Below are 117,562 nucleotides of genomic sequence, written 5' to 3'. Positions count from 1 at the left end.
CATTTCTCAGCTCTGCCTTTCTTTCAGCTGAAGCAGAAAATGATTGAGGAGAGGGAGAAATAAGAGGAAAGCAAGATCATTGTCCTTTTAAAAGAAAGGTGGATGCCTGATTCCCCTGTACCGGTGCCATGTGAATACAGGCAGCATGTCCCTGCCCTTTTCCATTCCACTGTTCTCCCCATCTATCTTCAAGACAGCATCCAGGGGCCTCCCTGATACACTGGTGCTATCTTCCTTGAAGAGTGAAGGATGCTTGAGGATGTTCCCAACAAGGGGGAGTGGCGAGGAGGGGAACAGGCACAGGTCACCATGTGAGTATCCCCTGTCTCTAGCTGCCTTAGCCTGCTGATCCCTTCTGGACTTCAGGAGCTTGGGAAGCTCTCCCATGCTCACCCAGAATCCCTTGCACATGGGAAGCAGAGGCAGCAGGGCCTTCCCACAGAACAAACCTGTAATGCCTGTGTTGTTGCCCTTTGCCTCACTCTACTTGGCTAAGCCTGGATACCACCAGGGCAAATCAATGACACGTTGCGCTCCCGACCCAGTGAGGCTTGTCTTAGCCCTGAAGACCAAAATGTAGTCACTGGTATGTGCACCTGACATTGTTGGCTCTACAGGGCACGGGCCTCAGTTTGTGGAGTGATGAGAGGTGGCCCAGAGTCATCCTTGCTCCCTTTTGGTCCCCCGTTTTCCCAGAGTTAATCAGGTTTGGAGCCATCTGTAGAAAAGACAGGCTTCTTTATTCTCTCTGTTAGATTTCAGCTGGCTTCCAAACACATCCAGCCCTTTGTTCTTTAATCCGTCCATCTATCTCCCATCATCAACCCACTCATCTTTCCTTCCTTCCTTCCTAAGACACCAGGCACCTCCTGCAGAAAACACTCTTGGAAAATACAGAGACTCATTCCGTGAGCTTCTCCAAGGTATAAGGCCATCTGTGTGCTAGATTCTAGACAAATTAATCCAGCTCCTAGAAATCCAGAAAGCTCTCAACCTAGCCAGGAAAATGAAGCACTTGTGCACTTGGTGATGTCACAAGGGAGCATGCAGCAGGGATAGGGCTGGAGTATGAATATCAAAAAAGGCTTCATTCTGGGAAGCAGCAGCCAGGAAGAGTCTAGGGTGAGAGTGGGCACCTAGACTGAGCCTGAGGCCTTGCAGGTTTGTCCTTCCCCATTCCAAGGAAGATAGGCCAGTATTTTAGGTAAAACCAAGCACTCAGAATTCTCACCTAATGAATCATGATTGAGGGATCTGGGGAAAGGCATGCTTAGCCTCTAGAGACAATGCTAGTTTTTTCAAAGGGCATTTTCCTGCAAAAATTCTATCAGTCTCTTTTAAGTTGAAATTTGCAGTGCCCAGAAGAAAAGAATCATGGCGCCCGGGGACTGCCAGCTCTCCCAGCTGGGCAGCGGCAGAAACAAGGGATGTGAACATGCAGCCCTCCTGATTAGTGCCGTGCCCCACCTTTCAGTCCTGCCCCCTGGGCCAGGCAAGGGTTGACTTCTCACCTCCTGGAAACAGTGAGCAGTGGCACTGGCTGGTGGAATCAGAAAAGTGATAGGTAACATGTGAGCACCTTGTCTACAGTCCAGGAAGAGCAAATATGAAGGTGGAGCTTTGGCCAACCTGAGTCTCTGCCCACTCTAACCCCTCACTGGACCCACACAGGGTAGAGGACATGAAAGGTCCTGAGCTGCTCATTACCCAGAACACTATCCCACCATGACACCTGTTCAGCTCTTCTAATCGTTTAGCCCACTGAGAAAAAGTTCATGGAAGATGGAGTTCCTGTAAGGCCACCTGAAGATGAAGGGATGGGTGACTTGAGTAAAGCACTTCAGTATCTGAGCCATATTCAGCAACGTCCCAGAGCCCAAGCCCTCACCACAGCCTGCTATGCTGGAGAGCTCTGCAGTGAGGTGTGCCCAGCCCTGCTGGAGATGCCTTTTCTCTGCACCAGTGTCAGCCCTGGAAATGGGCGTTCATCTGCATAGGGCTACACAGCTGGGTGAATAGGCTGGAAAGAGGAAAGCTACAATTCCCAGACTTCATTGCAGCCAGGTTCAATATGTGCCAATCTGGATTCAATCTCTCTGCCAACCAGATTGATGGGAGACTATGCCCAATGTAGGTCAAACCAGTACCTGTCACATTAACTCATTAGCTTCCCAGCCTTGCAGATTCATATCCACCCTTAATGAGCTGCAGGCTTTGTTTTTGAGTTCTAAAACAGTGGCCAGCTCTAGTAGAAAGCTATGGAACTAAGTGATTCTTTACTCACTGTGTTGCCCATTTCACTCAGATACCTCCATCTCAGGAAACACACCTGGGATCTTACAGGAAAGAATATTCCTAGAGTAGGTGTAAGAGGTGTATTTGGGCCAGGTTGGGAGGAGAGAATGATGTGAGGAAGTTTCCAAGGCAATAATCCCTTTTTAAGACTCCATAGTGATGAGTGTGTTTGATCAGGAGACTTGAGTCTAAAACTAGGCTCTGTTAGGAATAGCAGCTCTCTCTCCGCTTATAATTCCGTGAAGTATGGATCTGCCTACACCCAGCCCTGGGAACATCACTACAGTGCCATGGTGGCAGCCGTGGTCTGATGGCAGGTCGCCATGTGACATCACAAGTGCACAGAGGTAGACGGGAAGGAGCCAGGCTGGAGAGACAGGTGAAGTGAGCTCCAGTGCCAGGCCAGCCACATGGCTCCTCTGTGCCGCCTCTACATGGGACACATTTCAGACTGCTGGTGGGAGAGTGCACCACCAGCCTCAGTACTCCGCATGGGTGAGTCGTGTTGGCACGAACTCCAGAGGCATTCTGGGAAGATGTGAGAACCCCACCCATTGACGGGAAGGCAGGAAAGCAGTCTGCACCTGCTCATGTGCAGAATTCCCTTCCGGATCTTAGCTGCCTCCCAATGGCCCCCATGGCTTTCTTGGCCAAATGAGCCAATTTCCCTCATTCCAGAAAGTCCTTGTGCAATGGAAACAGAAAGATAAATCACTGCAGAGAAGTCAGCGGGAACCCCTTGCCCCAAGCAGGGTAACTGTTCCTGCCCCTGAGCAGCTGTGACTTGTCCTCTCGATACCCTGACCTGGCCAAGAGTGCAGGAACTGAGGTCCAAGATAACCATGGCCCTGAACTCTCCAGCCATATTTCCTGGAACTTCTTGAGAGGGGGAGAAAACAAGCCAACTTCACTGAGCTGTAGCACTTGGCCAGAGCTATCACTCTTCAGCCTCAGGGCTTGGGGACTTTGTGTCTAACCTGGTAGCCTGAATAAAAGAACCCTGGCTTTATGCTACCAAAGACTTCAATCAGGTTACTTTGATTGGTGACCAAAGTCCTCAAACCAAGACCCAGTGCAATTATTCCCACAAGCAACTGTGACACCAGATCCCCACCATCTCCACCAGCTACAAACCCCAAGAGGTTTGGGACTCACCTGCCTTATGCCACCATACAGCATTGCCATTGCCTTCCAAGTGGAAAAACCAAGAGCACCTGTGAATAAACTTCCTGCATGCAAAATCCTGTCTCAGACTGCCTCCTGGGGAGTGGGACCTATATTGGGCATCTGGCAAACAGGAGCTGCTCCATAGATGCATTTCAGAATAATCTAACAATTCATCAGAGGAGGGCCCTATCCAACCATGCTAATAGGTAATTTGGCTTTGCCGGAGTGTAAGCACCATGTGGCATCCAATTGGACTTGTTATCAATGACTGGGAGAAGACATAGCCATGCACCATGCAGGGAAAGGTGAGCGTGATCCCAGAAGTACACCTTCAGCAGCTCCATCCAGAGGGTTGGTATGAGAAAGTGATGAAAGGAGACCACAGGACTTAGATTCTGTGCAGAAGGAGACTATTTCTCAGTTCTCAATTTGCAGCTGCATTTGCACTTGGAAGAGCAAATTCCTCCTGTTTGGGGACTTGCCATAGCTCAGGGAGGGACCAAGTCTGGGAGAGGAAGGAGAGGACATCCTTTCCCAGGGTGTAGCTCCAACCCTACTATTTGGAAATGCAAGTATTGGAGGGGACACTTCTCTGGGAATGAGATAGATGAGAGTGCCTTCGCCAGCAGCCCAGTGTCATCCCTGAGCTCAGAATGTGACCTAAAAGCTTCATGGATAAGGAGGGCTTGTTTTTCATTGCAAACGTGTAGGATATAAAACATCAGTAGATGACAAAGAGCTGGAACAACTGAAGAAGACAGGAGAGGGATCAGGATACCCAGAGCTGGCTTCAAAACCCAAGTGGCCATGGATGGGTAACAAATGTCCAGGGAACCACTGTAGAAATCTGGGCTTTGTGTGGCTTCTGGGATCAACCCAGTGACTATCTTGGTGGAGAACTGGGACGCTGGGGTGTAGGCACCCTAATTTTCACTAATTTCCCCATGAAGAGGAATTACATTTAATACCAGACCTAGATTATATATCATGTGAGGTATATTATATCATCAGTGCTATAATATGGTATACCATATATTATTCAATATTCTCATTTTATCATGTGAAACATCTTAAAAGAAATAATCTGTTCAAATACCTTGAAGCAAATAGCAATTTGGCCATCGTCACCCTCAATGGATCTTTATGATGAGGACCCTAGTGATCAGAGTGGGTTAGAATATTCCCATTATGTCAATGTCTGATGGAGGATGGTCTAGGTTAATCTCTCTTTTTAAAAATCTTTTTTCAATCTCTCTTTTTAAAGGTTTTTAATTGGAAAGTCAGATTTACAGGTAGAAGGAGAGGCACAGAAAGATCTTTGGTTGGCTGGTTCATTCTCTGGGTGGCTGCAATGGCCAGAACTGAGCTGATTCAAAGCCAGGAACCAGGAGTTTCTTTTGGGTCTCCCACACAGGTGCAGGGTCCCAAGGCTTTGAGCTGTCCTCTATTGCTTTCCCAGGTCACAAGCAGGGAGCTGGATGGGAAGCTGAGCAACCAGGACTCAAACTGGAGTTGATATGGGATCTGACCCAGGCAAGGCAATGATTTAGCCATTAGGTTATCGCACCAGGAGCAGAACCTGAATAATACAGCTGGGTGGGATATTGGAAGTCATCATGTTCACCTGTCTCACCATCCACCAATGAAGTTCCCTTTCCCTGTGATCATTCCTGGACATCTACATATCCAAACTAATTGCCTCTTGAGGTAGCATCTACTCATTACAATTCTTGCCCCCCGCATGAACATTGCCATTCCACAAGAGCACTAATTCTAGTCCCAGCTTTGCCACTGTTGAACCAGCTCCATGCTAATCACCAGGGAAGGCAGAGATGGCCCAAATGCTTGGGATCCTGCCACCCACCTGGGAGACCTGGATGGGGTGAAGTTTCTAGTTCCTGGTTTTGGCTTGGCTCAGTCCCAGATACTGTACCTATTTAGAGAGTAAACCAGCAGATGGAAGACCTCTTTCTCTCTGTGTATCCCCCTCTATATCACTGCCTTTCAAATAAATTAAATAAATTTATTTTTTAAAGAGTGGACCCCAAAATAAGCTATGCCTTTCAGGTGACAGTGAAGTGTCTGCATATTTCATCACAAGTACCAAATGCCCCTGTGGTGCAGAATGTTGATAAAAAGGGAGGTGTATGAAGATGTAAACAAGAGGTATATAGAACTTTAAATTTTGTTTTTAAACTGTGAACTGAAAACTGCTATAAGACTGAGCTTATCAAGTTGTATAAAGGGCAATAATTGAATTAATCAGGGCTCTCTCTGTACAGATAGAAGACAGCTGTCTGTATAATGGGGTCAGCCAAATTGCTCCATCCTTTGCTACCTCCTAAGAAGAAAATCAATTGAGTATTACCAGAAGTTGTTAGTGTTCTGAGCCATGGTTTAAGAGCACAGTCACTGAATCCATTATCTACAGTTTGCTCATCATTCCAGCCATGATTTATCTGGGAGCTCTTGGTTTCATTGTCTTAGGTTCCACTTCTCTGTACCTCATTTCAGTTCTCTCACTGAGAACCTGCTTCTGTCACAGCCAAGCTTTGAGGTCATCCTGTCCCATCACTTCCCTTTGTTTTGGTTCACATTTGATCCCTGTGTGGAAAAAAAGTAACCCAGGATGACTTCTGGTTGAAGGAAAAGGAGCCAAATCACGAGAAGGGAAAGAGAGTTTGTTCTTTGCAGCGCAGGAAATGCAACTATTTGCATCAGGAAAAACATAATAAAAACTCCAATGTTTTTCCAACACAAAAATAAAATGTCCTTTGAATGCCAGAGGTACTGTTCATGTGTTCTCAAGCCAGTTTGTATGCATAATAAAGTCAGAGTTGTGATAAGAGAAAAAAAGGTCAGTTTGAGTACACCCCCTTCTCTAGGAGCATTAATTAAATAAGGATAAACGGTGATCTTGCCTTTGTCCTTCCGCCAAGTCCTCCTGCTGCATGTAATGATACTGCTATTCCTGTAGTGGTTGGGCCTGATCTAACTTTGCCAAGTTTTGGGAGCATTGCAGGGTCTACAGGGCATCAACCTTCTCAATTATGCAGAGAGGGAAAAAAAACTGTTGGCATTTGTGCATGTGCTGTTTTATGTTTATGCATTTGTGTGTACATTTGTGCATGTGCTTTATGTGTTTGCGCATTCCTGTGTGAGTATTTGTCTGTGTGCCTGTATCTATGTGTGCATTTGTGTGGTGTGCATTTGTGTGCAGGCTTGTGAATGTGTTCAGGTGCAGGCTTGATAACTATTTTGTTCTTGTTTCTCTAGCACTGCAACTGTTGGCAAATCTCTAGAATTTCTAGAAAGAGCTCCTTCCCTTCCTGCTTTTACTAAGCAATTGCAGCTTTGGAAAGCGGACACCAAATAGTACCTCTGGTTAAGCAACCTGCAGATGCAAGATGATGATACATATCACTTTAACAAACCATCCTCAAGGCTACAAAGCCCATTGGCAGTGCTCTGCAGGCTGTCACCTGGTCAGCTTGCTGAACCTTCTTTGGACCAGCTTTTGGAAACACAGCTAGTACAACCACCATCACAGAGTCTCCTGAGAACCAACTGAGACAGGGTCTGGGATGGGTGTAGCACAGGGGAGGCACTCACAGGACAACGCTTGCTTTCTACCCCTCACTGCTTTAAGCAGAAGTATGGCTTTGTCGCCTTTTCTCCTGATGCTGCTTCCCACTGAAGGCAGGTAGGGAAGAGTTCCTCCTGCTTGTCACCACACTTCCTCCTCCTTTTAGTCCTGGAAACAAATCCACAGCCACCTGTCCCTCTTTTGAGCCTGAGCTTCACAGCACGCAGGAATTTAAAACCTGATCACCTATGACAGCTGCTCACTGAGGGCTCCAGTAACTTCCTTTAGTCTGCCAACTTGGCTGTAAGCTACCCTCAGGCAGGCTTGCCTTTCCTATTCCCACTGTTTCTTTCTCCACTTCTTGTTCTAACTATAGACCACCTGCTTGTGGTTTTGGTTGTGCATGTTGGCACACAAGCCCAGTGAATGGAGACTCTCAAGGGCAGCAGTCGGGATAGCTTCTGACTTGGCCCAAGTCATGTGGTCATACATGTGTAATTTGTCCTTGAAGCCAGAGGCAGACCTCTGACCATTCTTCTGCCCTTCTGTCCTCTGAAGTTGAGGCAGACATCTAGTGACATGCACAAGTCTTGGAGAGCAAGAGTGTTCCTGATGTCAACAGCTCAGCTCCAAGTCCCCTTCCTCACGGGTGACAGAAGGCACTTCCCTATACCCATCAGACACCCAGAGACCTCAGGCAACCCCAATTTCTATGACTACCTCCTTCTTGACCATTGTGGAATACTGCTCCATGAGAGCTGAAACCTTTTGTTTTCTAGAATCTATTACTGTACAAAACTGGCACACTGTGTGAGGGTAGGAAGAATCCTCAACAGCAAATGTATGTTGTTCCAGCAGGTCAATGCTGGAAACTCAACTCTACCATGTAGTGATCTTGGGTAATTAAATGTTTATTTTCTTAACTTGTGAAACCAAGATATATCAGAACTCTTTTGAGTTTTAAAGTTTGAAGTGATTGCTCACTTTTGCTAAGTACTTAAAGTATATCAGGCTTGGTTTCTTACATGAATTTTTTTTTTTTGGAACTCCAGAACAGCTCTTTTAGATAAACATCATCATTATTATGACCTCAATTTTGCAAATAAAAAGTTTAAAGGTTATGGTTATGATACACAAGAGACAAATTTCTATGCCCAAAGTTGCCATCTGTTAAGTGACAGATTCAGGACTAACAATAGGAAGTTCTGTCTCCCCATCTATATTGAAAACTTTTCAAGGATGGAGCTATACATTTCTGACTTTATATACAACTATATTGTCTGTAAAACATACCAAAAATGATCAGAAGGGAATGAAAAAAATTTTAACAAAAAGGAGCAAAGGGCACAAACCCTGGGGAAATAAGAAAACTTGGAAGGCAGGAAATAATAAGGATATTTACATAAAGTCCAACCAGGGACCAAAGAATAAACAAATTGTTCCTCAAAGTCCTTTCAAGGCTTGTGACATGGAATGTCATGAACAGTTTAAATATTCAAGCCATTGACCTTGCCCATGTCTAAAATTACTTGTGCACTATCTGTTCATTACTGGCCTATCATTATGGGTTATGTTGTCACTCCCCCTGACCCTTAATTACAATGGAAAGATGAATGAATCTGTGATGAGTGAAAAGACTTTCATTATTTGGGGGGGACTTTTTTTTCTCACATTAACAAGGCTCCCAAGACTTGACTAGCTGGTCCTAATTTGCTCCTATCAAGGACATGACTGGATTTTGATGACCTATGTGACAAGGAACTTGTTGATCAGCCATTGAGAATCGGTGCTAGTACAGAGTCAGAAAGGAGAAGAGTTCTCTTAACCCACTGGAAAGCCAAGAGCTAGTTTCCCAAGGCATGTTTCCAGAAAGTGCAGAGAAGTGTGCTCTTGCTGTTTAACATGTCTCCAGATTGATCTCTGTGACGCTGGGTGGAAATAATCCCTGCCCCAACTCAATCATGTGCTCTCCTGCAAATTTCCATCATGATGCCACTGAAACCTAAAAGTCACACACACTCAAACCAATAGGTGGTCCACTGTTTTGCAAGCCTGCTACAATGAAAAGCAGTCAGTGTTTTGGAGCATATGCACTCTGGCTTACTCTATTTCTGCTTGACCTATCTGTCAGATAACACTGTTGTCCTGGTTCTTGGAGGCTTTGGTGCAAATCAGTGGTAACACAACACTGACATCTGAGCCTTGAGGAGTATCCTAAATGGCAAAATGAGAATAGGAAAGGCATTCCCTGGACAGAGACACAGCAGCTGCAGGGCTAGAAGAACTGGAACCCCAGACTTCAGGGATGGCTAACGCAATGGGACCGTTCCCAAGAGTGAGGGCTGGTGAGGAGTGATGGAGGAAGGCTCAGGAGTCATCGCAATGGAAGGGGTTTCAGTGAGTGCATTGACTATACTTAGAGGAAGGCAAACAATCCATTGGTGAACAAAAATGGAGTAGGAGATCAGAGGGAATCTGTTGAACCAAGAAGAGATGCATGCGTACGTGTGTGTGTTGTGTGATAAAAAGGATTCAGTAGACAAAAATAACTTTGCAGTAACCCACTGTCCTGCTTTGTGGGTTTCCTGGAACATGGGACTCTTCTTATTAAAACCAGTTAAGTCATAGACAAACCCGACAGGATGAGTATTCCCATAAAACACAAAGATAGTTATTGGCTCCTGGGGGAGGCTTAAAGTTTAGCTTGAGAGAGGAAGACAAACACTTTCTTTTTTTATGATACAGTCCCACAGGCTCTAGGATTTCCCTTACTCTCTCCCTAAGTCCCCTCCCTGTACTGGTTCCATTCCAAAGCATTACTGTAGTACAGTCCTTCATAAATAGGCCTAAGTCTGTCATTCTGCTCTTTAAGCTTATCCTGACACTGTAGGTATGTACAATGGTAGAGTCCACCATCCTACTGTCAAGATATATTTCACAGTTCCATTGGGAGTCCATCTTTGATCTGGAAGTAGAGATTCATACTGCATTGTATCTTCATATGGATATGATAGTCTCTATTACAGTTAATACACATCCCCTAAAATGAAAAGCCATAAAACAAAATCACCAATAGCAAGAAAAATAGAAAAGTTACAACAACATGAAGTTAAATAACATGCTACTAAATGACCAATGTATCACTGAAGAAACCAATGTTTCCAGAAGACATGATTCTCCTCATAGGAGAACCAAAAGATTCAGTCAAGAGACTATTGTAACTCATAAGACAATTTGGCAGGGTAACAGGAAACAAAATTAATTAACATAAATTGATAGCACTAGTATACACAAATAACTCCATGGCTGAGAAAGAAACTGTAAGTACAGTTTCCTTTAAAACAGTGGAGAGGAATCTTAAATACCCAGGAATTAATCTAAACAAACATGTGGAAGACATCTATGATAAAAATTACAAAACATTAAGAAAGAAGTAGAAAAAGATGTTAAAAGATGGAGAAATTTACCGTGTTCCTAGATTGACAGGATCAACATAATCAAAATGTCCACAACATCAAAAGTAATATACAGATTCAATGCAATCCCAACCAAAATCCCAGTAACATTCTTCTCAGAAAAGATGATACAAAAGTTCATCTGGAAACACAAGAGACCATGAATAGCCAAAGCTATCCTAAAGAATAAAAATCAAGCTGGAGGATTCACAATCCCAGACCTCAAGATATGCTACAGAACAGTGGTCATCAAAACAGTCTGGTACTGGTAAAGAAACAGAGAAGATCAGTGGAACAGAATAGAAACCCCGGGAGAGAGCCCACACATGTACAGCCAATTACTCTTTGACAGGAGAACTGAAAATAATCCAGGGGGAAAGCCTGGTCTCTTTAACAAATCCTGTTGGGACAACTTGATAGCAGCCTGCAGAGGTAAGAAGCAAGACTCCCATCTGTCACTTTATACAAAAATCAGCTCTAAATGGATCAAGGACCTAAATCTGCACCCAGAAGCCATCAAACTATGAGAGGAAAATATAGAACACACTCTGCAAGATATAGGAATTGGGAAAGATTTCTTAGAAAAGTCACCAAAAGCACAGGCAGACAAAGCCAAAACAAACAAATGGAACTACATCAAACTAAAAAGCTACTGGACGGACACTTTTTGTACCGATTTTATTCCTCTGAGAAGTAGCTTGACACACAAAGGACAAATTTTTTTTCAATTACAGAAACACTCTCTCACTTGCTCAATTAACTTGGCACAGGGCAAAAGTCTCTCTCTGCTGTGTCTAATTTAATGTTCATGGATCTGCTCACTCCTGCCATCAAGTGCTTTCTGGTCATTGACCCTCAGCTCCCTGTCCTCCAGAACAAGCTATCATTCTGTTGGTCCTCAGCCCTGACAAGCGTTAAAGGCTGATTAGTGAGGAGCAGGTCCTCTGTTTTTGATCAAATCGTTCTGCCAGATGCTGACAAGTCCCCTAAATTCCATGGACAGAAATTCTCAGGACTTGTCTCTCCTCCAGAGTACCTCCCAAATACTATGTGTCCTGCCCTTCACCCATGGTTAGCAAGTTGCATTTGGCTTCCAGCTACTGACACAGCCTCTTTCTGAAAAACTCAAGCTCTTACCAGGGGTTCCCCAGCCTGCAGAGGAAGTACTTGGACCTGTAGCAGGTGTACTGGAAGCTGGAGAGTCCCCTGTCATCCTTTGCTTCCCATCTAGCCATATACCTACAGGGTCACATTCTCAGATTCCTCTAGGGCTTCATCCTATCTAATCTGCCTCTTTTCTTGTGATGGGGATTTCTCATGTATTTCTACTTTCACAATTTAGAACATTTTCCCAAGCTCACACACCACCTCTTCCATTTCATCTAGGACAGAACCAGAAACCCAGGAAATCACTGCTACCCTTTCCATGATTAGTCAAATGACTCTGCAAAGTTAATTTTTTTCATGCCTTTTAAACTGATTTATTTGAACAGCAAAAAAACAGAGGGTGATCTCTCCTATGCTGGTTCATTTCCTAAGTGCCCACAACAGCTAGACCACAACCAGGAACAAAAGGGCGGAGTCCTCTCAAATGAGACTGGTGCCTTAACAGAAGAGCCAGCCTGCCTCCACCTCACCCAGAGCTGCCTTACCCCCTTCCTACCAGGAATTGGGTCTTCACCAGGCACTGAAAAGGCCAACACTTTGATCTTGTACACTTTAGCCTACAGAACCATGAGAAATAATATTTTATTGTTTCCAAGCTGATCACTATGCAGTATTTTGTTCCAGCAACCTGAGCAGATGAACACAGACATAGGATGCCTGCTTCCAAGTGTTAGCCTGACAACTGCGTAGGAAGCGATAAACAGAAGCAATTTGTAAATTTCAAGGCACACTCTAAGTAAGATTGCAGCCCCAAATTAACAGAGTTAGATAGAATGGAAAACTGACAAATGAAAACATGAATGAATTAATGGGTATGGCAATGCTCAGGTCAGGCCTGGGGAGAACCTCAAAACCAGATAATGCTAACTGGCATCAGTCTAAAACAGGATGAGCAGGTACAAACTTGGGAGTCCAGAAGGGAAGAAGTTTGAAGTGAGCCAGTAGCTTGAAGAGAGGCAAGATGTCAGGATACAGAGCACAGAGGCCTCGCAGCAAGGGAGCTGCCACTGCTAAACAACATCTTAACAAAGAGGCCAGCGCCGGAGGGGAGGGGCGGGAGCAGGGAGCCACATGGGGATCAAATTCCACTGGCACCATAAGAGGCCATGTGAGTTACCTTGGCTGAGGATTCAAACTCCAAAAGGAACAACGAGCCAGACAGGTGCATTTCAGTAAAGAATGCTGGAGTCACAGTGGGCTGGGGCTCACATGGCCTTTTAGAGAATGACATTTAGAACTCCATGGAAAACAAAATCTTTGGCCATCACACAAAATGCAGATGGGAAAACTGGCTCAGTGACAGCCTTGCTATTAGAATCTGGAACTTACTACTAAGCAATGGATGGTTAAGCGAGAGAGCAGAGAAGGTGTGAACAAGGAGATTTGAACATTAATTCACTGCCCCTTGGAGCTCCCAGGATGAGACTCTGAGCATTTCAAACCCTGACTTTGCCCAAATGCAAGAACTAGGATAAGTTAATCTTTTGAACAAGGAATTTTAGATGACAGCCAAGGATTCAATAAAAAAAAATATTAACAGCCATTTAAGTGATGGGACAGAAAGATCAGCTCTCGGGCCTGGTGGCAAACAGCTGAAGTCCTCGACTTGAACATACTGAGATCCCATAGGGGTGCCAGTTCTAATCCTAGCAACCTCGCTTCCCATCCAGCTCCCTGCTTATAGCCTGGGAAAGCAGTCAAGGATGGCCCAAAGCCTTGGGACCCTGTACCTATATGTGAGACCTGGAAGAGCTCCTGCCTCCTGGCTTTAGATCAGTGCAGCTCCGGCCATTGCGATCACTTGGGGAGTGAATCATTGCACGGAAGATCTTCCTCTCTGTTTTTCCTCCTCTCTATATATGACTTTGCAATAAAAAATAAATCTGTTATCTGCAGTGGAGAGCAATTGCCACCTGCCTGGGCCCACACAGCCTATTGCAATCCTACATCATCTGTTGCCACTTGTGCCTGGTTCCATGACTTTGACCACATTGTGTCACCTCGCTGGGCCTTAGTATCTGTCTGTAAAAGAAGGGGTCACCATTGAGGGAACTCACATGTCCTCAGTAAAGGCAAATGCACCCTCAGGCCCACAGCCTGGAATTTCACATCCAACAACACATACTAAAGGAAAGAAGCATGCAAGCCTGAAATGGAACATCTTAATTTGGCTTGATTTCGGTACTTCTCATTCCAGGGAAGGAGAAAAACAGGACCATAATTTATTAGTGGAGACAATGAATATGTTATCAAGAGAAATGTACAACCCCAGATAATGCAAAGCCTGACTCCCAGCACTCAACTGACTCTCTGTCTTCTCGACTGGGGGAGGGAGGCATGAAGGAAGGACTGGCACCATCTTGGACCATCACTCATCTCCAAACAGTTTCTGGAGGGTGCAAACCCCCCAGGCAGCACCTTCCACATAGCTGAAGAATTTCCTGCCACAATGGATAAGAATTTCCTGTTTTGCTTTCCATTATTACTTTAAATAATCATCTTCAGAGTCTTGAAGGAGGTTTGCCAGGAGGCGGAGCCCCACAGGCTGTGTCAACATCTATTCGAGATTCCACTCTGGAAGACCTGTGGAGCAGCTTTGCAACTGGCATGTTGGGATCTTGTTGAAACTTACAAAATGACCAGTCGGGAGTTGAGGCTTAACCAGAAGGGATGGTTTGGAGCCGGTGCAGCTGATTGGCAAGCTCTGAGCCTCCTGCAGGCCTGGGGCTCCCTCCCATCCATGGTTGGTGGAGACAGGTGCTCCTTCTGCCATAAAGGGCTGGTACCCATAGTGAAATATTTGTCATCTCTTTAGCTTTCTCTGCCTGTATCCCAGGAGCCATCAGTCTTTTCCCAGGAAGAGCAGGACACATGCAAATAGCTTTTCAGAGATGGAGCTGCCTGAGTAGGCCATGGCCGGTACCTTTGACGGCAAGTCCTGGCCACAGCCTGAGTTCAAGAGAGTTCTCACAGCACTTTGTGCGGGAGAGGGGCAGCCCTATCTCTTTAGACCTGTGACTTCACCTTCAAACACTCTTGCTTGATTTAGAAAGAAACCTCAGGGTGCTGGACCCTCATCCCCACTTGCCCAAAGGTTAGCCATGACCTCTTCCCTGGCCTCGCTGATTCCTCTATATCCTTAGTGCCACTTCTCCAGGCACATCTGGGAAAGCTCACAGAGAGGACAGGGATCTAAGCCCTTCAGAAGTGGCAGGTGCTGTGGACTGAGTGTTTGAGCCTCCACAATATGTGTGTATGAGTATGTATGATGGTATTAGGAGATAAGGCATCTGGGAGGCAATTTAGCCGTGAAGGTGGAGCCCTAATGAATGGGATGAATGGTCTTCTGAGTGTTCCCAGGAAGCCCTCTAGCCCTCATTTACAGCCTAGGGAGATGCAGCTATGTAAGAGCAGACAAGGAAACTAAAGGCCCAGGATAAGATGTGAATCACAGAAGATCCCAGATTCAGGGTCATGATTAGAACCCAGGTGTTCTCCCCAAATTTAGGCAATTGCCTAGGTTGCCTTGTACTTAGGCAAGTGTTAAACTGCTGGGAGAAAAGCAGCCAGTAGCTGGCAGGCATTTTGGACCTGGTTGGTGCTACATTTGTGTTAGCTGTACCAGTAGGCCAACATAGTTGCTTATTCTCTTTAAAAAAAAAAAAAAAAGATATGTGTGGAAGACAGGGAATGCCAGGCTGGGACATGCTAGCCTGCCCTAGGCAGGGGGTGAGAGATGGTTTGCAGATTGCCTAAGAAAGGGGGTCTGAGGATGTACTGGAGTAAGAGTAGCTGAGGGCATAATTGACAGGGAAGAGATGACTTCCACAGACTGGGACACTATACTCACAGGTAGGTGAGGGAGCTGAGACAAAGTGGGTTAGAGGTGAGGGGAACCGGACGACATGTCTGGGTCAGGCCAAGGCACCCTCCCACATGGGAGATCTAGGCTGGGCTAAATAACATCACCCTCTGCCCACTAATGTATGCAAAAGCTGGACCTAGAGGGCATGACTGGCTGGGCTAGACCATGGTACCTTCCCCAAGTATCAGAACAGGGGGTCGGCCGTGCCAGGCTGGGCTGCAGCACCCACTAGCGCATGCAAAGGCCGTGACTCAGGGCTACTGCTATACGGACAGGCATAAAATCCAGGACTGGGAGCAGGCCTGGTAAGGAACTTGGGGAACTCCCCTACTAGGCCATAGTTCCCTCTGGGGAGCACAAGAGCCACAGCTGGGGCGGGTCAGGCCATGCAGGGCTAAAGCATTCTCCAGCATTCGTGTGGGCCAGGTCTGGGAATAGGCTGGGCTGGGCCAGGCCTCAGCACCTGCTGGCACACATGAGAACCAGGACAGGTTGTGATCCACACCCAGCTGGGATAGACTGCAATGCACACCATCAGGAGCTGACACTGTGAGTGGACCATACCAGGCTGGGTCAGAGTACCCATGAGGATGAGCAAGACCTGGGGTTTGGAATAGGCCTGGTGAGAGAACTTTGGGGATTCCCCTGCTGGGCTGCAGCTCCCACTGGTGAGCGCAAGAGCCGGGACTGTAGATGGACCAGCCTGGGCAAGGTTATAGCAGTGTGGGCTGGGTCTAGGGGAAGGCCAGAGTAGGCTAGGCTCCAGCACACGTTGGCATTTGCAAGAAACAGACTGAGAGTAGGACTGGCTGGGCTAGGTCTCAGCACTTGCTGGGTCACATGCGAGCTGGTCTGAGGTTGGGCCAGGTTGGGTTACTCTGTAGTACCCATCAGTCAGAACCAGAATGGGTGTGAGCCAGTTGGCTAGGCCATAGTACCCAGTAGTTAGTTGCAGGACTAGGGTCCAGCTATGTCAGGCTGGGCCATAGCATCCCCTAGCACACATGAAATACAGGGATGGCAATAGGCTTAGTAGGGGAACTTAGGGAACTCTTCTGCTAGACTGCAGCTCCTGCTGGTGAGCACAAGAACCAGGGTTTGGAGGGCCTGGTGCAGTAGCCTAGTGGCTAACGTCCTTGCTTGCATGCACTGGGACCCCATATGGGTGCCGGTTCAGACCAGATCAGGCGTGTTCAGGGTGGTATGGCCGTAGACGGGTGCCAGCTCTAATCCTGGCAGCTCTGCTTCCCATCCAGCTCCCTGCTTGTGGCTTGAGAAAGCAGGCAAGGATGGCTGAAAGCCTTGGGACCCTGCTCCTGTGTGGGAGACCTAGAAGAAGCTCCTGGCTCCTGGCTTTGGATTGGCTCAGCTCCGGACATGGACATTGCAGCTGTTTGGGATGTGAACCAGTGGACGGAAGTTCTTCCTCTCTATTGCTCCTCCTCTCTATATAGCTGACTTAAAAAAAAAAAAAAAGAACCAGGGTAGGAGAAGACCAAACCAGGTTGGGGTACAGCACCCATCAACATAAGTGTGAGCCAGGTCTGGGAGTGGGCTGGGTTAGGCCAGTCCACTGATGAGAGTGAGAGCCAGGATAGAGTACAGGCCAGGAGGAGTTGGACTACCACATCCATCAGTACAGATGAGGGAGGAGTTAGGCCAGACTGGGCTGGGCTATTACACCTGCTGATGAAAGCTGTGAATAGGGGCAGCTTGGACTGAGCCAGGTTGTAGCACCTACTGGCAAATGCTGACACTGGGTATGGGCCATCTCAGACTGGGCCACAGCACCTGCTGGCACACAATACCCAGGACTGGGAGCAAGCCTGCTAGGGGAGTGTCAGGGACTCCCCTGCTAAGCTGCTGTTTCCACTGCTGAGGGTAAGAGGGGGCAGGCCAGGCTGGGCTAGGCTGCTGCACCTGCTGGCAAGTGCTGGGACTTGATATAAGTCATATCAGGCTGGACACAGTACTCCCTGGAAGAATCTAGGGCTGGCAGCATGCCTGGCAGGGTAACTGTGGGCACTCTCCTACTAAGCCGAACCTTCCACTGGTGAGCATGAGAGGTAGGGCTGGGAGTGGGCCAGGCTGGATGAGGCGACAACAGCACCTGTTGGCTTGTTTGTGGGCTGGATCTGCAGGTGAGTCAGTATAAACTAAGCCACACCACCTATGAGTGTGCCTGAGAGCTGGATGGGATGCAGGCTAAACTAGGCCAGGCCACAGTAGAGGCTGGTATACACAAAAAATGGGCTGGGGACAGGCTTGGTGGGGGGTCAATGAGGTTGCCTTGACTAGGCCACAGAACCCACTGGTATGCCTGAAGACCAGGTCTGTGGCAGGATGGCTGGGTGGACCACAGCACCTGTGTTGGCTGGTACAGATGACAGATAAACCCAACCCTGCAGTGGCTGGTGCACATAATAGTCAAGTCTGAGATCACTCACCGTGAGGTTTCTTGGGGGGGACTCCCCAAGTAGACTACTGGACTCAGATCCCAGCCACTCCAGGAAATCACAAAATGAATGGTTTGACTTTGGAGTACATTGGGCCTCCTCAGTTGTTGATACCTGTGCAGTGGACAGTATATCCAGAGGCCCATGGGGGACATGATAGCCAGCACACCTAGGCCAGCAGGGGCTGTCGACTTCCTTATCAGAGGTTGGAAAGCAGCACAGGTTGGACCACCCTCCTCGCCAAACTAGCAGCATGTTCCTGGTTCTTTAGATGCACTTAGGTGAACTTTGTCAATCAATAGACTGGAAAGATTTTCTCAGCCTTGGTGCAATGAAATCAACAACTTCTCAGAACTATCAAAATCACTCAAGTAACATTCTTAGAACACTCTTCCTTACATTGGGGTCTCTAAGGTATCATCAAATGACTATCCCTCCAATTCCAGTGCTGATATAGTTTGGCAACAAGGAGCGGCACCCCTCACCTCCTCCATTGTGGACACAGGAGAAAAAACAAACATTTGTCCCACCTACCTTTCTCAATGTTTGACCCTCCCCACCCTATTCAGTGACCCACATGTGCATATATTGCTCTTAATTATATAAATATTACACAGAAAAAAATTTTTAAAGATTTTTTTAAAGAACTTCGGTGTTCTTCAACACTCTTGTAGTTGTAGCCCTTAAAAAATAGGTGGGGGAAACTCAATAAGTAAATAAGCTATTGGTTTTCCAAATTCTAGACACAAGGCTAAGGGTCTATTGGCAGCAATGTGAGAAGGAGTCACGCAACTTGCAAGCTCAGGCATGTTCGGCACTGAGGGGATTTCTGGCTGCCATCCGACTGAGGAAGCTATTTGTGCTATGGGTAAAGCCCTGCCAAGACAGCTGCCCTCCTACACAGACAGATGCTCTCTCCACAAAGAACTCCTGGAAGGCTGCCCGTTATCCAGCTGGCAGCACCCACATGAGCAGCTACTGCTTTGCTCCAACCCAAAGCAAGATGTTAAACAAAAGAAGAAAGACAAAAGAAACCCTGGAATCCCCAAGTCCCAGTGTTTCTCTCTCTGTCTCTCTCTCTCTCTCTCTCTCTCTCTCTCTCAAATGCTGATGACTGCTAGATGTTCTGGCCCATCCTGGAAAGTACAAGGCACACATAGTCTGGCCTCAGGACACTTTGGTTTCACTTCTCCTGGTTGCTTTTACAAAGGGAGATTCCTACCGGAGGGACCACGTTTTAGACAGGGCCATTAGTGAAGGCCATGGGTAAGAGCAATTGAGTGCTCCTCATGTGAGCTGCTCTGAATGCCTTGAGCAGCCTGCCAGACCCAGCCACAACCTACCTGCAAATGACCCTTTGATAGCCCCCTAAGTGACTAAGCAACCCTGATACGTGGGGCTAGAATGAAACCCAAATTCAACTGGCAAAGCTCTTGGTCTTGTCTGCCATCTGCCACCATTTTGAACAGAAAATCCTGAGACACGGTTTGGGGCAGAGCTGCCTAACTGTGGGACAAATTTAGAGCATGGCTTGGATATGGGAGAGTCTTTCTCTCCCTATGGTATTTTTAATTCTAACATCAAGTAAAAATAGAATTTCCTGTTGCTCTGATAAGAAATTCCTGTTTTTCTAAGGAACGTGGCAGTCCTTGTTGAGGGGCACGGGCAGTGGGGGTTACCAACTATTTCCAAGATGAATGGTGAAAGACAGGAGCAGCTGGGTGGGCCTCCATTCACATGGACTTATTTTTAAAGTGTAGAGACAGCTCATAGCAAGAAGAATCACAGGCTATGATGAATAATTTCCTACATACATTGAGACCTTGGCTTTGGAAAAGCTCTCTGCTGGCTCCTGGGAGCCTGGATATTTTTAGTTGCCTGATAGCTTGGTTGGGACATCTCAAGACCAACCTGCTTGGATCTCACAAGTCATACACGACTCATAAAGGCAGCTCCTTGCAGAGACTTGCAGGTGGCTTGTCCCAAGCTTCACATTGAATCCTTAGTTGGTCCAACTCCTGCTCTGCTTCCACAGAGGCTCCAGGATTTTTTGGCCCTAAAGCCCCAACCTGACTTGTCTCTGCATAGATAGCACAAAGGTCAATCTCTAGTAGGCAGTGTACGTCTTAGAGGCCTCCCAGCATCCATTCCTCCTTCCTGTTAACAGTTTTTTTGGCTTCCCTTTGGGAGATCAGTCCTTCCCACAGCATGCAGCCTGGTGGGATTGTCCATCAAAGATTCTTGTCCTGACTAGTCAAATAATCCTTCAATCCACTCACATGGGAGTTTGAATCTTGGATGGAATGCAGCAAAGACAGAAAACTGAATGTTGATTATTCACACCAGCCGTTAGTCTTTGTCCCTGAAGTCCCCAACTTTGTCCAGTCCCTGTTATCTTGAGGCTGATGCTTCATTTCTCCTGCTGTTCAGTGGGTCTCTGATAGAGCTCCACTGCCTAATACAAAGAGGGTCCTTTAACTGACACAAAAGTCTACTGATGGTGGGTCATCCATATCATGTTGTGTGTCCTCTGTCCTGGGAAGAGTAGACCTGGCACACATGTGTAACTATTGTCTTTTTGTAAGTAGTGCATGTCGGAGCTGCTTTGGTCTTTTAATAGCTCTGTGGCGGAGGCAAACAACAACAACCTCAGCATAACTGGAGAAGTAAGGATACTCAGAATTGGCAATCTACTGCTACACAGCTGAGGAGCCAGAGGACCATCACTGTAACACAAATCTGTCTTCATATATTTGCATTAAATATATTTTTATATATTATGAAGATTTATTTATTTGAAAGGCAGAGTTACAAAGAGAGGGAAAGAAGGGGGGAGGGAGTGGTGGGATGAGAGAAAGAGAGAGAGAAGAGAGAGAGAGAGATCTTCTATTCACTGATTCACTCCCCAAATGGCCACAATGGTCATAGCAGAGCTGATCCAAAGCCAGGAACCAGGAGCCTGTCCTGGTTGTGCAACCTGAGTACACCTAAGCATCTGGACCATCTTCTACTGTTTTCTCAGGTGTGATAGCAGGGAGCTGGATCAGAAGTGGAGCAGCCAGGACTTGAACTAGTGCCCATTTAGATGCTGCCACCACAGGAGGCTGATTTAACCCACATCACCAACAGACAGCCCCACAAATCTGTCTTCTGACTCCAAGCTTGAATGCCCTCCACCAGACCACCCTACATGTCATGGCCACTTGAACTAGCTCTATACAGCAACTGGACTCTCCAACCTTTGGCCTCTTTTGTCTATGGATGTCCATAGCTTCCTAGTAGCTAAACTTTGGATCCTAACTAGTTAAATATATTTCCAGAAGTCTTGTTTGCCAAAGCATCCAAGCAGAGCAAGCATTTGCATAGCAGTCAAGCAGCTGCTTGGAATGCCCACATCTCATGCCAGTTTGTGTGGGTTCAAGTCCCAGCTCCACTCACCATTCCAGCTTCCAGCTAATGCACACTTTAGAAGCTAGCAGGTGATGGTTGAAGTACTTGAGACACTGTCATCCACATGAAAGACCTGGATGGAGATCCAAGCTCCAGGTTTTGATGTGGTCCAATCCCAGTTTTTGTGGGCATTTGGGAAGTAAACCAGCAGATTGAAGATACATCTCTCTGCCTTTCAAATCAATCAATCAACCAATCTATAGAATTTTTAAATGTGTACTAGATGTATGTGTCCATACAGACTATGCCAAATACTCAAAAGGTGAACACAGCCCTTCAACAAATGAATGGATAAACAAAATGTGGTCCAACCATACAGTGGAATACTATCCAGTCATGAAAAATAAATGAAGTACTGATGCAATGGGAATGGACCTTGAGTGTGTCATGGCAAAGGAAAGAAGCCAGAGATAGACAGGCGCATCATATGTGAGTCTGTTTATATGTGAGGATACAGAAGTCTGTATGGCTGGAAGTCATATGAGTGATTACCAGATACTGGAGGGAGGCAGAACAGGGAAGAAATCACTCAATAGAGGAGTGATTATTTTTCCTGTTTTGGAACTAGATAGACATGATGATTATATAACATTATGAAATGTATCAAATGCCACTGAATTATATGTCTGAAAATGATTACCTTTATGCTACAAATATACCTCAATAAATTATGAGAAACTTGATCATAATAAAATGAATAAAAGCAAAACAAATAGGTCATGGGGGACTTAATCCCTCAATTTCTCACCCTGCTAGCCTCCCTGACTCCTTTCCCCTTCTCTTTAAGCACTCGCAGCAGTCACACCAGGCTCCCTGCTCATCATTCCTATTCAGGCTGCTTGTTCTCTCAACAATGTCCCCAGTGATGTTCAAGAGCTTCCGATTTCTGCATCTCAGCTGCCAAACACAGCCCCTGCTTCAGCCAGGCTGCCCTCTCACTTTGCCTGGAGTAGGTGAGCTTTTCCTGACCCCAACTTGTACAAGAGAGATGGAACTCAGGTACCACTGTCCTCCAACAATGACAACAATAGTAATGACAAAACTTCTAATACAGAAAAACTACCATCTACCAAAACCCCCATTTGTCCTACTCTGCTAGGTGTTCTATATTGGTAGAGCTGTTTCCCATCAGGATCCAGGCTGTTTTCTGAGCCTCCTGCTAGGTGGTGGATGTGGTGTGAACCATGCTCTGGTGACCACTCTTTCCGCTTCCCCTCTGCCTTGGTACAGCCTTCTCTCAGTCTGCATTTGTATCACTGATAACCTCTACTCCCTTTTGTTCTACATTTCCCCTTCACCTCTCCCCTAGTTGACATGTAGGATTTATATGCTTTTTGGTATCTGTTGACAATGTCATGGGAACCCATTTATCAGGATCATCGTCATTCATCAGGGACCAACCGGAGGTAGTGCTATGTGTTATAACAGGCCATGGGGTCCTAAGCAGAAGATAAAAATGAAATCTCCAAGAACAAACTTTTCTGACTGGAGGGCAAAATTCCCATGGGTGAGGTGGCTTTCCCTCTTCAGGACTGGATGGAGGACATGGTCTGGTGAGAGTGGCAGGAAGGGCCGAATGCAAGTGGCCTTGTCAGATGCTGCCAGAGTGAAGGAAATTATTGGTGTGGGGATTTTTGCTGGCAGAACATATGTTTGTCTATTTGTTTACATTCTTTTTGATTTATATGGCTTTGTTAGGCACGTATTGCTGAGTTAGGCCATCCATCAATTGCCCCATTCAGTCAGCAGGGATAGACGAGTCAAGGAGAACTGAGAATCTGAGAGTCAAATTTCAAAGGCTATGGCTATCTAAAAAGAATGTTCTAGTAACATTTTACATATATGATTTTAACAATATTAATAACAATCCTGAGTGGAGAGAGATGATGAAAATATATATTCGAGGGGCTAGCATGTGGCATGGCAGGTAAAACTGAGGCCTGTGATTCTGGTGTCCCAAGTAGGCAGCAGTTTGTGTCCTGGATGCTGTACGTCCAATCCATCTCACTGATGACTCATTTGGCAGGACCAGCAGCAGATGGTCCAAGTGTTTGGGTCACTGCTACCTCTGTGGAGGGCTGGATAAAGCTCCTGGTTTCAGCCTGGCCCAATGCTGACCATTGTGGTTATCTGGGGAGTGAACCAGTAGATGGAAAATCACTCTCTCTCTGTCTCTTACCTTGATTTTTAAATAAATATTTCTTTTTAAAAAGAAGAAAGAAAGAAACATATCTTGGAAATGAGACTTTAGAGGGCTAGCCAAATTGCCCAAGCCATGTAGCTAGTAAATGTGGAGTCAGGACTGAATTTCAAAACCCTACTTCTCCTTCTTCATCAATATCAGTTCTCCTCTTGCTGCTTATTTGTTCCTGCAGGCTCTACTCTAAGAATGTTCCTGCTATAGACTGACTCACCGACACGAGCGCCCCTTTCCTGAGTATCTGTGGCGCACATAAGCTCTTTTGCTCATTTGGACATTAATTTTAGGATCTCATATTTTCCAATATACTCTAATTGTTCAGCAGATTGCTGCTTTTTTCAGGGGTGATGTCTTGCAATGTCAATGAAAGCATAGCTTCCTCGAGCAGGGTTAGGGTGGAGACAACTGCTCTCCCGCTTTTCCCAGACCAGACTAGCAAAATGCTAGACAAACAGAAAGTGAAAGGATCACCTCTCTGTATCTGGACTTTGAAATGGTCCTTAAATATTTTCTCAAAAAAAAAAAATATCCAGGACAAGAGCTTCTACAAAATGACTATAATCAGATGAGCAAATAAACAAAGAGATGCATGCGTCTTATTACCTCTAACTTCCTGCCCTTTAGGAGAGATCCACTTATGTATTTATTTATTTGAAAGATCAATGTGGTAGGAAAGAGGGGGATTGTGCAAGAGGGAAAGGAATTGCTTTTCCATTTGCTGGTTCAATCCCCAAATGATCACAACAGCCAGGGTAGGACCAGACCAAAGCCAGGATCCAAGAACTCCATCCTAGTCTCCCACATGTATGTCACATGCCCTACTATCTTGCTGGGCTCATTAGTAGGAAGTTGGATAGGAAGCAGAGCAACAGGGACACAAACCTGTACCCACATAAGAGATGCTAGGGTTTCAAGCAATGGCTTAATATAATGAGCCACAGAATCATCCCCCAAATCCATTATTTCTTGAATAAGAGAAGAGAATCAATTCTTTTCCTGCCAGTTTTGGCCCTCAGTGCATAACACACAGTGGATTCACAAACTCTGCTCTTAAAAGTAATACAGGTCCAGAATCCATTAGTCTAACACTGAGAACCATGTGTGCTTGGGAATTCAGAAATATTCAGATAGGATAGGGACAACACGATGTGATGTAAGTAAAATCTGTCACAGAACAACCCTAGAAAATAACAAAGCAGCATCTTGTTGATATTTCTCCAGTAAAACACATGCACACATATTTGTGCTATCTGAGATAAGTAAAAATCAACGTAGCTGTGTGTTACTCCAAGACAGGTTTTGCTACCAAAAGAGTCTGGTTACCAACCATACAATTTCCAGGACTATTTTGGACATCAGAATTACAGATAATGAGCTGTGGGTCTAAGACAATAATTATTGGGTGTTCATCATGTGCCACTCTGCTAAATATCTCCTGTGAGTTATATCACGTCATCCAATGGCAGCACTGTGAGGGAGCGTCTCATTTTTATTCCATTTCATAGATGAGGAAACCAAGGCTTCAGACAGTGAAAGCAATTCCCCACATACACAGTGGGGATTGGAGCAGGACTCTACTGGTACAGAGTTTAGAAACCTCATCTCTGTGGTCCCCTCTGGGGGCTTCTAGGACAGTGGAACAAAAAGTGGTAGGTGACCCCTAGGTGGCTCTCATGGGACCCCTGGGCTACAGGACTGGAGAGATATCACTTCCAGAGTGTGGAGACGCTGCACTGCAGCTTCCATTCACAGGAAACAACAGAAAACCTGCCACATTTCCGAATTCATTGAATGACAGCTTCAAGGAACAACCTCAGCCTTGACTGAATGGGACAGGTATGAAAAGGGCTCAGAGTGCACCTGCAAACTGCAGGAACTCTGAGGACAGAATGAGTAACCCAACTGCTATAGCCAGCTGGGAGATGCTACACAAACATCCTTCCTGCCAAGATTCAATTCTCTCTCCTGTAAAAAGGTGATTTCACAATGCTTCTTCGTAAGACTCCTTGAAAGAATGAATACAACCATGTATATAAACATGATGCATGGCACCAGGTAAGCTCTCAATATTAGTCTTCAATAAAAACAAACCATGGAAGAAAACAAGGTGGTAAATAGAGGTGGGCAAGCAGGGAAGGAGCTGGTGACCTGATGGCCCAGGTCCACTGCCCAGTCTGAGTCTCCTAACTGCTAAACCACCCTCAGTGCACAGTCCTTCACTGCTCAGCTCTCCTGCTATGAAGGACAAAAGATATACTACTGTGCTGAAGGAAGTCAGGATGGTCAGAGGCAAGCCACAAAGGAAACAGCCTGGCCGCTTCACACTGGCTGGAGGTGGAAGGAAAGAAAGCAGGAGCTGCATGGGCTGAGGCATGGAGGGCTGTGTAAGCCACAGCAATGACCTTGCACTTGGCCCACATTCTCTGAGAATGGAGAGTTGGCACCCTTGTCAGTTCCTTCTCACCCAGACTCTCTGGAAACGAGCCCAGTTGGCCATGACGTTCCTCTCATACTTTACCCATGATGTCCAACTTTACCCGTGATCAGTCCACTCTTCCCCATTCAACACATGCTAACAGGAAAGTCCATGTAGGAGGCTGGCATTGTGTCACATCAGGCTGAGAGGCTGCCTACAACACTGGCATCCTATCTGAATGTTATTTGTATTTTAGCTGCTCCACTTCCTGTCCAGCTCCCTGCTAATATGTCTGCATCCAAGAGGGATATCTTGATGGAGTTCCAGGCTCCTGACTTCGGCCTGGCTCAATTACGGCCATTGTGGCCATTTGGAAAGTGAACTAGTGCATGTAACATCTGTTTGTCTTTCACTCTCTGCCTTTCAAACAAGTAAATACTTGTCAAAGAAAAAAAGAAAGAAGTGTGTGTGGGCAACAGGAGCAGCCAGCCTTTCAGCTGGCCTTGGGACCAGATCGGTCAGACTACCACTCAGAGGACGTTCCAAATATTCACGGAAATTGTGCATGAGGAAAAAAAAAAACCTAATATGGATTTATTTTGCACTAAAGTGAACTTGGGTTTTCATTCTGCTTGCTAAGAACTTTTAAAGTACCCTCCTGTTTCTTCCCTGGGCCTTGCAGGGCCATCCCTGCGGCCGCCTCAGGCTGGGTTCAAATCCAAGTGCTGTTGTTAAACCTACCTGTCCATAAATTCCTGGCCAGGCCCAAGATGGACTGATGGGCAGCAAAGAACAAAGAGAGTTTAAGTGAGTCCTGAGTTCCTCAGGGAAGAAAGTGCTTGGCAATTTCAGTAACTGAGAGCTTGCTGAGTCAATTCGTAAAGGGCACGCCCTTTTGGACATCAGCATGCACAGCTTAGCTTCCCCCAGGAAGGCAGCCCTGCCTCCTTCTCCCTGGTCCCAGCTTCGGTCATTTCCTGGCCAGTAGGGCTGGCCATCTGAGCATTCCCAGCAGGCAAGAAAGAGAAGGCGGATTCTGTTTGACAGGCTGGTGACTGACAGCCTGGGCCTGTCAACCTCCTATTTAAAGATCATGATGTCTGCTCCCGTTCCACAGACACACCTGCCATTAGGAGCATCCAGACCCAAACCCAACCACTCTGCAAAGCAGTAATTAAATCAGAAGCCCATGCTGTCTGCTCTCTTCTCTCCCACACCTGTCTACCAACAGCAGGATTCCTGGCTAAGATGTGGGATGTGCCCAGACTGCCACTAAAAACTCCAGAAAGCCTGGGGGAGGATAGGTTGGGGGAGCGGTGAGCTAGGCAGCCACATACGGGCCAGATCCCCATGCCCACACAGTAGCTTATTGAGCTGGGGAAGCTCAAGATGGAAAGTTATGGAATGAACATGTGCCTGGAATCAGTCAAGGCCATGGATGTCAGCTGGGAAGTTCATTTACTTAGTGTTTGTTGATGCTCCCAGGTAGTAGGCCCTGGACAGGAGTCTGTTTCCTCTTTACATGACCCAGAGTTTCAAAGCTTCCTCAGGCAGAGGACAGCACTGCCCCTGCTGTGCCTATAGGAGAAGTCCTGGAAATACACGTAGGACAAATAGCTCAGACTAGAAGTTGGCACCTGTGAAAGTATCCAGAGCAGGTGCCCCCTCTTCCATGCATAGCTCAGTCATCTGCCTTGGAAGGTCATGGCCTGGCTTTGGGCAACAAGCTGGGAGGAACAGAATGGAGAAGGTTCTAGACTCTCAGGGGTTTGTTGGAAGTCAGTGAGTCCCTTTGCTCTGTGAATCCCCATGGCCCTCCATAAACATGCATAGCCCAGAAACCTTGCCCAGCTGATAGTCCACAGAAAGAAACAAGTAATCATGCAGTCTTCCATTGCCCCCATGATTAAAAGTGCCAGAAGCACCTCAGGTGGGACCCCTACTCTGAGCCAGGCAAGCGCAGCCTCTCACCTCCGAGGAGGAAGCTGAGGCTGCAGCCTGTGATGCCCCAGGTCCCTGGAGCTTCGTAGGGACCCAGAGGCAACAGCACAGAAGCTTGCTGTTCCTTTGTAGAATGGAATTCAGCTAAGGCCTATGGCCTCCTTCCTTGTATCTGAGACAAATTAAGAAATAGGAAAATGCCTGTTGTTACCCTCACATTGCATTTTCTCCTCCAAATGCTCCATGGCCACTCATCTCACTGCTGGATCCTTCCTGTCCTTTCAACACCCCCAGGGAAACGCTTGGGCTTGCCTAGGGAACAGTGACCCCTGGAGAGGAGCTGGGAGCCACAGAGAGTTTTCAACTAGTGGGCCAGGCTGTGGCCAGAGCAAGCTCTGGGTGGCAGGGAAAGCACCAAAGGTGTGGGTCATGTGCATGGTCACAGCTGCATGTGTCAAGCCAGGTGCACAGCCTGTACCTTTCTTTTAATGACTTCAGAGTCCTCTTAAACAGCCCTTGGACTCCTAAGAGGAGTGCTCCTAAAACAGAGGCAACAGCTGATGGCTTTGGGGAATGCTGTTTCCTTGGGTATCACCTGCCCACCCCAGGTTTCCCTTAGGCAGCTGCATTCCCATCAGGTAGGACCCGTGCCTTGGGAAGGGAAGAGGAGAAGCTCTACCTGCAACCACCTCAGCGACCTCTGCAAGAACCTCTTGCTATGTATCCCTAAAACTCTGGATTTGTGTGTTTTGAGGTCTGAGTTACCTCCCTGGGGAGCTTCTACCAGGTATCACACAAGAGTCTCATTGAAATATAAGCTGCTTCTTGAGAACTGGGGGTCTTATGCCATAAAAAATAGGACAAAGGGGCACTCAACCTTGGCCAGTAGGGGGAGGTAGAGCTACTGTTGCCCAGTGAAGGCCGTAACGGCTGCCCTTGGCGCCAGGTAGTGAACCTATATGGTATCTTTGGGTGCTGCTGTGACCAATGTTGAGAGTGAATAAAAATGAAGCAGCCGTGGAGAGGAGCTGCTTCTACAGTCCTGGGAAATGGTGGGTCCTTGTGGCACAAAAACTGGCTTCTTGGAGAGCCTGGGATGAACAACTCAGAGCCCCCTTCAGGGCTGAAGGACTTGTTCCCTCGATTGTTATAAGTGTTGCCAGCAGCTAAGTCTCCCCTTAGGATCAGCTTGGCAAGAAACTGGCATTGTGGTGTAGTACGTAAAGCTGCCACCTACCATGCTGGCATCCCATTTGGGCACCAATTTATGCCCTGGTTGCTCCACTTCCAATCCAGCTCACTTGCTCTCTCTCTCTCTCTCAACTCTGACTTTCAAATAAATAGCTACATCAATCTTTAAAAAATAACAATCACCCTAGTAGAAAAGAGTTACCTTGTCCAAAGTCACACTCCTTTCCAAGGCAACTCATGTGAGGGACTGCTTGACATAAGGGCCCAAATCCCAGCACACTTTCCGCAACTCAAGACACAGACACCAGCCCCTTCTCCTCCTTCACTGGGAAAGAATAGGGAAGAGTACAGCCTAGAAGCAAAGAGAAAGGACCAGCAGGAGAGAGGAGACCAGCATGAGGTCAAGACCAGAGCCAGAGTGGTTCACAGTTTTTATAAGAAAGGGGAAAGTATAGGCAGAATTGGCCGTTAGAGAAGGGACAGAGAGTTCGCAGCTCTCCCCCCATGTCTCCCAAGAGCCCTCTCCACGGCAGCTGCAAGCTTTCCCCACAGTCAGCAGTCTGGTCACCCATGTGTATAGCAGAATCCATGGCCTAGAGGGAGGAGACATGACCCAAACCCTTCAGCACACACCGGCCCCATCCAGCAGCAGCGGGTGGAGGCGTAACTTCTAGTCCAGCAGGAGTCAGGTGCAGGCAACCAGCCCAGATGCTGCTCTGTGTGTGTTCCCAGGCGGACAAGTCTCTGAATCAGGAGATCAGAGTGTTATCCAGCAGCAGCATCAAGATTCAAGTCAATTAACTTAGATTCCAATTCTGACTCACCTTTGCAGGCCCAGAATATGTCATTTGAGTGAGTCAGCTAATCTCTCTAAGCCTGTTGCCTCGTCTGGCAAATGGGATTCATTCCTGCCCAGTGGTGAAATCACTGTAAGCCAAACCTGTGATTAACAGCCAAAGTGTCTGAGGTGTAGAAGGCATGGAGGTGAAGAACATAGAAACAGCCCTGCATGTGGGGCTCAGTGCCATTGGTCCCTAGCCGTGGGATCCTGGACAGGGACTGACGCTTACTTTGAATACAGACTATTTTTTTAGAGCAGTTTTAGGCCCATGAGTTTGATGGCAAGTACAGAATCCCCTTGTACGCATCCTCTCCCGCTGTCAACACCCACCACGGGGCAGTGTGCTTGCTACACTGATGAACTGGCATGGATGCAATACTGCCATCTGAGGTCCATGTTTACACCAGGGATCATTCCTGGCACTGCACAGTCTGTGTGTTTGGACAAATGTGTTACCACATGCACCCACTGCTGTAGAATCACATAATTCACCTGCACTTCAACCCTGTATCCCTCGCTGTCCCCAAGTCCCCAGAAACCAGCGCTATTACTTTGCCTCTAGAGTTTGCCTTTTCCAGAATGTCTTCCACCTAGAGTTGTAATCATACAGTTTAAATCCTTTTCAGATGGGCTGCTCCACTTAGCAATATGCATTTAAGATTCCTCCTTATCTTTCCATGGCCTGATAATACATTTGCTGTTAACACTAAATGCTATTCCATTGTGTGGACATGTCATTTTTTTAACCCATGCAGCTCCGAAGAAACATCTTTGTGGGTTCTGAGTTTTGGCAATCGCAAAGAAAGCAGCTATACACATCTGTGGGCAGGACTTGGTCTGGACATAACTCTTCAACTCACTGAGTGAAGCCCGAGGAATGTGACAGCTGGCTTAGGTGGCCTGTAAGTTTCCTGGGCCTCCTCCTCTTCCCTGTATTATAGATGACAACACGCATCTGTAGTGACTGTGAAGTTTCAGTTCACACACATGCCTACCTGGTGCTGTGCCCAGCATATAGGCAGCACCCAGCTGGTGACACTGCCCCTGTATTCTGACTCAAGAGCAATAAGGATACCAATATGTTGAAGAAAGATGATACAGGCAAATTCCATTGTCAAGAGCCCTGTGACCACACACCAAGAAACGCTGGGGGAGCTGTTGGTGCCCCACTACCAGTATCACGGAAGTATCTGCCCTCATGACCTGTGACCATAGGCCCTGCAGTTCTCAGCACCTTGAGCCAGGGGCAGCGAGGTGGTGGTAACCTCAGCATGGCCGGTAGCTACCATGGTAAACAGCACATTGCGAAACATTCCCATCTTCACAGAAGTTTCCTCTGGGTGGCGCGTTCTGGAACATTCTTGCCCTAATTCCAACTCATCTATCAAATCTCAGTTTCAATAGCTTATCCCACAGAGGCCTTTTCTAAATCAAGATTCCTTGCCACATTCTTCATGGAATTTTCATTCTTGTGTCTTATAATTGCTCATGAAGTTGCAATTATGCATACTGTGGTTTTCTAATAAGATCATAGACGGTGTATTAAGTTCACCTATGACTCTCCAGTGCCTGTCTGTGGCCCTTATCTGTGCAGGCACTTATCTGTGCTGTGATTGAATAAAGGAATGAAGAAATGCACAGATATATGGAGCAGTCACACCACTAGTTACCGTAGGAAATATGGCACTTGGAAACTGTGTTTTCAATAAGCAAGGCTGGCAACCTGCTAACTCTGGGCCAGGATGTCTCAGGGCGATGCCACCTGCCCTAGGGGGCTCTGGAGGAGTCCTCTGACCAGTCACTTGCTAAGCTTTCTTTTCATTTCTAGATCAGAAGGTAATTTTTACTGAACACCCAATATATATTGTGAGTTACTAAGTGGATAGCTACCATTTGGAACTCATTAGCTCCCATGCGGCATCAGGTGTTCAGTGGATCCCAGCTGCTCCAAGGGATAAGGGGCCTACCCACTGATGTGTTCCAGAATGGGACTGGGCCTTTCCATTGCTGCTGATTGGCTCCTCCCCTTAGATTTAGTTTAGGACAGGTTGTGTGCAGATCAGCAGCCACACTTGAAACCCCCACACTTCCAATAATCAGACATGCAACTTGCAGTTCAAGTGCAAAATAACCCCAAAGCTGTAGCAGATCATACACGTGTAATGCCTCCCAAACTGGCTTTAGAATGACGCTTTACTGTGTATCAGTCATGTTTGTTGCTCACAGGAAAGTGTAAACTTGTCGGTGCTGGTGGAGTGGAGGTGACAGGCAGAGACATTTCAGTGGCCCAGAATCAGGCTCTGAGCACAGCAACCATCATGTCTTCCAGGAGAAGAAAGATCCCCTTCCCTCCTCACACCTTCCCAGTGCTGCCCACTCTCATGGAACCTTTCCACACTCAGCAAGCATGCCTTGGGATTCATCTAGCCCTGAGAAACAAGCAGCCAGAAATATCTTCAGCTCCCACCTTCCCTTCCCTCTTCCCAGGGACCCCAAACCCAGCATCAGCGTCACCATGAGGTGAGCCAGAGCAGAGCTATACTCTGGCAGCACTTGCGTATCACTTTGTAAAAGCCCCCCGGAAACTCAAAACAGGCTCCCCCCTTGATGGCTGCCTGTCTCTCTCTCCAGAGGCTATGCTAAGCTTCCATATAGGGAATCCTAAGTCCTCAGCACCACTCAGACCTGCACAATGAATCTTGGGGCCCTTGAAAGGGCTGGCTGAGGCAGGGGCTGTCCCTCAGCTTGGACCCCGGCAAGCCTGGTGGCCCCTTCCCTTCTCCATCACGCCTTGTCGGAGGTCAGCCCCACCTTCTCCATCACGCCTTGTGGGAGGTCAGCCCCAGACAGCCCCTCCTGGGCTTCTTTTCCTCTTTTCACTCAGCCTCATTCCACTTAGGCTAACACAAAGAGACTATGAAGCCACACCTTGCTTCTCTGCACACTTAGGGCACATAATTGACAGCAAGTTGCGGCTCCTGTGCGGATAAGCAAGTGCACAGCTCCCCAGTGCACTGTGCAGTGCATTGTGGTTGACGCCCAATCGACTCCCTCATCCACCCACAGAAAGTCCACATCATCCCAGAAACGTCCCTGGTACCCAGGCAACCCTCACTCCCCGGAGGTGGGGGCTTCGTTTTAAGAGAATCCAGTTGGAGGAAGTGGAAGCAGGAGCCAGGGACAATGTAGGAAGCCGGCATCTTGGCCCCGTCCCTACTGGGGTGCAACAGTGTTGCTTTTCTGTCTGTACCCTCCCCACTCCCACCATAAGCCATCTGTCTTTTGCTGTTGCCCTTGCTTTCCTGCCATTGGGAGCAACTTTGCAGAGAAAGTTTCAACAACTGTCCCTACATCCTGGCAACCTTTCCACCTGGGCCCCCATTGTACTCACAGCCCCCCTCCCCCGAGGAATGCCCTGATACATCCTCCTCCAGGGAGCCTTCCCTAACGCCACCACATCAGCACCAACACCTTCTCTGTGGACCAGAGTCCCCACTGCCTCCTGTGGGTGCAGCTGTATCAAGTACCAACACAGTGACTCAGCTGAGAGGCCCCTGATGAAGGCACATGCATACGCAGGCTCCCTTGCCAAGGCCTGATGACACCCACTTCCCATGTCCATGCCAAAAAACCCGGTGAGGATCATGTCTATGCTGGGCATGGAGCAACACGGGAATGAGCCAGAAGCCCACGTAGGAGGAAGTCATTCAACAAACTCTAGTGCCCTCTGCACAACGGAATGACTGTGTGTCATTTAGAATACCACTGAGAAAGAATATCTACCGATTTGAAAAGCCAGGCAGGTACATGGTCCAGGTTTCAAGCAATCACACACAACAGCAAAAAGTGTTAACTCGACTCTGTGGTTTAGGATCATGGGTCATTGCTACATTCTCCTCACTGGCCGGTGTTTGCCACAGATACTATATGAAATAGCGTATTGAAAGTGTACCTGCAGGAACAGAATCCACGTGGGGAGTGCCCAGGCACCCCACCTGCAGAACCAAGACTGGCAGCGCTGGAACTTCCCCCACACCTTGGCTCAGGAGCTGAGCTGCCTTCGTCTCACAGGTCTCGCTCGATCCAAACGCTCACGCGTGCATCCCATGGTTCACAGGACTTGGCTGCTTCACGCGGAGAGGAAGGCTGGCTGTTCTTCCGGCTCTCTCCCGGCTCCTTTCCCATGTTTTCCTGCCCCTGTGGTTGTGTTCACGCACTCCTGCTGCCTGAAGTGTTCTGGCACTAGTATGCACAGGAAAATTCTATCCATGACTTTCAGGATAGCTGCCCCTGAAAGATGTCCGCGCTCTCCTCCCGGGGTCTCCTATTCCATGGTACAACCCAAAGCCCTCGCGAGGCGATATAGAGCCTCCAAGAGGGAGTTACAGGGTTCACCAGGTGGGGCTGATCTAGTTGCACGTGTCCTTAAGAGCACGGAATCCTGTGCAGCTGCGATCAGAGGGGCAGACGCAGTCACAGGTTTGAAGCCAGAAGGGTTCATGACTCCCATTGCTGGGAGGAGGCCACACTGAAAGCATGCAGAGAGCGTGGGTGGCCCGCAGCTGACACTCAGTTAGGAAACAGGCACCTGAGCCCAACCAGAAGCTTGAAAAAGCTCAAGTGCATTTTCAGAGCCTCAAGAAAGGGACATAGCCCTACAAACTCCTTGTGAAGTGCTAAGCCGAGAACCCAGGCGAGACATGGTGCTTAAAGGGGCAATAAACAGGTGTGTGTTAATTGGTTGAATCTGTAGCAATCTGTTATTGCAGCAACAGAGAATGAGGGCTCCATCTAGACCAGAACCTGTGTTTTTCAAGCAAGCCTCCTCTGATTCCCCAGCTCTGGGTGAGGGTTCCCTTCTTGAGTTTTCCCTGCACTGCCTCTTGCCAGCCATTGCCCTGGCCCTCCTGGATCTGGGGCTATATTTTTTTGTCCATATCCTTTTTCCCTGTAGAACTTGTGCCATTCAGGGCAACAGCTGAAGCTAGTTCATTTTTTTTTTCAGGGCATAGCACAGCAGCTCTTAGATCGTCATGGCTTCATTTCTGTTGCAAGGATGGCTCATTGCTGGGAATGGATGGTTATTGTTTAATAAAATAAATGGCCATGGCAGAGTTGGGGATTGAAATATAGACCATCAAAATGATTGCAAACACAGAAGAGAGCAGCTGATGGATGCTGAATGCTGACAGCACAAAAAAACTAGAATGTGGGAAAGCGGGATATCTAAATATTGTTCACGCTTAGAATTTGACAGTTGTTCAGGCAGTTGGCTCCAAGATGTAAGTTAACACAAAAAATAAATATGATCGCAAGTGAAGATCTAAAATGTGTTCACATGGAGCCCCCTCAAAGATTCAACTTGCGGCATTATGTGTTTTAAGTAAATGAGTGCTCTCCTGCCTCAAACAGACAGACATTCAGGAAACACTGTAACACATTTTTCTTAGCACACAGATGAGCTCCAAAGCAGGGGGAATCCTAGGTCCTGGAAAAGAAGAGGAAATGCGAAGTCAGAAGGTCCCGAGTGAGAATGGAGCTGATGTTACAGCAGCCCAGGGCGTCTTACTCCTGGATCTCCAGTCTCATGGCTTGGCTCAGGAATTTAACATCCTTAAGTGAAGACAGAGGTCCTCGGCTGGTGTAGGTAGAGAGCTGGACTATCAAATCAAACTGGCACCTAATTCCTTGGTTCAGTTCTCACAAGCTGGGAAAAGGGAGCTTTTCTGTTCTATTAAGGCAGCTTCAGAATGGCATTTGGTCCTCAGAAAGGCCAAGTCTTCATTGGAAGACTGGAATTTTCAGCTCCAAGTCACCCATCCACCGTCCCCCATCCCAGAGAGGGAAGAGGAACCAAAAGTTGAGTAAACCATTGTTATGAACATATACTGAGAGCCCCATACAACGAGGGGTTCAAGGGATTTCCGGGTGGATGAACACACCCATAGGCTGGTACATCTGCTCTTGGAATGCCCTGGTTCTCACTTGCGCCCTCCTCCTCTAATTGCTCACTTGTTACCTTTATCGTATCTCCTCTAATAAACCAGCAAATGTAAAACACGGATGTTTCTGGGGTCTGAGCCATCCTAACAAGTATAAAGCCTAAGGAGGGGGGGTCTCAGAAAGCTGGGAATTACAGCCAATTGGTGAGTTGTACAGGACACTGAGGAATAGGAACTGGAGGTGGGAGTCTTGCAGACTGAGCCCATACACTGTGGGTCTGTGCTAACCCTGTCAGTTCACATTGGAATTAAAGTGAATTGTTGAACACCAAGCTGTGGCTGGGAAAACCAGAAATCAAGTGTTGGTGTGAGAAAACATCTTGGAATACATGGGGAAAGAGGAGAAGAAAAACTCTGTCTTTTGGCTCATGGGAGCTGCAAGGAAGGATATTATCTGCTCACAGTGCTTGGATAGAGGATAGATGGTTTATGTGAAAATTTGTCTGGTCTACAGGTCTGGTCTTTGGGCAGGCATGAGTGTGGAGCCAGCACACAGGGTGTGAGCTAACCTAGGAGCATAAGCTGAGTCCAGGGCAGGGATCGTGGAGGACACACATCTACTCCATGGGCTCACCCCATCCCAGGGAGCAGAAGCGCCTCATTGAAAGCAGAAAGCCCACCAAGAAGAAGCTTCTGGTGAAAGGCCATAGGAGGAAAGGATCGCCATGAGGGAGGGAATTACACATGGTGACCTTTAAAGATCTGTGGGGGGAAACATGATGGAAATAATAAGATTGAAACAAACTTTTACAAAGTTCTTACTACACATCAATGCTCTGTCCTTAATTTAAATTAAAAAGATGAAGGATTGGAACGTAACTTATAGAAGAGGATTAAGTGGTAAAAGCAACAGCCTTGCTTGTTGAACATATCAAACTGAACTGCCCCCATGCACTGGCAGTAGGCAGAGACATTGGGCTCAGTATGGGTAGTGAGTGTGGGAGGCAGTGAGGTGCACTGCTTCCAAGCTGGCCATGGGAAGGCTGGTGAAATATCACCAGACATCTTTTTCTCCCTCTTACAGAAACCTAATTAATTGTACATTTGGGCTCATGCAACCCCTGAGTTGTCGCTGAGTGACAACACTAAGCAGATCTCACAACACCCACTGGGTACCTAGCACAACAGCCTCTTGTTGTGTCAGGCCTTGGAGATCTATCTACAGCATAATCTACACAATCCCATTTCAAGTGGACTAAAAAAAGGGGGCAGGGATAGAATGTACAGACATAAAGGTATGGTTGTTTCTCAATTTAAGGAGGAAAGCAATAGAGTTGAAAGTGTCCTCAACAAACTGCAAGGAAGACCTAGGAAATGACCCGGAACACCACATGGGGCTAAAGATATGAGAAATGCAAGAGAGATGTTGAAGACATGGAGGATAGAATGAGAAAGTCCAAGGTATATCTATTCAGAAGTTCTAGAAGGACTCATAATCTCAATTTGGGGGAGTGAACCAACAGATGAAAGCCCACACGCACTCTCTCTCTCCCCCTTTGTTTCTTTGCTTCTCAAATACACGAATGAAAACAAATTTTAAACAGCCAGAGAGAGAAGAACTACTACCTACAAAAGACTTACAATTAGCGTTCGAACAATAAATTCCAAGAACTGGAACAGAGGCAAACAATGTATCTCACATTCACTCCCTAAGTTCAGTTCAGAACAGGAGACAAAATAAAGACATTTTTACAAATAAGACCAAACGTAGTATTCACAAACTCAGGCTGGAAAACTACAAAAGGATATGTTTCTTAAAAAAAAAAAAGAAACCGAGTGTAGCAGGAAGGAGTGGGCTATGGAAGCAGTAATGACAAAAGCAAAGCTAAGCCTTGAGTGCAACAAAACATTTGCCTGCATGAAAAGCACACGGTGCCTAAGGGGAGTGTTCCAACAAGTGAAACTAAGAAGCTTAATTATAGCAACACACGGGAAGAGAGCAGACAGCCAAAGCTTCTGATACTGTGACAGCAGAGAAACATTAATTAAACAGAGGCTTGCGTGAATCAAGCACGTATGGTACAAGTTCAACGATGACCTCCAAAAGGATTAGAGAACTGTCAGGTCAGCTGAGAGAATAGGGTGGGGGAGAGGCACAGGGATGGTGACAAGGGTGACCAAATCAAAGTCAGACAATGCAAAAAAGAACGGCCAAGAGCACGGTCAACAGAAAAATGCCAGACAGTAGAAATAGAAAATTTATCACAAGAAACACAAAGCAGATTGTGTTGTCAGTCAAAAACATCTCAGATTTAACTTACACATCAAACATACAAACTACTCAACAGAGACCGAACACTACACATTAACCACATGTCATAATTGTAAGAGACTCAACTGGAACATGACCCAAGCTGCTGAAAACAAAACGACAGAGCAGGTGCACACAGAAGTTCACGAGGGGAAGAGACCTGGCAGAAAGATGCATGCCTGACTGAAGGTGCCAAGTTCAAGGGGATTCAGCATAGGACTGCCTGTCATAAAGCAAGCCTGGGAACTGCATAAACACCCATGAACATGGGGATGAAAACAATAAACGCTGGCACATCCAGAGAATAAAGCTGTCCGATAGATAAATGATTACAGTAGGACAAAAATGAGCCCAAATGGATAAAAATCAAGAGCATAATGCTGAGTAGCAGAACAGGGCTGAGCAAGAACATCACACTAGGCCCTCTGAATGGAGATGTTTCTTCCCAGTGGGAACTTGGTATTGCAGATTAATTTGCACATGTTCACAAAGATACAGATAGTTTAAGAAATGCTTGAAAAATCATGCATGTTGGGAATCAGCACCCAGGCAAACACACAAACACAAACGTGCCAGCGCCCACCCTACAACTCCATGCTGCCAAGCAGGACCACTAACCCACTAACTCATCCGCCCTTCTAACCCGCGGGGCGAGAGCAGACACCTGCTTGCTAGTCTCTGAGGTTTATCCTGGTGCCGTCCTCCCCAACAACCCAGCAGACCCCCTCTCTCCCTTCACTCTCCGCCTTCTCAGAGGAAAAAGCAGAAACCAACAGTTTAAGCAGGTGGACCAGGATCACACAGCACCTATGTGGGAGGCCGCAGAGAGGAGACCTCCACTGACCGCAAAGCTAGTGCTCTCATCTGCACCGCCACTTTCTCTCACTCAATCTCAGTGTCCACATCTGTAAAGTGGGTGTGATTGTACTACACACCCCATAGGTTGACTGCAAAACATGCAGGGAACAATGAAAGGGAAAATACTGTGCGAATTGACCTAAAAATGCCGTGATTGCCAGGGTCAGGTGTAACAGCAGGGAGCCACTTTCTCCTTCAGCTCTTTGAATCAGGGCTTCTGAAGGTGGCTGGGTGAGGATGGTGGGCTCCTTCCCTCAACCTCTCTCTGCACCTCCTCATCTGTGGGTTCCTGGGAGCTCAGGGTGCTGGGAGAAGCACATTAGCCTGTGCCACAACAGAATACTCATATGCATGGATTTCAGATTATTTTTTGTACCTAAATAAACTAACTTTTCATTCATTTTCCATGACCTTTTGGAAAAACCCTCACAAGATGAACTGGTCTTTCCCGGTTCAAGGCCAAAGCTCTCTGCACATACCTGTTCCCCACCACCTCACAGCTCCCCCTGGTGGAGAGTTGGATGTATCCCTACCCTTTCCGGGCAGCCTTCCCCTTGGAAGGAATGGCCAAAAGCCTGGAAATGTCAACAACGCTGCCCTCTTTCTCTTCTTTTTTTTTTTTTTTAAGATTTATTATTATTATTATTATTATTATTGGAAAGCCGGATATACAGAGAGGAGGAGAGACAGACAGGAAGATCCTCCATCCGATGATTCACTCCCCACGTGAGCCGCAACGGGCCAGTGCGCGCCAATCCGATGCCGGGAACCAGGAACCTCTTCCGGGTCTCCCACGCGGGTGCAGGGTCCCAAAGCTTTGGGCCATCCTCGACTGCTTTCCCAGGCCACAAGCAGGGAGCTGGATGGGAAGTGGAGCCGCCAGGATTAGAACCGGCGCCCATATGGGATCCCGGGGCTTTCAAGGCGAGGACTTTAGCCGCTAGGCCACGCCGCCGGGTCCCCGCTGCCCTCTTTTTGTTTTTTGTTTTTTTTTATTCATTGATTACATTGTATTATGTGATACAGTTTCGTTGGAACTGGGAATCACCCTACCCCTCCCCCCACCCTCCCCCATGTGGAATATTCCACCTTATTGCATATCCACTGATCAAGTACAGTTGAGATTCCCTCTTTGCAAGCATAAACCAAACACAGAGTCCAACATCCCATAGTCCAATCTAGTTCCTCAGCTTCCTGGGGAGACCCTGTCCGGTCCGAGCGCTGTCCTCTTTCTTACAACGTGTTTTCCAACCCCTCTGCATCTTCACAGCAGCCCAATAAGGAGGAAAGATGATTCATGTCTAGGTTACAGATGCAAGGATGGAGTTCAGAGGAGCCAAGAGACTTGCCGGAAAGAGAAGAGGGAAGAAGTGGAGCAGAGGGACCCAGAAAGCTCAGGGTGGCACATCCAATCCCTAACAGCCAGAGCGGGCAAGGCATGCTGAGTGCTGCTACCCCAGGGCAAGGGCTCCACTCTGCCTGGGTGGCAAGACAGGAAAGTGCTACCCCACAACATCAGCAGCCAGAAGCATTCAGCAAAGACACTACAGAGTGGTGCTAGGGCAAGGCCAGCTCTACGCTTGCTCAGGGAACAGCACCACCTGCTGACAGGGCCAGACAGGGAGGGGAGTAGAGAAAGCCCCGTGACACTCAGCACTCTGCCCTTGACAGTGGCCTTCCTGGACTGCAGCGGAATATCTGGGCCCAGCTGGAGCAGCCTGCATCCCCAACAGGCTGGATTCAGTCACTGGAAAGAGATGTCTCCCCTCACCCCTCACCCCTCACCCCTCACCCCTGCCTTGGCCTCACTCTCAGGCTGTCACCAAGCCATAGCCAACACAACAGACAACTCTCTACCTTCCTCCACACTACACAGGCTACAAGAGAAGAGGAGGGCTAGGATGTGTGTGGCTTCCCATGGGTCATACTGGAGTGAGCTGTCCCCAAGCTGTTTTGATGCTAGGTTATCAGAGAGGCATTTTCCCTGTTGGGTCACAATACCTCCTCCAGGCAGTCTGCTTGGCTGGCCACTCCAGCATCCTTGTCCCTTCCACTGCAGGACAGACAATACAGCTCTCATACCCCTCCTCTCAATTCCCCAATGCCTCAAGCTGATCCGCCCACAGCTTATCTGCTTCTCTGAGTGGTCTCTTCAATCTCTCTCTCTCTCTCCTTGTGTCCAGACTGCACCATCCAAACACAACCTCTCTCTCCTTAACTGCACTTGTCTTAATTCCTTGCAGAAGAGCTACACCCGGGGTGGTAATATCAGCTTCCAGCCAGCTCCTTCATACAGAATGCGAAAACCCCACCTTGGGATGCAGAGATGCTGTGCTGCTCTTTGGTGCCCTCCTGTGGGGAAAGTATGCATAGAGCATCCTGTGTGGCAGCACGGGTCCTCAAACTGGAGGGTGTGACCTCTGGCCTCAGTGATGCTGGGACCCCCAAGTTCACCAGGCCTGCCTCCCAAACAACATAACTGGGCTTCTAGCACATAATTCAGTCCTCTGACCTCAGCATTGCATCAATGGTCCATCAGTAAGTGGATGCTTGGTGTAGTATACCCAGCTTGGACCAGGGGCCAGCCAGTCTTGTCAGGAGGGTTGTAGGGCACTGGACAAGCCGTGGACCACCCTAGAGAAAGCTGGCCTGAATCTGTGTTGACCCCAGGGCCTGCATTTCCCAGCTCTAAAACAGAGGCACTGCATCTGACATCTCCAAGGTCTTTCCAACTCTGGATGTGAGTCTTAGGGCCAGGGCTGGGGCAACTCAAGGGCCAGTGGTGACACCAGAATTCCCATGGGCAGTGGCTGACATCGTGTGTCCCATGGACCAGCTGCATTTGTTTCAGGTGACAAGGTCATCACCCACTCTTGTCTCCAAACTCGGGGACGTGCCACCCTACACTTTAGGACAGAGACTCAAGGACTTGAACCTGAGTATTATGCAAAGTCTTGTGACTATAGGCAGCACCTGCATTGGGTTTGCAGACTCTCCTGCGGCTAAAGATTAAAAATAGCCCAGGCACAAGGATGGCCTCAGCTGTAAATCCATCAGCAAGGACTATTTCTGTCCATCTCGCTTACCCGGTCCTGTGCCACCTGGTCTCCCTTTCCTCCTCGCCTTGCACAGAGTGGGGCGCATGGGCTGCCTTGGCAACAGGTTTATAGCTCTGAAAAGTCCAAGCTTTGCTGCCCACGAACCGGCAGGCACCCTGTCCCCAGGCGATGGCTTCTAGGGAGGGAGCGCTTCCCCCAACAATGCTCCCCTGTCCCCCTCCCAATTCAGCCCCACACACTGCCTTATCCCTCTGCCCTCTCCTTCCCCCGACAGAGTGAGACCCTGTGGGTAAGGTATTAGATACAGCACCTAGCAAGTGACAGGTGCTCAGAATGAAAAATTGCCTCCCCCTGGCAGCCAGCCCTCTACAGCGCGCACTTCCTCAGCTGGCCGCGTCTCGAGAGTCCCTTTGAAGAGATTATGCTCTGTCTAAACTCCTAAACCAGCTAGGAAGCCAGCTCCCAGACACCTCTGAAGACGCCTGGTCCCAGAGACATTCAAGGAGCCAACACAGACACGAGGCTGTGAGCAGTCCTCTACCGCCCTCTGCAGGCCGCGGTGCCACGCTGCAGGCAGCGTCCTCCCAGCAGCCCCAAAGGGGAACCAACCCAGCGAAAACCCTCAGCTTCTTTGATTTTACTGATAGCAGCGCAGTGCTGGCCAGGGGCTGAGCAGGGCGCCTCCCAGCGATGCCCGGCGGCTGAAGAGGGCCCAGCACCGGCTTGCTGGCTTTGGTGCCCACTCTGCTTCTGCCTTAGGGCCTGGGAGTTCTCTTCACTCTGCCCTAAGAGCTTCATTAAAAAATCACAAGCCTCAGGTCCTGCCCCAGGAGATGGAACATAGGCCTGCATGGATCTCCATGTCTGACTTTTTAAAAGATTTTTTAATTCATTTATTTGAAAGAGCTACAGAAAGAGGGAGGCGGAGGGGGGGGGCAGAAACCAACTACTCCAGATGATGCCAATGGCAGGGGCAGGACCAGGCAGCGGCCAGGAGCCAGGAACTTCATCCAGGGACCCAGCTTGTGGGCCATCTTCCACTGCTTCCCAGGCACATGGGCAGGAAGCTGGACCAGCAGTAGAGCAGCTGGGGCATGAATCACTGCCCATATCGGATGTCGGTGCCACGGGCATCAGTCTTGCCCATTAAGGCCCCAATGCCAGCTCCTCACCAAATGACTGTTAAAGCTCTGCAGCCTAAACCATACTGCGAAGACCATTGTATCATATGGAATATTCTGTAGAAAGGGGTGCTTGGGGGTGGGAGGGGAACAGGTGCTTGGTGGCTGGCTGAGACACAGGAGCTGCTGGTGCTGGCTTGGGATTGTGGTGACAAGCACTTGCTTCTCAAGCGACAAAAACACTGGCTCACCCCCTCCCCGACCCTGCACCAGGCAGTGTTTCTGACGGTGGAGGTCTGTGGCAGGGTCACGCCTCCCGCCTGGAGCCACACTGCAATGCCATCACCAGGCGCAGCACAAGGGACATCTTGACCTCCTCTCTGGACCAGCTGCAGGGACCTGTAGGGTCTGTCAGGCCCAAACCCTGCACACGTGGAAAGCTGCCCAGTTTTGGATGGCTGCAGGTCCCTGAGGTAGTGCGAGTTTTCAGGCTGTGATTTTATGGGCTTGGAGAGCAGGACAAGAAGAGATGATCGCTCCAGCCCAGTCCTTTCATTAAGAGGAAGTGACAGCCCAAGGTCACGCAGTTAGAGCCCGGGCTCTCTGATTCCCTCTCCCTCTGGCTAATCTTGATTTTGATAGCATCCTTAGCTGAGTCGGGTCTGAATGAAAATTCTTCTATCTGATCATTTTTGCTTTTACAACACACAAAGCAGAAGAGGCAGGAAATCCCACACATTGGAGGGGCTCAATAATTGCATTGGTTGGAGGGCAGTCTGACTTTATGCAGCTTCATAAAACTGGATCCAATTAACCTTGAACTGCTTTCATTCTTTGTTCTCTGCAATGGGCCCAGAAGTGGTTACAGGGTTTAGTCTCATCCCACGGCTTCATTGCCTCAGTTCAGGACGGAGCTGAGGGTGTAACAGGAGATGGACTGGTTTGGAAGGGTGTCAAAGTGTCTTTGCCTTACGCTGCAGAGGTTTGTGGCAATCTGTCCTGGATGGACAGACCCTGGCGTGAGGTCATGCTCACAGGCCATCCGGTGAGCGGGGATGCAGAACAAAGGTTGCCTAAATCCATTCCAAACACACGATTCCAATGAGATGACGTCAGTTGCTCCTTAGGTCCCATTGTTCAGAATTTGCTGATCATTGTGTTTGCAATGATCAAAATCTTCCACAACAATTGATTTGCTTCGAAATGGCCTCTTGCTGAGTCACAGTTTGTCATCTGGAAGCTTCCAGAGATGCATGTTCTGTGGGAGGTGCTTCCTGCTCCAGGAGAGGCCTGCCAGGCCACAGGAACACGCCACTGAGGGTGATGGCTTCAGACCCTCTGAGACCAGGGCCTGCAGTTTTCCGCTTCCCCAGTGACACACTAGGAAGATACAACAGATTCCTTGTGGCCAGGCTCTACTGATGGCCCCATTCCACTCACACACACGCACCACCTCCCACCACTGTCCTCTACCGGTCCAAAATGGAAGACCACCCAGCAGTCCAAGCATGGCCCAGGGCAGGACCCCTAAGCTTTCTACTCATTTGTCCATTCTCCTTGAGCACTTGGCATGGGGGCAGCCATCCTGATAGGCTCCAGAGGCACCATGACGAACAACAGAGAAGTGGTGCCCATTCAAGTGGCATTTCCACTCCGGCCAGATCAGGACTGGCTTGTAGAGGGGACTCCTTGTGTGGATTCCTCACCGGGATTTTCAATCTTGTGCTGTGTGACATCGAAAGGAGCCCTTCAAGGGACCCTGGAAATGACTGGATTCCTCACTGGCTCACCTACCTGCAAGCGTGTAGCTCATCAGGCACTGCTTCTCCCAGGCATGGTGTTTGGGCAATTGTCATCCCTGGTGGCTGCGATGGGAAGTTTTTTGGGGCATCTTCACTTCCCAGGGGCATCGCCTGGGGTCAGTGTGGTTCTTGCCTCACAGCTAACATCATCCCCAATATAGGAAGATACTAAGAAGCTGCCCCATATGATCTTCCCCTAGACATGTCACATGAGGCTGCCCACACTAATGACCATGAACCTTCTCAGCCATCTCTGTTACCTACACCTCCAAGGTGGCAACTGAGCACCTACATGACATGTGGCCACCCTGGCACAGGTGTGGCCAAAGTCATTAATGATTTCCTCATTTTCCTTCTAACGCCAGAGACCTTCAACTCTGTGTCTTTAGCAAAGAAGGCATACACAATACCAGTGCAGGGCACTAAAGGGTAGGGTCTTCTGGAGTTTGGGCCATGACCTGTATCCCGAGGGGCAAAGGTGACTATACCTTGTGTTCTTCCAAACCCTAGAAGGACTCAACTCTAAGGTGTCCCATGGTGGAAGAAAGGGGTGTGTATGTGTTTCTCTCTTACTAATGGCAGTGGGCATCTCACCCCACAAAGCCAAGATGGATTAACCCTAGGCTGCCCAGCTGAGAGTCAGCCTCACGTCCACCCTTCTGTCACAGAAGGCGTGATGCTTGAGGGGGCATCGTACCAGGGTGGTGAACTGGTCCACACAGGCATTGCGGATCTTCTCTGGGGTGGCGGGACTGTCCAGCCGGAAAAGCGGCTTCGCGTTATAATCTGAGCGCTGAATGCGAGCTGCACGAATGGCATCCTTGATGGCGAAGAAGATGGAGGCAGCCAGGAAGAGGGGCGGCTCCCCGACAGCCTAGACGGAACAGAGCGCAGGGCAGGGAATTGGGGGCAGCCCTAGCCGCGGTGCCCCTCACAGGCCCAGAGTGCTGCGCAGTTAGCCTGTCGCAGGAGATTCGATGACGCCCCCACACTACCCCCCCAGCAACTGAAAATGGCAGCAGGACGCAGCCATCAAAATTCATCAGCAGCTGACAGCAATCCATTCTGTAAATGACAGGCCCCCATGGGTGTATTTCCTTACTACTCATGGTGTATTTTCCCTGATGACACCAGGCAAACATAATGTGCTATTAAGTGTTCTATTAAGAGTTGTAGTAAGTCATCATATTTTATAACCCCCTAAACCCTGATGGGAGTTTTAACTCCTGGCTTACAGCTACAAACCCAGGAAAACAGTCAGCCCACAGCTCCGACTGTGACGCCTACAGGCACCTGTAACTGTGTCCGCATCATCTGCTGGAGTTCTGGGCACAGCAATGAAGAGGATTAAAAGCACTTCGCAGCATAGCTGATTAATTCCGCCCCCCAAAGCCTGGCTCAGAGACCACCTGTTTCAGAACCACTAACATATATTCATTAAAAAGTTGGTTTCTGGGGCCTTATCCTAGAGCTAATCCATCCAATTTTCTAGCGAGGAGGAACTGCATGGAGAGCATTTAAGCATGCGCCTCCCTGATTCCAATGCACTGTAATGTGTGGCCCACGGGGACTGAGCTGAGCAAAGGGGCATCTCATTGGTTCCAAGTGATTATTTGTTTTCCTTTTTTTTTTTTTACTGCTAGAGCTTCGTCATCACATAATATGAATTCTCCACTACTTCCTACTGAATGGGACAGGGAAGAAACCAGGACAGTCATCCACAGTCCTCCAGGTGCAGTGTTCCAATCTCAAGGTCAAGTCTCAGCAGCGGAAGGGCAAGTGAGCGTGAGTAACGAGACAACGCCCTCAGTTGCCGCGAAGATGCTGACTCTCTAGGGACCACAGGAATGCCACATCTGTTCAGTCTTCTCTGAGAATCAAGCAGGAGATACGCATGTCTGAGCCCTGTGTGTTGGTCAGGATTTGACCTCCTGGACTGAACTCATGGATCAAAGCAGCAGCTTTGAAGTGGTATCTCCAACCCAAGGTAACTGATTCTCGGGCCCTTTCCTGCCCTCACCAAGCCTCTTCCTTCTTTAAGATGAGCCCCTTGCAGACCCACCAGCTCTATCCATGGCCTGCAACCACGCAGCTCGGAAGGCAGCCTGGACCCAAGCTACAGTACCTTGGAAGCATAGATGGCCTTCTTGTTGGGGCAGTCACGGAGCAGGGAGACCCGGAACTCGATGGGGATGCTGCCAAAGGCCGGGATCTTGTAGGTGCTGGGTCCCCGGGTGTGCAGGCTGCCCTCAGGGGAATAGTGCAGCTCCTCCAGGGTGAAGAGGCCAAGGCCCTGGACGAATGCGCCTTCCACCTGCAGGACAGACAGACGTGGATGTGCGTGCCTGCCTCCATCCTCCTCAGGGACACAAAGCCTCACCAGTAATCCGACCTTGGAGGAAGCTTCAGCCCAGGGCAACCTCTCTGAACTTGGGTGAAGCAAAAGTGTTAGGACGGAAAGTCAGTTTCAGGACTTGTCAACAATCCTAGGTGGGTCACAGAGCACAGGCATGGCCTGCCATGAGAACCTGCTGGAGTTTCTAAGGGGGCATTCCTCACATGTTGCCACTGACCTGGTGGCCCAAAGCTGAGAAGCAGGTGGACAGGAGGAGCGGCATTCCTTAGTGAATTCTTATAAGCTGCTGGGTTCTCATGTGCCTGGCCTTAGAGAGAAAGTTTCCCTGCCATAGCTTCCAGATCCCTTTAGGACACCTGCTGCTTTAGCTTCCTGATTCATAAGGTTGGCAGGTGACACCACAGTGACCATGTGAGGATGGGGTAAGGACCATCTGGGAATCACCCTTGAACCTGTAGTGCCTGGTGCAGGGCCCGCCTGTAGCAGGGAAATCTCAAGTTGCTCAATGGATGAATGAGATGACTGGCTGCTGGCTGACTTCTGTGGGCTTGGTAATGGTCCATGGTGGAGAGACACGTCTACATGGTCTGCCAGATGCTCACTGTCCCAGCTCTGCTGCACTGTTGCTGCCCATCTGTCCCACATTTCTCGTTATTTTCTTTGGTCCAACCCTTTGCTCCTGAGAGTTGAGCCCCTCTCTTTTGCCCTCAGGCTTGGAAGTATTTGCTTTCTGGAGTACAAAAGCTTCCCTGCGTGGAAGGGGAGGGGGGGGGATAATCAACTCTCCTGACCCTACTGCCAAGAGCATCAATCCCAGACTCACGTCCAATCCACATCAGCCTCTCCCTCCAGCCACATGTGTGGGTTCACATGCCACATGTGTGTATCTCATGTTTTACCATTCATCCTCTTGCTCTCTGAGGTGTGAATACCACTTCCATATTTTGTTTTCTGCCCTGAGAACTCAAGTCCAACCTCAGTCCCATTCTGGTGGAGCCTCATAAGTATCGTGTTACAGCCTGCTTTGAAATGACAATGAAAGGGCCCAGTGGGTGGCCTAGCAGCTAAAGTTCTCGCCTGGAAAGCACTGGGATCCCATGTGAGTGTCAGTTCTAATCCCAGCAGCCCTTCTTCCCATCCAGTTCCCTGCTTGTGGCCTGGGAAAGCAGTTGAGGATGGCCCAAAGCCTTGGGACCCTGCACCCGTGTGGGAGACCCGGAAGAGGCCCCTGGCTCCTGGCTCTGGACTGGCACAGCTCCAGCCATTCTGGCCACCTGGGAAGTGAATCAATGGATGGAAGATATTCCTCTCTGTCCCTCCTCTCTGTATGTCTGACTTTCTGATAATAACAATAACAATAGACACACCTAAATCCTTTCTGAGACCAGCAGCCACACCTGCTCATGTACCCTGGAGACCAATTCAGGTCTTGTAGGGCCTGAAACTTGCACAATTATGGGTAGTGGAAGGTTCTTCTTAAAACTACACAAAACCACAAACAAACAAAAAAAAACTAAATTGAAAATAACTATTTGAAAAAAAGAAAGAAATGACACTAGGAGGCAGGTGTGGTGGCACAGGAGGCTAATCCTCTCACTACAATGCCAGCATCCTCTATGGGCACTGGTTCAAGTCCTAGCTGCTCCACTTCCTAGCCAGCTCCCTACTCATGGCCTGGGGAAGCAACGGAGGATGGCCCAAGACCTTGGGGCCCTGTAACCATGTGAGAGATCTGGAAGAAGCTCCTGACTCCTAGCTTCAGACTGGTCCATCTCTGGCTATTGCAGCCATTTGGGGAGCGAACTTCTGGATGAAAGATCTCTCTATCTCTCCTTTTCTCTCTCTTTAATTCTGACTTTTGAGTAAACTAAAGAAGTCTTAAAAAGGAAAGGAAAGGAAAGGAAAGGAAAGGAAAGGAAAGGAAAGGAAAGGAAAGGAAAGGAAAGGAAAGGAAAGGAAAGGAAGGGAAGGGAAGGGAAGGGAAGGGAAGGGAAGGGAAGAGAAGAGAAGAGAAGAGAAGAGAAGAGAAGAGAAGAGAAGAGAAGAGAAGAGAAGAGAAAAGAAAAGAAAAGAAAAGGAAAAGAAAAGAAAAGAAAAGAAAAGAAAAGAAAAGAAAAGAAAAGAAAAAACACTGGGCAACAAGACTGTGGCTGGTGGGTGGAGTGGGGATACAGCAGTTACCAAGCCCCCTGTCACCATCCTGGTCCCCTGCGAACCTTACCTGTCCAATATCAATGGCAGGGTTCAGACTGGAGCCAACGTCCATGACGATGTCTGTGCGAAGGTTCTAAGGCAAATGGTAAAACAGAAGCAGTTTGAGAAGTGAGAGATGCTTGGAGTCACACAGATATGATGACCCTAAGACTAGAGGTTCCATCCACACAGAAGGGAAGTGCGCAAAGCTGGGCACGCTCTTGGGCACAAGTGGCCAGGCTCCTACCCCGTCTCTGTGCACACTATCACTACGCAGCTTTGCATTCTCAGCAGCGGGTGGGGGGGGGGGGACCAGAGAGCAACTCCGACCTCCGGTAAGCAGAAGGAACTTTGCACATGTTGTGAGCAGCAAAGCAAGTTTCCATGGACCTGAGGTTTTAAACTTGACTGTGGGTGGATTATGTAAGGAAAAGTTGACCCACCATGTGCTGTATATGGGCTGCCTGCAGCTTGTCCTCTGGTTCTGTAGGGTCTATAACAATCGTGTGATTAAGTGATTGAAAAAAGCTAAAAGAATACTTTGTGACAAGGAAGAACCATATGAAACTCAAATTGCAGCATCCATAAAGAACACTCTCTTGGAAAACAGGCTTATTTGTGTAGATGATTTCATGAAATTTTGTTTTGTTTTGTCTTGGCACAAGAGTAAATTTTCACAGTATTTTCCCATGATTTGTTTGAAGTCCCCTGTCCTCTGGAGGCTTTCACACAACAATAGAGTTGAGGCAAAGACTGGGGTGACCCACCACGTCTACACACTTCTCTTGGGCCTTGCATGGAATGTCTCACCACCCCTGCAGTATGGCCCTCTTGGCCCAGTGGCACAGTCTGTCTCTACCAGCCCTTGGTTGTTGCTTTTCTCTTCCCCACCTTGGCACTAAATCTTTGCAGACTTCTTACCTTGTGATCTCCTGTTAAGCAGTCGATTTCCACCTCAGAGCAGGCTACCCCATAGGAGAAGTAGTGGAAGGGATTCCCTGAGTTCGTCTCAAAGCTATAGCCAAGGTTGGGTGTTCTAGAAGAGAGGATATTGCGTGTGTACTAAGAGAAGCATGCCCCTTCCCCATAGACACACAAGTGCTCCAAATAGTTTTGCTTTTTCATCCACTTGTTCTCTGAAAAAGCCCACATATTTGGTATAGCTTGGATGTATTAGTGAAACTTAGGTAATCAAGAGCATTTTGTCTCTCGTTTCTGCTGTTTTGCCAGTGGCCCTTATCTGGTCATTCTGCAGTCTGTCAGTGTTAGGTATCAGAATGCTGGCCTCAGTCCATGGAAGTCGTACTCACAGGCTCTACTGAATTGCAGCCCATCTCTCCTGGACTGAAGGCTCTGCCTGTGATGGCTCCTGGGCTATGTTCACAGGTTCACCTGCTACCTTTGCCAAGGTGAGAGTTAAACAGATCAGGATCTTGTGCCAATCTGTACCAGGAAGCAAGCACTCCCTACCTTCCAGCGCTTGGACCTTTCTACAAATGGGCTGAGAAAATGCTAGGAATAGAAACAGACCTCCCCTTCTACATCTTATTTTCTTCTTTTTTAGTCCTAAAGTACTTTATACACTTTGGATTTTGCATGAACTGGATGCAAATACATATGTATGTGTTTTTAGTGTCCTGTTTCTGTGGACTTTTTGTGTTACAGCAGAGAAACCACAAGAACTGGTACAGCTAGAAGGCAAACAAGAACAAAGCAACACAGGGCAGAGGGGAAAAGTTTGCATAAGAGAAACCACCATCTTCCTAAACTCTGAATCCACCCCATTCATCTGACTTCCCTCTTACAGAGGGAGCTCTAAAATGTATTAGGAATTTGGGAGAAAGCCTGTATTGCTTTGTGTTTCTGTTGGTGAACTCTTACAGAACCCGGGAACATTGGCAACACATGTGCTTTCCGTTACAGCAGTCATCGCAGGATGTCTGTGAGGGATGGGCTCCAGAAAACCTCCTCCAGATGTCAACTCCCAGAGGCTGAAGTCCTTCTCACCAAACACCACAGTAGTTCCACAGGACATACGCATCTCCTGATGCGTTCACTATCTATCTCAAGACTGCTTCCGATACCTGACACAATGCAATGCTCCAGAAAGAGTAGGTTTACCATATTGTTTGGGGAACAAGGACAAGAAGACAAATCAGTCCTTTTCAAGTATTTTCAGTTCTCGGTTGGCTCCTCACGTGGAGCCATATGGGTCTGGAGGAGGGGGAGGGCTTTATGTTCCCATTTATTCAAGACATTTTGAAACAAACAAACTTCCTTCCAGCCTCCCTTCCTTCTTCCTTCCTTTATTCTATTGCTCTACAAAAGAAATAGGCCTCACTTAACTTCTCAAGAAACCTACAACATGCTCATGTCTGTGCAGCTTCAATGCCAAGCTGGCAGGGTCCCCAGCTCTGGGCACTGCTGTGGGATTTGAAAGTTTCAGAAGATGCTTGCTGACTTCTCAGTCATGCTCTCTTAAGGAAGTTCTACCTATGAGACCACACAGGCAAAACGTTCTCATTCCTGGGGAAGAGATCTCTAAGGAGAAAAACAATGCACAGGGAGCAGACATGTGGTTCAGTGTTTGAGACATGAGTTAAGAGATCTGCGTCCCACCTCACAGTGCCTGGGCTTGAGCCCCAGCCCTGGCTCCTGGCTCCTGGCTCCTGACTCCAAATTCTTCCTAAAGCAGACTCTGGGAAATAGCAGTGAGAGCTCAACTGGTTAGATTCCTGTCACCCAGATGGAAGTTCCTGGCTCTCAGCTTCATCACTGACCCAGTCCTAGCCCAGGCGGACATTAGGACAGTGAACTATTATGTAGGAGATGATTCTCTGTCTCTTTCTCTCTCTCTCTCTCTCTCTCAAAGAAATACAATCTTTTTAAAGTGATGCAATGTATAGTGCCAAACAGCACACAGGTAACAGCAAAGCATGACTCGGATCATAAAACACGCCTGAAGTTCATAAGAGAATGCTGGGGGAGAAATAAGGGAAGGTCAGCAGGTGCCACTGAGCTCCCCCAGGGAAAAAGGCCACTTTGAGGCCACAATTGGGATGAGGTCCTCAATGTGTTGACCCCTGCCTTAATCTCCTTGGCACACAGTTTGGCTAAGTATATCAGAGCATTGTTAGATTGAAAGCATCGACACAAGGTGACTCAAGAGATGAGTTTCGGTGTACCTGCTCTCTCCTGACCTTGAGTTGCCAGGAGTCAGAGCCAGAGGGCAGGCACCAGGGAGCTGAGGCTGACATCGCACAGCAAATGTGCGAGACCATTTGCACCCTACTTACTTATAAAACCCAGTAGCAGACAAGCTCACAGCATCCAGGTAGGCAGCTGAGACCTGCAGGCAGAACGGGCATCAGGAAGAGATAGGCATGGTTAGCAGAGACCCTGACCAGTCCCGAAGCTCACACGAGTCCACCCTCTGTATCTGGAAGTCAATTTTCAACTCAATTTCCTTCCAGCCCTCACTGCTTATCCCCATTTGCCACTGCCTGCATGACAGCCTCATCGTCTAAAGCCTGGGGTACTACAGTAGGAGTCCCTTTCTCGGGCCTTCCTCCCTCAAGTCAACCACCTAGCTCAGACGGAGTGGTCATCTTCCCATTCCACACTGCCCACAGCCCCCCTCTGCTGGAGCGCTCAGTGTCTCCCCATCACTGAGGAGCAGATCCTGGTACTGAGTGTCACAACCTTTTCTGGGGCCTTTTTGTAGCACTCGCACACCTCCCCAGCCAAACTCCATTGTGTACTCTCTCGCAACCCTTCCATGTTCCCACCAGGATACACCTTCATTTCTGTGGTTCTCTACTGCGTTCATCCAACTCCCTTTTATCCCTCAATGACTGGCTCAAATTTGTCATTCCAATCATGTCTTTGGGGCTAACTCCCATTATAAAAGCAACTCTCTGTCTTGTTCATGATATTTAACACGTGAGCCTTATAGTTTTGCTGACAGCTTCCTACTAATAAAAGCCGTACACATGTCATCTCTTTAACTGTGTAATAGGCCTTTTTGGCATCCCTAGTATGAGTACAACTCTGATTTCAGATGTACTTAATACAATCTGTATCAATGCCACTGTCAATTAGTAAGCTCTTTACTAGGTACCAGATGCCTATTAGCACTCCACATGCATTATCTCATTTAATATTGACTGTGATCCTATAGAAGCTGCACTACTTTCCTCATTTTACAGATGAGGAGAATCAGTCTTAGGGAATAAGTTCCTTGGCCTGGGATGTGCACTAGGCACATCATGATGTGTCTGTGTGTGTTTGGTGATCCTTCATGGCTTATTTTGGGGGAATTATCTGCTTATCAAGAACATTCGACCATGTAGCTGACAGCTGAGCGCAAAGGGTAGCTCAACAGGTAAGATAGCACACAACCGCCATCAGGCTGCTGTGTGGATATTAAGATAGCCCGACAAATGCATGCCCAAACGTAAATGAACACATTCAAGTTCCATCCCTAAGGCATTCCACATATGGTATCTGGGAGGCACAAGAAGCTTCTTCTCTTTAATACAAAGGAGATACTTGAACTCCTTGAGCTGGTTTACATGTAGTCATAGTCTATGTGTTACCATTTTGGCTAGTCCTTCCATTCCAGTTCTGGGGGTCAAGGAAGCAGAGGCGCCATTGGTATTTCTGTCTAGTGGAGGTGCTGTGGTCCCCTGCCCACCAGGACCTTCTAAGCTGTGATCCACCTCACTGGGGTCCCCCACCCTCCACACCCTCCAATGCCGCCTTTCTGTGGTTCCCCACCCACTAGCGCCTTTCTTGTTCCTTCTCTCTGAGGCTTTGTGCAGGCCAATCTCTAGAAATATGTGCCTATTTTTATTACAAGTATCTCTTCTACCTGCCAACTCCTGAAATCATGGGAAATTAAGCTCTCGGGTGACAGCTTCACTGCCATCTTATGGAAGGCCTTGTCTCTCAGCGGACACAGATTTGAAAAGTGTTAAGAGCAGAGGCTGCCAAAGCAGACCCCTTTGGATAGGTGCATCAACGCTGTCCAATAGGTATGGCATCAGACAAGATCTGGGTGAACCAAGACTTCATAATAGGGCATATTCAGTGGTTCCTCTGAGATTCAGGGGAGCCAAGACTCCAATTCCCACAAGGCCCTCAAGGGCCTAGATGCAAGGGGCCCAGCATGTCCCTGTGCTGCAGCATCATACAGACACCCACTTTTCTCTTTGTATGACTGACTCACCAATGCTACCCTCCTGAAGGACAAGGATGCAGGCTCTGCTACTGACCCCTCTCATTTGCCCATGTCTCTTTGGTGAGTCTGAACTCACCCAGTCTTCCCAGGAGCCACTGGGGTTCTTCTTCTTGAAGGGCTCCAGTCTCTTCAGGATGGTCTGGCAAGCTTCCTGAGGAAAATGCAATGACCACATCAGCCCTCTGCACTTCAGGGCCTGGGCCTGGGGGTGGAGGTGGGGTGGGGGTGGGGACAGGGTCCTCAGAAAGTCCTCTGAACGCAATGCTGTATCCAGAGTGCCTCTCACACACCCTAGCCACAATCCAGGAATGACCAAGGCCCAGGGGTGCCACAGGATCCTGCCAGAGGAAAGTACATAAGCCCCACCCAGTGCCCAGGCTGAGATGGGAATGTGTTCGAGGCCATCCTTGTCTGGTGACAAGGGCATCTGACCAGGCCAACCCTTGCATCAGTTCTCAGTTTGCCCTGTGGCCAGCTCCAACAACAGGGGAAGCATTTCCCTGGAAGTTCCCTGTTGTTTCCAGCACCCCTCTGCCTCCTTCACTCCTCCCTCTTGGCTCTGGTAGAAGTGACCATGGCTTTTGGGCCTCTCCATTAGCATATTCCAGGAAAGAGAGCCAAAGGCAAAACCACAGTCAAACAACCTGAAAGAACCCATCCCAGCTACCATCTGGGGGGCTCTCCAGGCCCCAGGTCCCGGGCAGGCCCTCTGCTCTGCCAGTCCCCTTGTGCTCCGTACATAAACAGCCTGTCCGTTGATGTCAGTGCTGACGGAGGCAGCTGTGGGAGAGGTGTTGGGCACCGTGCTGGTGCTCGTCTCGCTGATATAAATCTTGGAGGTGGGGATTTTCAGGGCTCTGCTGGCCACCTGTGGGATGAGAAGAGAACTCAGCGCCACTATCAGGGGCCAGGAAATCATTTTGTAGGTTCTAATCCTATTGATGTTAAGATGTTTGTACATCTGGCAGGATTTGAAATAGCACTCCACAGAGTGATGTGATTAAATTTTTAAAGACATGTAAGCCTAATTGGTAACAGTGCCTTTTTAATCTAACCTTGGCTTTGAATTTGGCCATTGCTCATGAGTCAAACAGATGTCCTGACATGAATCCAGCTTCATTATCCTAGTTCCACTGTGAGGAATCTTCACTGTGAGGGAGTGTGGGGGCTGACTCCTATACAGAGCCAACGGGCCCTGGAGGCCCTGGAGGCCCTGGAGGCCAGGTAAGGGATATATCTAGGTGAAACTCTACACAGCAAGGGAAACTGAGGCCAAGATAGGGAGAAGAGCTATCCAAGGCCACGTAAGAATGAGTGGCCATGCTGAATTGGGGGAGGGAAGAATTCGATACCTACTCCTGCTTCTGGAATATTCCACAGCTCAATGTCTCCTAGCACAGTGCTGGAGAGGACAGCCCAGCCTCCCAGCTGCTCACCTGGACCATCTTGGTGTGAAGGCCCTGGCCCATCTCAGTACCCCCGTGCGTCAGGAGCACAGAACCGTCTGTGTACACGTGAATCAGAGCTCCAGCCTAGAACAAGGGCATAACAGACAGAAGAAACTCAGCAAATCCTAACTCAGCATAAGACCTGGGACTGAAGGCATGGAGCTGAGAACAAGGAAAGCCAGCAACTACGTCTGGGGTCCAAATGCCAAACAAGAATTACATCAGAATAAATTTTGTAATTTTGTAATATGGTCTTTCATGTCTTTCTGTCTCTCATCCACAGAGCGAAGCGGTTCAAGGGTCTTGTTCCCACTCTAAAGGTGGACGAACAGGAGGAAAAAGGCAGAGGTCGGCAGACTTGCAAGCAGGACTGGAAGCACCTGGAGACTAGCCCAGCCCTCCGAGGCCCACTGGCTTGTGACATAGTACACAGAAAGGAATATGCAAGCTCAAATCTCACTTAGCAACAGAAAGCCTCCCACAGTGCATGTTTTTAGTGGCACTTCCCCTTACAACACTGGGGAAAATGGGGTCCACTACCAGCGAAGGTAGATAAGATTATATGAAGCAGTTACCTGATTCAGAAACGGAACTGTGAAGCTTATACCAAACTTGGTGGGAATGATGCTCAGTCCTCTCTTTTTCCAACAGTTCTCCCTGGAGAAAAAGGAATATCCTCACAGAGCTTTTTCTGCCATGCTAGTGTCACAGCGGCCATATTTCTAGGCATTGTCTTCATACCAAATGAGGATGGTTACAACCCTACTGAATCGTAACCAAATAAGCACAGGCAAGGAGAAAAGTAGAAATTTGGGTCCTGGGTCTTACCCCACAGCAGGTCAGAGCCAACCCCTAGGAATCTGAATTTTAAAACACCACCAACCATCTTCCCTAAGTAGACTTTGATTCAGGGCCCTCGTGGTCTTGAACAATGATAATGAACTGAGGCTAGGAATGGATAGCAATGCCTTCTCTGTGTTTTCTGTCTGGTTACCTGCAATTCTGTGAAGAAGCAGAGTCAGTACCATTATCCCCCCTGTGCAGATGTTAAAACTCCAAGCAGATTCACCAGCAAAATGGGATGACCCATTTTATCAAGGTCACATTACAGATCAGCATCAGAAGCAGCTTCACAACTGTGTTGTTCTTAGAGCTGTCTGTGATAGACTGAGAGCAGACACGAAAGCACAGCAAAGCATGCCACCTCCTGGGATGCCCTCACCCCATGCTGGACTGCCTTCTCTGTGTCCCATGGACTCTGCTTCCAATCTAGTTTCTTGGCTTATGCAATCCTGAGAGACAGTTCAAAGGTTGAATTGATGATTATTCAAACAGCTGAGACTCTGCTATGCACATGGGAGACCTGGGTGAAGTTCAAGGTTGCTAGCCTCACCCTGGCCCCACCCTGGCTACTGCAGATGTTTGGGGGAATGAACCAATAAATGGAAGATCTTTCTCTCTCTCTCCCACCCTCTCTCTCGCTCTCTCAACCTCTCAAATAAGAAAATAAATATAGAATGTTGTGCTCAGAAGGCACACAAAAACATAAAGACAAATCAGAAACTGGTAAGCTGTGGCACTCAGAACAAGCTTGAATCCACCTGTCCTGGACTGAAGTTCACTACAAATTCCTGAGAAAGTGGCTATGAAAGAACCACTACCTCAGCAGGGTCATAAGTTAGCCACTGGAATGTTGGCTTCGGATGTGGGGTTCAGCAGAAAGGTTTCAGACCATAAAACCCTATGACACCAGCACCTCAAACTCACACCCATTCCTGGGACTTTACCTGTTGAACTTGTCAACCTCACTCTTCCGTGCCTGATACTGAGAGCTTGCCAAGCATTCATCCCAGCACCTGGGCAAGGTAAATCCCTCAAGCTTCTGGTTGAAGTGGGTCAGATCCCCTTCTTTGTACAGGTTTTTCCTCCGCACCTTCCCAAGGAGAGAGACAAAGAGGCCTTGGCAGTGGCAAGAAACTAGGGGGAGGGTCAAAACCTGCAGTTACATTTCCAGCCCTTCAATAACACCTGCCCTTCTTCTACCCCATGAGAGATGTGTAAGACGCAAAGCCCCACCCCACCACCACCAAAGTAGGCTGTCCCACTGTGGGCTTGTGACACTAGAATCCTAGCTTACCTCCTCTGCTGGCAGTCCACAAGTCAGGGCAACTTCACTCATCCAATACTCGGCAATAAGCATCCCCTGGGGACCTCCAAAGCCCCGGAAGGCCGTGTTGGAGGGCAGGTTGGTCTTGCACAGCCTCCCAGTGCCCCGGATATTGGGGATTTTATAGCAGTTGTCCATGTGGAATAGAGCTCTTTCCATGATCTGAAGCAGAGGAAGTCACAATTGGAGAGAGCAACATGCTAGTTTCAGTGGATTCTCAGAATAGAGCCTGGAGGGCTGCAGGCATGCCCACCTTTCCCAGCTGCACTGTCCAGGGCTCCTCTTTCTAACCCAGATACATCTTCCCTGGGATGTTGAAAGCATCTCCTTACTGCACCCTAGCCACTTATAATTCCCACCTTCTCTACAGAGAAGCCCTTTCCTAACATGATAGTTCCTTGAAAAGAAAAGTTGATTTTACTAACTCTTTATAAATGAGTTTTTCCCATGAAAGCTGAAAGCTATAGTACAAATATCTCAGGGTCACCAGGTGCTCCTTCCATGCGTCGCCCTTCCACCTTCTGAAAGGAGCCACTCACAGCTCCTGCAGCTAAAGAGGGAACAAGCAGATGGACAATCAATCTGTCCCCTCTGTGTCTCTACTCCTTCCCCCTCTGACCTTGCATTTGAAGCAAATAAAAATAGTGTTTAAAAACAAGTCGGGTTTAAAAAAAAGTCCTCAAAGAAATAATATTTGAAAACTTCCCAATTTTTTCAAGAGACATAAACCTACAGATTTTCTTCTGGGTGATCACCAAACAGGATAAAATGGAAGAAACTCATCAGAAGACATAATAAAAGAAAAAACAACATCATGAAAACAGTCAGAGAAAACAACACCTTACCTACGGGGGAGGGTAATTAGAATAGCAAATAATTTTCTTCAATAAACTTTAGAAGGCAGAAAAGAAGCAGCACATTTTTCAAATGCAGAAAGTAAAGAATTTTCAACCCAATTGTCTCCAAAAAAAATCTAAAAATAAAACAATGGTTGCAAGGAATCTCTAAAAAGAAACAAAAGGATTAAAGAATGAGCCTTGAAACCCTGGGCAAAAACAAAACAAACAAACAAACAAACCATTTTCAATAAAAGTACAGGTAAAAGCAAGAGACGATTCCTTCTTGAGTTTTACAAGTCCTGTCTGCTAATAAAAGCAAAAGCCATGATACTGTCTCAATGTGTCTCCAAATGTACGTAGGGAAGAATTTTTGACAAAATAATGCGTAAATACAGAAGGCAGGAGGACGTAGAGGCAAGCAAATTCCCTGATAAAATGACTTCAACAGGTCATGTAAGTTACATGTATCTGTCATGTGATTCAGTGAGAAACCACTAAAAGACCTAGATAAAAGACTTTTTCAACAATATCATAATAAATCAGAACTCTTAAAAATGTCCATCTGCAGGAAAGGAGACCAAAAATCCTAAGAGAACAAACGTAAAATAAACCAGCCTAAAACATAAAGCAGCAGACTTATGCCCTATCAATCAATAATTATTTTAAATAGAAACAATGTGACCAAAATCAAACAATTAACAGAAGGGATTAGAAAGCTTGATACAACTACATGCTATCTTCAAGAAAATCACTTCAGATATAACAATACAAGCAGACTTAAAGTAAAAGAATGAAAATGATAAACCATGCAATTATTAATCAAAAGAAAGCAGCAGCGGTATGCTCATTATGAGATCAGGGCCTGGTGTGGTGGTTCAGTGGCTAAAGCCTTGCCTTGCAGAAAGTTAAGCTTGTAACCATGAACTGAAGAACTAAACTACCATGATAACCAGGGACAAAGAGTGGGAGAGGAAAATGGAGAGGAAGGAAGGGGAGAGGGAGGGATGAACCTTATACCTATAAAACTATATTGTGGATAATAATCCATAAATAAGAAAGAAAGAGAACAGGCTTACACAAAGTTCATGTGAAAAACAAACCTACGCTGAGACATGAAGACACAGGCCTACAGAGCCTTCAGGGAGAGATAAGAATGCTAACCAAGAGATAAGGAAATGCCAGGAACTGCTACAGCTCAGAAAGTTCCAGAAATTGTGACAGCTCAAGGCAGATTGCCATGTGTTCGCATCTGTACTTCCCCCTTCCTTGCTCCCCTGCCCACACAAACGCCCTCGCACTTGCCCTATAAAAGCATGAAACAAAAGTCGATTGATCAGGGTTCAGCCATTCTGAGGTGATCCAGATGAAATGGGGCCTTCTGTAAAAATAAAAGTTCTTCCTTTTCCATAAGTGGCTCTCGGCTCCCTGGTGGTCAGTTTCCATAACATAACTAACGGATTCTTTGGCAAAACAGTTGCACAAGGACGAGTTTGCAATCAGAGAAGTAACAGGACCATTTCTATGCCTTAGAGCTTAATCAAGGATGTAAAACCCAGGGTGGGGACCAGCCAGGATGCAACTGCAACGGGACAGGCAAGACCTGGGGAGACCTGTGCCCAGGTGTACCAATGGACTGTGGGTTACGCTCTTGATACCCCATCACCCCAGGAGTTGGGGGAGGGTCCTACTTACTCCTTGAGAGAGATCCTGGCTGTTCCCTGCATTGCTGAAGTGCTCCACCTCCAGGGCCACTACTTTGCCAGTCTTCATGAAACCCACCTGATGAAAAAACAACTTTTCACTGCAAGCCCCTCCTCTGTGTCTGATCCTCCCCTACCCCCTGCATTACCTGCAGGAAACAGAGCAAGACACCGCACCACAAAAAGGGGAAGGACCCCAGGGTCTAACACCTTCCTACTGGGATACCCGTACCTTCCCTCCCCTCACACTGTGCCCCAACACTCTGCCCTCTTCCACCCAATCCCAGCTTCTGGCTCTAAAAGAGGGAGTGAGGAGATAGAAGAGTGAGGGTTGATCAGGATAGGACAAGAAGGGGCAGGCTGGGAAGGGACATCTGGGAGGATCTTGGAGGGCTCCCCATGGAGATTTGGGCAACAGACAAAAATCTGAAGAGCTGTGCTTCACAGGCACACCGACGTGCTTGTGTGTTCCTGACCTTGTAAGCATCAAAGGAAGTCTTCATAGGATATTTTACAAACCTGGAAGATCAAGGAGCTTTTTACAGGCCCATAAGAACTTAGGAATAAGAAAAATGGAATTCCTTTCTGGGAGCTAAATCCTGAAACAAAGTCAGAATGACTCAAACAGGAGGTGTTCAAGGCCAACACATGGTAAAAGAGAGCTCCCAGGCTAAAGAGCATAGAGGGGAATGAAACCTTTGTAAGAAGGGACTGGCCATACCCAGAAGACCAGAAAAGAGCCTGTCCCAGAGTAAAGCTGGGCAGTGTCTAGCCAGAATAGGTGTCTGCCCTACCCCACCTCTAGGAAGCCTTATTTCTCATTGCATATTACCAAGGAGTCACTCTGATTTTTTAACAGGCTGTGAATGTGTCAACATTGGATACCCAGCATGGTGGGTTTCCATTAGACCTGCTGATAAATGATGATTATAGTATATATTTCTGCATTGCTGTTGGCTGCCTTGAATTTCTCTTGCTGCTGTTTTCTTCTTGAGCTTCAGCAAATTATTAGGTAAAAAGTGAAAGGGCAACTCCAACTCCCTTGGGCTCTGTCCCCTGGCTCCTTCCAGGAACCCCCTGCCCACCCTGGCACACCCCCAGCACCCAGAACCTTATATCTGGCCAGGAAAGGATGTCGGCCACCAGTTATGAGCATGTCCTCATCACGGTCCAGCATGCAGCGCACAGGGCGGCCTGTCCTGTGTAGGCACCAAGAGGGTTAGGAATCTGGGAGTACTGGAGAGGCAGAAAGCAAATAAGCCTGGCACAGGAGGCAGAGCTAAACTGGACTGCTTCACTGAATAGGCATGGCCTGGGCAGGATAAGAGAATCTATAAGATGTGAGAAGTGCCCACCCTTGGGGAACTTGCAGCCGGGTACTGCAGGAAGACACAGACACCTGCATCAGAGCACGCAGCAACGGGCAATGTTACTCTCACTCTCTCCGCTAAGCTCTACGGTTCTACAAATAGACAGTAGGGGGAAATTGAAGCAGAACCAAATCATTCCTCATAGGGGGAACCGAAGATGATTTCCTGGCAGACAGACTTATTTCTCCTCCCAAAGGCTACCGGGTGAAGCAGGCTTTAGAACTCACTTGTATGCAGCCAGAGCCACTGCTGTGGACACCACAGTGCTCCGGGTCTCCTTCCCTCCAAAGCCACCTCCCAATCTCTTGACTCGGACCACAATCCGATTGGCTGGAACTCCTAACATTTTTGCTACAAAGCTCTATGTGGAAGAAAAGAAAAGAAAAATCCAAACCAATGCCACTGAAGGCATCACTGGGACTCCGTTTGGGCCAGACTCAGTGGTTGCGTGAGATGGAAGGGCCTCACTATTGTTGTGAATTCTGAAATCCCTTGATTCAAAGTGCCCCTCCCCTCCAACGGCAGCCTTGTAGTTAGCAGTGTGGGGGTCTGGCCCTCATCAGACACTGCAGGCTGAGCTGAGACAAGGTAGACATTCGTCATCAGCCACAGGGACGGGCAGCTGCTCGCAGTGGACCTGCAAAGCCCAAGCTCCTTCTGTCTGACCAAAGACCAGCAGATTACAAGGATGGGGCCAGCTGGCAGGCCACTGTCACATTACAGACAGCCAAGAAACGTTCAAGTTGCTGTAGATAGGTTTGTGGTCCCTGTGGTTGTCACCAGCCTCTTTGGAGGGAGGATGTAACTTGACCAAGGCTGAATAGAACTGGAGAGATAAGAGCTAACCCCAGGCTCCAGCTAACCATCATATTCCAGGCCCCTTTCAGACCTGCCCACATTTCCCTTTGGCCATGGACCACACTGCCCTCCAATGTCACGTGGTGCTTCCCCACATCCTCCCCAGCCCCAGAAGCCAGCCCACTGGCCACCTACCTGCGTCTTCATGGTGTTCTGTGTAGAGACAAAGAGTTCCATCTCCCCTGCCTCGCCTTTTGGGACAGCAATGGTGCAGTGAGTCTCCAGGTAGAAGTGCTCTTGGCCCCCGATATACAATTCTCCTAGGACAGCAATGCGAGCCCCATGGTGAGCCCCACACTGGCCTGACCAGGGAGCATGCCCAGCCATGTGGCCTGTGCAGCTGCCCACAGCTCTCAGGTAACCTCAGGGTTCCCCAGCTGCAGTAGAAAAGGGCCTCTGTGCTCAGGCACCTGGGAACTTCATGTCCCTCTCTACTTGGAACCCCCAAAATGAAATGTGTGTGACACTGAAAAATACATTGGGTACAAACACCTCTGCTCACTGTAGTTGGTGGGACTCAAACATTTCTAATATGATTCCTAATGCATTTTTAGTGAAGGCCAAGAAATGATTGCATAGAAGGAACGGGAAAGCTGTCAGAATCTAAAGGAGGTGACAAAGAAAGGGTTCTTACACATAACTGCCTGAGAACAACCATACATTAAAATCTGTCAGTACTGGAACATGACAGTAACCACCACAACTTTATATAAAAAAGTATATCGGCCCAGCCACTGTTTGTTCAACCTCATGGTTATTCATTATGGTGGAGGATATTATCTCACGCTATCTGATGGCTCCCTCAATTTTGTAAAAAAAAAAAAAAAAAGATTTATTTATTTATGAGACCGAGTTCCTATCTGCTGGTTCACTCCCTAAATGCCTGCAATAGCCAGGTGGCCAAATCGAGGAGCTAGGAACTCAATCCTGGGTTCCCAAGGGAAAGCGGGGAGGGGGCAGGGAGTGGACCTGTTACTCAAGCTTCCACTGCTGCTCTCCAGGGTCTATCCTAAACAGTGTCTTAACTGCTACACCAACGCCCATCCCTCCAGCTGCTTTCAAAAGCTTTCTTCTGCCTCCACTCATAGTCTACCACACACACACACACACACTCCCATTGCAGTGTTCATCTAGTCACTCTGTGACCACTGGCCTGTCTTTCTTTAGGCTGGCAGAAAACTGCAAACAAGAGCATCTTACAAAAGTGAAGCTACTAGGTCTATGGCGGAGGTGACTTGCTAGTAACGCGGCAGTGCTTCACACATTCAACATACAAAGCAACTCCCAAAAGTACATGACTTAGTGCCTTGACCTGGGGTAACAGCTTTACACCTCACTTCAATGTCAGAGATGGGTCTTGACACTGAGGAGGGAGGAGGAGGATAAGACAGGCTCGGTGACAGCCAGATGATCCTGGGTAAGGACCACCTTGATGCATCCTGGGCAGTTGAGGACTCTGTGTGGCTGCAGGCCTGGCAGGCCCATGGCTGGCTACATCTGTGGCTGTCATCTTCCTAGGACAGCTGTCCAAATTAGAACATGTCACTATGCCAACCTCTACCCAAAGCAAGAGGTTCTCCCAGGCTAGACCAATAGCTTCAGGTGACCAAGCATTGACCCCAACTGGCTGCCCACTGTTTTGTTACAAGTGTCAAATGGAATCTCCTGCTAGGAACTGTTCTGAAATCTCTTCCTTGGTGCAGGAATCAGCAAGGAGCTCTTTGAATTCAACCAACCAACCAGAGTGCACCCTCCTCCCTGACACACTATACCTGAGACAACGTTATCCGCTTCAGAAAACCCCTTCTTGAGGTCTCCTTTCTCGATCTTCAACTCAGACCCATAAAAGGATTCATTCTTTATAGCATCCTGAGGACCAAAAAGAAGCTTCCATCACTTGGCATTCAGGAGGAGGAAGATGGTTTGCACGGTTTGTGAGCAAGGAGAGAACAGCTCTGGATTGCTGCCTCTCTGCTCTCCTACTGGCTCCTCTATACACTTCACATGCAGGCTGGAGGTAAGGCCTGTTCCAATTCCTCCACTTCCTCAGTGAGAATAGACTGTCTCAGCTTCTGAGGACAAGTGAGGACTCCTAAAAGAAATCAGTTAGCATCAAAATTTGGGAAGGAGGAACACCACTGTTAGTGGCCTGAGCCTAAAATCATGAAGAGGAAGGTTTAACAGTGACCCAAACTTCCAGAGACATGAGGCGTTAAATAAAAACATGTAACCAAATCTCTACCCTAGTTTCCCCTGGAAGATCCTAAGAAATTTTCTTATCAGGACAGGAGGCCACTGCTCCTCCGAAACAGCCCACGTGGCAGTTACCTCAATTGTGATAATGGCTGGAAGATCTTCATAGGTGATTTTCACTCCCTGAGCGGCTCTCTGGGCATGTTCTGGGGTGTCTGTGACCACAGCACCAATGATGTGCCCAACACAAGTAACCTAGGGGCAGAGGCAGACTGTCAGCAAACTTACCAAGCTCTTTGCCAGCAACCAGGCTTTGCATAGTTCCAGAAGGCCGAGAAGCCTCTGCTCTCAAAATCAAAGCTCTGTTTAGGAAGGGCCTGGGACCTTTTCATCACCTTGTCCTACTGGTTGAAATCAGGTAAATATTTAGGAGCAGGAGTGCTGGACTAGGACTTGGAGATCACTAGGATCAGAATGGAAGAGATTTCACCTCAGGGGCAATTCTTACTCCATTCTGGCAGGCTTTTGAGGAGCTGGGCTGGATAGAATTGGTGATGATTACTGCTGTCTTCCATGAGTGGAATAGGAAGCATGAGTGTCACGCTGGCTATCACAGCACCTTCCGTCTCCATGTGAAGACAAAGGCCCAGAAGATCCTCAGGCACCAGTTACTAGACCACGACTCCCAGCCATAACTCTTTCCCATTACTCTCCTGATTTCTGTTTCCCAGCTGTATACCAAAAGCTTCTCAGTGGCCACAATCATACTTTACATTTCATTTAGAAGCCCCAAGGCAGTGGCTCCCTCAAGCTGGTTTTCACAGACTTCATGGCCCATCACCATAGTTTCTAAGAACTTACAGAATAATAATTATTGCTTTGTTTTCTCTGAATACTTCAATCCCAGGGGCCAGAGCTGTGGTGCCCCAGGGTAACCTGTTGTTGGCCATGCCAGCATCCTCTACCGAAGTGCCTGTTTGAGTCCTGATCACTCCACAGCAAAAGATGGTCCAGTACTTGGGCCCCTGCCACTCGTGTGGGAAACCAGCATGGAGTTCCTGGCTCCTGGTTTCAGCTTAGCACAGGCACAGTTGTGTTCATTTAGGAAGAACAAGAGCATAAGTAGATGGCAGATTTGCTCTCTCCTCTCCTCTCCTTTCTCTGTTCTCTGCCTTATCAGTTAAATACACAAATAAATACATCTTAAAAGGACAAGAAATTAAGTTTCATAACAATCTAACATTCCTCTCTCACTAAAAACATAAATAAGCAACAACACTGTCATCCAGCTCCTCACTGCAGAATATGAGGTTTCTGAGAAGGACAATTGTAGCATGCAAATCTCTGGTAATTAAGCTCTTGAGGATCCAACTAAGTTCTTGGCTTATGCGGTTAGTGGTGGCTGATCCTGGCTGGCCCTCACTAACCATAAGGCAATGTTTTGGGGGACTTCTGAAGTTTGAAAAGCAATTTGTTCTTCTACTTCATACTTTCCTGATGGAGTCCTTGTGCCTCACATTCGCGGCTTTGTTTTCTTTTTCATGTTCACATCACTAAGGTAGGTTAACTTTCATGTTTAATTTGTAAAAATTGACTGTATTAGGCTCATAAAATCATCATCTAAAAAGTAGTCCTGTGAGTAAAGTAACAGGATTTTCCTAGCAGCTGCCTTAAATGTTTGGAAAGGTTTTATTGTTATTGCAGAATTCCATATAATTGAGAAAAACAGGTGAACTTTCACACAAGTGAATTATCAACACACCTAGTGGAGGCATTATGACTTCTCTTCTGCTTGGTTGGTTTATTGTGGCTTTTATTTTCTTTTAATAAAGTAGTTTAACATTATTCCTGAAGAGCGTAATTGTTCATTCAATTCACACAATTGTTAATCTGGCTTTGCTGTCACGTTGGTATGGAATCATCCTACTGTGTACAAACAATAGCTATCAATTAAATGAACGAATAATATACCCTACACTTCTTAATGGATTGTTCTATACGGGGGCCAGATGGATGGTGGCCAGATATTTGCATATGCAAATGTAATCCTGCACGATTGGGAATTTGGAACCATGAGCATAAGCAAAAATGTCAATCCTTATTCCATTTATGAAAGAATCCAAGACATACCTTGTCCTGAGCAAAAACTGTTTCATCATCAAAAAGTCCAGTTACGTTACTCCCAGGGATATCACTAGCCGAGAGGAAGCAAACAAACCCGGGCACCTTTCTTGCCTCCGAAGTATCTATGGACCTGCAAGAATGACTCAGGTGAGGGATCCAGCCAACACATAGCAGGTGGAGCATCACTGATCAGACACCTGTCTTCATTTGCTTAGGCTTGCCTCCATCCTAAATTTTCCCTTTGCTACTTTCTTTTCTGTTAGATTCTATTTCTGACCTCTGTAAACACTGATGAAATGGTATCAGGTGTTGGCTGTTCTGGGCTAAATGCCACTCAGGATATTCACTGAATAATATGGGTCATACCTCCATGGTTCTTATGCTCTGCACTCGCACAGGATGGGCTCTTCCTATGTCAGTGAGCCAGTGGCCCTGAACTTGTACACACAGTTAAATTTCTGTCCTGATAACCATGGTGCTCTTCCAGCCCAGCAGGCATCCTATGTATGACGAGTTAAGACAGATCACAAAGCAAAAGACTCAGCTTGTGTAGCCATCGTAGAGTCTATAAACTGTGCACTGATCACTCTGGCTCATTCCACATTGGGAATTCAGATAGGGGCACATTAGAGAAACAAATGCAGCCACTTTTCAAGCTATTAATCCTCACAAGTAACCCAGAAAAAAAAGTGAGCACTATTCTCTTTGTACACATGGGGAAACCCAAGCTTGGGGAAGTCTGGCAACTTGCCCAAAGTCATACAGTCATAAGAAAAAGGAACTGTGGGATTAGAGCTGAGGTTAAGTGGTGAGAGTGCCAGAGGCAGAGGGTTGCCAAAGGCAGCACAGCTGTGGTCCACCACGAGCTCTTCCAGGTGCCAGCAACCTCAATGCTCTCCCATCCTCCTACAATCCACTCACATGACTGCAGCATGGACAGTGCAGGTCATGATTGACACAGGCTCAAGACAAGGACAAAGGCAACTCAGTTTACCGCACAGCTGGTAACAATGACAATTTATATAAATTTTGTTTTCAGTAGCATAGAGAGTTTTATGTGTGTGTTATATGATATCTGTATCCTGTTCATTATTCCTGAAGCCTGTGTCTAGGCTAGGAGCAGCTGCAGAGAAAAGACTCAACTCCAACTGACATAGTGGCAGGGTCCAAGGGAGGGGTTTCCTAGCTCTTGTAGTCATCAGGCTGTGTGTCCAATGCCTGCTAGGTAATGAACTTCATAGCCCCTGGCTTGAACAACCACACATGAATGCTGCTTGACTTCAAACTCCAACTCTCTCCTTGCCAGCTACATAGCCCAGGGGCAAGTCTACTAGCAACCTGCTTGCACCTTGCTTTTCCCATCTCAAAGATAGGGATGAGAACAGAAACTACCAGTAGAGCTGCTGTGAGGAATACATGAGCCAATAGTTGTTAAGTTGCTTCAAACCAGCTTGGAACAAACATTAAGTGTCATATACAGACTAACTTGTATTATTATTGTCTTTCAGTTATTACTACTACAGAGGTGGCATTGCTTGCTGTTCAGGCTGTCAAACTTTGAGACACGCACAACCATGGCTAATCCTCATACACACCTGACTATATGTAGGCAGGTTAAAATTTGCACCCTCAACTCAAGGTCTTGGTTGCTAAGCAATAGACCAGGGCTGCCAACCCAGGTGTGTCAGTTTCCAAGGCCATGTTCCTCCCCCCAGAGTCTTACTTGTAAGTTTAGCCCAGCATCCACTGGCGAATATAACACGATGCTGGATGAAAAAAACAAGAAGCCCACAGCAGCCCAGTTAGGTCCCCAAGGCCTTGCTGAGGTGATTTCTGTTGGCCATGCAAAGTCAATCCCCTTTCTCTCCCAGGAACAGATCTTTCTCAGGCACCAATAAGTTCAGACCCACACCCACTGCTCCTCAAGTCACCACTCTCCAGGCTAGGAGGCAGTGGAGGGGCCTCTGGGCAAACAGCCTGGTGAACCCACCCAGATCCCTCCTCTCCCAGGACCACTGGCTTCTGTACAGCAGCTCCACTCACTTGATCTTGGCGTGGGCCCGTGTGCTGGTGACTAGTCGGAGGGACAGCTCATTCTCATAGCGAGGGATGTCATCACAGTATACAGCCTCCCCCGAGGCCTGCATGTTTGCAGCAAGGTGCGGCAAAGGCCTGCCCACCATGTCCTCCTCAGACTGACCCTTGGGCACCTCCTGGAACAACAAGTTCAATGCTCAGGCTGTGCTGTGGAGAGCACTGTTCCAGTCTAGGCCCAGGGTTACTGTTGGCTTGGGGTAAAGGATTCAGACACCTAAGAAGTCATCGATAAGTGGCCATGGTATCCATACATGAACTCATATGTCCATTGGTTAGCGCTTGGTTAACCTAGACTCAAACAGTGGAGTGCTGGGTAACCATTAGCATATTCTTTCGAACAATTTTAATTACAAGGCAAGAACACCACAATGAGTGTAAAAACAAATCACAAAACACATATGTGGGTGCAGAAAAGAATACATGGTATAAATACAGTGTGTCTATATATACACAGAAATATATATATACATATATATATATATATACAAACTTCCAAAAGTTCATGGAAAAGGAAATTAAAAATCCATTTATTTGGGGCTGCAAAAGATGTTTGAAATCCATGCACACATTTTTTTCATGACACATGTATTTCCCGTGAATATTTTGAAGATGCTATGGATTTTCAAAAACTTTTAGCACCCAAATAGTCATTTCTTTGAATTCCACTTTCCATGAGCTTTTCAAAGTTCCCTTGCATGTCCATATATGAATAAGAAAAGATGGAAAGAAGTTAACAAAAAGCTATTTTTTCTTGGAGGTGAGACTTTGAATGATTTTCATTATCTTCTTAATACTTCTCTGAATTTCCCAATATCTTTTAGAATGTATTAATTGTACAACAAAGGTCCATTTTTGCTTTTCAAAACAATAATAAAATTATTTCTATGTACCAGAAATTCTCCACAAATTCACTTGTATTAGTCCACATAGCCATCAAAGCCATTCTGTGAAACAGGTACCATTGATGCCCACATTTGCAGGCATAAGGGCCTATGTAACTTGCCCAAAAGGCACTGAAATGGCATTCAAACTCACACAGTGGGAAAATTGGTGGAGTTCTGATTCAAAATCAGGTGATAAGATCCCAGAGTTCATGGCATACTCAGGTGCACTGGTCAACCAGGTATATAGCCTTCAGACCAAACCAAGCCTGCTACCTACATTTGGAAATAAAGCTTTATTGGAACTTAGCACATTCATTCATATGTGTATTCTGCTACAACAGCATTGAGAAATAGAGGATGGCTGCCAAATCTAAAATGTTTACAGGACAGTGATGTTGGCCATTTATTGGTCACCTTTATCTGGTGCCAATTCATGGAAAGCTTCCTCTTTCTTTTGCATGGTGAAACAGCTTCTGGCTTTGCATATTAACCCACAAAAGATTCAGAAAAGACTTAATGAAAAGATTTCTTTTCCCTAACAAATCAGCACAATAGTTGCATTGACATCCACCAGGTTCTTGTTCTATGCTCTGGGTATTTCTGCCCAAGAGCAAGCAGTTTCACGTTCCCAATACAATTTAAGTTAGTCACACATTAACGGCCAGCCATTGGTCACCAATGTGACTAACAAAGGCCCTTGATACTAGCCATTCACCATCTCTACTTACTTGGAAGAGCTGGACATTGGCTGGAGGATCTTTCTGGAAAAGTAAGGTGGCACTGGCAAAGGTGGGGTCCAGCAGACCACATGTCTGTGAAGGGAACATACCATAGCTAACTGAGACTATATTATCACTCATCCATTTCTTGGTTGTCTGCAAACTTCAATGATGGCAAACGTTCTTCCTATCCTGTTATTTTATACCCTTTTCAGTAATATCCAAATGTGGGCTCTGAGAGTGGCCACACTGCACCTGCAGGCGGAGAAATTTGTACCTGCTCCAACACATTCAGCTCTCTCTTCCCCACATTTCTGTGTGCTGTTCTCACTGTGGGCAGTACTTTCTCTCCTTGCCCTCCTCAGTTCCATGGGGGAGTATTTAATATGTGTAAGCGAATCTCAACAGAAGTAGGGTGGGGTGTGGCAGGGGTGATCATTGTGGCCAAGCAGGTTAAGCTGCCACCAGCAATGCTGGCATCCCTTGGACAGCTGGTTTAAGCTCCAGTGGTTACACTTCCTTGTTAATGACCCTGGGAAAACAGTGAAAGACAGCCTGAGTACTTAGGCCTTTGCCATCCATGTGGGAGACTTGGAGAGAGTTCCTGGCTCTCAGTTTGGGCTCGATTACAGTCAATATAACCCTTTGGGAGAGATGAAAGATCTCTCTTTCTCCCTTTCTCTCTGTAACTCTACCTTTCAAACAAATCAATAAAATAAACCATTAGAAAACAAGCAAGAGGTGAGAAAATTCTCTATGCAGTGAGACGTCAAATCTGTTAGGAGGTAAGATATCCAGTTCCAAAGACAATAAGATGCTAGATGGATGGATGGATTGAAGGACAGAGAGACAAGCAGTATGACAGATGGTTAAGGAAATCGAAGGAAAAGATCAAAGAAAAAATAAACTATTGCCTGTGGTTTTCTTTGGAGGAATCTGAGTAGTTGCTTTTCTTACACAATTTTTTTTCCACAGTAAGTTTTACAACTCTGATAATAAGAAACAATTAATTAAGTATTAGTGTTTTTATTCATCAATTTAAGAGGCAGAAAGACCAAGAAAAAAAAAAAAAGGTAGAGCTGCCATGCATTGTTCACTCACCAAATACCTGCAACTGCCTGGGCCAACAGGGAGTCAGGAACTGAATCCAGGCCTCCCACACGGTGGCAGCGACCCAGGCGTCTAAACCATTACCTGCCGCTTCCTGAGTGTGCGTCAGTGGGAGGCTATTAGAGTCAGGAGCCAGAGTCGATGAGGTGGGTGGGTTGTGGACGTTTTAACCAAAGCCAGGCCAAAGCGAGGCCAGAGCCCTCTGTGCAGATTAGCAATCTTCACGAGACCTTCTAGCTCCACCATCTGACTCCCACACAGCCCCTGTCATCATTCATCACACTAGGGAGCCTTGACCCACATGGTCTCACCAGCACTAGGCTCCCCCCTAGTGCCCGGTGTAACATAGCAAGCGCTAAGGCCCTGGAGCTTGAGCTCTGCCTCAGCCTACGCTGTCCCGAGTGTGCAGTCTGAAATGCACGCCACTCCACACAACCTTCTCAGTACCTGAAGCATCGTCCCGTTTCCAACCTGTGAGACTAAATGTCAGCCCTAGCACCACAATCAGCTGTGTCTACACGCAGCAGGGACCACTCCAGTGCCATGGGAGGTGGGAGGGGGGCGACTACAGGCACAGGCAAGGTTAAGAACCCACTCCCCAGACCCCCAGACCCGCATCCTCATCCCCAATGGGATGTGTGCAGAGACTCGGTGACCACACTCACATCTTCCAGGTTCTCTCTGCCCAGCTTCTGCAGCACGGTCAGGTAGAACTTGAAGAAGAAGCTGAGGCTGAGTGTGCGTCGGAACTCCACCATGCCACCCGGGGCATCGGCACGCAGCTCCAGCTCCTCCGCCAGGCCGGCACACACCGCCTGCAGGAGCTCGGCACCCCAGGACCTGCGAGAGGGACAGACAGACGGCCACGCGCACTGTTTCAGTGCAATCTTCAGTGTCCGTAAAGGTCTCTGCAGAACTGGCTTCAGGCTCCGGGCTACTGGCCTCCCCTCTTGGAGCTCATCTTCATTCATCTATATGAGTAGATTTTAGACAATATCCCTTGGGCTTTGTAATTAATACACTTGTTTAAATAAAAACTGTCCTAGGGAAAAGTCTTACAGTTATTTACCAATGGAAATAAAGTTTGAGGCACAGAGAAATAAATTTATGTCAGGCATCTAAATGTTGGATCCAGGACCAAGGAACCAAATGACAAGTTAAATTTTCTCCAGCTCATGTGGTCATTTGTAAGGATCACACGGGACAGTGCTAGTGAAGCAAAAATACCAGCACCAATAGTAATATGGTAGTAACTGTGGCCGTAGCAAGAACAGGGCTGTGGTAGAGTTATTCATATTCACAGCAATAGGAGCAACAGCATTCATAGTAACAATGCCAGCTACAGTAGTCATAGTGGTAATAGTCACCATAGTAATGTTCTAGACATGCTAAGAAGTGATGGTAGTAGAAATACATTCAGTGAAAATGGTAATTATAATGCTGGTACCTGTAGTAGTACTAGTAGCCATCTTAATATAGTCGTAGAAGCAGCAAGAGTGATAATAATATAGAAGCTGCATGGAGAGCAGTAACAGCAATTGTAGCACTGATGGAGAACAGTAATACCAGTAGTTGCATTAGTAATAGTGGCAGCAATAACAGTGGTTATAGTGATACAGCAGTAACAGCACCAGTGGTGGCAGCAGCAATGGTGCCCCCTGCCAGGAGTTAGCAGCTGCAGCAACAGTGGCAGGAGTGACACTAACAGTGGCCGTGGTCAGGACGCAGCACCAGACACTGCTCCTTGTGCTGTGGGCTCTTACTTAGACAACTGCCTCTGAGTGGTCTTGAGGGCTGAGATGGTTCTGTTGGCCATCCCGCCATAGCACAATGCCAACTCCTTCACTTCTGTGGTTCCAGGCTGGAAGAGAACTCGCATGCCACAGGTGACCTTGGCAATGTCATCTTCCCTGCGGGAAGCCTGCTTGAAGGCTGAGAAGAACTCACCCTAAAAAAAAAACAAAAATAAAAATAAAAACAAAAGGTTCCTTTTCCCACCTGCTCACCTTGTTCAGCAAGCACTGCAAATGGTGGGGTGAAGCGACACTGCAGGGGTGAGGTGACGACACAGGGGGCGACATGACAAGGACACTGTTCCAAACCAGCAGGTGAGCTGGTGTCAGGACTCACAGATCAGGTGTGAGTGGCTCCTGCACGTCTAGAAAAGCTCCAGAGAACATTCCCAGATGCAGGGAAGGATCTGCGTTTCCCTGGGTTAGGCAGGTGGGCAGTGAGTCAGGGATGCGGGAGAACTACACGGCTGGGGGTGATAATGATGCTTTCACAGAGTCCTCAAGGACCCCCAGCCTTGGATCTACCCCACCCTGGGGGCTGTGCTGAGACACCAGCTGCTTCAGCATCTTCCACGCAGGTACAACAAGCCATGAATGAGATGCCAAAGGCTATCTAAAAACGGCCTGTCACTGTGGCCCTCACAGGTGGCCTCCCTAGCATGTCCCTTCCATCAGTCGGCTGGCTGCTTTGAGAAATCTCACCTCCTGCAGGCAAGTTCCACTTTGCGGAACAATTGCTGCCTGTGTGATCTGAGCATCCTCCCTGCCCACCAGGGTCTGAGCCAGGTCCCTGTATATGGGGAGGAGGAGACGGGGAGTCAGTTTCTGGGTAAGAAGCATCTGACTTTAAGTCTTCCCTGGGCCAGATTCCCCTTGAGGATGGATCTCACTCTGGCGCACACATGCTGAGGGACACTGCAGATGGGAGACTTACGGAAAGAATCACGATGAGGCCCCAGAGAGGCATAGGCTTTTCTCTGAAGGAGCCATGGAGACCCTACCTACTTCAGATTCTTGGGAGCCAATGTGGCCCTGGAGTCCTGAGCCCAGATGAGCTTGGTCCTGGGGCCCAGATCCCAGATGCTGGCTCCCAGGACCAGGAAAGTCCACGTAACAGTTTCATTGGGTTCATTGGCCGTGAACTGCCAGCATCAGAACGGGAACAGGTATAAGGTGCCCTTATCTTGGATACTGACATCTCTCTTGGGGCAGGTGTATGGCACAGTGATTAAGCCACAACTTGGGACACCTGCCTTCAGTATCAGAGCGCCTGGTTCAAATCCCTAACACTCTTCAGACTTAACTTCCTGCTAATACCCGTCATGGGAGGCAAAAGATGATGTCTGAAGAACTTGGGTCCCTGCCATCCCTGTGGGACACATAAATGGATTTCTGGATTCCTGACTTCAGTCTAGTTTAGCCATGGCTGTTGCAGGCATCGGGGAAGTGGACCAGCAAATGAAACATCTTTTCCCATATCTCTCTCTTTCTCTCTTTCTGCTTTCCAAATAAGCTGAAAATGAATGTGGTTTTGAAGTTATTTTAAGTAAGATCTCCTGAGTTTATGGAATGCTGTTTTTTTTATATCAGAATCAAATAGTGCTATGCCTATTTCCTCACCCTTTCTCTACTCATGATGAAAAACGTTATTTTTTTTTTCCTTACTGATCTGTAAAATTTAAAACTGCTCTAAATGGTCTACAAGGACAAGCCAGAAAATCATTAAGAACCCACCTCAGGGACATAATTGCTCTAATTCCATTAGCATTCTCATTAAGGAGGTCAAAATTTATAAGGGCAAAACATGCCTTGCAGCACTAGCTGAAGTACCACAGTGGTAGCTCTCACATTGACCTTGTCAACTGCCCTCAGCCTCTACCCCATAACCTTTCTAATGGCCCCTGGCGAGAAGCACTGTGGCTGGTAGCTGCTAGGAACAGAGAGAACCACAGCTGGGAGAGCAGCAACAGGCCCCAAGGAACCACAGCTGGAAGTGTCCACAGCTGCCCAATGGGACAAAAGAGCTATTCCATCAGCACCAACCCAAAGGTGATGACTCAGTAGCTCAGCAAGTCCACAGTCAGCATACGGGAATCTGACTCATGGGTGGTTTCTCTGTGCAGCACACATAGCCCACATCCTTCTCCAGAGGAAAATGCACCTTCTCTGACCTGGGCCAGGATACTTTGATGGCTGGTGGTTTTCTGAGATTACAGCACCCAGACACCTGCCAGGTGCTTTACCTCTCAATGCCAGGCACAGAAAGTGACACTGTGCCTGCTGGACAGATAAGAACATTGGGTTTCAGAAAGTGAGGTGTAGCTCCCTAGTTTCAAATCCCATGGCCCTCTGCACCCTTACTCTTAATTTTCTTCTTGTCCAGAGGGGGAATAGGGCTGGTTCATTAGTGACAAGGTGGAGAAAGGCCAATGTCAGTGTTGAAGTTGAGAGATGCTAGTGTCGGTCCCCAAGGCAGACTCTCTTTGTCTGGAGTCTGGCAAGGGGAGTAATTTGGGCACAGTACAACCCAGCTCCTGGCATCTTACCTCCCTGCTATAAGGGATCTCAATGGAGAGCAGGATCTCCTCTGGGCTTAGCAGGGTTCTCCGGTAGCCAGGGAAGAAGGTGTGGTCCATCCGAACTGTTCTCCTGGTGCCTGTGTGAAGACAAGGCAAAGAGGGACCAAGTAAGGGAGAGGAGAGGACCATGATAGGAGCAAAAGATAGCCAGGCAGAGGATCTGCTGGCTTCTGATGTCCACATCAGAAGTTGCACTCACAACAGTGGAGTTGTATTCATGAGAAAAATACTGGACCAGGTCCCCCATCTGAAACCCTTACACAATGATGCGCTGGTGAGTGTTTAACAACCAGCTCACAGGGCTAATCACAACAACAATAATCCCTAGTGTGTAACTTTTGTCAGCCTTGTACCATATAAATTTCAAGTCACCAATGTAACATCACTGAATGGGAAATTGGACAAGGGCGGCAATCCTGAATGCCTCACCACACCTGCACTGCTCATAGAAATATTTTGTACTGAGCACCCGCTTTCCTTATGGGAGTCTGGGCTTTTAGCAAGTGTGAGGCAAGCTGCCTGCATGAGAAGCCCCTAGGAACACCCTCGGTGCTGGGTTTCTAATAAGCTGCCCTGGGAGGTTACACTGCACTTGAGCCGTGGCTGGGGAATTGTGTACACTTCTGGGGGTTTCCCCTGCTGAGGACCCCTGTAAACGTGTGGGGTGTCCTCTGGATGTTCCCCAGCCTCCTTTCCCTTGGCTAACTGTGCTTTGCCTTCTGCTGTTCTAGTCATAGCACAAGGGTGGCTGCATGCTGACTGCCCCCAGCAAATCATCCCAGGGATCCCCACCCCCCAAGTTGGACATATACAGGAGCACGCCTTCATACAACCTTTCCCTCACACAGACACAGGAGGCACAAGCAACACTTGGAACACAGACAAATTGCAATCGTTAGATAGTGATGGATGGCATCCGTATCTTTCTTGTGAGAACAATGCCACTGTAAGCTTCTATAACTTCATTTTCAACAACGTCTGTGTCAGCAAAATTCCTCCTGGTACAATAATTGGCTAGGCTAAGCTGGTGACTTCTGGCCACAGCCTCCTGCTAGACAAGGCATCGAGAGGGCAAATCATGCCAGGGATCCTCTATATAGAAAAGGTTAGCTCTCCTGGCACCGCAAACTGGGGACGTTCTCTTGCAGCTTTCATGATCCCAACCCTTAAGACACCTGGCTGGGTCGTTGTAATCTGGGCTTTTTCTATCCAGGAAATGACCCATTGAATGAGATTTCTATCTCCTTCCTCACCCTGCAAGTTCCTCTTTCTGGACCTCAGCTTTTTGTACTCACCTCTGGACACAAGGGTTAGCTTGGCGCCACTGGCCATGAACACAGGGTTGAGGTCAGATATAGGGCTAGCAGTGATGATGTTGCCTCCAATGGACTAGGATAAGCAGAGGGTACAAATGAGAACCTGTCCCCAGAAATCCCAGCTCTTCAGCTAGCCCTCAGACACTGGGTGGCCCAAGCACCTGGGACACCATGGAGACATGAGAGTGGCACAGGAAAGACTTGCACGTTTAGGAGAATGAAGTTAGAATACTGGGGCTGGCGGCCCAGCTTTGAAGTTACCCACCTAGCAAACCAGGAAAAATTCTTCTAGATTTGCTTACTTGGTTTCACTCAAACTTTTCCCAAAAGGCTGGAGGTGGTTTATCACAGGGAGCTAGGGAGCTTTGAAAAATAGAAATACAAGATACAAATCTAGAAAAAAAGAGGAGAAAGATTCAAGAATGCACAACTTGCTGCATTTGGAGCTGAGCCTTCTAGTAACTTGGCCAAAGAAAACAGGAGAATCAGATACAGGATTCCCATTACAGGAAAAGACATTTTCACAATGGACACCCCCGCCAAAAAAAAAGAAAAAAAAGAAAAGAAGAGAAAGAAACATACAACACCTTCCTAGAAGGCTGCTTTAGCAGAACTGGACAACTTAGCAAAGCTGGCTGGGTTGACAGTGCCTCATTTCTGAGGGAAAACAGCAGGTGTGTGGGCAGAGTGAGGCTGTGGGAGTAGCCTTTTGTTTCATTCTGTTTTTCATTAAAAAAAAAAAAAAAAAACAGCAAAAAGCATGCACTGGATGAAGCAGCTTTCATTTCCACACCATGAACTGCTGTGAACCTTGAAAAGCAGGGGAGTGTGAGCACCTCTACTTGCAAAGCAGGAATTTAGGGGAGCGGGGGGCATGTCTAAGGGTCCCTTTTTCTGCTGGGGGCAGAGTGTGGGGCTTTGCTTCTTCCCCACAGCCTGAAAGCAACCCTCCTCCCAATGCTGGCATCCCCCTAGCACATCTCTACTCAGTTCTTAAGAACCTCAGCCAAGTTCATGCAGAAGAAATAAGGAAGCTGTTTCCCTCCAACTTCACAGATAAAGATTGAATCACTAAGCACGGGTCTCAGAGTGACCCACAAAGCCACCATTTTGAGAAGCATTCAGGGGGCTTGTTAAAACTGACTCCTGGTCTCCATCCCATACTTGCTGAGTCAGAATCTTGGTGGTAGGGCCCAGGAATTTGCATTTTAACAAGCTTTCCGAATTCTCAACAGTAAAATGTTGGGTTGGGCTGAAGCAGGTGACAGCTTGCAGCTGGGGCCAGCATCAGCCTGCCTTCTGTGTCCACGGGCCTCCTTTACCCCTGGACAGGGACTTACCGCCACTGACTTGACCTGCTTCCCGGCAAACCAGCGCAGTTGCTCCAGGGCGCCCCTGAACACTTCTGTTTTTTGGACAGGCAGATTAGCAACTGCATCAGCCAGAATCTTTTCCACAGAACTCAGGGAGCAAGCGGCTCCAAAGGTGATGCCTGGGAAGACACATTCAGGATAAGAGCTGCCCCTTGGCAGTAGTCAAGAAGCTGTGCAGCCACCCAGGCAAGGCTGAACCAGGACTCCCATTTTATGTGAGTCAGGACATAAGAACCCAGAGCTGCTAAATGATTTAACTGATGCTGCACAATGAATAAAAAATCAGGATTTGGTTCTACAACATATGTCCTTTCCTCTAAATTGATGTTTTCAACTCATTAAAGCAGCATATTTGGGACTGAAGCCCTGGACTTGTTCTGAAAAGTCCCCAAATCCTAGTCTCCCCTAGTTCCCCATTGGCCCCTCCAAGCAAGCCCAATGCATAATCAGGACCGGGGACAGCTTTAGAAACCTTCCCAGCCTTCTTCCTGTTGGCACCCACCATGGATGCTTGGTAGAGGACAGGCAATGAAAGTAGGCCCTCTTGCCTGGTCACCCTCACCCCTCATGTAAGGCTAGCTCCAGGAAAGGCCTCCTGGCCCCATGCCACCCACTATCCATGACACACCATTGGCAAACATCCCAGTCCCTCTGTGGTCCCTTACCCTCAGGCCCATGTTCCACAGAATTCAGCTCGGGAATCCAGGCTGGGCAGACAATCAGGGGGTACAGCATGTTCTTAAACTTCATCTCAATGCCTGGAGCAACACGAGATGCCTGAGTTGTAGGTCAACTGTGGTCTCGCCAGGCCAGACCCCAGCAGTGATCCCACCATCACACAGAGAATTACACAACACAGTCACAGTGTGTCCCATGCATGTCTTGCAGTTAAGCAATGCAGTGGGAAAGGTGATGGGATAAGGCACAGTCTTCAACTGTCAGTCCTGAGCCTGTGTCTTTCTCAAACTCCCCCCTCCCAACAAAAACCTAACCAAATGTAAAGAAAACAAATTCAAACATACACGGGATACTAAAATGAGCCAGAAACTCTCCTAAAGCACTTTTTACTAAATCTTAATTTTCATAACAATCTTATGAGGTGCCAAGGTTTTCTGTGGAGAAATTGAAGCCCAGAGAAAGTAAGTAGCTTAATCAGATCTTAAGGCTAAGAATAGGCACCTTTCAGTGTTGGGGTAGAACAGTCAGAAAAACAGGAAAGTCTAACACAAATACAAAAAAGGCAAATGAGAGTGGCAAAAGACTTCGAGGAGCCTTCCAGTGCTTGCAATCCAGTGTTTCCTTGTGCCCTGCTCTGCAAAGTCAAGTTTCCGTCCTTCCAGGCTCATCAAGTTAGAAAACTCTGCTAAGCTAAGGTTCCTCTGCTCTTACAACCTCTTTCAGTGCCTGATGCAATGGCTCAGTGGTTAAATCCTTGCCCTGTACATGCCAGAATCCCATATAGATGCCAGTTTATGTCTCAGCTGCACCATTTCCCATTCAGCTCCCTGCTTGTGTCCCTGGCTGCTAACTTCTGATTGTCTTAGCTCTGGCTGTTGTCATCATTTGGGGAGTGAACCAACAGATCAAAGATCTTTCTCTCTGCTTCTCCTTCTCTCTGTAAATCTCCCATTCCAATAAATAAATGTTAAAAAGAAAAAAAAATAAGAACTCCCAAGGCCCACATGACAAGGCCATGGATACGAAAGGTTAAAAAACCTGCCCTTGTGCTCCCTCCCACACCACCACCTCATGTATTAAGAATTTCTGGAAGGTCACCCAGCTGAGTACCAGCTACCAGGACCAAGAAGGCTGACAAGAAGCAGAGAGGCTTATGTTTGATGTTGATGATATCTTCTCTTGCCCACCTTGCATCAAGACCATATACTCATCATCAGGGGCCAAACTATTGAGTGTCATGTAAGGTAGAATGGAAAAGAACAAGCAGATATGGTCTTGAGAAACTGGCTCTGACTGTGGAGCATACAAAGTCCTTGTGAAATCCTCTTAGAGCCAAACTAGGTGCCACTCACAGCAAGAAATATGTCGGGTGTCAAAGATTCTCCCAACAGTCACGCTGTCATGCTATCCCCTGGAACCTAGGGCCATAAGTCCTATTAAGCCAGAGCCATCAGGATCCATCACTAAAGGCATATCTCAGGGCACCTGACCACCCCGGTGCATCACAAACTGTGACTGGAGTCTACTGATCTATGCATATGAGGGCAAGGACCAGCTCCTCAGCAGTACTAAACCAAGTCATACCAAGCCAGACCCTCCCTTTGGTGGTTAAATACCCACTGGGAACCCAAGATATAGGAGAATCCTTTGGGAATCAGAGCCAGGACTCTCCTGCAAGCTGAATGTGACTGCTTTGAAGCCTGTCATATTCCTAAACCACAGTCATCTAAGAGAGACCCCCATCATGCCATGATCTTCTCCTGGGACAACACAAAGTGGAAACAGGCCAAAGAAGGTTTAGAAATGGGAAAGGGAGTAGCAGGGACCAAGGTCCTTGAGCCATCATTCCTTACCCCTTAATGTCCCCAGGGCTGAGAGCTGCATATTTAGAGCCTCCCTGTTCAGCTCTCATGAGCCTCACATCCCAGGTAGTGGCGCCAACAGGCAAGTACCCAGGTCTTAGGCAACACAAACATAGTTACACTTAGGCATCTTCTCTAGGTATCTAAAGCGGGGCAGGAAAAGGAGAAATAGCAGCCTATAAGGAGCCCCCAGCATCCCTTGGACACTGTCCTGAATGCTTCACCCACTTTCCCTTTTCTGCCCCGACTTAGACCAGGAGCCTTGAGGGACTATGCAGGATCTGGATGATTTTTGTGTCTCACCCTTTCCAGAGCACCTGGGTCCTAGCTTGTCAGCTAGAAAGGTTAACAGAGACACCAACAAGTAAGTAGGGATCTAACCGACTACCCAAAGCAACCCTTGGTAGACTTCTGGTTGTCTTCCTTTAAGATATGGGACAATGAGAGCAAAGAAGGATGAGTAATTTTGGGTACACGCAACCAGCCAGGGGTTGAACCAAGTCTTTAGGACCCCAAAGCATGGTTCTTGCAGGAATCCAAGTGTCCAGGGTCTTTTAATGGTGTCCTATGGAGAGTCAGTGGGACACGGGTGGAGTATAGGGGTAGCATGAGGTCAGGAGGAGGCAGGGCAGATGGGAACAAGGTTATCCCAGGACTCTTACCAATCTCTGTATTCCCCACCACAAGCTTGGCATCAGGGTGTTGAGCTTTGAGGTCTAGCAGCTCCCCAAGGGTTGAGGCCTGGATCCAGGTCACACGCTCCCCTTCAAAACGCAGCTGCCTCTGGGGAGTGTCCTTCAGCCTCTAGGAAATATCATTCTCTTACCGCACTGCCTCCTGCCTCCTGCAGGAATGGCAATTCCCCCCTGATAAACTGCTTAGTGCCACGTGGTTAGCTTCTTTCCTGACTTGTTTAGCAGTGAACTCAGATGTCTATGCATGGCCAGAGGAGAGGAGAACTGACATGGTGGAGACAGGAGCTCCATCAGGCTGTCAATACTTCTCCCACTGTGGAGAGTATGATGGTGAAAGCTGTTCTTGGTGAAGCAGGCACCTCCAGGAGGAGGAGGAACATGGACAGCAGAGTCCTGCTGGGAGTCACCTGCTACCAGAATGACTGGGAGCCCTGGTTTCTCACAGTGGGAATGCTGCGAGGAGAGACAGGTCAGGAAGGATGAATGTCAGAATGGAATACATGGGAAGGCTGGCTGATGTACGCAGGGAGGCAATAAATGTCCCAAACTCAAACTGGTGATAGCTTCAAAGCTTCACAGTCTAGGAGATGATCTGCAAAGCTGTTCTCTAGGCCTTAGAGTCTAGACACCGCTCACTTAAGCTCCATACCCTCAAGAAATGCGCACTTACCAAACTCTCAGTGTCCTAACTCACCTTATCACACATGTTTAAAGGGAAATGAGAAAATGGGTGTAAGGAAGTATCCTTAATACAGAAACTGAAGCCATGGGTCATGTCCTCTGAGCATAACTCTCTCTCTTGCTTTGATTTTAAATATATACACTGCTTGTACAGAACAGAACTTATTGTTAGACTTGATATATTGAATGGTGCCAGGCCAAGAAACAGCTATGGCATGCTTGCTATTTCCATAGAGTGTACAAGTGAGACCCAACCCTTGTCTGTGTGGAGCTATAATCTAGCAAAGAATGCAGTTATCAGATTGGTAATTGTTAAGTGTGGAGTGTGTGAGGGACGTTTACTGTGCTGTGGAAATATGTAACAGAAGGAAATGACCTTGTAAAGGTGTCAGCAAAAGGAAGGGGAGTGTAGCAGGTACACTGATTGAGATGATCCCATGTCAGAGTGTCTGAGTTGGAGTCCCCAGCTCCACTTCCAACTCCAGCTCCCTGCTAAACGGCTCCCTGGGAAGTAGCAAGTGATGGCTCAAGCACTTGGGTCCTTACCACTCATGTAGGAGTCCTGGGTTGAGTCTCTGGCTCTTGCCTTCAACCTAGTCTAACTTTGGCTTTTGGCAGCATTTGGGGAGTAAATCCGAAAGAACGAAAAAAAGTTGTCTCTCCCTCCTTCCTTCCCTCCCTCCCTCTCTCTCTTTCTGCCTTTCAGTAAATGCAAATAAACAGGAAGTAAAAGGAAGGAAGATTTAGGTTGAAATCCACAGCACAAGGGAGACACAAAGTTCCCAGGGGGCATAAAAGTGAAGCAGGTTCCCAGGGACTCAGCCACAGCATCCTGACCCTGTGACATCACCTACCAGCAACTCTGGGGGGAAGATGGGCTCCTGGGTTGGATCTAGGGGTGTGAACTCTTCTGGTTTGAACAAAGATGGAGAGAGAGTGACCTGCAGGAAAGAGAACAGATTGGGCAAAACATCTCCTTTAATGTGCCAGGCAGGCCCAACCTTGCCTTTCTTCAAATACATTCACAGCCCTGGCAGGCTGTGGCAGGGGTCAGTAGCTTCCGAAAATCAGGGGCAGGAAGATCCTGCCAGAGGTCCTAGATGATTTCCTCTTTCAGCCATAAGGTCAAGGTGTGGAGTAAGTGCACAAATCCCAGCCCTCCAGGAGAGAAAGGGCCCACTCACCATTTGGTCTTTTTTCTGATTCATGCAGCAGTTTGGGTTGCCTCCACTTCCTCCACAGCACCCTCCATCCTAGATAGATGACATTCATGTAAGAATAGTTGCAATGGTTTTTCACAGAAAGTTGGGAACCTCAGTCATGAATACCTTTCTCTGATGCATGGCCCAGTAACAATGTGGGGAGCAGAAACTTCGCACTGGGAGTGGAACCCTAACCCTAACCCTAACTTCTCTGTTACTTAATGAAAGTATGGCCTATGGATAAATGAGTAGGAGCAGCAGGGACATTTCCTCACGCAAGCTGGGCCCTCCTTCATCAAACTGCATCACTGTCCACTCTCCTTCTTCAGGGCCACTTTCTTACTGACTGTCTAGGAGAGATATTTGTTTTGGTTATCTCTGGTCTGAAGAGACTCTACTTCTAGATCATCCTATTCCATGAGGCTTGGCTGGCTGCCTCCCAGGCTGGGCTTTGTATGGGACCCTTCCAGAGATGTCCAGGACTGATGCTGGATCACAGATGTTCAGTACTCAGTGCCTCCAATGGCCTCCCCACTATGGATGAAACGGGGGACCCTGAGATGACACTCTCCACTCCAAGTTATGAGCCTCTTCTGAAAAAAGTGTACAGTGAATCAGCTATAACCTCTGGGGACAGAGTTGCTCAGGACCTCTCAGAAGCCAAGGGAAGAGCAAAAATAAGACCCAGCATTACAGACCCAGAACCAAGCACTTGCAGAGCGGGGATTTGTCCATCTCACTGATCTGCCTCCAGGAACAGGAGTTGCAGCTCAGGGCTTCTACAGACACTCGGGCATCAAGAAGTCATGCCACGATGCACAAGGGGGGAGAACTTACAGGCATGTTTCTGGAGTAACTGGTTGCTGGGGGAGCAGGCTGCAAGCAACCTTCTGCATGTGAACCATGGGACACACAACTTCATGTAATTCCCAAAGGATATGCCCCATAACCCACTTCCCTTCCCAAGAGAGACCCTGCAACCGCAGTTGTCTGATGAAGACATCATATGTGGCTCTGTATATAGATCACTCTGTGTCACCACCACATGCTAGACCTGTTCTTCCACACTGACCTGCCCTCTGCCACCTTGCTCTTTTCCCCACTGTTTAGGGAGGCAGGGAAGAAGGGAGATGGGGAGAGATGCTGCTTAATTCCCCCTTTTCCATCTTTCTTAGAAAAGGAGTGGCGTGGACAATATCCAGGAAGCCAGGAGCACTCTGGCATAGTAAGGCCTCTGCCTTACTCACCCAGCCTTGCTGAGGAAGGTCATGTTTCACACAAGTACATGTTCCAGATCATTAAAATGCCAGCACTGCACAGCTTGGATCTGTTCTTGATAATTCCTTGATAGGCTGATTGTAACATACCATAGTGAGTACATCACTTCTATGAGGCCTGCCAAGGTTGGATAAGGCTGCATTTTTTTTCCATCCCCATACTACTCAGCTTGCACTTGACAAACTAAGCTCAGAGTTCTGAGTTTGTATACTTTTTCTAAGAAAATAACATTTCACAGTTGGAGATTCACATAAAACCTGAATGGAAGATGCACAGAGAAATCCCCAAATACTTCTTTCCCCAATATAGCATTATTACTGGTGACATCTGCAACAGGATTTTACATTTTCTACAATGGATGAACCTACTTTGAAGCATTATCATCCCCTCCTGTGCGCAGTGTTTATGAGGACTCACTCTCCGTGTCCCATCTGTAGGCCTTGGCAATTGTCTAACCAAATGGGTCCCCACAGTCCTCTCTTACAGAAGAGACCTATACTGCTGGAAAACCACTTCCTCTCTACTCTTCCTCCCCATTAATATCATCAACCATTATCCTTGCCTCCAAGATTTTACTGTTTCTAGAATGCTATTTAGCTGGTATCATGCAATAGGAATTCTTTACATATTGGCTGTTTCTTCTTCATAACAGAATTTATTCCAAGGCAATAATTTCTGAAATCCATACGTGTAGGCAGGGGCTTTAAAAGAGTTCTTGAAAATGTATCGTATGTAATTATGCATGAATTTCAAAGTTTTGTTTGTACCACCATGAGTCCTCTGTAATCCCATTTTCCATGAAGTTTTAAAAAGTGTCTACATATGCATTTCAGTTTCATTCTTGTCTTTCTCTAGCTTCATAACTCACTTCTTTTACGGAATACTGCTCCATTGCTTTCAGGCTGTACAGTTTATGTACCTGCTGGACAACTGGGAGACATCTTCATCACTGCTAGGTTTTAACAATGAAGAATGGAGTTGCTGCACTCTGCATGCATTTTTGTATGTGTCTGTTTTCAACTCCTTTGGGTAAATACCAGAGATGGCAATTATTGGATCATACAAAAGGATAGACTTAGCTTTGTAAGAAGCTGCCAAGCTTTCTTCCAGAGTCACTATCCACCATGAGTGAGAGATCCTGTCTAGCCAGATCCACTCTAGCATGCGACAGTGCTAGTGTTTTGAATTTGGTCATCTACCTCGGTGAGTAGCATCTCATTGTCAGTTTGCAATTCCCTCATGACATAAGATGTCCAATCCTTCGTGTGATTACTTGCCTCACTGCTGTGCTCTCAGTACAGGTCTTTGGTCTATTTTTTGAAATCAGGTTTTCCACTGTCTTACTGCCAAGTTTTAAGAACTTATTTAGTATATGTGTCTTTTACAAATATTTTCTCCCAGGCTGTAGCTGCTTTGCTAATGCTCTTGACATTATGTTTTACAGAGAAAAAAAAATTCGTTTTATGGAAGTCCATCTTCTCAAGTGTTCATTTCTTGCTTTTGGTTGTTGTATCTAAACACTTATCTCCATATCTAAGGTCATTTAGAATTTCTCCTGTGATTTTTTTTGGTGGATTTTTTATACTGCTATATTTTATGTTTACTTCTATGTTCAAATTTGAGTGACTTTTTTGTTCATTTTGTTAAGCTTTTTAAAAAAATTTATTTGAAAGGCAGAATGAGAGACAGAGAGAGAGAGAGAGAGAGAGAGAATCTTGCACTGTTTGGTTCACTCCCCGCATGGCCTCAATGGCCAGGGCTAGAGCAGGCCAAAGCCAGGCGTTTCATCTGGGTTTCTCATGGGATGCCAAAGTCACAGATGAAGGCTTAGTTAGCCCACTATATCTCAATGGCAGTGCCTTGAGTAGATTTTTGGGAAGGACATAAAAACTGTGTCTTAGATCCACTGTTTTGCATGTACATGTCTGGCTGTTCTAACACCAATGTGTTAAAAAAAAATACCTTCGCTTTATGCGTCTTTGCTCCTTTGTCAAAGATCAGTTCAGTATATTTATGGGAGAATATTTGGTTACTTCTGAACTCTTTATTCTGTTTTGTTGATCTATTTTTCTGTACCTTCACCATTATCACAGTGTCACAATAATTGTAGCTTTACAACAAGTCTTCAAATTAGGTAGTGTCAGATCTCCAGTTTCATCCTGTATCAATTGCAAACTGACTATTTTGGATCTTCTCTCTCTCCACACAAACTATAGAATCAACTTTTCAATATCAAAATAATACACTGTAATTTTACTTGGGATTATGTTAAATCTATGGGTTATGCTGATAGAATTGACATCTTGAATTAATATTGAATTCTAAAATTTTATTTATGTAGTTCTTTAATTTCACTCTTCAGTTTTGTGATTCTCACAAAGATGTTTTACTGTCACCTGCAATGTCAGTCTCCCATTTAAGCCCTGGTTCAAATCCTAGTTACTCCACGTCTGATCCGGCTTCCTGCTAATGCACTTGAGAAAGCACCAGAGGACTGTCCAACTGCTGATCCTCTGCCACCAATGGGGGAAACTCAGATGGAGTTACAGGATCCTGGCTGTAGCTTGACCTAACCTGGCCATTGTGGCCAATGAAGAGTAAATCAATATACATAAGGTCTCTCTCTCTCTCTCTCTCTCTCTCTGTAACTCTGTAACTTTGCTTTCTAAATAAATAAAGAAAACTTTGAAAAATTACATAAGCACTTAAACAGTGATTATTGGTATGGTTGCATTAGTTACTGTTTACTATTTATTGTTCTGTCTTTATTCCTATTTTTGTCTTTTACAAATTTCCCTTTTGTTTTTAGTATTGGACATTGAATATGCTGCCATTTCTTTCCTTATCAATTATACTTTTTTTGGCAATTCTTAGCAATGGTTCTAGATTTTGTAATGTATGTTTACAACTAATTCAAGTTCACTTTCAAATAACATTGTACCACTCAACAGCTCATTCTTTCTTTAAGCCTTAAAATAACAGAACATTTCTAGTTCGTGATTCTTATTCCTTTTTATAATCACTATCATTCCTTTTATTTATACATAAGTATATGGTGGTATACATATGAGTATATATGCACACATAATCAAATGCATTATTGCTATTACTACTTTGAACAAACTGCTATCTATTAGAACAAATAAGAGTAAGAAAATAAGTTTTAATTTTGCCTTTACTTATTCATTCTTTGATGTTTTCTCTTTATGTAGATTTAGGTTTTTAATCTATATTATTTCCTTTGCCTCCAAAGAACTTAATCAACAATTCTTGCAAGCAAGGTCTATTAGACACAAGTTTCCTCAATCTTTGTCCAAGGAAGTGTTCATGTCTCATTCAGTTGTGAATAATGCACAGCATATAGAATTCTATGGCCTTTTTTCTCTTGATACTTTAAATCTTTCACTCTATTCTCTGCTTGCTTGTGTGCTTTCTAGGAAGTCAGTTGTAATTCATATCTTTCTTCCCCTGGCTTTCTTCTGACTTTTTAAAAAAAGATTATAGCGTGTATCTTTGATTTTCTTAAGATAGAATATAACATTTGTATGTCAAAAATTTTTAAAATATTTTGTCCTTATCCACGTTGGTATTCTTTGAACTCCGTGGCTGTATGGTTTGGGATATCTTCAGGCGTTATTACCTTTAATATTGTTTTGTTCACTTCTCTCTTCCCTCTGCTTCTGGTACTCATACCAAAAGTATGTTAGAAGATTTATTGTTGTACCCTAGTTGTTGAATTTTATGTGCTATTATTAAATTCACTCTTTTTTCTCTCTGATTTTTGGTTTGGGAAGTCCCCATGGTCATATACTAGGGCTCAAACATTTTTCCTCAGCTATTTCCAGTCTACTAATGAATCCAAAGAGGCAGTCTTCATTTTGTTGTGGTATCTTAGTCCCTTGTGTTTCTTTATTATTATGTCTTAGAAATTTCACCTCTGGACTTACAGTACTCATTCATATGATAAAGCACTGACTACTTTATCCATTAAAACCCTTAATTAAAGGATTTTTAAATTCCTACCTTGATAGTTTTTTTATTATTATTATTTTTAATTCATTAATTACATTGTATTATGTGACACAGTTTCATAGGTACTTGGGTTCTCCCCACCCCTCCCCAAACCCTCCCACCATGGTGGATTCCTCCACCTTGTTGCATAACCACAGCTCAAGTTCAGTTGAGATTCCCCCATTGCAAGCGTATACCAAACATAGAGTCCAGCATCTTATTGTCCAGTCAAGTTCAACGGCTTCTTAGGTATACCCTTTCTGGTCTGAAGACAGAGCCAGCAGAGTATCATCCCAGTCAATTAAAAGCTCCAACATACCATCAGCAAAAATTTACATCATTATGGAATTAATTGACATAGTAATGATTAACCAATATGTTAAAAGTAAATGCGAGTTCCTAGCCACCTTCTGTGACCCCTGCATGTCTGACTCTGGTTTTGCTGTTTGTCCAACCTCTTCTAATTGCATTTGTCTTTGATAATGCCTTGTCATTTTTTATTGAAAGGCAAATATTATATATCAGATAAAAGAAACTGCCATAGATGGGCCTTCAATAAGGTTTTATACAGTGTAGGGGGAAGGGAGTACCCTATAGTCCAAGAGTTAGGTGAGCTATAACTGCTAGTCTGTGAAGCCGACTCTCTCTCAGGCTGGTTTGCTTCCTGCCTTAGGTGTGACAGAGTGGCTGGAGAGGTGAGAGGACTGGGCTAGTTCATTTCCCTTCCTGCAGGTGGACTGAGATCGGAGATAATCTCAAAAGCTTAGGCTCTGGTAAAATGGTTCCTCTAGAGGGCTAGAATTACTAGGAAGAACAGAAGCCTCTGGTGTGTTTTTTCTTCTCCCCACCAGAAGCATGAAGGGACCTCATTCTGGTATTAATAGTTAGGACCTGAGAGAGTTTCTGGAAATCAACTCTCAGAACTGTAAGGAAACTTCCCTCCAACAGTGGATCGTTCTGGAGTTTGGACTTTATTGTGTATTTGCTTTGAGTCTCCAGCAATCTGCCACCTGCTGTGCAGGCCTTTCTGTTTGCCTGGTTCTGTTCCAGGATACTGTGATTTCCTGTAACTGTCTGTCCTTCTCCACTCAGAGGCCCGTGGTCTGTCCTGTGATTGACTTCTCTAATGGCTTGCAAAAGAGCTATTGACGTTTTAAGTTTGGTTAGCTGTTTACTCAAGGTGAGAATGGAATGAAGACTTCTCAGCCCTGATGTGCCAGAAACCTGAAGACCTACTGGGCATATTTGCCAAGATATTTCATTTCCTTTCTTGCTGCTGCTGGCTGTGAACCACACATCTGCCTCTAACAGACACTCCTTACTCTTTGCTGGGGTGCACTTAGGTGAGAAGCCTGAATACTAAGTGTTTTAGAAGTATGTGTAAACTAAGAGTGAAAGGGCTCTGATAAAGCGCCAGGGCTTCAGTGAGTATCATGCTTGGGGGTCTGACCGCCTTTCTGTCGCGAGAACTCTGGCTGCATGCTGCTGCTCGTAGCCTCTCTCTGTTCTCCACCATCAAGCAGGCAGATTGAGAGGCTGCTGCTGTGCAGTGTGCTCAGGAGCCCTTGCCATGTTGCTCAAGTCAGGTCCAGGCAAGGAGTATGAACTACCTGCTGCAATGTCGTTCTCTTCAGAGAAACCATGGGGACCATTCAGACTGTGACCCTTTGTGTAGGATCTGATGTAATTAGGCAAAGTGAACAATGGCTGGCTGTCAGGGAGGCCTGAGAAATTAATGAAGGTCATATGATGGTAATGGAAGAACTGTAACAGCATCATCATTTACTGGTCCCATTAATTTAATACATCACAAGTCCTGGGCACTGTTCTAAAAGTTTTGTAAGAAGTATTTAATGTTCACAAATGCTGAACGGTATGTAAGGTATGTACTATTGTAATGCCCATTTGAGAAACAAGAAAATTTGCTGGGGGTCATTCATCCATTAAGTGATGCAAAAAGCCTTGAACCCGGTTCTACAGATTCTAAATTTGTACTTTTAATCATTTTCATCTAATTCCACACCTCCCAATTCTTCATCAAGAGCACATCTCCAGGGTCTTACGACTTTCACTCTTCTAAGGTTTCACCTCCATCTCCACCCATGCTGTACTAGCTTATTTGGACACAGTACAACCCTAACGGTGAGTCAAAAGCATCTATAATTCTCCCCTGGATCCAAATCACATGTATGATGATGGTTTAATTACAGCTGGGATTAACTCAACCCAATTGAAGAATCAGGGAGAAAAGAGGATTAAACCAGGGAGGGGAAGGCCAGCTCTCTGTCCTCTTGCCAGATGACAGGTGTATGGAGCCATGTAATCAACACCTACACTCTCAGCTGTGGTTTCTCACAGCGGATTATATGAGCATGGTAGTGGTTCCCAAACTATCTGGAGAGAGAATCCTCAGTTTCATAAACCCAGTCAAGTGCCAATTGCAGAAGGCAGCTTGCAGAGGGGGAGAGAAGGGAGGCACATGTGCTGAGCTCAGCTGGGTTGTTATTAAATGCCAGGTTCAGCACTTGGGCCACAAGCTGTGTCTGCCTGTCTCCTAGGGAAGCTGCTAAGCCTGAAGGCACCAAGGAAACCAGTTCCTAGGCATTGTGCCTCCTCCAGGAAGCAGGTGAAAGCCCCCTCTATGGTTACGAACCCCTCCCTGCAAGGAATGGCAGATACCACTCCTCTGCAGGACACAGTAGCTGGCCATCTGTGACTAGAGACCCTTGGCATCCCTCCTGAGTGTGATTCTTAAGCAGTGCTAGGGCCTCCACTTACCTGGGCAAAAGTCCGGAAGCCTTGTAGAATGGGTCTGTAGCCTGTGCAGCGGCACAAGTTTCCTACGGGCCAATGACAAAGCTGTGATATCAATGCAGGTTCCTGGGGCGGGTGAAGGGTTTGGGACTTTTCTCCCAGCTGGCTGCTCCCTTTCCCACTCTGCCTTCACATGTTTTGCTTATTCTGCCTGGCGGGTCCCTTTCCTCTTCCTAATTGCAAAGTCCATATCGTGGCTTCCTTCAGGAAGCCATTCTAGACAACAAAGTCTGGACCGGGGCCTCTCCTAAGGATTCACATGGTATCTGATCATGACTCTGCCAGTGAGCTTATCAAACAATCTGATGGTTTCCTTTCAGAGTAACAACCAAGCTATTATGTCTGTTGCATCTTGTGTAGTGTTTAACCAAAATAGGATCCCAAATAAATGACTGAATAAATGATAGACTGAAATGGAACATGGATAGACAGAGAGGTAGGCACATGGTATTGGCTCCAAGTCCTGTTCACAGGAGGCAAAATGGGAAGCCAGTCCCAATCAGTATCACAGAATCCTGGCCACTTTCCCAATGCATGGGTTTGGCCCAGCAAAATCCCATTCTGGAATAAGGTGAGAGGGAAGGAAGCTGTATCACTAGCCTCTATGGAGTCCCCACATGAGTTCTTGTGCCAGCTGCCAATCACCAAGCCCAGCCCCATGCTAGAGAAGAATGAGTGGACACACTAAGGAGATCAGGCATCCTAAGATGCTTCCAAACTAAACATGAATCCTCCCAACAAAGACAAGACAAGCTCTCTTGTAGGGCCCAGCTATGATATTGGGGTAGCTAAGCCTGTCTCTTGAAGAGCCACTCCTCACAGCCCTCACCCACTCCTACTGTCACATCACACTGCCCCTGGCCCCCACAGGGCACTTTTTTTTGCCATTGCCCCTCCATGAGGGAGAGGGGGAGTGGGTACCTTGGAAGGCATTTTCAATTTCCTCAATAGTGGGCTCAGGCTGGTTCCGGAGCAGCGTGTACATGCTCATGACGATGCCAGGTGTGCAAAACCCACACTGGGATCCATGGCTTTTGGCAATTCTTTCCTAAAAGGGACAGAAGGTATAAACACTGTGTTGACAGAACCTCACTCTGCAATCCTGCAGGATCCAGTCCAGCTCCTCCAGGGGCACTGAGAGCTGGTGGCCAGCCCACCTCTCTAAGCCATAGGTCCCTGCTCTGTATTATGGAGACCATTCTAGTGCTCACCTGTAAAGCCTTGGTATATTTTATGAGAATTCATGTAAATCCCTAAGCATTGTATTTGCCAGATAGCTGGTAGTCAACCAACTCTAGATGTTAGTAGAAGGTCCCCTTAAGCAACAGTGACAGTTACAGGCATGAGGAACCCTCTAACTCTCACACCCTCAAGGAAAGCAGAGGAAGAAGCAGACTCAGATAATTCAGATTTATCCCAGACCACATGTGATGAATGTAAAAAAGAGTTGCATGTTGATTCTTGAACTATGTATGCTACTCTGCACTCTAACTCATCCAGCATTTAGGAAGGACCCACAGAATACATTTTATTCAAAGCTACAGCACTTCTGTATTCCTGCATTCTTACGTGAAGGCAATCATCAAGGTCCAATGTTGACACACAAATTAGGAAATGTGTTAAATAAACTTTAATAGATGCACTGAATGTCAGAGAATTTTCATTTAAGGGCAGAAGACAACAGCAACAACAACAACAACTACTACTACTACTTTTTTTCACAAATGGGTTCTCATCCATAATGCTTCTTATTTTTGTCTCTAGGAAGTCTTTCTTCAAATTTAGTAAATGTAGATTCCTTGATTTTTTATTTACTGAAAACAGCTATGCAGCATATCTGGTAAGACAGGTGGTACAGAGCAATGAAAAGGAAAAGTGAGGTCTCTGGTCTCAGAAAGCACTTCTTTGATTAAAAGAAATACTGACAAAAAAATGAACAAGGCAATGTCAGATAGAAATCGGTGCTAGGGAGACAATTTGTACAGAATGACATGATCCAACAAGCCTAGGCTGTGCTGAACAGTCGGAAAAGGTCTCTCTGAGAACAGGACACTTAAACTGAATCTAATGACATTATTTGGACCAGAGAGGAGAAGGTGACAGGCAGAAAGAACAGCAAGTGAGAAGATTCTGAGTATAAATCAGCCTGGCAGGGTAGATTGCGGGAAGAACCTGTGGGGCCAAAGGAGCTTGGTGGGGAAGCTTCTTTTCCCAAGTCAGTGTAGGGATCCTGAATTTCTCCTGGGTGTAATGAGAGACCATTCTAGAATCTTCCACAGGAAGTTTTGTGATCTAATTGATGCTTCTCCACAACCATGCTGGCTGCTGAATGGAGAATGGACTATAGGGAACAAAAATGGAAATGCTGGATCAAATTATCATAATGAACCAGGCAAAGGGTTTGGTAGCTTGGACCAAGCATCAGTAATGGGAAATAAAAGTGTCATTGTAGGTTTTAGAGGTAGAATGAACCCTACCTATGGGTGGGTTGAGTGTGATGGGTAAGAAAAATAATAATCAAAGATAGTCCCTCGATCTTTGTCTTGAGTATTTGGACAGATGGTTCTGTCATTAAGTTAGATACAGGGAAACTGGGAAAGAAAGAAGTTAATGAGTGAAGATAGACTTGTGTTAAGACTGAGATTCCATGTTTGTATAATGATGCTCAATAAGCTGTTGGAAATAGGAATCCAACTTCTGAAGAGGGGTCAAGGTTGAAGGTATGAGACTCACTCCAGGAGAGCATGAGGATGAAGAAAAGACAGCACCAAGGTCAGAGTCGAGGCACTGCCACAGTGACTGAACCAGACAGTCAGAACAAGAGCTGTGCCATGGGAAAGGGAGGGTTCTAGACTACTCACACAGATGTAATTGCTTTTCAACCACTCATACATTAGCTTCAAATAAAATGACCTTTCTGATTCCTTCTGCAGGTTGGACAAGTTTAGTAATTGTCTCTTCCCCTGACAAAAAACACCAATCTAAGAGGGGAAGCACCACCCTACTGTGACATCAGACTGCTCTAAGGTGCTCCTCCTGAGGAATAGCACCAGCTGGTGCTATTGGAGGTGGGGAAAGAGGGGTGCCCTGGGAGGGCAAGGTCTCCTGACAAAGGCCTGGGTCTAATTCTGACACCCTTTATGATTGTGACTCCCAAAGAGCTCCTTCCTCAGTTTCCCCAATACCCAAGGCCCTAGGGGAGGTGGTCTTCCCTCCCCACAGTGCTCTGCTCCTGTCTGTTCCCATTTTGCCTGGAAGTGTTCTGATCCCCTGCACCTGTCTCCTGTCCACCTGACCCAGCCGACCTCTTAGTTCTCTTGGGATCATGCAATGTTACGCCCACCAAAAGCCACAGGAGGCAGCCTGGGACCTGGCTGCTTTCTCTTTCTAATTTGCAGCCCCCATTGGGAGATAGGGAGGTGGCTAGGTCATAACACCTCCCTGGTTAAGGTAGTGACAACCTCCCACCCCCACCTGCCTAGTCACTGAACTGGGTATGAGCCCAGTGGGCATGAGACTGAACTTCTGAGCACAGCTCTCTCCTTTGCTTACCTGCACAGGGTGCAGCCTGGTCTTGGTGCTTCCTAGTCCTTCCACGGTTGTCACAGCAACATGGTGCAAGGAGCAGATGGGTGCCAGGCAGGCATTGGCAGAAAAGTGACTAGGACCCCAGATTAAGGCATTCCATTCAGGTCATCAAAATAGCACAGGGACCCAGGGAAATAGTGGGACTTTATGTGTGTCTTTACTCAATCTTACATTCTTGCTTCATTTACTGGAGTCCTCACCTCATTGCCCAAGACTCCAGCAAAGGACAAAAGAAACTCTGCCCAGGTGAGGCTGAGTTCCTCCAGTATCCTACAGATCAGGAATTCATGCTCCCTCAGCTTCAGAACTGCAGCAAGGGGGCCAAGGCTACGTTCAATTGCCTCTGACTTGGCCTGATGCTGGAGGCTTGGTGGACAGGAGTTTCTGCCAGATTGAAGCCTTGTAGCACACTCCTGTTTCAATGGAGCACCCTTCTTGGACTCCGCAGTGTCAGAATCTACAGTCCTTTTTGCTTTCCTGCATTCACTCCACCTCTACTTCTCCCATCCATTTATAGAGGAAGGTAGGGAGACCTAGAGAGCATGAGGTACATGGCAATCCCTCAGAAAGAACTTTCTCTCATCTTCTGCTTTATATGTCACTCATTCTCTCTTCTACAGTCAATGATTGTTATTGAGCACCAAGCATACACAAGCATCCAAGCATTTTCTGCTAAGTGCTTCAGGAAAGCTGGGCACTCTGGGGCCAGCAAAGGCAAGAGACACCAAACTCAGTGTTGGAAGATCAAGGAAGGCCTGCTGCAGCAGCTCATGGTTTGCCCTAGTCCTGAAAAGTTAGTAAGCATTTCTCAGGTGTTGAAATCCTAGAACAAAGGACATACAAGATTTAGGAATCAGCTTATGCCAAGACCATGAAGTGTGTGGCATAGCCATCTACAGTACGCAGGTATCTCTGCTGTAGTGGACTGCTGGCTCAGGATGAGGATGTAACCTCTGGAAAGATGGGGCAAGTTGCAAAAGACCTTGCTGGCTAAACATAGAGAACTGACTTTATCATGGGAGTAATGGACAGCTATCAAGGGATTTTATGGGACTGATATGAGTCAGGATTTCAGAAAGGTCACTGTACCCACCTGCAATTCAGAGTCTTATTCATGTTCAGAAGCCAGGAAGATACCTGCTAGAATGTTCTACAGGTCCCCAGTCCATGATCCGAGCCTGCTTGGAAACCCAGGAGCTCACACACTCATGCACACAAACTCATTCACGCACAAGCTGTTCCTGCATTTGAGTCCTCACATAGGCCATCACCCGCAGACAAAGGATACACAATCTTATTCTGGAGACGATCATACTTGGACAGCATTACTGTGCAAGCCCCACAGCCTCCTTCTCCACAGCCAAGCTTGGTCCCACTCAGCCCCACTGGGAGGTCAAGTTAAGGAAAGACGACTGCTAGGCTAAGCCTTGTGTGTGGAACCAGCCATTCCCACACTTGTGCTCAGCACTCTTAATGTGAGGAGGCAGCTGACCTGCAGGCCTCTTCATTCAGAGGTCAAGTACAGGGCCACCTCCACCACACAAGCCAGCAAAGGCACCAGGCTCCCATCTATTGTCATCCAAGTAGCGTCCCCTGCGAGGTGAATTCTAGGGCAGTGCAATCCTGGAGACTTCTCTTGGGATTGGGATATTCCAAGTGTGTTCCCAACAGACAGGTAGATCTCACAGCCCAAAGGCTGAGTCAGGGAGACAACTCCCACTTACCCCTTGCTAGGCTTCTAGTGGGGCCATGTGGGCCAGAATCAGTGCTGCTCACTTTGTGAGTCCCAGCTTTTCACTCTGAACCTCTGAAGCTGAACAAGGCCCTTGGAGGCAAAATTAGGCTTGGATTCTTGAGTTTTGAATATCCAGCTCAAGGGAAATTTGAATGGAAACTGAAATGAAAATTTGTGCAGTAGTCAGCACAACCATCCTATCTCTAATATATATGGACTATCATAATGAAACTGATGACCTGTCCTTCCAAAGGAGCCTAACTGACAGGCTATGGCAGAGTATGGCAGGCACGTGGTTACTCTCACTGGAACACACAAGCTGGCCATTGCCTCTCCCTTGGAGCCATGGGACCATCATGTTCCTGAAGTCCCCTCTGAAGATGAAGGATTCTGAGGTTGCCATTGCCTGGTCATGCCTTCATTTTCAAGATCAGATTAGTTGCTAATGATGATATAGCATCTTCTACTGGAAAAGCACTCATGGAACTTGTTTGATCTGTACAATCTACTATCTACACAGCAGGCAGGACACAAAGTATTTCCACACAAAAGCAAACTGAAACCCAAGAGATCTTCTAAGCCTTACAGTGCAGAAATACCCAATGCCCTAGGGGTGGGGGAGGCAGCATAGTGCTGGACTCAAGATTGGTTATATTTCCTTTCACCAGGCCTCCTTCCTTCTCTCTCTGTCCCATCCCCACCCCCTTTCTCTCTCTGAGCACACATGGGGGGACTTTCTATGCTCTACATTTCATGTTGTTGGTTGTTTAGGTTACGTGCAGATCTCTGCAGTTCAGACTTCACAAGGGTACGATAAGTTCAATGGCAGCAGCCCTAAGCCCTGCCAGGTCTGGCCTGAGGCTCTTTCTGGAAGTCAGCCTTAAGTCTTCTCTCTCTGGGCAGGGGAGGAAGAGGATGCCAGGACTCATGTTTTCATGCCAATTTTCTATTTGAGCTTTCCTTGAGCTTTGCCCTTTCAGTAGCTAACTGCTTTGATAAGAAATTGCTGAGACTGAGACTTGCAGGCCTTTGAGATTGAAATCAGAACCATGCAAAAAATGTCATCCATCTTATTTTTTTTAAATCAAAACTGATCTCAAGAGTCTTGGAGAATGAGTGTCTTTTCCCGGACCTCCCAGGCCAATGGGTGAGAGAATGGAGTCCCACACAGTCCCCTGTCCTACCCATGCTGTGACTTTTCCTCTGCCGAAAGGCCAGCAGCTTCCCCTGCCATGAACTTCCCTTCCCACCCATCCCAGGTTAAACCCACGCTATGTGATGGGAGAGAAGCAAACCTGAGTTAAATATCACTTTTGCAGGAGCTCAATGGATCCTTTGCTGTCCCCCAAATGTCACAACCCTCTGCAAGCAAGAAGGTTGTGTTGAGAGAGGTCAGGATGGTCCCAATGCCAGACCACTGGAGATTGATGAGAAGTGTAGCACAGGGCTCCAGGCTATCATCTAGGCTCCAACATAATATGCCCAAAAGACACTAGCAAAGGCAGGACACTTGATGTAACCAGCCCCCACTTCCTACTCTTTCAATAAAGGGAGGATTATGCTTCCACACAGTTGCTATGGGAATTAAGTGACATAAGCTATGCATATCACATTGAACTCTGCCTATATACAGTAATAGCTCATTATATAGCAGTTCCTTTTATTATTCTGTGGCTGGTTTTATTCTGGGGTCTCAAAATACTTTTACTCTGAAAGAACAGAAGGTCTAGGAGATCTTGCAGAAGCCTTCCCCACATTGAGTGAACAGGTGCATCCCAAGTCTTTCTAAGGAGTCAGCTCCAAGGCCTCCCAGGGTCTGTTATCTCCTTGCTGGGTGGTGTGTCTACATCATGGCTGCCTCAGACATCCTTTCCCCTTGTCACCTTCCACCAAGGTAGAGCTGATGGCCACCCTATAGTCATTAGGCAACAATAAAAGGCCTAGGGGATGAGCCCCTCTCCATCATTATCACTCCAAAGACAGGATACACTTTCTTCTCAGGTAGGCCAAAAGAGTTGTTTCAGGATCTGCATTTTTCTCCACCACCTACGAAAAAAGAAAAGCATATAGTGAGGGTACTAAAGCTTCCTCAATTTCTTCCTTTGGTGTCTCACTCAAGAGCTGATAGAGATGATGATCATGAAAACGAATGCAATTGTCTAGGTGATTCAACATAAGAACCATACAACAGACTGTGCATATGTTTATACTCTTACTGTTCAGATCTAGACCTATCACAGAACACAAGTGATACATCGGCCCTATTTGCGGACTTGGTTGGCATTTGGGAAGTAAATTAATGCTTGGGAACTCCCCTTCACCCTCTCCCTCTCAAATTTGTACAAAAAAAAAATCAAAGGCAAATTTAAATGCTCACTTAAGCCAGAGCTGAAGAAGGGGAAGAGCTGGGGGTTGGAGCACAGTTCTGGGGTTGGCTGGAGCATAAGCTATGGAAGTGTTGGCCAGGACGAGTGCAGGCTACCCATGAATGACAGGGCTGGCCTGGAGGTGTCTCAATCAGGACATCTCCGGGAAGGGACTGCTCACTCCTGCCATGGATGCACCACTCCTGTGGTGGCCATCCTAAGGGGAAGAACAGGGTGAGCTCCAAACGCCTGGAAGTCCTGGAAAGTCAGAAGGCAACTTTAGCAATGCCCCTGAGTGACTGCTCTGTTGCTGCCTTCATCATGCTACCTGAATTCTACTGGGTAGCTTAAAAGAGGACAGGACCTTCTGTAAAGTTCATGAAACTGCCAGTTTTCCTTTGAAATTTTTAAAGGAAAACAGGAGATAAAATTAGTGCATATATAACAAAATCAGTTTATTCACCATCCAGATTGCAAAGTTCACAGGTGGAAACCCTTTTTTTCATTTTACAGAAAAAAATCCTAAGTGAACAAAGCAAGGATACTCTTCACCTTCCTTGCAGATGACAATAAGAGCCTTTTAGCTCACTATTCTCCACCTTTCCCACAGCTCTGCCTGCATGGCACCACACCAGTGTCCTGCTCAATGCCTTCCAGGATCTCCTACATATGCAGGTGAAAAATCAGTTCCCGGGCCTCTCTCTTTACAATATGTTCCCAAACTTCACTTTCAGTTTTTCTTCCTCCTACTTCTCTCCCAAGTCTGTCTTCTGTGTCTTTTTAACATTTATTTATTTTTGGAAGGGGAAAGAGAGAAAGACAAACAGAGAGAGAAATCTTTCATTTGCTGGTCATTCCCCCACAAATGCCCGCTACAGGCAGGGCTGGGCTAGGCATTTAGCTGAGGGCTCTCACATGGGTGCTAGAGGTCCAATGGCTTGACGCATCACCTGAAAGCCAAGTCAGGACTCCAATACCGGCATTCTAATAAGGGATGTGGGCATTTTAAGCAGCATCTTATTCATGGCCCCAAACACCCACCCCATCCCAGTCTTCATGCTGTACTGAGAGTACATTTTATCTTCCCTACCTCTTGTGCCTTTGATCATGTCATTCCTTTATCCACATTCTTCATGTATCCATAGGCCCCACATATCTCACCAGAATAGTCTTTACATATCATCCCAGGCACAAGTAGTCTACCCTGCCTTGAATTCCAACCAAGAAATTCTATACCATTCTTGTTGTATGACTGTAGAACTTGCCCCACTGCTCTGTTGAATGTTCTTTTGAAAGAATGCCAACAAATATATCCAGGAAAAGACATTTTATGGAAAGGTAGGTGGAGGCAATGTTAGGTTAAGCAGACCGTTCTAGCAGAACACACTATCAAAAGTCCTTTAAAGAGTTTCTTTATAAGAAAGAAGGACACCACCATCACCAAGGGACCAAAACTCACATCACTAAGAATGAATACAAATAACATCACGTGTCTCCCAATAAAATGCACTGGGTAAGATACGTTGCTTCCGAGGTATTCCTCCTCAAAATCCTGACTCAGGATCTCAGCATAAGAAAGCAGGAGAGAAACTCAAAATTATGGACACCCTAAAAAACACCTGGCCTGTCTTCCACAGAAACATTTACATCCCAAAAGATGAAGGGAAACTTATGGGCTGTTTTACTTGACAGACAGCATGAGGCACAATCCTGGGCTCTGGGCTGGGGCAGTGGATGCTTATCAGTGAAACTACTGGGAAAACTGGAACAATTTTGCGTAAAAACTACTGAGAACTACATTTATGTTAAAACTAAATTTCCTGAATTACATAAATGAAATGTGACTGACCAAGAATATCATTATTCTTAAGTTGAGAGGTAAAGGGTTATGATGTCTGAAGCTTACTCTCTATTGAGAAGGAAACTTTTACACTTCATGTATTTATTATTATAATTACAAGTGGGGGCAGTGTTATTGTATAATGAGTTAGGCTGCCGCCTGCAACACCAGCATCCCATGTGAATGCTGGTTCAAGTTCCAGTTATTCCACTTCCAACCCAGTGCCCTGCTAATGCACCTGGGGAAAGCAGAAGGAGGGGACCCATGTGCTTAGGCCCCTGCCACCGGTGAGGGACACTCAGGTAGAGCTCCTGGCTTTAGCTTGGCCTAGACTTGGTTGTTGTGACCATTCGGGATGTGAATTAGTGTGAGTGAGATTGCTCAGGAAAGCTGACCCTCTGGCCTCCAAAAGCAGTATTACTAAAAAGACAATGAAGTCCTGGATGCTCTTAAATGTCAACATTACTGGTCATCAGAAAAATGCAAATCAAAACCACAGGGAGATATCATCTCACCCAGGTGAGAATGGCTATTATCCAAAAGACAAATAATAACATATGCTGGTGAGAATACCGAGAAAGGGGAATTCTCAAACTATGTTAGTGGGAATATAAAACAGCATAGCCAGTATGGAAAACAGTAGCGAGTTTCCTCAAAACACTACAAATACAATCTAACCATCACAACTAAATGAAATATATATATCCAAAGAAAATGCAACCAGAGATACCCACACTACTTCTGGTTACTAGAATACTATTTCCAAAATCAAGGTATGAAATCATCTGGGATGCCTGCTCACAGATGAATGGATATTTTTTAAAATGTGGTCTGGAAACTCAGTGAGATATTGCTCACCTACAAAATCGAGAAAATCTTGTCATTTGCAAAAAGTGAATGGAATTGGAGCACTTTGTGTTAAGTGAAATACCCCAGACGCAGGAAGGCAGCATTGATCACTTGGAAGAAGAGACTAGAACGGAGGTCATTAGAGGCCAGGAAGTGGAGAGGGTAGGGAACATTGTGAAGGAGAGGAAAATGATACCAAAAGTACAGATGCACAGGTAGTCATTCTAATGTCATATAGCACAATAGGGCAACTACATTCTATACAAGCTAATGATGCACTGCAAAGCCAGTCAAGGAGTTTGAAGGCTCTGAACACACCAAAGACATTAAGAAAAAACAATTGCCCTGAGATGATTGTTATACATTGCACAGACAATTCAATTACAAAATGCACCCCATGAATAAGTATGGGTATCACACATTACCAATTAGCCCAATCCTGGACAGCTCTTTCCCTTTAATTTTAAGTCTAGAGCTTAAAAACGTAAGAAAGTTTAAAGCTAACGCCACCATGGAAGACCCAGAGATTGATGATTTTTGAGTCTTCTACCTTCTCTGGCACCCCCAGCTAATGAATACAGAGTCCCCAGCCGAGTAAGGAGGCGCAGGTTTAAGAATGAGTCACCGTGTTTCAACAGCTTCTTTGGTAACTTCTTTGCACAATATCCTTCCTCTAAATGCTGAGAACATCTTGAGACTAGAAATAGAAACTGCTTCTATTCCCAAGGCATCCTCTTTGTCTAGGGGGTTCTGCATTTGCATGATTGCTGTTCTGTGTTACCTCCCCACCATCAGGTCATTTCTCCAGAGCCTATGTTTTTCTACATTATTTTCATGGACATTCACCATGCAAACTGGCATTCTACATGCTTTTAGAAAGAGCAAGGTTGGATAAGGTGCTGCCATCTAAAACTGTTAACTCACTTTTGTAAAGTGAAAACAAAATTCAAGGGCAAACAATTTCCACTAAGCCAGATGTACCTTGGAAAGTTCCTTGCCAGATCCGGGGCATATCAGAAAACCATACTTCACAAAGAGCAGAAACTTACACTCTCATACACAAACAGATGGTTCAATGAATAACAAAGCCTTGGAGTAAGACATGGCCTTGGGATATGGTGACTCTGGCTGCTTACTGAACAGAGGCAACTCTGCGACTGAATTGCTGTCCCAGGAGGAACACAGCAGAGCCCATTCCTCCCTGGGTCATCACTCACACTAGATCTATCCATCTTTGGAGCTCACATGTTGAAAGAATTCTGAAAATTCTCTTGCTGGTCACTGACTCATACACATCCAGACAGTTTAAATATAAGCACTGCTATCAACCACATATTAGTTCTTGAAAACTACCTGGAAGAAAATCGCTGGTTTGCAACTTAATGCAAAACTGCCCTTCTTAAGGAGTTTATTTGGTATTTTCCATACTTACATTGTCCCTGTGGCCAATTACAACAACGCAACCACAGCTGCCATTACAATACACTTCTCATTCTTACATAGGTTCTCAGCAGGAGTGGTAAGGGGCTACGGAAGGTCAGAAACACGCAGTATGCTTGCCACTTCTCATCTCTACCCTGTCCTTAAGGACTAATTGACCTGTATGATGCTACCTAGATTTTTTTTTTTTAATTTAACCCAAGTGGGTAAAACACTTGCCATATTTAACTGCAGCAGTAAGTCTTGGGGTGGGGAAGGGGCAAGTATATATGTCTTTTATGCAAAAAGAAAAAAAAATTGTGACCACAAGGTGTCAGTATATGTCCCCACACAGTAAATGAAGACTAGCAGTTATAACTATACACATACCATACCAAAATCACACCACAGCTTATATTCTGATATCAGTAAGAAAACAACTCCTGTTTCTTCTCCCTCAAGAAGAAAAAAAAATGAGAGAGCACAGCAAAAGGACCAGGATACCTTTGCTTCAACATGGAATGTGAGGAGTGACCTCCATCTCACCAAGAACCTTGTCTCACTCCTTGCCTCCGTCTCACTACTGCAGCTGGCAGCAAGTTCAGTGATGCCTCTCTTTCCCCCCCCACCCTTCTCTAGTCTTTGCTGCTGCAGCACCTGCTTATGCTCTGACCCCAAAAAGCTCTTCCTCCTCTAGGGCTACCAAATGCTGAAGCACCTTTGAAAGGAGAGAGGGAAAGAGAAGGCAAGGAAAGAGAGAACTAGAATGTTTCTCTTCCAGAAAACAAATATCCCTTCCCAGGTTACAGGGACCACAGACCAAAGTCGGCTCCTGCTTACCTTTCTGCCATTCACAAAGAAAACCAACTCATCCGCTGTCATTGTCACAGGTTGGCGTACCTCAACTTCAGGCACCTTACTCCTCAGAGACACTGGTAGTTATCACTGCTCTGCAACTTGAAAGCTACGCCTCCCAAGAAAAATGAAACAAAGTCAGCCAATCAGAGGGATTGAGCATGGATCTTCGGGGCACAAAGAGTTCTTGGCAAAAGCCACTGGCTTACATAAGGGAGAAACAAACAATTATTGCAGCAAATCACTCCCTCCACACCTGTGTCAAAGAGCAGAGAGGAAGCTGCATTTGGGCATCAGTAGGGCCAATGCCTTGGCACCTGCTGATGACAGTTCCCATGCACTGCCCTGTGGAGCCTGCTTATCCTCCCATTTGCTGTAAGACAGAGAAGGGGCAGGGCAATTGTCAGCCACAGGCAATGGAGCTGATTCACACCAGAACAACTCAGTACTGGCAATATGACACCTGCTGTCTCATAGCTTTGTGCAATCAGCAGGTCGTGGGATATGGGGCCCAGTGATCCAGACTCAGATCTGCCATCTGACATTACAGCAGACTTCTGACGCCTTCAGAGTTCAGCTGTTTTCATGATGTATAGGAGTGTTAAAATGGGGAGGGAGGGAAGGGTGCTGGAGGGGGATTCCTATACCTACAAAACCATATATCATGGAAAATAATAAAACTATATTTAAAATAACAACACAATCTGAAGGCTCGGAGACATATTATTTGGGAAATGTCTTGTAAAGAATACTACCAGTTGGGCAAGGTGGGATAACCTAGTGGCTAGAATCGTTGCCTTGCATCTACCAGGATCCCATTTGGGCACCAGTTCATATCCCAACTGCTCCACTTCCCTTCCAGCTTTCTGCTTGTGGCCTGGGAAAACAGCAGAGGATGGCCCAAAGCCTTGGGACCGTGCACCTGCGTGGGAGATCCAGAAGAATCTCCTGGCTCCTGGCTTCAGATCAGCTCAGTTCTAGCCATTGTGGCCACTTAGGGGAGTGAACCAGTAGATGGAAGATCTTTCTCTCTGTTGCTCCTTCTTTTTGTAAATCTGATTTTCCAATAAAAATAAATACATTTTTAAAAATTTTTTAAAAGTGCTACTAGTAGGTTCTCAGCAATACAATAGAAATAATCCAGTTAGCAACTCACTTTGGCATTTTTTTTTCTTTGACTTGGTTTTCTTAGAAGAATGACTTTAACAAGTTGTCAGAATAAGCCATAAAGATCTTTCAGGAGCCAGCATGATGGGATAATTAGCTAATCCTCCACAGTGCAAGCATCTCATATTGGCACCAGTTCATATCTCAGTTGTTACCCTTCCCATTGAGCTCCCTGCTTGTGTCCTGAGAAAGCAGTAGAGGACGGCCCAAAGTCTTGGGACCTTGTACCTGCATGAGAGACCTGAAAGATGCTCCTGGCTCCTGGCTTCGGGTCAGCTCAGCTCTAGTCCTTGTGACCATTGGAGGAGTGAACTAGCAGATGTAAGAGCATTCTCTTTCTTTCCTTCTCTGTAAATCTGGATTTCCAATAAAAATATAAACTTTTAAAAAGTTTTTCAAAGTGCTAGCTACATTAAAATGCATGTACTGTGTTGGCATTGGCGAAGTTAACACAGAGCTGAAAACCTTCCCCCATACAGTACCCATTAACTCCCCCTGTAAACACAGGGTACAACTGAAAAGCACCAACATTTCTCTGCATCCCCTCCCTCCTCCCTCATCCACACCAGCATTCACTCTGGATGTCTTCATTTCTGTGCCACCACCCAGCCTGCATTGCATGAGAAAGTGCAACTTCGCTAGCAAGGTGACTGATCATCCCCATTGCCCTAAACGGTCCTGTTTCAGCACTGAATTTCTAATGAATCCCCTGGTCCCAGGCAAACAGAGATGGTTGGTCACTATGAAACCACGGGTGCTAATCAGGATGAATACCACCCCCAAGGGACCACTGGTCAACATCTGAACATACATTAAATGGTCACAAATGGGGAGGGGCACCTGGTGGATAGAGACTATGAATGCGACAAAGCACAAGACAGTCCCTTACAATAAAGAATAAATCTCATTCTAAATGGAAGGAGGAAGGAGGTGGGAAGAGACATAGTGGCTGAGCCTGTGGCAGGTTTTGTAACGAGGCCGTTTTTCCCCAAGCTCCAGGCTTAGAGGCTCTTTCTCTTTTCATCAATCCACCTGGCTTAGCAAGCCCTCACCTTACTCTCAGGCCAGCCCCACTAGAGGCACAACCAGGACACAACACAGGTTAAGAGAAAGGGCTGAGGAAACAGTTCTGTGAACTGGCTTGGATATTGCTCCAGCACTTCTGTGTACCTTTGGTAAATATCAGTATCTTGGCCTCAATATCCCCAGTTAAAACACAGGGGTGACAACACTATTGATTGCAAGGAAATTCATTCACGTGAGTGAAATGAAATATAGTTTAACTGTGTTATCCACAGCAAATATTCAAAGTGCTTTGGATTGACTCACTTCTTTCCACTCACCCAATCTCCATCCTCTCTCATATCTGGAGGTGAAATTTTATTATCATAGTGCATCCAAAGGTAACAATGAAATAAGGTTTTAATAAGAATTTACACTTTAATTTCTGTAATAGTTAGAACCCCAAATACCAAAATTGTACCAACACTTTAACTAAATGTGATTCCTTCCTACCCAGCAAAGTACAAATAAAAAGTCTATGTGTTTATCATGTACAACATGATGTCAAAACGTACCCATTGTGGAATGTTTCAATTCAGCTCCATAGAATGCCTCATTTCGTCTGTGGAATGTCTCAGTTCAGCTGATAACCATCCACATTCTCACATATTTATAATTGTTTCGTAGCAACAGCTTACTGTTAGTAATTTTTCAAAACATGGTGTTAAATACAGTCACTTTGTACAATAGCTCTCTGAACTTCCTTCTTCCATCTAGTGAAATGTTGTATTCTTTGATAGGCATCTCCCCAGCTTCCCAGCCCCAGCACTTGGTAACCACCCTCTACTCTTTCCTGCTCTGAGTTCAACGTTTTTAGGTTACACATAGTAGTGAGATCATGCTCTCTTTGTCGTTCTCTGCCTGACTTGTTGCACTTAGAGTCTTTCAGATGCAACCATGTTGCTACAAAGTGACAGGATTTCTTTTTAGGATTGTGTAGCATTCCCTTCTGTGTATGTATACATACACACACACACATATATATGCATATGTGTGTATATATGTATATATGTATACATACATATGTGTGCACATATACATACACAGAAGGGAATATATATATACCACATTTTCTCTCTATTCATGTATGTGTTGATGAAAACATGCATGAATTTCATTTTCTGGCTGTTGTGAATAATACTGCAGTGAAGACAGGAGTACCATATCTCTTCATACAAGTTTCCTGTCCTTTAGATATGTATCTACAGTGCTATTGCTGCTCACATGGCAGCTCTATTAGAAACATCTGCCGCACTCCATAGTGGCTGTACTAATTCACATTCAACAGTAATATACACATAAATGTTCTCCTCACATCCTCTAAAACCCTTATCTTTTGTCTTTCTAATAATAGCCATTCCAATAAGTGGGAACAAGTGACTCATTATTATTTTAATTTGTATTTCCACTCATGATAAATAATATCAAGTATTTTTTCAAATATTCATTCGTCATTTGTATGTCTTTTGAGACATGTCTGTACCATCTAGGAGCTGAGAATTCAACCCATTGTGCTCATTTTTAGTAATTGGAGTATTTATTTTCTTGCTATTATGGTGAATTTCTTGTGTGTTCTGGATGTTAGCCCCTTATCATGTGAATGACCTTCACTGCATAAAACATCTCTTCACTGTGTTGTTTCCTTTGCTTCATCAATTTTTGTTTTTGTTGTCTGGGATGTTGTAAACAATCACTGTCCAGATCAATGTTGTAGAGCTTTAGTCCTTTGTTTCCTTTGAGTAGTTTTCCAATTTCTGATCTTGTGCATTCGTCTTAAAGCCATCTTGATTTCAATTTTTAAAAAGATTTTTATTTATTTTTATTGGAAAGGCAGATTTGCAGAGAGAAGGAGAGACAGACAGAAAGATCTTCCATCCACTGATTCACTACCCCAAGGGGCTGCAACGGCCAGAGTTGAGCCAACCTGAAGCCAGCAGCCAGGAGGCAAGAGCTTCCTCTGGGTCTCCCACTTGGGTGCAGGGTCCCAAGGCTTTGGGCCATCCTCTGCTGCTTTCCCAGGTCACAAGCAGGGAGCTGGAAGGGAAGTAGACCAGCCAAAACATGAACTGGGGCCCAGATGGGATCCCGGCAGATGCAAGGCAAGGATTTAGCCACTAAGCTACCACACCAAGCCCTTGATTTGATTTTTGTACAATTTGTTTTTGATGTCACAATTTGTATTCTATTAAATTGTGCAAACTGCATAAAACCATATTTAATGATTTTGCTCTTTTTATTTCATGCTAAAGGTATGACTTGCACATTATTGTATTAGTGCAATATGACTCTATTTTTACCAGTAAGCTTGCTACTTTCATATGTTTCATGTTACCTACTAGTGTCTTTTTTATTTTGGCTTGAAGAACTTCCTTTCGTATATCTCATAAAACTGGTCTGTCAATAATGAACTCGCTTACCTTTTGTTTGTGTGTAAATATTTTTAAAAAAACTATTTTCAAAGAAAAATTTTGCTGTGTGCAATATTCTGTGTTGCAAGTTTTTTCATTAGCACATTCAATGTATCAACATACTCCACCTTGGCCTTTAAAGTTACTGCTGAGAAAGTCACTATGTTATTGGGATGCCTTTGCATGCTATTTGCTTGTTTTCCCTTGCTGCTTTTAGAAGCTTCTCTTTGTCTTCAATCTTTGAAATTGCTTGATTATAACATGTCTTGGTGTAGTCTTGTTTGGGTTAAAACAGATGGAGATGCTTGGCATTGCTGCACTTGGATATTTGTATCTTTCATCAGATTTGGACAGTTCTCTATAACTTCTTAAAACATTCTTTATCTCTCTCTTTCTCTCTCTTGCTCTCTCTTTCTCTCTTCCACCCTCTCGTTCTTCTCTTCTTCCTGAAATTTTATAATCTGGACATCAGCTTTTTTTGATGATGTACTATAAGTCCCATGAATTTTTTTCATTCATTCTAATTTTTTTCTCTGGAGTGTGTGTTTTCAAATAACCTGTGTTAAAGTTCACAGTTTCTTCTGCTTGGTCAGGTCTGTTTTTTATGCTCTTTACTGTTCTTATTCATTTCAATCTTTTTTTAAACTCCAGAATTTGTTTATATATAAAATTCCAACCTGTCTTTTAAATGATATCATTTTGATTTCTTATTTCCTGGATTTCATTCTTTGCCTGGATGTTCCTGAAATTGCTTTGAATTCCTCATCTGTTAGTTGATGTATCTGCTTTCCTTAGTGGGCAGGCACTGAGAAATGAGGATGCTCATCTTCGGTGGTTTTCTATCTCCTTGTTCCATATTTCTTGTTACTTTACATTTGAAGAGATTATTTTTCCCAGTATTTGCAGACTAGTTTTATCTGAGAAAGCTGTTTACCAGTCATAATCCCAAGACACTGGGCAGTCTGCGTGGCGTGGTTCACGTATATGTTTGCTCCTGGAGTTCTTGAGCGGGATACCTTGATGCCTGCGTCATCAAGTGGGTGAGACTGATACCTGGGCAATCAGGGTTGGGCTTAGGACCAGGATCCACTGGTTTTGACCTATTGACTGAATCCAGAATGGGGGAGCCTGGAGCCTGTTTCCGTGGAGGCACCCATGGAACTAAGATCCACAGGAGCCAGGCCTTCATCCCCAGGTTGTAGGGGTGAGTCATTAACATCTTGGGGTCCTATCAGATAGCAGGGCAGGTCTGGAGGTTCATTACACGAGTATCGGCCTGAAACCTGGGGGTCTCAGGACTTTTCTACGCTGGGTTTCACTGAGGAACACCTGTTGTTGGAGTTGAGGCAATGGCTAGTGCACACCTCCCTAAAGTGAAGCATATTTCTCTCTACACTGCATTTCCTAGAATTGGGGGTAGTGGTGACATGGCTCACTTAAAACTATCCTTCCTGCCCTCTTCCATGGTCTCTTTCTTAGTTCCGTACTACACCCAGGTGCTGTAATCTCCCACTTGTCTTTCATAGCTCTTGTGAAGGTAACTTCACCCATGAATAGTTTTCCAAATTGATGTTCTATCAGGCATCAGGCATGGGAAAGTAGTATTTAGCCATCATGCTGTCAGATGACCTTGCTTCTTCTTTTCAGGATATTTTAAATTAATAGAAAGCAATCTAAGATTAGGAAACTTTCCAGACTGAAGACTTTATTATGTGTCATCAACGTGAGGAAGAATTATGAGAATCTGAATGAATTAATGTGACGTCAAGGTGTGGGAATAGTCCAACACTTGGTGATATTGCATTAGATTAACTTATACCACACTCCTAAATGATGTCTTGGCTTATTATATGTACTGTATCGTTATATGAGGTCCCAAAGTTCACAGGTAAACCAGATAATCCCTTAGGCCTCCTGGATATAGGCCTTTTCTTCTTGGAACCACATTTTCAGGAAATCACAAATAAAAGAAAAAGTGAAAACACTGCCAAGAGTTTTTGTTGCAGGCCAAGCCATCTGTGGAGGAAGAGCCAATTCAGCGCTGTGCCAACAGCTGTGGTGTCTTTACTGCTTTTTGGCTAGCATGTGCCCTGGCTCTTGTGCCCTGGCCATGTCCCTGGCTCCCTTTATAAGCCTCATTGCCCTGCTTTGACCTACCTCTGCTACAGCCAATCCCTCTGCATTGGTTGCTCCTTCTCTCTGCCTCCAATTCTTGTGTGGAACTCATGGCATCCTTTTTTTTTCTTAATTTAAACTGTGCTTGAAAGGGGGGGAGGATGTGCAAATCACTTTTATTTCAATATATTCCATTGTAATACTGATTTCACCCCTGCGTGTGCTCCACTCTAGTTAAATGACATTGCCATGTTCTCAAAGCATCAACATCTGAATGCTCCTTTGTTCTTCCGGGTATCTACATTATTAACTAGTCCAAATAATCATGCTTGACACCTGAACAGTATTTCTTTCACATACCTTGATTACATTTTATCCTTACAATATCCCTGAGAAGGGAAGATGGGAAATTATTATTATACTTGCTTCCCAGAGATGATAAGGATCGAAGGGGTCAACTTGCCAACTGTCACAAGGTGGGTGTGATGCTTTCAACATCTCTCACCCTCTTCCTCAGCAAAGAAACTCTCTGACAGCTCTTCAGTAATAATGCTGGGAACACACAGCACACATAATCTTTCTCAGCCGAGTGAAATCCAGTCTCCTCATTTCACCTCTTGCCTGGAGGGTGAGCCTGATATCAAAACTATGTTTACCACCATACCACCTGGTGCTTGGCCCAAAGCCAATTCTATAAGAAATTTAACTCATTCTTCTTGGCCTGAGTCCACAGTGTAAGCAATGGTGGTGTTCATGGACATGCCCAAGCCTCTGTCTGTTATTACACACAAATCTTTCTCCTGTCATTCTGTGTACTCTTAGTAGCATTTAATCTGCCTTAGCAGCTCCTTTCTAAATGGCCTTATTAGGTAACCAACTGGTGATTTTCAGCACAAATGCTACATTTCTCTCTTGATTTCTTACACAGATTATCCAAAAGTGAACATGGAGTAAAACTAATGCCGTGTCAACAGCAACCAGGGTCTGCACTGCAGACACACAAACCTCCAGGAGTGGGAAAGGTCCAAGAAGCATCTTCAGCCTTTCTTGATCTGTCTGCATCATCTTTATCATCCTTTTGCTTTTTGATATTCTAATTTGTGGCATGGACATTATTTGCATGGTGGCTAGCTACACAGTCAAGTCTCTCCTGCCAGTCTAAGCTTCTCTAGTTCATGAATGGAGGAGAGTCCTTATTTCCTTACTCATTGAAAAGACCAATTCAAGGGTGGCACGGTGGCACATCAAGTTAATCATCTACCCTGTAACACTGGCATCCCATATGAGTACCAGTTTATGTCCTGGCTGCTCCACTTCTGATCCAGCTCCCTGCTGATAGTCTGAGAAGGTAGTGGAGGATGACCTAGGTCCTTGAGACTCTACACTAAGGTAGGAGATTCAAAAGAAACTCCTGGCTGCTGACTTTGAATCAGCTGAGTACTGGCCATTGAACTGTCAGGGGAGTGAACCAGCAGATGGAAGACTGTCTCTATTTCTCCTTCTCTTCCTCTAGAATTTGCCTTTCAAATAAAAATAAATCTTTAAAATAAAAAGAAAAGATCAAGCTTTTTGTGCTCTGTAGACATGATAAACAATGAACAATGATTGCGGAAAATTGTATAATTGTTTGTAACCCCCATTTTCTTTCTTTCTTATTTTATTTTATTTTATTAAATTTATTCATTAATTACATTGTGTTGTAATTTCATAGGAACTGGTATTCTCCCCACACTTCCCCACACCCTCCCCCCATGGTGGGTTCCTCCACCTTGTTGCATAACCATAGTTCAAGTTCAGTTGAGATTCCCTCTTAGCAAGCATATGCCAAGTATAGAGTCCAACATCTTACAGTCCAGTCAAGTCCAACTACTTATTGGGGAGACCCTCTCTGGTCTGAGGGCAGAGCCAGCAGAGTATCATCCCGATCAAATAAAAGCACTAACATATTATCAGCAACAATTAACATCGTTATGGAATTAATTGTCATAGTATTGAGCAGCCAACATGTTAAAAATAAATGCGATTTCTTAACCACATTCTGTAACCACCCCATTCACATTTCCATTTTAGTTTATATACTACATATGACATAACATCCATAACATAACATGTTATACATAACATCATATCATCTTAAATTAAGGCAAACATGTGGTATCTAACCCTTTAGGATTGGCTCATTTCCCTTAGCATTATGGTTTCCAGTTTGGCCCATTTGGCCACAAAGAACTGCTTTTTGTTTTTTTTTAATAGCTGAGTAGTATTCCATGGCGTAGATGAACCATAGCTTTCTTATCCAATCCTCTGTTGATGGGCATTTTGGTTGTTTCCATGTTTTTGCAATTACTGATTGTGCGTGTAGCCCCCATTTTCTTCCCCTGGTTTGTTTTCCTTAGTATCATTTAAAATACTATAAAGTGTGCACATTTTTTTGCTTACATTCTTCCATCAGAGAGTGTAAGAGTTGACGGGATGTCTGCCTGCCCACAAACATCAATGTCCTCCCTCTTACGAGGTACTGTTGGGGAACCACTGCCCAACCAGGGACTACATTAACCCAACAGATGAAGCTAAGTGATTGAATTCTGATCATGCAATGAGAGTGAAATGATACACTCAATGCCTGCGCTCCCATTCCCCTTCTTCCACTTGGTGACAGCTGGTCGTCACCCAATGGAACCAGATCACCCTCTGAACCAACATTCCAGAAACGGAACCCAAGTCTTCTTACCTGCCTGCCTCACCACTGCCCAGAGAGAAAATGTAGGCTCTCATGAGCAAACTGACATATTTAAAACAGCTGTCACATGAAAACTGGAGCACTTTCTGTATGTGTCTCGGGTTCGATTTCTTAGTTCTTGTTGCAACTGTCTAGAAGTCAGTTTGGGGTGTTACAGAAAGATTACCTGCTGTTCCTATTCTAAATTTGTCCTAGTACTGGAACTCCACAGTAAACTACTGTTTAGAATGCTCTTATTGGCTTTATTTTTTATTATAAAAGAGGGAACCCCCACTTTTGTGTAGAAAGATGTTCCTTAATCCACTGATTATATCCTAAGGTATATCGTCCCTAAAATGAGTATTACTGCCACCTCCACCACCACCAGTGACTTGAGTATGATTTCCCACCAACCCCCAAGGATCCATGTGCTGGAGGCTTGGTTATCAGCAAGGCAGTGTGGAGATTCTTAGTCCTTTAAGAGGGGAAGTCTATCAGGAGACAACTGGGGGTGCTTCCTGCCAAAAGAGTTAGCATAACTCTTGGTGAAAGAGTTATTATAAGAGGACCAAGGCAATTACTTCACCCACCATACTATGGCTTCCTAGCTCAGTGTGCAAGTTTTTCTTATTTCATGTACCCCATACTGCTGCAATGCCATGGGCCAGGAGTCCCAGCCAGAGTCAGGCTGATGGTTGTGCCATGCCCTTGAATTCCCCAGGACTACGAGTTAAATAAGCTTTTTTTTCAATAAAGTTAGCCAGCTTCAGGTATTCCATGATCACAGCAACAGTGAGAACTAGACTAAAGCAGTGTCTTCTCGGAGCAATCAGGGAGAGCAAGCTGATCACCTATTCAGCTGGAATATGTCAGACATGTTCTCAAGAGTATTTCAGTCTTCACAGCATTTAGGGGAGAAACTATAACAGAGGCTGGCTTTCAGCACGGAGCCTTCCCTATGGCATGAGTCATTTGCCGATGCTGTTTGCCATTCCCGACCCACATTATCCTCTGCTAGTGGGAACTCCCCTTTCATCCTTTGTCATACCTTTGGAATCTCTCCCTCTCTCCAGAGCCTTGAAGGCTGCTGATTCTCAGCATTGTCAATTAATATGAATATCTTAGCTATTTGTAACTCCAAAGGTTTGTAGCATAGTATTTCTTGTTTTTGAAGGATGTCATTTTTCTCATGAGTTATAATAACAGCTTTACATTTGGGTGCACTGAAAAAATGTCACTGGGAGTTCTAAGGGGATCACTTGCATTGTTTACTCTATTTCAGTGCATTTCAAGATGACACTCTTTCCTGATCTAGCAAATAACCTTAAATGTAATCCTTCTTGTAAATGCTGGTGTGAGAGGCTTCCATCCTGAGACTGATTCACTGGTCAAGGCAACATTACCTCCAAGATGGGAAACATTTTAAAGATGGCTAAGGTTTATGGAGCGGCTAATGTGCCAGGTCCTGTAGTAGAGATTCCATATGGATCTCACTTCCCTTTAAAAACTCCCTATGAGATGAATGTAATTTCTTATTTTATAGCTACAGAAGCTGAGTGGGCTCAGGGTGCTTTAACAAATCACAAAGTGTCACATGACTGGTATGACAGTACCAATATTTGAACTCTTGTCTGTAAATTTAACATTTTCTAGAAACAATAGAGCAGAGGTTAGGCTTTCTTACCCAGAAACTACCCAGAATAGCCTCTTACACTTTTCAGGAGTTTGAAGGGACAAGAGGAGACTCCTCCACTGGCAGAGTCTCACTTACACATAAATGTTGGCAGCAGCAAAAATGAGTGGCCTTGAGAAGAATCAGAATGAAGAGAACAGCACTAAAACCAGCAAGAAAATGAGTGAGTACTGGGACCAGCAAAGACCAGGTCTTTCAGAAAAAAAGCACAGAGATTACATATTTCTCTGTTTTGAAGCCTTGGAAAGTGCTCTGAGAATAGAATCATCCAGTAAACAGAAATCTAATATCAGACTCTAAGAATCTTGGAAAATCTTTTGGTCCAAAACTCAAACCAAGAGTATAAAAAGCTACAGGAACAGGGAGAGAATCAGATGATTACAATCTTAGCAGCTACCCATCTGCCAGTTGGGCTCCATTGTGACCTAGAGAAGGTCTCCAAGTCTCAGGCTTCCTCTGCCAGGAAGAGTAGAAGCAGTGAAAATGTGAGGTGTTGTCTCATCTCCCCAGGCCCAGCAAGTGCAGAGAAGGTTGTGGGAGCAGCACTCCTACAGAGCCTGTCCATCACTTGGCTTTGGTCCTCACTCCCTCAGGAGAGCAGTGTCTCTTGGTGGCTTAGGGGTTTCCTAGAACGAGGAGGGAACATGAACTTGCATGAGGAAGGATTTAACTCTCCACCTGTGACACCTATGGGCTTGCAGAGGTCACAAAGGACTTGAGACATAAACAGAAAGAAAGGAAGAGGACGCCCAAGAAGGGCTCATGGAAGAGAATGGGTCCAAAGGATGGTGACTAGAGCGGCAATCATATTTAACTTCAGATCTCTCTGTCAAGTTTCCCATCCCCATGATTCTTGGCTGTTTTCTGTCACCAGTTGAGGAGTCAGACCAGAGTAATAGTCTTGACTGACTTGACAGCTATAATCTTCTAGTCTTGATCCTTATCCATATCCTCAGCATACTAATCTTCCCCTGTACATCATCTCTGTCTTATTACCACTCTTTTAGGAATCCCAGGCAGAAGCAGGAAGGGGGAAATAAA

The 117,562-nt window shown here is 46.4% G+C and overlaps 1 protein-coding gene across 2 annotated transcripts; it reads right to left on the bottom strand.

The window, feature by feature from the left end:
- Positions 1-44,439: 44,439 nt before the first annotated feature.
- On the bottom strand, positions 44,440-105,429 carry XDH (xanthine dehydrogenase). 2 transcript variants are annotated; one of them, XM_004582714.3, is made up of 36 exons: positions 105,343-105,429; positions 100,017-100,074; positions 97,582-97,678; positions 96,258-96,366; positions 93,627-93,753; positions 92,670-92,731; positions 84,585-84,653; positions 84,255-84,341; positions 82,687-82,828; positions 80,150-80,242; positions 79,452-79,603; positions 78,091-78,184; positions 76,763-76,872; positions 74,187-74,371; positions 73,089-73,263; positions 71,323-71,406; positions 69,657-69,826; positions 67,620-67,743; positions 65,625-65,744; positions 65,069-65,165; positions 63,432-63,556; positions 62,666-62,799; positions 62,180-62,267; positions 61,061-61,147; positions 58,500-58,691; positions 58,150-58,295; positions 56,938-57,019; positions 56,351-56,446; positions 55,654-55,782; positions 54,991-55,065; positions 52,969-53,021; positions 50,594-50,708; positions 49,701-49,766; positions 47,249-47,437; positions 45,821-45,997; positions 44,440-44,701 (listed from the first exon to the last, which is right to left on the bottom strand). In XM_004582714.3, exons 1-36 carry the CDS (start codon positions 105,382-105,384, stop codon positions 44,651-44,653), a joined length of 4,002 nt encoding a protein of 1,333 aa, XP_004582771.2. In that variant the 5' UTR covers positions 105,385-105,429; the 3' UTR covers positions 44,440-44,650. The 2 variants fall into 2 exon arrangements, with proteins under 2 accessions (XP_004582771.2, XP_058524101.1); XM_058668118.1 differs by lacking the exon at positions 105,343-105,429 and adding an exon at positions 101,485-101,520.
- Positions 105,430-117,562: the final 12,133 nt, after the last annotated feature.

The sequence above is a fragment of the Ochotona princeps genome, chromosome 8, assembly GCF_030435755.1.
Source record: "Ochotona princeps isolate mOchPri1 chromosome 8, mOchPri1.hap1, whole genome shotgun sequence".
NCBI classification, from domain to species: domain Eukaryota; kingdom Metazoa; phylum Chordata; class Mammalia; order Lagomorpha; family Ochotonidae; genus Ochotona; species Ochotona princeps.
The sequence above is the reverse complement of the archived record's forward strand: the minus strand, read 5'-3'. Positions and strand labels throughout refer to the sequence as shown.

What these genes read in the sequence shown, in the direction of transcription:
- XDH (XM_004582714.3), bottom strand. Translation starts at nt 105,384, where the DNA reads ATGACAGCGGATGAGTTGGTTTTCTTTGTGAATGGCAGAAAG. An exon ending in GAGGTTGACAAGTTCAACAG is followed by an intron (nt 57,020 to 58,149) that starts GTAAAGTCCCAG and finishes CTTTTTCTCCAG; the next exon opens with GGAGAACTGTTGGAAAAAGA. An exon ending in CTGCCATTGATATTGGACAG is followed by an intron (nt 47,438 to 49,700) that starts GTAAGGTTCGCA and finishes TCTGTCCTGCAG; the next exon opens with GTGGAAGGCGCATTCGTCCA.